The sequence below is a fragment of the Syngnathus acus genome, chromosome 10 (genome assembly GCF_901709675.1).
Source record: "Syngnathus acus chromosome 10, fSynAcu1.2, whole genome shotgun sequence".
NCBI classification, from domain to species: Eukaryota; Metazoa; Chordata; class Actinopteri; order Syngnathiformes; family Syngnathidae; genus Syngnathus; species Syngnathus acus.
In genome coordinates this window covers 20,306,204-20,450,382 of record NC_051095.1, presented here as the reverse complement: position 1 = coordinate 20,450,382, position 144,179 = coordinate 20,306,204, and the positions used below count along the sequence as shown (strand labels likewise).

At 39.6% G+C, this 144,179-nt stretch overlaps 5 protein-coding genes across 13 annotated transcripts in view; 3 read left to right on the top strand and 2 right to left on the bottom strand.

Moving 5' to 3' along the window:
- aff2 (AF4/FMR2 family, member 2) overlaps positions 1 to 52,460 on the top strand; it is a 121,118-nt gene extending 68,658 nt beyond the window's left edge. Inside the window, exons 5-26 of one of the 3 annotated variants that reach the window (XM_037261002.1) lie at positions 4,463 to 4,507; positions 7,481 to 7,567; positions 8,110 to 8,146; positions 9,228 to 9,288; positions 11,384 to 11,438; positions 17,916 to 17,953; positions 32,501 to 32,618; positions 33,675 to 33,780; positions 33,886 to 34,036; positions 34,218 to 34,436; positions 35,998 to 36,199; positions 37,741 to 38,799; positions 39,561 to 39,676; positions 41,554 to 41,770; positions 42,940 to 43,049; positions 43,416 to 43,479; positions 43,892 to 44,028; positions 44,889 to 44,960; positions 45,860 to 45,953; positions 47,994 to 48,046; positions 49,370 to 49,587; positions 51,191 to 52,460. In XM_037261002.1, coding sequence (XP_037116897.1) covers positions 4,463 to 4,507; positions 7,481 to 7,567; positions 8,110 to 8,146; positions 9,228 to 9,288; positions 11,384 to 11,438; positions 17,916 to 17,953; positions 32,501 to 32,618; positions 33,675 to 33,780; positions 33,886 to 34,036; positions 34,218 to 34,436; positions 35,998 to 36,199; positions 37,741 to 38,799; positions 39,561 to 39,676; positions 41,554 to 41,770; positions 42,940 to 43,049; positions 43,416 to 43,479; positions 43,892 to 44,028; positions 44,889 to 44,960; positions 45,860 to 45,953; positions 47,994 to 48,046; positions 49,370 to 49,587; positions 51,191 to 51,312 — 3,381 coding nt within the window. In that variant the 3' untranslated portion in view covers positions 51,313 to 52,460. Of the gene's footprint in view, positions 1 to 4,462; positions 4,508 to 7,480; positions 7,568 to 8,109; positions 8,147 to 9,227; positions 9,289 to 11,383; positions 11,439 to 17,915; positions 17,954 to 32,500; positions 32,619 to 33,674; positions 33,781 to 33,885; positions 34,037 to 34,217; positions 34,437 to 35,994; positions 36,200 to 37,740; positions 38,800 to 39,560; positions 39,677 to 41,553; positions 41,771 to 42,939; positions 43,050 to 43,415; positions 43,480 to 43,891; positions 44,029 to 44,888; positions 44,961 to 45,859; positions 45,954 to 47,993; positions 48,047 to 49,369; positions 49,588 to 51,190 lie in introns of all 3 variants that reach the window. The other 2 variants (XM_037261001.1, XM_037261003.1) reach the window with 2 other exon arrangements.
- Positions 52,461 to 59,726: 7,266 nt separating this feature from the next.
- Positions 59,727 to 68,069, bottom strand: ids (iduronate 2-sulfatase). The gene is made up of 14 exons (XM_037261039.1): positions 67,971 to 68,069; positions 67,781 to 67,928; positions 67,368 to 67,504; positions 67,102 to 67,279; positions 66,885 to 66,973; positions 66,204 to 66,404; positions 65,150 to 65,320; positions 64,946 to 65,072; positions 64,439 to 64,609; positions 64,089 to 64,195; positions 62,437 to 62,550; positions 60,256 to 60,366; positions 60,016 to 60,138; positions 59,727 to 59,938 (listed from the first exon to the last, which is right to left on the bottom strand). Exons 2-14 carry the CDS (start codon positions 67,878 to 67,880, stop codon positions 59,870 to 59,872), a joined length of 1,698 nt encoding a protein of 565 aa, XP_037116934.1. The 5' UTR covers positions 67,881 to 67,928; positions 67,971 to 68,069; the 3' UTR covers positions 59,727 to 59,869.
- Positions 68,070 to 68,390: 321 nt separating this feature from the next.
- Positions 68,391 to 70,400, top strand: dcps (decapping enzyme, scavenger). The gene is made up of 6 exons (XM_037261059.1): positions 68,391 to 68,632; positions 68,998 to 69,148; positions 69,225 to 69,370; positions 69,441 to 69,554; positions 69,705 to 69,815; positions 69,876 to 70,400. Exons 1-6 carry the CDS (start codon positions 68,429 to 68,431, stop codon positions 70,140 to 70,142), a joined length of 993 nt encoding a protein of 330 aa, XP_037116954.1. The 5' UTR covers positions 68,391 to 68,428; the 3' UTR covers positions 70,143 to 70,400.
- Positions 70,401 to 72,009: 1,609 nt separating this feature from the next.
- LOC119128039 lies at positions 72,010 to 75,998 on the bottom strand. Its single transcript, XM_037260086.1, has 8 exons — positions 75,887 to 75,998; positions 74,050 to 74,195; positions 73,831 to 73,943; positions 73,584 to 73,717; positions 72,806 to 72,903; positions 72,515 to 72,600; positions 72,244 to 72,430; positions 72,010 to 72,156 (listed from the first exon to the last, which is right to left on the bottom strand). Exons 1-8 carry the CDS (start codon positions 75,945 to 75,947, stop codon positions 72,010 to 72,012), a joined length of 972 nt encoding a protein of 323 aa, XP_037115981.1. The 5' UTR covers positions 75,948 to 75,998.
- A 2,378-nt stretch (positions 75,999 to 78,376) lies between these two features.
- zgc:66433 (uncharacterized protein LOC321250 homolog) lies at positions 78,377 to 116,667 on the top strand. Of its 7 annotated transcripts, none has more exons than XM_037261012.1 (17): positions 78,415 to 78,498; positions 93,973 to 94,022; positions 96,800 to 96,882; positions 101,093 to 101,255; positions 102,187 to 102,313; positions 103,835 to 103,975; positions 104,061 to 104,120; positions 106,489 to 106,635; positions 108,260 to 108,359; positions 108,431 to 108,644; positions 108,729 to 109,197; positions 109,284 to 110,625; positions 111,064 to 111,161; positions 111,813 to 111,966; positions 112,069 to 112,187; positions 113,084 to 113,177; positions 114,665 to 116,667. In XM_037261012.1, exons 2-17 carry the CDS (start codon positions 93,973 to 93,975, stop codon positions 115,162 to 115,164), a joined length of 3,861 nt encoding a protein of 1,286 aa, XP_037116907.1. In that variant the 5' UTR covers positions 78,415 to 78,498; the 3' UTR covers positions 115,165 to 116,667. The 7 variants fall into 7 exon arrangements, with proteins under 7 accessions (XP_037116904.1, XP_037116907.1, XP_037116906.1 ...); XM_037261013.1 differs by having other exon boundaries at positions 78,426 to 78,498; positions 96,803 to 96,882; XM_037261010.1 differs by lacking the exon at positions 78,415 to 78,498 and adding an exon at positions 87,941 to 88,471 and having other exon boundaries at positions 96,803 to 96,882.
- The last annotated feature ends 27,512 nt before the right edge of the window (positions 116,668 to 144,179 follow it).

The following is a 144,179-nucleotide window of genomic DNA, read 5'->3' as shown; positions in this document are numbered from 1 at the left end:
GACAAAATCCAACACCAAGAACAGACATGAACGAGCAACAACAGGCTAAACGATACGGTATGCTAACGTGACAAACACAAACGAGGAGCTGAGAACGGGCCTGACGTAACATTCAGTTATTTAAAAAAAACTATTACATAAATAACACGTTTATAAAACCATCTGTGTCACTCCAATTCATTAAATCCATCGATCGTCCTTTGTCAACAATGCCGTGTGCCGCGCCGCTGTTCAAATTATTCCACAGGCCCATACAACGATATATAAACTATATTTTAAATAACTATCACATAAACAACAATATTATCAAACCATTTGTGTCACTCCAAATCATTAAATCCATCGATCAAATTTCTCGTCATTTATGTCATCCTGGTGACAGAGGACATGTCCAGAGGATATGGCGCTTTAAAGTGTTAATTACTTTATTTGATTTTTTTCTCTCTATTTTTCATGTTTTGAATATGTTCAAAATAAAGATATCAAAGCATGTGAAGTGATCAACTATACTAAAAATAACATGTGAAGTGGTCAACTATACTTGTAAGTAAGTGATGTGTTAATGATCAAGTAAAGATTTGTGAGAAAAAACATATATAAGTCGCTCCTGAGTATAAGTCGCCCCCCCACCCAAACTATGAAAAAAAACGCGACTTATAGTCCGAAAATTACGGTATTTATAAATATTTACACCAGAAAATAACAGCTATAATGTGGAGTTTACGAATGAGCCACTATACAAACAATTTCAGGTTCACAAACAAACAGAGGGCTCCGTTGTGCCCTTTTTCACTTTGCACGAACAGCATTGTCTCCATCAGTTAAACATTCCAAGTATCTTTGTTCATTTTATTTGTAATCACAATTAGCTGACAGTATGGCTCCAGTGGAAGCGAAAATAAAGTGTTTTTTTTACCTCAATGTTTAATTTGGTTTGGCAAAATCTATGATCTGTGCTGTTGTAGTAATAAAGTAATAATAATCATTGTATTTATACCTTGATCCTTGGTGGATGCAGCAGGGGAAGCAAGGTCGGGAGCCCCTCCCATAAGAAAAACTCATTGGCTAGCGATGGCTTGATTCTACCAGTCCCAGTCACGGAGTTTTAACCCAGAGAGATTAAAAATATGTCCGGGGTAAACCTTTGGCATTGGTACGAGAGGTCGCTGCTGATAGTGTTAGAGAGGCTTTGTGATCTAATGTTTACCTATAGTAACTCATGAGCCCTTTCTTCAATTGTCTTTCATTATGTTAACCATCTCAACGAAACCTTTTTTTTGCAAAGGATTTTAAAAACAACCCGAGTTGCATACAAAGTGCTATACATGCATTAAAATAAAAATCCAAGTGTCACGGTGTGTCAAAAGCCATTTTGTAAAAATGTGTTTTAAAGATGGACAGAGAGGGGGCTTGCTTAAGGGAACATCAATCCAAAGGAGCAACAGAAAATCTTGATCCATTCTGAGGCTCCGCTTAGTTCTCGGGACCTCCATAGCATGTGGCCCACTGATCCGAGGCACCGGGCATGTACGTAGAAGTGGAGTTGTGCAGACCATTTAAAAAGAAAAAGAATCTTAAAATGAAATTTAAAATGTACAGGGAGGCCAGAATTGGAGTTACTGTACTCCCTCCTACGAGCACGCAACAGCATTTTGGACCAGCTGGAGAAGCTTGAGGGAGGACTGGATGATTCCAAAATAAAGTGCATCACAGAAATCAAATTGAGATGTAATTATAACGACGGCATGGGTTACTATATCAAAGTAATGTTGGACTGGCGTACCCAGATGAGCGCAACACAACCCCAGACATACTAGACTAGACATACACTGGCACAATAAAGAGGTTACACCCTTTTTTTACGCCGAGGGCAAAGAAATCTTTTGTTTGTATTTGTCTATGTAGCCGTCAGTTTACTGGCGACCAGTACAAGGTATGCCACATCAATCCATTTCCCAAAGTACTTATCCTAACAAGCGTTGCAAGTCGGAGCCTATCCCTGCTGACTTTGGGGGAGGAATCAGGGAAACACCCCCGATTGATCACGAGCCAATTCACATGTCCACCTATGGACAATCTAGAGATTTGAGTCAACCTAAAATGCATCTTCTTTAATGTAGCTGGAGAAAACCTAGGCAAGCATGGAGAGACCCTGAAAACTGAAAACACAAGAAGCTCTGAGCCAAGATTCAAACCCCAAACCTCAGAACAGTGAGACATGCTAATCACGAGCCCACCATTCTGATATCACTAAATAAAAAAAACATTTCAGATTCTCACAAAGAGGTGACTTCACTATGAGTAGTCCTTCGTCAGGGCTAAAACTGGCAAGCAAAACTTGACTGTTTCGTAATTTCTGTATTTTGATTTCACAATTTTTCCTCCAATATTTTAAAATGATTGCGTGCGTGAGTGCAGGCGTGTACATGTGGGAAAAGTAGTGAGAGGGCGAGAGACCTATTGTTGGTGTGTTCATGTGTATAGACGTCTATCATCTGAGAAGCTATTTCAGACAGAAAAGGATTTCTGCTTCAGTAATTGCCTTGGTTATATTTTCCACCCAACTCTTCTCTTTTGTTCTTGTCATCCTTTCTCTGCTTCTTTTCCAGCAGAGACTTCATTTCTGTTTTTTTCAAAAAAATTTATTATTTCAGGCTTATACTGCAACCATTTCTCATCTCAAGTTACAAACCCACTCATAAACACACACTGCAACGCTCACATATCCATTCAAATGTATTACAGGCTGGCTGCTATTCACAGAGCCTGGAGGCTGTTGTGTCTTTTATTGCAATACATTCTGTATGCCAGCCTGTCTGGAGGTGCTTGTAGCCAAGTGTTGTTCTGTTCTAAGTCAAATCAAGTCTGCTTACTACCAAGTCAAAGTAAAGCTGAGTCTTTTATAAATCGCAAGCCCTAAAATTTTGGACTCGAGTTTGACTCAAGTCATGTCATGTGACTCAAATCGTGACACCACAGCGATGCTATTTCCTCAAGTCTTCTTGACTGAACCAATTTTACATTGAGCATTTGTCTTGCTAAACTCTAATTATGTTAGTATAATGCTGTAGTTAAGAATGACATGTACATAATTCATTAACTCTTTGAAACCTTACTCTTTATAAACTGTTATTTGTTTTCAGACTAACATACTGCTTTCTAAGTAGTGAGTCTATCCCTCTAGAATCACTTGGTTACCCATTGCTATAAGTGCTTGTGCCCTATTATTGAAGAGAGATTGGCAATATGTTTTTTCACTTTTAATGGTCAAGTCATTTTTTGTTACATAGCATATGCCAGTGTACCTTGTAGTTTTATTAGCTGTAATTCAGAATGAGGATGATGTCATGGTCATTATCGCGGGCACTAAATGTTTCCTGATGCTCGTGTTGGTGCAGTTAGTGATGTTGTGCGACAGAGGTTATGGTTATGGAGGGATTTGCTCTCTTCTCCTCCAGCTGCTCCTTTATCCCCTCACTCCTTTTTTTATTGAGCCTGTCAGGGAGAACCAAGCCAGGAACTAGTCCATCACACTGTTTTATTTTGTTTTCAAATGCTTTTTGGAAACACTCATTTGGCAGTGGCATTTATACTTGTGTGGGGTACGTTTAGTTAACAATGCAGTGTGCGTATCCAGCAGAGACAATAATGATTTGTTTCCAATAATGGAAGAAGTACAACATGCACTTTGGCTGAACTGACACAGCAAAGAGTAGCTGCTCCAAGAAAGCCATTTGTTTGGCTTATGCTTTCATTTTTATAGGAGACATTTCATTGTTTACTTGGATTTTGTTTTGATCACAACTAAAACTCGAGCATTTGGTCAGTTGTGCTACCTTTCCAAATCAATAGCGTACTTGTAGTCATTTTGGGAACCGTACCTGGTATTCACACAGTATCTTTTATTGTGGTGTGATGTACGTAAATAGTGTAAAAACTTAAATTTCCCAATCTGTTAGGACTTCAAGGTCCAAATGACATTTCATTAATACTATATTGTAAGTATCAGGGTTTCAAGTTTAAAACCTGAACCTGAAAACCTGTTTAATACTATTGTATCTGACATGGAAAACATGTTTGGAGTTTTTTGAACAAAGCACAGTCCATGGTGTTTTTTGGCTGTTAATTGCATATATCGTTTCATTTTGATGATGTTATAAGATTCTTTCTTCTACATTCAATTAAGAATCAGTTTAGTTTACCTCCACTGAACTGCCAGAAACCTTTATGGAAAAGACAACATGAAAACAATGGAGGGAATTGGAATCATTAATTCAAAGTGATCAAGGAATGAGTTAATTCTAAATACCGTAAACATTAAAGCCCCGTGAAGCAATATCGAAAATATGGATGGGTGTTTCAAATGGCATTCCTCAAGCGCGTGTAACACAAACTGTTATGTTGTCACTAATGTTTTGTATGAAAAGTGACAGTTTCTTTGTCTTCCATTTGTTTTCTACAGGTCAACCTTCCAAATGACTCCAGTTGTGTAGAAGAGATTTTGCGGGTATGTTGCACTCGTACACACGTACACACGCACAGTCATTGCCAGGATCATCAGCTGTTTTAAGTTTGCTTGCAAATTTGTTCTCTCTGGAAGTAGACCGATTATAGCCAGGAAGAACTGAATGGAGAGAAGATAAATGCATGTAATTGGAGTTCTGTTGGCTTCGGTTAACAATGAACCAGCATTTGGACAATTGTCCAGTCACGTCATGCAGAAATATCACATTCCTTCTACCCTAGTTTCTCATCTACATGTAATGAGATAATTTAATCACAAACTCTCAACCCCCTTTTGAAATTTTTGTTTGGTTGGTTGCTTTTTCCCAAAGTGAGGTGAGAGTCGTGTCATTACAGCACCAAGCAAGATAGTTGCAAAGGCCGTCAAGACAGCATATGATATAATGTGATAACTTATGGCTCACCCATGATTGTCTCCATCCTGCCTCTTGTGATGCTCTCTTTGTGTGCCTGTTCATCGCTCCCTGCCCTCTGTCATTCACCTCCCCTTCTCACAAATCAATAAGCTGGTCAACTGCCTGTGTGACAGATCGCGAGCTGTGAGCCGCATGAGGAGCCTTAGGTCAATAAAATGGGTGCGCTTAAAACTACAGATTGAATTCGATAAATTCAATCTGTACTTTGAAACCGTGTCAAATGGAAAGATCAGCAAGTTCAAAATGTAAAGTGTGGCACATCAAAGAAAATGACCGCAGCTGTTTTCCCTTTTCTGTCACAACACGGCAATAGGTCAGATGCAAACGTTGATGTGGGTGTTAACCATTTATTTTCTAAATGCTCGTCCTAATTAGGGTTGAGCTGGGTCTTTCTGGTCGTTCCAGGGTGTCACCGCCATACTTCATGATGGGCATGTTGCAAAATAAGAGCATGCAGAAGTTCATCAAATAATTTCTCTTTTCAAGCAACGCTTACATTTTATATATCAAGTACATTGACCAAAACTGGTAAATATATGTTTCATAATTGTGGTTGCAAGCATCCATTTGAGCATTTTCCAGAGAACTTATCCTCGTAACATTCTTGTAAGCTGGTGCCTAACCCAGCTGACTTCGGGCTTGTGACAGGCATGCACCCTGGCCCAATCATCAACTGGGCGTTGTTGCATGCATCTTTTCCACATACAAAATCCACAGAAGTAATGAAAAATCCTTGCAATGTTTGCTACTTTTAAGAGGAATACTTTTACCCCCCCCAAAGGAATTTGGTTTTAATGTAAAAGCACAAGTATCCAAGGGCCATTTTGATTATCCATTGCGGTAATAATAATAATAATAATAATAATAATAATAATATAGTGAGGATAAGCTGTTTGAATGAATGAATGAATGAATGGATGAATGAATGAATGAATGAATGAATGAATGAATGAATGAATGAATGAATGAATGAATGAATGATCATTGCCATCCTAAATATATCTGTACTGAGTGGAGATATTGTAATCATATAAACCCCAATAATCCTTAACTAAATGACAGTGAGACGAAATCACTTTGATATACAGGTCTGTGTGTGCATGAGGGAGCGAGGGAGGATTTGTGACTCACTGAGGTAATCACTCACATTAACATTTATAGAGGCTAATAGACATTATTAAAATACACATACATGCATAATCAGGACTGCTGTCTGTCAAAACATAGCCATTCTTCGAGCATGCACATTTCAGAAACACAAGCGACATCGGACTTGCAGTCACACACGCGTGTACTACACTGGCACGGTGTATGCTATGAAGTCCCTGGGTAAATCGATTAAACATTACAGCTCACCCACATACACATACTCTGGTATAACCATGACTCATCCAATGAGTCATCCACATCGCTGAGGAGAGTCTTGATGATGAAGCTGTGACGTCAATCATCTTGTAGAGACCTTTCGCACGGTGACCTGTGTGTGGCAGATGTTTAAATCAAAGTACGATGCGATAACTACTTCCGAAAACAAAATCGGTGTTCCTTGAGTCACCGTCTAGCTGAGTAATGGACTGCAATGACTGGCAATTATATTGTATTTTATTTGTATAAAAAAGGATTTACATGTATAGCCAGTGGATAGGATCCATCTGTAGTTCTTTGGCAGGTTGATGTAACAATTTAAGTAGAAATACAGTAAATGTAGGTTAACAAACGACACATCCAATATGCACTACAAGTACAAAGATCATTCATTATCCGGTAGTAGGCGACCAACAGAGATAGTGTGCAACACAAAACCTTCCAGCCCATGAAAGTAGATCAACGCCACATAACATGGCTGTAAATGTTCAATGACAGATGGGATATTTTGGTAGAAAGAATTAAATTACATTTTACTTTGCTACGTGAGCAGGTTTTTCAACATACTGTAGGACTCAACTTCCTTTTCACTGTTATGCCTCGGAGACTGAATGGTATTGCAAAACTAACGCACACACATTCACACACACGCTCACGTTCACACACAAAGGCAGGCATACATCAGATGATTATTCCGTTAACTAATTGAAACTCCCACATATTGAAGCTGGAATTGAACTGAGAGAGACTGCGTGATTAGCAATTAAATCACAATGCTGCTGCAGTGCTGCCGTTTAGCTTTTAATGCAACCAGCTGAAGTCAGCTTTTAGTTTGGACACTGAACACTCTGCACTTAGTTCATGCTCAGATCCCCGAGTGTGCTGCCAACTCCCAATCCACTTCTCACTCTATATTGTGAGTTATAATACAGTCCAGTTGGATGCGTGTGAGTCTACAAAACCATAAATGAATGCTAACTCCGCTCCCCTACATCCAAGTGCACAAATAAATCCCTCACATCAAAAATTGTCTTCATAATTGTTTTCACTCGATTCATAAAGAGTTATAGCTCTGGTTTGCTTGGACCACAAGAGTAAACTGGATTATTTGTAATTGTCAAGTGCCCTTAATAATGTGTGTTTGTTTCTGTTTGCTTATATGTATTTAAATCTAGGAGATGACTCACTCCTGGCCACCCCCTCTCACAGCCATTCACACTCCTGGAAAAGCTGATCAAACAAAGTTCCCCATTCCAAGCAAGGTTAGTAAGGTACATGTTATTATTTATACAACAGTATAAATCATGGCTTCCTGTGAGTGTGTCAGGCTTTTGTCAATTAAAGAGGCCTGAATTACAATTTGCGAATACATTGACATTAAGACAATGATTTCATGTTTTTGTCTCATTTTTGTTTGATGGTATGGTGTGATATTTTTCTATTGTAAAATAGATACCTTGGCTCAGCAAAGGTTTGGGCTCACTGCATGAAGCTAGATTAACGGCTAATATATGTTCTTGCTTGGCACGATCAGGCCACAGGTTTAAGTCTGCCATGGAGCTGTGGAAAGAACAATATACGATACGTTATAATACACAAGAAGAACCACCTGCTCTGTAAAATACATGCCTTTTTTTTTGTGGAGAAATATCAAAAGCACTGTCACTGCAGCTGCATTTTGATGTAGCGAGATCTAAATGAGTGGACTAAAATATATTTAATACTGTGATATCAATTTTAACCTTTGATGGTTCATTCCTTGAACACATTGGCCGCTGCTTTCATCCATTTTCTCTCACCCTAGGAGTCGCAGCATGTGACCTCGAGCTACAACACCCAGAGTAAGTCTCCCCTAATCAAAGTTACCATGCTAGCTGCGGGGATCATCCACATTCACTGGTGTTAATCTGGAAAGGCAGTACCGGAATAAATATGTTACTAAATGCTATGTTAAACGAGTGAATAAATGTTCAAATGGAGGGATTCATTGATTGACACGGATGGATGGATGGATGGATGGATGGATGGATGGATGGATGGATGGATGGATGGATGGATGGATGGATGGATGGATGGATGGATGGATGGATGGATACAGAGAAAACTGTTTTAATTGACATTGTCAGGGAAACATTATTTTAACAATATCTATTGCAGGTAGCAATGATGTAAGAAGTGTATTACATCACATGGTGGGAAATGTGTCAGTATGATGCAATGCAGCTCTACAATACTCTGGCAAACTTAAAGCACAACAAAAGATACACCAACATTGTTTAGGGCAAAAAAGACAACAGATTGATTAACCTGTCATGACCCTCGCTTCTCTAAATCAAGTATTTGTTCAGAAAAAAGTATTGATACACAAAATAGCAGATTTTGTCTGTGAGTCACAACAAACTATGTCTCTGAGGCACGGAAGAAGGGAATTGACTCATGTGGATGCCACAGTCAGCAAAGGAATTGTTTTGTTGTAACCTGGGGGAACAAAAGTCGCTGGCAAAAGCAATAACCAGAAAGAAGAAGAAATTACACAATAAAGAAAAGAAACACTAGGGAGTACATTCACGAAGGATATCAACTAGTGGAAAGAATACATTTTTATTTTGTTCTTGAAAATCATGGCAGTTATTCTAAAAATAGTTCTTGGGATAAACATTAGATAATATCTGGAATTTCTTTGCTTTCTTCATTCATTTTTCTATTCATCCTATTCTCATTTCATTATTATTTAATTTTTTTTCAATTTATTTTCATTTCTTTTATAGATGCAAAACAAACATGCACCTGAATAGTGAATTGGCATCTTTAGCATTGTGATAGGCATAGAAAATGACACAAGTCTGGTTATTTGTCAAACACATATCACCGAGCAAAACAAACAAACGTTAAATGCTTATAATAACCTTTATTGTGTTACAGAGCGATGTACTGTATCAGCCAGCAAGTCAGCCGTGAAACCACCAAGCGCACCACAAAAGTCGTAAGTATGCCATATCTCGCTAGACACACACACACGCACACACACAAACACAATTTCGGACCCAATGTTATGTTTCCCTCAAGGTAAAATTAAGTTTGACTCTTGGATGAAATTCAGAGCTGGTAGGAGAGGGGGGAAAAGATTACGTGGATTAGAGCGGGAAAGTGCAGCTACATTAATTTAACGTGAGCCGGGGGCATATTGCAACATCTCAGGCTGCAGCCCACTCCACTTCACTCGCATAGCAACACAGCAGGATTCATGGCTGGGTGGGATTAGAAAGGCAGGGATCGCTGCTTGTAAATATGCCACACAGGCATAATGATTTTGTTTTACAAAATTAATGTTATACTCAATCCACCAAACAGAACATGTCCAACTTCAGCTTTGGAATAGTAACAGTATCAGAAGCTGATTACTGTTCCAATTTTGTGCAAGATAAGGTGGAAACAATTGTGAATCACCACTAAAAGGATGTCACATAATATATTTCTTCTAGCGCAGCAAAAATAAGTTTTCCTTTTTATATGCATCTGCATGTGAGGGATTCATTTGACAACTTTTTCAGTTCATTAAACAATGTATAAGAAAACATTTCTTAACCATACAGCCTAGATTCTAACATACGTAACGACTACAAAGGTTTGTATACTTGAGGAAGTAGGTCCTCTAATTTAATACATTAAATCATTAAAAGACTCTTAAATGTTATGATAAATGAGAGGGTTTTAAAAGTCATGTAACAATATGCTATAGTTATACACACGTCTGTGATTTGCTGGCCACCAGTTCAGGGTGTCCCCCATCTACTGTCCAAGTCAACTAGGATAGGCTCCAGCGGACCCGCGACCCTCGCCAGGAGAAGTAATTCAGATAACGTGTGAAAATAAGTTTACCACTGTAAAACACTAAATTCTCACTCTATCTTTGATCAATGAACCAATTCCACCTGTAAATGAGTAAGTTTACATCCAAATTATTTTTTTGATAACCCTTGTCTTTTTTTTATGTTGCCCCTAGGTGTGAGTGCGAATGGTTAGTCCAGTAATAGTCCAACACACACACACGCGCACACACACACACACTCACACACACATATTTAACAGGCAGTTGTTAACTACGGTGTAAGATGCTCTTTCTACATTTGCTCCTTCGTGCTGCCTTTTATTTCATTTTCCTTGTTTCCATCCTTCTTCCAGCATTCACTCTCCTGGGTCCCTGCCTTCCACTTCCTCCGTCATTATCATCTCCGTCTTACCTCCTTATCTTTCGCTAGCCATCTGTGCCTTCTTATGAAATAATGTATGACTCCATTTTTCATTCATCCAAATATATCTATCATCGCCTATGTGCTGCACTGCACCCTTATCTGTGAAGCGCTTCTCATTGCGCTTCACTCATTCACGACTCGCGCGGTCCCGTCTGAAAACACCACAACACCGGGGAGTGTTTTTTAGCGGGGAGAGCAGTGAAGAGAGCAGTTCGCGAAGCAGTAAAAATCCCTTTAGGGGATTCTCCTGTCATAACAATAGCAGTGCTATCTTAAAATAACAGTAGCATGCGTGGATGGTTTATATAAAGCAATAAAACATGGGAACTTGCCAATGCACAGCACATAAATACAGAATAATTTGCTACCAGGGAGGTCATCGAACGCACCAGCACAAGTACATGTTGTGTTTTTATCATTCATATATTTATGGTGCTGCAAATGGAGTGTAAAAGCAACTTCTACCGATTAGAAATGAATTTGAATTCAGTGGGCTCTCTCCTCTCAGAATACCCTCTTGTTACCAAAGAATTCTTGGCAGCAGGTCAGCGCTTGTCATCACAGAACGTTTCCAGGTGAAAAAACAATCTGGGTTCTACCTCCAAACTCAACATCTGGTTGCTTTTCTGCACCGCTATGCCTCATTCACCGTTCTCGTCGTCATTCCCTAACATAAGCCAGTGCTACTTTGCTTATGCAATGACTCCATTTGCTAGGACAGCTTGGTAAAGTTAATGGCAGTTAACAGTGCGCTGTATTTCATCTCATTCAAGCAGATGCCGAGGTCAGGGCTGCGATTAAACATATTATTTTGTGTTTGCGCAGAATGCTGGAGGATGACCTAAAGATCAGCAGTGATGAGGAGGAGGTCGAGCAACAGGTGAGTTGTCCCTCGTCGGCATTTACCAGCACTGTCCGTCATCTTGGCCTGACGCCATTTGTCTTTCATTCAATTACGACCAGTTCTTCTTTGGGACTGATTTGTTCATCAGTCTCAACATCTGTTTAATTAGTTGAACTGAAAGCATTCATCCACAATTCATTTTAATTTCCTTTCTCATGTCATCGGTTGACTCATGCATACCTTTGCAATCAGCGTTTTAATTCGCTAACATTTACGAGTATTGGCTGCGCAGTGTCAAGTATGCCCTTGGATTTCTCTCCTTTCATCCAGAGGTCACTGATGTTAAACAAGATGGCCTGGCCCATAATCTCTGATTATAAAATTTATTAATGGGGTTCAGATTCTGAAATTCTTCCACACCATATTCCACCAACCATGCCATAATGGCCATCACTGGGACAAAGTCATGCTTGGACAGAAAAATACCTTTTTCTAACTTGTTACCACAAAGTTGGAGGAATTGTTTTGGACAGGCACAAAATATAGTGCTTACCCTGATGGATTCTTTAATAAATCACTAATCACTTTTGTTTCGACAATGTATGTATCTGTGTGCATTTTAACAAGTCAAGTTATGGCAGTTATAAAACGTGTTAGACTACATTTGCACCTTAAAAGGATTAAAACGCAAGTGGTAGATTGTGCATTCTTGTGACAAAGATTGAATGTGCAAATTATAATATGTTGTGCTTACACAGTGACATAGTGGAACAATGTCACAATTGACCCAGGCACACGGGTCAAAAGATGAGGGTCAAAGAAAAAGTCAGATTTGTATTCATGCAGATAAATAAAAGGCTCAGGCGCTCATTTGTGGAGTCTGGATGTTCTCCCTCCGCTCTCCATTAATACACCTCCGGCTTCTTTGACACAGGTCGTGATAAATGTCATTTTTAGTTGAGTTATTTTAGGGTCTTGCACATTAATTCAAAAATAACCTGCCGTAACACAAAAATTAAGCTGATTATGTATGAGAAGTGTCATAAAGGCGCCGTCTGCGCTAATCATGATCTTTGCGCACTCACGATGCCAGTGGGGGGGCTCAAGCCTCTGTCCCTCCCCACTCACATCAGTGCTTGTCAGAGTCCATGAAATGCTAATGAACCTATACCAATTCCTCTCATTCTTTTTTAACCCTCACACTGATTGAATAATTATGGGATGATGGAGACTATAATTCTAAATGCAGGCAGGTTGTATTTAGTGGTTTTACTTTTTGTAATCATGTTGAAAGTGGATCTTTTAATTATAGATTTGTGGCAAGGGGCTTCCCAATCATGTCATCCATAAATGCTTGATTACAGTGGAGCTCAAGTGCACTTAAGACGTTTTAATGAGCATTCTTGCGCCGCATTTGTTAAAATAGTTTGGCCCAATGTATATAACTCAGGAGGTTGCCTACCATAGGTTTTATCAAGCCGTGAGTCAATGCTGTTGGGAAGATTGAATGGTATTTTTATTTTCTGAACTCGAGGTGTTTGATAGATCTCCTCCCACTTTGCAGCTTCACATATAACCCACCGACATTATATGCAAAGCACTTCCTGGCTCACCCTGAGAAATAAAGTGAATATCTCCAAAGTTGTTGAACTATTGCTTTAAGCCTGCAGCGTGACAGTGCAAGATGGATATGGAAAGAATAAACAGAATAGAAGGTAAAAAGAGGAACCGGAGAGACAAAGACGGAGCAGACATACCGATAACAGAGCAGACAGGAGGAGATGAAGAGAGGGAAGGATGCTAAGACGCGAGAGAGAGGCTGACATGAATCCAATGGCATTTTTCTGTGCATGCACTTAATAGGCTTATAGCAAATGAGTGCATGGTGTATTATCAAGCTTTTATAGCCTGGAGTAAAGCACAACACACATACATTCATAATGAACACAGATGCTTGTGTGTTGTGCAAATGTTGGCAGCCTCTCACACGCAGACACACTGTCATTAGTATTCCGTGGCGCGGCACTGTGAGGGCAGCAGAGGAGTATGATGAATATGTTTTTGCACTGAGCAAAGACACGAAGGAGGGCAGGGAATTGAAAGAAGCAGCGGAGGAAAGAGGGGTTGATAGAAGGAGAGGAGAGCGAGCACGAGCAAAAGAAGAGAAGGAGAGAGGTGTTCCTGGTGACTTTAAAAGCTGAAAGAAAAACACCAACCCAATTACTACCACTGCACGAATGTCCTTTGTCTCGAGCTGCCTGCACATTTCTCTCTGTGATGACAGATCACCTTGGTCAAAGCAAGGTCACACTAAAACGCTCTGGCTTTCTATAAAAGTTGAATTGCAGCTGGTAAAAGTGTCCATGACTCGGGCAAATTCCACATCAAAGCTACCCTGTAATAATAATCATAATTCATTCAGTTTATATGCAAAATAATTAGGAATAGAGCTCACATAGGGTCATGTTGTTTAACGTGATGTGGTGGTTGGGGGTCACTTGTTTTGATAAACCCCTTTCAGCTCATTGTTTTGGTTCTATGGCTCACATGAACCATATTATCACTGTTTCTGATGGTTAAGTAGCACAGTTAATGACTGGAGCAGCAATAAAGCTTTTGTTTACATTTTGAAACTAGCAAGAAATTAGTCTGCTCCCTTTATTCACCTCCCGCTGCTACGAGAACCAACAATTTAACAATATCAGCTTAAATTAATCATTGGATACTATATTGACTTGGACTAACTTGCTAGCTGCAGTGGTGCTTTGGTTCACATAGTTTATTTTTATTCGACCGCTGTGGGATCCATTCACTTTTCAATGACCTATTCAGAGTCAACCTGTGATTGAGTGGCATCCAGTGCAGGATGTGGTCTGCCTTTGGCCTTGAGTCAGCTGGGATAGACCTCAGCTCCTGCCGAAACTGGTTACAGGATAAGTGCTATAGAAATTGATGGATTGGACTGGAAAGAAAATAGTCCCTAAAAATGTTTTTTGTGGTCTACAGTTTTGGTGGACCAGCTCGACCAATGGTCTGATTTTGTGTCAACCTGGGTTCAGTGCTGATGTCACTGTAAAAAGCCGAGCTGTCTGTGAATTAAACTATCATTTGATGTGTTATCATTTGAAGGTATGATGTTGTCTTTTTCTTTAGAAGAAAAAAATGCACGTTTTTGCTGGTTTTGTATTTAATATATTTTTCATCATTAGAAAAGCATTTTGTGTGTGCCAATGCCACCCAATGTAAATACATGTCACAAGAGCCAATGATATAGACTTGCGCCTTGAGAAGAATTTTGAAATGGAGATGCGTGCGTCTTTAGTTTAATTTTGAAGGAGGGATAACTTTATAAAAGATTCTCGAACCAAGCTTGATGATCAGCTCATACTACAGCAAACATGAGTAACCAACGAGTTCATTGGGTTGAAGTTCAAATAGCCTGTAAAAATGACTTGCTGGGCCTCAAAAAAGGTGTTCCTTTTCTTGGTAGATTATAGGCAAGAAATATCAACCACTACTATTGCTTAAGTCTGAGACCAACACCAGCCCTTTGTTTTGATTACCTTATTCACAGCTATCATTTTGACAAAAAGAAAAGATGGGACAATTATTAGAGTTGCATTGCATTTAATTTGTGAGGTATATTTTCTGGAAAAATGCACCTTGATAATCACATAAAACATTTCAGGTGATGCAAGACTGCAGAAGATTTTTTAAACTTTAGTGCAATAACAAATCAAAGGAGTAACCCTGAATTTTCATGCAGGTCCGAGCCTCATTGTGCCTACTTGGGGTTTTGTTTCATCTCTCTTCGCCATGCTAGGCGTGCTGGTGTCTGAAGGTGCGGTCTAGCGCACCTGACATATTGGTAGCAGAAAGTATTCAAAATTTCACACCATATTTGAGTTTTGGCACACGTAATCTAACGCGATGTTAGTCAATTTTATCCTGGCACGTTCTGACAGATTCTGCGCTCCGCAGACATGTGCGGCAGCACAGTAGGTGCCATATACCATTCATAAATATGATGACGTGTGTCAAACCCTCTGAATGGGAGTGGTGAGATTCCCATAATTTCCCTGGCCAACTTGGAAAATAATGTTCAAATACAGCACCTTAACCAGGGTAACATTTATTATGACATTGGCATTCTCCTCTGTCATCTGTCATGCATAGCTGAATACTCATTGCAGCAGTTAGCTTGACTTTTTTTCCCTAACAGTGTACACAAAATAAATATAGAAACAAACGGGTATCAAAGGCATTTCTTTTAACTGAGGTACTCAAATTACTCAAGGACCTGTATCTATCTATCTATCTATCTATCTATCTATCTATCTATCTATCTATCTATCTATCTATCTATCTATCTATCTATCTATCTATCTATCTATCTATTTTATTTGTTTGTTTGTTTGTTTGTTTGTTTGTTTGTTTGTTTATTTATCGCTGAAGATGCTGATTGGCAAGAAAAATATCCCGAGTATCTCCATCGTCTCTCTGAAACCACCAATTCCCCTGTTGGAATTTTCCACATTTTCCACTTGTCGTGAGCCTGCCATGGGGGAGCAATCGCACGCTTCATTCACCGCAAGTCTGGTGTTGTGGTGTTGCACCGTGGCGGTACATACACAATGAAAGGGTTGGTTATGGTTTACAGAATTTGTGTCTATGCTTTTGCTGTAATTTAGATTTACAATTTTTGAGTTCTTTCGTTGTGTTCCTACTTTAGTAATTGATTTTTTTTTTTTAGATATTAAGGTCCGTTGATGGGGTTTATCAAATATAACGTAGGCATTTACACTGCGGTTGCACCCGCAAATATCCATACATATTGGATTTTGATTCCAATCTTCTATTAACCATAATGGAATTGTGCCTCTTGAGAGCAAATATCTGCAGTAGACTGACTTGTCATCCATGCCACAGCCATGTTTAGTAGATTAAGTGAATAATTGCAGCCCGTGTTGTTCTTTAAAGCCCTGCGGGATATATTCCCACACAGATCCTCTTCATGAACCCTGCAAATCTCCCCGAGCCACAGAGCTGACAAGCTTTATTATTCAAGACTGTAGCTCAACTTCAAGCTATCAAAACCACAAAACCACCGGTGCCGTTAATCACCTCATTCCTTGAGAGACAGAAAAGGGGCTAACTATGAATTTATTTTAATTAAAAAATGGAGATGAAAAAATTGTAAAACTGAATCAACTAATTTTGTTTTGTTATTGTAATTGAAGCAGCCATGTACAAAATTGACTAATGGAGATGATGTAGCTTTATGAAGGAAAAGTTTAACTGAAACATTTGATGATTATTTCACTCAAATTATGTGTACTATTACTGTATTATTAATTTACCTGATTGCACTTGGTAAATTTGAGTCTATTTTTATTTTAAAAGCAATTACTTGACAATCATTCATTCATCCGTCTTTCAAACCGCTCAAGTTTTTTTTTGTGTGCAAATCACTTCAACACAAGTGTTTAAGTCAATGTTTCAATCACACAAACCCACACACACGCACACACACACACACACACACACACACACACAAGCTCCTAGGGACATTCTCTCATGTGCTCAAGTCAGAGAAGACGCGCTGCTGTGCATGTTTTGAGCTACGCAGATTCTCGCCTCACCTTCAGTGTGCCACTTATCCACATTCATGAAATGTACACACTGAGTGGAGTGACCTTGACATCATTGCATGACCCTGACAAATCTGTCAGTGTGTGCCATTCTCTCCTAGACTTAAGCGTCTTTTGTTTTCCATGCTCCAGAGGCTGTAGCGCCTCTTGATGGCAAACCATCATATTGCACGTTTTGAGTCATTTCACAGCCGCTGACAGCGAGTGATGACTATCACCGGCCGGCATGGCTGATTTGTGCTGACATGCGGACGGAAAGGGCAGAGATGGCACACCTCAGGTTCCATTTTTGCTCACCAAATGCCCAACGGCTGCATCTGTATCTCTATTACATTACAATGATGGCTGGACGTCGACGTTATATCATTAATTGGCAAAATGATGAGTCACCGTGGACTTTTTCCGTGAATACCGTGAATTTCCATATGCTGATGGGTTGAAGCGCTGATCACAAACAAGAAAATCATCATAATAATGGGCCATGAGTTATGGATTTCTGGGGGTATTGTGCGTTGCTTGGTAAGCTTGTCAACTCTCAGTTTCCACAGTCTCCTAAGCATTCCGTTATGAGAACTGTATACAGATGAAATTGCTTGTATTGGATTTATTAAAAAGAGAATGCAAAAACACGCTCCTTCAAAGTAGGCTGTTGATGAGCTGCGTACGTCAGTAGCGATAACCCCGGATCCGCAACCCAAGTTATTTCACAATCACATTGTGGGAGAACATGCCCTCTAGTACACAGCTCCAAGCTTTCATAAAGTATATGTCATTCTACACTTTGGTAAATCCATGCATGCTAATATTGATATGCTATTAACATGCAGAGCATTTTAACATGCATGTCTGCGTTTGCTGACAGGTATCCGACAAGCCCAAAGCCCGAACGACAGCCCTGAGGTAGGACACACACACTCTGTTTTCAGTAATGTTACATCGCATTCACTTTTTACAAGTAGGAGTGTTTCAAGGTTATTGTGCACATAATCGCCATCAGGCAATCTGGAACCACAGTGCCTGTAATTATCTGAAACATCTGCAATGCCGTGTGCTCTGCGAACTTCAGTCACCAACACAAACATTCCTCACAAGGCAGCAGGTGTCACTATTTGTTGGTTCATGCATAAACCACTGCACATCTGTCTGCATGTACCCCATTAGTTAGTGTGAAGGTGTAACCTTCACACTATTGTTATTCCTGTACTTTATTATTAGTGTGAAGGTGAAACCTTCACACTATTGTTATTGTTGTCCTTTATTAGTGTGAAGGTGTAACCTTCACACTATTGTTATTCCTGTACTTTATTAGTGTGAAGGTGAAACCTTCACACTATTGTTATTGTTGTCCTTTATTATTATTATTCTACTTATTCCGCTCACTTTTTCGCTGATTAACTACTTCCACATACTTCAACCGATTCACTCCATTCCACTTTTCACTTATTCCAAATATTCATGACACCATTGCTTACATTTTTCTTGTTCCAAAAATTTTCCGTTTTCACAAAATTCCCAAATTTCCGGCAATTTTTTCCCCATTCATTCTTAATGGCAGATTCAACATTTCACATTTACGTTGTTCCAGTTTGAAATTCACATCATTCAACACATTCAAATCACATTGGGGACATTCCCAAACTTGCCAAATTCAAAATTTTCACGTTTTCATCTTTTATTTTGAAATTCACACCCAATTCACCAATATTTCCTTTTTCCCTTCTCATTTCTACATTTTTCAACCCATTCAACCCATTCCAACTTTCAACTGTTCATCCTTTTTCTACCTATTCCACAACTTCCCACTTACCAAAAACTTCACATCTTTTATTTTGAAATTCACACCCAATTCCTTTTTCCCTTCTCATTTCTACATTTTTCAACCAATTCAACCCATTCCAACTTTCAACTGTTCATCATTTTTCTACCTATTCCACAACTTCTCACTTACCAAAAACTTCACATCTTTTATTTTGAAATTCACACCCAATTCCTTTTTCCTTTCTCATTTCTACATTTTTCAACCGATTCAACCCATTCCAACTTTCAACTGTTCATCATTTTCTACCTATTCCACAACTTCCCACTTACCAAAAACTTCACATCTTTTATTTTGAAATTCACACCCAATTCCTTTTTCCCTTCTCATTTCTACATTTTTCAACCGATTCAACCCATTCCAACTTTCAACTGTTCATCATTTTTCTACCTATTCCAACACTTCCGAAAAACTTCACATCTTTTATTTTGAAATTCATACCCAATTCCTTTTTCCCTTCTCATTTCTACATTTTTCAACCGATTCAACCCATTCCAACTTTCAACTGTTCATCATTTTTCTACCTATTCCACAACTTCCCAAAAACTTCACATCTTTTATTTTGAAATTCACACCCAATTCCTTTTTCCCTTCTCATTTCTACATTTTTCAACCGATTCAACCCATTCCAACTTTCAACTGTTCATCATTTTTCTACCTATTCCACAACTTACCAAAAACTTCACATCTTTTATTTTGAAATTCACACCCAATTCCTTTTTCCCTTCTCATTTCTACATTTTTCAACCGATTCAACCCATTCCAACTTTCAACTGTTCATCATTTTTCTACCTATTCCAACACTTCCCAAAAACTTCACATCTTTTATTTTGAAATTCACACCCAATTCCTTTTTCCCTTCTCATTTCTACATTTTTCAACCGATTCAACCCATTCCAACTTTCAACTGTTCATTATCTTTCTACCTATTCCACAACTCACCAAAAACTTCACATCTTTTATTTTGAAATTCACACCCAATTCCTTTTTCCCATCTCATTTCTACATTTTTCAACCGATTCAACCCATTCCAACTTTCAACTGTTCATCATTTTTCTACCTATTCCACAACTTACCAAAAACTTCACATCTTTTATTTTGAAATTCACACCCAATTCCTTTTTCCCTTCTCATTTCTACATTTTTCAACCGATTCAACCCATTCCAACTTTCAACTGTTCATTATCTTTCTACCTATTCCACAACTTACCAAAAACTTCACATCTTTTATTTTGAAATTCACACCCAATTCCTTTTTCCCTTCTCATTTCTACATTTTTCAACCGATTCAACCCATTCCAACTTTCAACTGTTCATCATTTTTCTACCTATTCCACAACTTCCCAAAAACTTCACATCTTTTATTTTGAAATTCACACCCAATTCCTTTTTCCCTTCTCATTTCTACATTTTTCAACCGATTCAACTTGTTTCAACATCATTCTTCTTCACCTTCACACGCAATTTCTTCAGGAATTGCAAATTCTAGTTATTATTATTATACTACATCTTCCGCTCACTTTTTTGAAGCTTAACTACTTCCACATACTTCAACCGATTCACTCCATTCCACTTTTCACTTATTCCAAATATTCATGACACCATTGCTTACATTTTTCTTGTTCCAAAAATTTTCCGTTTTCACAAAATTCACCGATTTCCGGCAATTTTTTCCCCATTCATTCTTAATGGCAGATTCAACATTTCACATTTACGTTGTTCCAGTTTGAAATTCACATCATTCAACACATTCAAATCACATTGGGGACATTCCCAAACTTGCCAAATTCAACATTTTCACGTTTTCAGCTTTTATTTTGAAATTCACACCCAATTCACCAATATTTCTTTTTTCCCTTCTCATTTCTACATTTTTCAACCCATTCAACCCATTCCAACTTTCAACTGTTCATTATCTTTCTACCTATTCCACAACTTCCCAAAAACTTCACATCTTTTATTTTGAAATTCACACCCAATTCCTTTTTCCCTTCTCATTTCTACATTTTTCAACCGATTCAACCCATTCCAACTTTCAACTTTTCATCATTTTTCTACCTATTCCACAACTTCCCAAAAACTTCACATCTTTTATTTTGAAATTCACACCCAATTCCTTTTTCCCTTCTCATTTCTACATTTTTCAACCGATTCAACCCATTCCAACTTTCAACTGTTCATTATCTTTCTACCTATTCCACAACTTACCAAAAACTTCATCTTTTATTTTGAAATTCACACCCAATTCCTTTTTCACTTCTCATTTCTACATTTTTCAACCGATTCAACTTGTTTCAACATCATTCTTCTTCACCTTCACACGCAATTTCTTCAGGAATTGCAAATTCTAGTTATTATTATTATACTACATCTTCCGCTCACTTTTTCGCTGATTAACTACTTCCACATACTTCAACCGATTCACTCCATTCCACTTTTCACTTATTCCAAATATTCATGACACCATTGCTTACATTTTTTTTGTTCCACAAATTTTCCGTTTTCACAGAATTCCCAAATTTCCGGCAATTTTTTCCCCATTCATTCTTAATGGCAGATTCAACATTTCACATTTACGTTGTTCCAGATTGAAATTCACATAATTCAACACATTCAAATCACATTGGGGACATTCCCAAACTTGCCAAATTCAAAATTTTCACGTTTCATCTTTTATTTTGAAATTCACACCCAATTCACCAATATTTCCTTTTTCCCTTCTCATTTCTACATTTTTCAACCCATTCAACCCATTCCAACTTTCAACTGTTCATTATTTTTCTACCTATTCCACAACTTCCCAAAAACTTCACATCTTTTATTTTGAAATTCACACCCAATTCCTTTTTCCCTTCTCATTTCTACATTTTTCAACCGATTCAACCCATTCCAACTTTCAACTGTTCATCATTTTTCTACCTATTCCACAATTTACCAAAAACTTCACATCTTTTATTTTGAAATTCACACCCAATTCCTTTTTCCCTTCTCATTTCTACATTTTTCAACCGATTCAACCCATTCCAACTTTCAACTGTTCATCATTTTTCTACCTATTCCACAACTTACCAAAAACTTCACATCTTTTATTTTGAAATTCACACCCAATTCCTTTTTCCCTTCTCAATTCTACATTTTTCAACCGATTCAACCCATTCCAACTTTCAACTGTTCATCATTTTTCTACCTATTCCACAACTTCCCAAAAACTTCACATCTTTTATTTTGAAATTCACACCCAATTCCTTTTTCCCTTCTCATTTCTACATTTTTCAACCCATTCAACCCATTCCAACTTTCAACTGTTCATTATCTTTCTACCTATTCCACAACTTACCAAAAACTTCACATCTTTTATTTTGAAATTCACACCCAATTCCTTTTTCCCTTCTCATTTCTACATTTTTCAACCGATTCAACCCATTCCAACTTTCAACTGTTCATCATTTTTCTACCTATTCCACAACTTACCAAAAACTTCACATCTTTTATTTTGAAATTCACACCCAATTCCTTTTTCCCTTCTCATTTCTACATTTTTCAACCGATTCAACCCATTCCAACTTTCAACTGTTCATCATTTTTCTACCTATTCCACAACTTACCAAAAACTTCACATCTTTTATTTTGAAATTCACACCCAATTCCTTTTTCCCTTCTCAATTCTACATTTTTCAACCGATTCAACCCATTCCAACTTTCAACTGTTCATCATTTTTCTACCTATTCCACAACTTCCCAAAACTTCACATCTTTTATTTTGAAATTCACACCCAATTCCTTTTTCCCTTCTCATTTCTACATTTTTCAACCCATTCAACCCATTCCAACTTTCAACTGTTCATTATCTTTCTACCTATTCCACAACTTACCAAAAACTTCACATCTTTTATTTTGAAATTCACACCCAATTCCTTTTTCCCTTCTCATTTCTACATTTTTCAACCGATTCAACCCATTCCAACTTTCAACTGTTCATCATTTTTCTACCTATTCCACAACTTCCCAAAAACTTCACATCTTTTATTTTGAAATTCACACCCAATTCCTTTTTTCCCTTCTCATTTCTACATTTTTCAACCGATTCAACCCATTCCAACTTTCAACTGTTCATTATCTTTCTACCTATTCCACAACTTACCAAAAACTTCACATCTTTTATTTTGAAATTCACACCCAATTCCTTTTTCCCTTCTCATTTCTACATTTTTCAACCGATTCAACCCATTCCAACTTTCAACTGTTCATCATTTTTCTACCTATTCCACAACTTCCCAAAAACTTCACATCTTTTATTTTGAAATTCACACCCAATTCCTTTTTCCCTTCTCATTTCTACATTTTTCAACCGATTCAACCCATTCCAACTTTCAACTGTTCATTATCTTTCTACCTATTCCACAACTTACCAAAAACTTCATCTTTTATTTTGAAATTCACACCCAATTCCTTTTTCCCTTCTCATTTCTACATTTTTCAACCGATTCAACTTGTTTCAACATCATTCTTCTTCACCTTCACACGCAATTTCTGCAGGAATTGCAATTCTAGTTTCTGTTGCTATTTGGATTTTCGTCGGTTTCATTATTGTCTGAATGCCTTTGACTATAATGAACTCTTAAACACTTTCCGCTCTACTTCACTCGTTAGAGTACCTCGAAGAGTCGTTCAGTTCATGTTAAGCACATGTCATTAGTTTCATGGAACTCATTGGTGTAACAAAAAAATTGGTGTAACTAAAAAAAATATATATATATAATCAAAGGATTTCCTTTTTAATTATATGACTTATACCTTATCCTCCAGTATCCCTGTAACTCTGTAAGCAGCAAATGTTTGGCCAGTATTGAACTTTTTTTTTCATCATCGTATTGGCACTAAGACTACAGTCTGCAGTGCATTGGCATTAGTTTTTGTCATATGTGTTTTGATATAGATGTGTATATTTTGGTATGACTCAAGATTGATTTAAAAATAATTTCATCTATTATAGATTATACATAGATAGATTAATGTGCTTAGAGAAATGCATTCTGCCTGACATTAAAAAGTCAAGCACCAATTGTGGTGCATAAGAATGTCAAAATCTTTCACAAATTAGGCTTGTGTTCTCTGTCTGCGTGAGTGTTAATGTGTGTGCACATATGCACGTGTCTATAAGCGTGTGCGATAAAAAGAGAATGTGCCATGTTTCTGTGTGTGCCCCAGGCCATGTGTTACTTTTGCTGCTGCTAATGAGCCCGAGCAGAGCGGGCATACACACAGACATGTATCCACAGGGATGCTGCAACTGAAGTTGCTACAAGCAATCCATGGGCTATATCCGAAAGAAACACACACACAGACACACGCACACACACACACGGTCTAAATATACACATTTATACTGCATATCCAGGTATTGTTTTAATCATGTTCTGGCAACTTCACTTCTATACTCATTGTATTTTTCTACCTTTCCCAGACAGCACATCACAGTACACAAACAGTTTTACCATGTCTGCTTTCAGTAAATCTGCTTCTCATATTTTTCATCATGCATCATCAAATGGTTGAGCTTATGAGCGTGACAGTGGCGTACTGGTCCGCCTCACAGTTTGGAGGGTGCGGGTTCAATTCCACCTCCAGCCCTCTCTCTGTGGAGTTTGCTTGTTCTCCCCGTGCCTGCGTGGGTTTTCTCCGGGTCTTCCGGTTTCCTCCCACGTCCCAAAAACATGCTTGGTAGGCCGATTGAGCATCCCAAATTGCCCGTAGGTGTGAGTGTGTGTGCAGATGGTTGTTTGTCTCTGTGTGCCCTGCAATTGGCTGGCAACCAGTTCAGGGTGTCCCCCGCCTACCGCCCAATGAGTGCTGGGATAGGCTCCAGCACACCCGCGACCCCTGTGGGGACAAGCGGTACAGATGATGGACGGATGGACGGACGGATGGGTTCAGCTTGTATTAGGACAAGTAATGAAGCACATTTAGTCAAATAATGAAGTAAAATGGGTAACTATAGCGACAAGAATAATTACGAGTACTGTACAATCCTTCAATATAAATTAACTTTTTGCGCAAACACTGAACAGTATACGGTAAGCAGTGTAGGGTTGGTGATGGTGAAGTGTACTACTGCAGAGATTTTGGACTTTCTCATCTTGAGATGACCATATTAGAAACTTAGAAGGTTTTTGAAACAATTCATTTATACGCCACTCCCAACAAAAAACACCACAATATTTTACATGTTATTACCCCTCTGACAGTGTCACTCAAAATCAAATTTGAATGTGGCTGGGGACGCAAAAGCAGGGTGCAAGGCAGGAGTGTAGGCTATATCCAAAAATAAAAGCAATTTATTTCTCCCAAACCAAAGCTACCAAAACACATGGAATCAGAAGTACTCAATTAACATAAGTTCAAAAGGCAAGAGACAAAGTCAAGTAATATAGCAAAACTGGCATCGGTCACACTACAACAGGCAACATAATGTGACAAGGACACAAATAGAAGCAATGATCAGACAAATACCAAACGGAATGGAAAGAAACTGACGAGACAATGAGGAAGACCTGGAAAAGACATGAGTGGCTGAGGGAGGTGATTGGCAGACACAGACGAGAGTACGTAGGTGGACAAAAACCCAACCAAACAAATCACACATAAAAAGGGACACAGGCAAAGCATGACAAAACTAAAACCACTCAAAACCACATCAACAAAAACTAGTTATCAGTCCAAGTATAATCAGCCTGAGCTTTAACCCAGAATATGATAGGTGGTGTAGGAAATGTAGATGTACTATGTTCAATTGAAACATTTAAATGAACCTCTGTAGTCTGTATTTAAATTTGATTCTTTGTTCTTTTTAATGGATGCCCTCATAATTATTAGTAGGATCCACATTTTGGCAGAGGGGTTACACTGATGCTACTTTGCATGTCAGTCAAGGGTGTCAAGTGTGAGATGACTTCTTAAGCGTACTGTCTCTGAGCTATTACCACACACGTACAAATGGAAACCTATATTACAGCCTATATTACCCCAGGCACTTTAGCTTAGCCTACGATGAACAAACAAAATTGGAAATTAACATCGTACAAACAATCATCTCCACTAGTTTATATTTGCTTACAGAATAGCAAGATTATCAATAGGAATCTTTGATAATGGAGCAAACAGTTTATGTATTGCAGGTACATTCATGTGTTAAAAGATCATACCGGCCACTAGTTTAATCAATTTGCTCAGATCTCAAATGGTGGCGAAAATACACATGATTTGCACAAGTGTGTGAGAGTGATTTAAAGAGAGGAAGATTGTAGAGCCAGCTGTGCAGGGAGAAGCTCTGCCAAGTGGAAGATGAGTTGATGACAGATGAACTGAGTCCAGATGGCGTCCACATCTTCACTCAAACGTACCAAAATACCACCATAACTCTTCTACTTTCACATAGCTCTTTGGCCAATTTAAGAGACTATATTTGTGAAGCTGTATGTGCCTGTAAGCCACTCAGTTCATTGATGTCAGAAGCTAATCGATTTGGTCGCTTGTTGAGGTGATTGGCGGAAGGAAGAAAACGATTGACTGTTGACTGTCTTTTGTATCTTCTATTCCTGCTGCTTAATTGACACAACGCAAATACAATCATGCACTGTAACGCACAATTAGCCTCTGGGCTTTAATCATTTCCTGAAGGAATAACTACAGGTAGCTATTATTAGGTCTGTACTGAAATCGTTTATCTAAAACTGTTTATGTAAATAATTCTAAAACACAGCAAGCCGATACGCTGTTTATAATTGCTAAGCACTGACAAGAGGAGAAACAAAAAGTTATATTATCCATAATTGGTACTACACCATTATAAAATCTTTCAATTATATTTCTTCAGTCCATTCATGTCAACACAATGTAAAGTTCTGTCAGTTCACATACGTACATATGTACACATGTCAGGATTTAGGGTTTTGTTGGTGATTGACAAGACCCTAAAGAATTTCTTTTCCAAAACAAAAAAAGCAAATTAGCCACAGGGACCAATCAAAATGCTAAATGAACAAAGCCCAACAATTAAAAATTCAAAGAAACAAAAACAGAGAATGACATAACAAGACTATGAGATAAGTGACAGCAACATCACCCGAAACAATAAACTGACAGAAGGAAGCAAATGCAAGTAAGCTGATGACACAATGTCACCAGAGACTGAGGGAGCTGATTGGTCGAACAAGGGACTGAGTTGACAAGAACAGGCGTGAACCAAAACCTACCAACAGGGCATGAACATGGAATACAAGATTACACGTGTCATGTAACTGCATCTTTATTAATTCATGTCTGTTCATTCATATGCTGTACACACTAAAAATAAACAACCATTTGTCAAATCCATCTTGCTCACAGAAATACTCGGTAGGTCTGGTTGGATCACCCTCTAAAAACAGCAAAAATAAGTCAAACAAACCAACCATTGCACAAACATAGCTCGTGACAAATAGCTGCCAAAATCAAGAATTTCATCAAAGCCTCTAAAAACTTGACAGAATAAAACTTCAAATGAAATCCTTGTTTATGACCGTTCTACTTCAACATATGAGTCATCTTGTAAATCAACATTATTTGTAATTCCATTTGAAAATGGAATGAATGTCACTTTTGAAGTCATCAACATTTAATCACATAAGCTTTTGAACGGCTTTATGGTGTGTTGAATTCAAGACAGCCGATTTAAATTCCTCTGAAATTAATTAAGATTACATGAAGGACGTTGAAATGGGGCAGACCGTAACAAGCAGGAAATTATTTGAAAGCACATCAGCAGCTGAAATGAGTGGTTACATTGTAATCACGTTTACAGAGTTATGTTTTTCTTAGTAATACAAATCAGCAATTTCTTCTAGGTGTGTTTTTAATTAGTTGCCTTCTGGAAAGCTACAGCTGCTCCCACATTACAAACAGCAATTTAAAAACAAAAGCATCGTCCTCCATTTACCCACTTCTGTTCAAAGCTCAGTTTCTTTTCATGTCATAAAAAACAACACTTTCACCTTACTTACACAAGAAAAAGGGTGGCAGGTATGGTATATATCTTTGTAGGTTCCAGCCTCCTATTTGCGGAGCTATCACTCGTTTAACGGCAGCCTTTGAGGATGACGGGGTTCTTGTGAGGCCCATTGGGCATATCAGGCCAACGGCTCACTTTGTCAAGGCTGTGAGGCTTTCATTTCCCCTGTTGCGGATGATTTTATCATGCAAACTAACAGGCGCATACCAAAGGCTTGGCTCCACTCTGAGAATCTGACAAAGGCTATTTTTTTTTCTTATACAGCGCAAAGACAGAAAGTTCAGTGCTGTAAATTATTTCCTACTGATAGCAAGAATAATCTAGTTGGAAACACTGAAGAAATGTTCTGATATATATTTTATTCTGAGGTCATCACATTGTTTTTTGAGTCTATTTTGTTATGTAGGCTACATCATAATATTCAAATGTGATTGCCTCTATATTACCCATACATGCAGAGAGATGCAAAAAAGACATCAGTAGTCGTTGTTAATGCATGTTAGCACATAGCAAGCTCCAGATGTCATCAATGTAATCTGATAATGTAATACTAAGGGCAATGATATTCTGATTATTCCATGATATTGCTTTTATGTGTCACTCTTATAGTGCTTTTCCTCATTGGGTCGCGAGAGACTTTGGGCAAAAGGCAGCGCACGTCCTGAACTGGTAGAGAGCTATACATAGACAAACTACTACTCTCACTCACGCTTTTGTTCCCAGGGTTAAACACATGTTTTGGAAATCTGGGACAAATCCATAATGCCCAAAGAAAGCAGAATCTTGCAATCATCATAACAAAATAACACATAGCTACAGGTTTCAACCTATAGCTGTTTAAAATGTTGACTAAAAGAATATTACAATATGAGTATGATATGAAAAATTCCTTTTTATCATGTGCTTGGAAAACTGTTGGAAAAACGGCTGGTCAGGATCCAAAGCCTGACTGTTACACAAAAAAGAACAATAGCCAAATAGGAAGTGACCTGACCATTTTTGTAAAAACGATAAGGAAAAGACTGCCAATGTAATGTTATCTACGACATCAACTTCTCCTCTGTCTTCTTCTTTGCGTTTTTATGGCTGCCTGGATGTCCTGTGGCATCATGTTGCCTTTCATAGGTCAATCTTGGCACTACAACATCTATCCTTGAAAAAGGACATACACTTTTGTATGTGATTTGCTGTCGGCCACCACACACCATAGCTTGCCATTTTTTTTCCTAATATTTTTCCTTAATATCCGAAAAATCCATATTTGTGTAACCATCTTCAACAGTAGAAAATCTGAAATGCTCATCAGAAAATAGGACACAACGCTGCAAAGTGATCCAACCGCTTCTGGGTGAACTGTAGAGTGTATCTTCATTTAAGACCTGACATCATAGAGATGTATTTAAGGTGTCCAGTGAAATGCTTGCCTTTCAGATTGAACCAGCTGGTGCCGCATTTCAATTTGGCACAGACGACGGTGCTAAATTATGTTTGACGGCTGATGCCTGGCTGATTCCTGAGGAGAGTAGAGGGAAGCGGGCCAGATGTAATACTTTCACACATGTATTTAGCTCCTTTTATCTTGTTCCTGCAACACTCTTGTTTATGGTGCCAGAATAAAACAGGCTGGAGAGTGCTCGACTGAATGTCTCATTGAGCAGCAAACACCTTTCCTTCAACTTCACATGATGCTATTTATACAAAAAATACATCAGCATTCAGTATACAGTATTTACTGTGTTCAAAAACATAAATAGAGCGAAACGACCATTTATTTGCATATTCTAACACGGACAAGTTAGTCGTGCTTCCTCTCTAAAGCAATCTCCCTTTTACATAACTGATTGGCTCATTTGCAGCAGTGGTTTGTTTCACGTAAGTGCTGCACTTACTCACATTGCAATTGAGATGTCAGCAAATTAATATGAGAGAATTGGCACCTCACTTCAAATTCACTTTGGGAAAAAAAAGTGTCAGAATATGACCTCCTTGCCTTTCTTTGGTTGACTTGTGGCATTCATGTGATAAGATGGTTGCAGCTCAATTTGATATTGGCTGCCCACAACGTTATGACCACTTGCGTCACATAGTATGATATAATGGACTGTATCGACAAATTTTGTCTCATGAAAATTTAAAACACAAATTGATAGCAGCGCTGCAAATGCATTCATCTGGAAGGTATGCACATTAGTTTCATTGGCTCACTCACTTCTGCAACACTTTTTCTTCCTTTGTAGCGATTAGAATGTTCAATCATGGCTGTGTGTCTTTTGCTCATATTTTAAACCATCAATCCCAGATTGAAATATAGCTATGGTTAAATGTATTTCTTACATCCTCAAATTTAGTCATTTTAAATAGGTCTTGACTCTCAAAGAAACATCACTTCTAAATTAATTATGAAGCTCATACGTTGAAGCGTTACTTTATATTGCAAATAACTATTCACACAGGAGCCAAATACAAACTGATTTGAATGCGCACATAGCCATTTTTTTAGCTATTTTGCAGACAATAAATTCCATTTAAGTTCGATATGCTGAGCTTGAAACAAATCTAAAATAAGAAAAGATTGGTGTAAAATTCATCAGCTGAGAACAATACAACTGTGGAGGAGTTAAACGCTATGCGATGCTTAAAGTGAAAACAGAGAGGAAAATGTATTAAAATTGAAAGAGAAAGACAGGAGCGAGAGAAGACGGGAGGAGATGAGAAATGATAGAAGAAATCGCAATCCCTGCATGCGTGCATATATGTGTGTGTGCGCGTGTGTGTTGCCTGAGGAACAGTTGATGGATTTGCTGCTTGACTGCTCACACAGATTGGTGCCTGCTGTGACGGCAGCCTTGGACTGAAATATACACACACACACATGCACACACATATACACACGTTTGCTATTTCTGCGCGTGTGCGTGTGTGTTCTCAAGTTGTGTCAGCGGTTGCGTTGCCTCTAGGAGACCATTTCAAAGGATTGTGGAAGGACGGATGAACCAGCATAAGCACGAGAAAGAGATAATTGAACTGGTTCAAAAGACTGCATTTCAGCAATTATCACTAGATATGCGATTATATTTTCTATTAATGCTTAATGGTGGCTGAGGCGGCCACTGTAAGAAGTGGATATCATCCTTATTCACTTTTTATCCATTGACGAGATTAGAAAAATGAGATTGGTTATATTTTCAACTAATTTTAAAAAGAGTTAACTAGAATAAAAAAAAAATCTTGGCTGGGTTTTGTCAAATGTTTTTTCATAAAGATCCCCACTGGTTTGTGGAAGCATTAAAAGGGCGGAAAAACAATGTAATAATTATTCATGTCATTCTCCATATCCATTTGTGTCAAACTCAAGGCCCAGGGGCCAGATATGGCCCACCATATCCTTTTTTGTGGCCCGCGAAGACAAATTTTGCATCGACTTTGTGTCATTACTAAAACTACAGATTGTCTTCACTTATGACCATGATGCAGCCCGTGACAAAAATGAGTTTGACACCCCTGCTGTACACAGTTTGTAGCACTACATTTAGCATCCTGATGGCCATGGCAGCCCTGTTTGCCTGAAAGGTAATGTGCCATTGGATGTTTGCCATTTTTTTTTACTATAGTCAGGTTCTGCTATGTTTTCACACAGTCTACCATTGTGTCTGTGACGGGCCATGAGGGTGGGGGGGCATGCTAAACACAATGGTTTGACCCGTGCATTACCCCGAATGCCAGCTCGTTCCCTCCCAGCCCGTCACCTTCTGTCGGGGTCCCTCAAGTATGTCACATTCTTTTGACGTATATTGTTAGCTTTTCAAGCCATAAACTCAACAATTAGAGGCAAAATAGTTCTCATATTTCAGATTCAGTTCAAACAAATAGAGACAGTACTAGTAGTTTGTGTACCTATTTTCTTTTTAAGAACTGTGCTAATGAGGTAGCTGTCATGTCATCACTTTTGGGAGTACAGCCAAAATAACATCACGTTCCCACATTATGAAGTGTATGGAAGATATCCCGTCACATTTTCTACGCCACCACAACTTGTCACATATTCAATCAGCTTTCATTTTGCTACAAGCCTCTTGTCAGCCACTTCAACCACGTTGCTTCTGGTTCAAATCGATGTCGAGTTCTCTTTAATGTCAAGGTTCTGCCACAGTATGATTACAACATGTTTCCTGACTGAGACCTTTCAACTATTAAAATGACTTAAAATTTGTTTGAATGAAATTGGTAATATGCTATTTCGACCTTGAAAATACCGTATGAGTAATATGTTGTGGATAAGAGGATAAGACGGTGGCTTCTAAATTTTATTATCATGGCAGCAGAAAAGATGACGCTAATTGACTGAGTCAGCTTTAGTGTACGAAGCATTGTGTGAATGACGTAAACACGCATCAAAACTTACAAGCAGGGGGTTTATTGCAAATAGACAACGCACTGGAGAGAGCGAGTGAATTTGTGAGTCATGATAGCGATGGAAGATGACACGAATGAGCTTTGCTCGTGTCAAGTGAGTCAAGCGCTGTCCATTGTTTTGCTACTTTGTGACATGTAGATTAAATCTCTGTCTACTCTCTGTCCTCTAAAGCGGTGCATCGGGGAGCAGCAGTGAATCTGAGAGCAGCTCCGAGTCGGACACAGACGAATCAGAAAGCAGTTCCACTGACAGCGAGTATAACCAGGCCGCCCGCGCCGCATCCCCTGAGGTACCATGACAAGCATGTGTGTGTTAACAAAGGGCCGCAGAATACACAACAACACATATTGACAGGCATTGTTCCAGGTGCAAATCTGGGATCATGGGTGGGTTATATTAGCTGTGGCCTTTTCTCAGCTTGTCCTATTTGCAAATGAATGAATGGGAATGTCTGTTTTATTCTATACACAGTTTAGTTGGCCCACCTTTCTGCATTAAATCACACTCATGACTCAATGAACATTCAGTATTCAATAATGCAATCTATAATTGCCATGATAAATATATCGTATAATAATATACATTAGCTGAACTATGTAAATGCTTACATTTACATCATAGTACAAACACTTAATGCCTCACAAGGAATATTGAAAATCTTGTTGGTGTAACGACTAGGAACAGATAGTCGTCATGTCGGCTTTTTTCATATCACATTGTGTTATAATTCATCACTGTATCATTCTACATGTTGCTACGTTATACACTATAGTTTCCAATTAACTTCAATACACAGATATTGTATTGATACTGTAGAATAATCAAAGTTTTGTAGTACCAGCATGCAACATCTTAATCTTTTGTTTCTTTTTATCATCCTGAGCAAAAATGTAAACACGTGTGTTTTTGCTCTCATTTATTTTACAAATGGAACTCAAATTTCAGACTTTTTTTCCCCTCCCAAGTGGTGGTCAGACAGATGCTGCATTTTTTATGAGAATAATCCTGGGAAAATGGTATGGTGAATTAATTTTTTCTTTCCTCAAGTGGTTGCATGAAATAAGATCATTTGGATCCAGATACATTTTTATGAGTACTCTACTACTCTACCTAAAAAAAGTATTTTTCTATCCAAATCCTTTTATTTCGTGCAACCACTCGATGAGTTAAAACTGAGTAAATTCAACACACCTTTATTTTCAGTGAATTTTGCCTGCTTCATTATCATTGCACACAAGGTACAAACTTTTAAATGTATCTGTCTACAATTTCTTTCTAATTATTTGCGCCTGTACAAAGATGCAAATGTGCTGTTATATGTGAAATATGTATTGCTACCCTATAGCCTGAGCCATCCTCAAGTAACAAATGGCAGCTGGACAGCTGGTTGAACAAGGTCCAAGCTCAAACTAAACCTCTGGTGGCGCCACAGCAAGATCATCATGACGCAGGTTGGCGAATGTACAGACAAAAGTAGTAGAAGTGACAATGGGGATAGGAAAGCTTGAATTCCCTTAGTGTAATCTGGAAATCCTGTGCTCTAATGGTCTGCTCAGGTTCTGTCACCCAGAGTCAGGAAACATTCTCACAGCGCAGCGAAGCAGCAGGAGTGGGTGCCGCAGCCAAGACCAAACCCTGTGGCTCCAACGTTCCTTCACTTCCCACAGCGCCAGCAGTGGAGCACAAAGATGCCAGGGGAACATTTTGGTATGAACCGCATCTACTTCTTTGAAAACGTCAAATACGTGACTTATATATATTTGTAAAATGTATTATGGGATTTGTATTGAAGGTTTAGTGACAAAAGAGATAAGACTTGTCATGTGTTCTTAAATGTTCTACCCATAAGAAAAATGAGAGAAAAATCGATCATGTTTGTGTCTCACAGCCCAAGCAGGGAGAAAACGAAGGCCAAACTCAGCCAGAAGGCATCAGGGGAGAGTCAGAGGTCAAAGATGAGGCTGTCGCCAGGACTGATGTCCGGACCAGAGGTCGCCACACCGAGGAGAACCACTACAGGGAAGAAACAGCCCAGACGGACAGAGAGGTCGAACAGTACGGAGGATAATCAGAGTCAGACATGGAGCAGCAGATCAAACCAACAAAGGTGAGGGACGAAGGACGCCACACTAACATTGAGGAGAAACTTCCACGTGTGTGATATAGATAAGGATGGAATGTATTGTATTTGATTACATATAATATATTACTATTACTTTTTTTCTGACATCTTTTTTGTGATGACTTTCACAATTAATTACTTTTAACTGAATATTTTCCAAGTACTCCAAGAATTCTGATTCCTATAAGCTCTTCAAGCATAATAGTAGGCATACCTTCACCCACGATACATCTAATTGTACACAATCCTCCCATAATTCTCAGTAATAGTAGGTATTTATTTGACGTAGTGGCTTGCTCCCTTCAGGTCGCCACAGCAAATCACTCACGTTATTTGTTTGCTACGATTTTACAATTGGTTTATTGTTTTAGATAATGGTCATGTAGCTAAATAGTATTAAACAGCATGGGGCAATAAAAACTAGACTCTCACCATTAAAAACATATATATATATATATATATATATATAAGATCAAGCATAATATATATATATATACGTATATATATATGTATATATATATATAAGCTCAAGCATAATATATATATATATATATATATATATATATAATATATATATATATATATATATATATATATATATATTCATACTTGCAGTAAATACTATGAATACATATTGTTAAAGCTGCACTCTGCAGGATTTTGAGTGTGGAGGGCATGCTAAGCAGCCGTCTATTCTAAGCAGATGTCGAAAAAAATAATAGCTTCTTTTCGTAACTCTGTGAAAGAAAAATCTAACATTAGAACGCGCGTGAGAGCGCACGGGACATCTGAAACTGATTCCAGTCCGAAAATTATTTTCCAGAGCCTTGCCCATTGTGAACAGCCAAAGTGTTAATTTGCTATTTATAAGATGGGTGGTTCATAAATGAAAATGAAATGAAAAAAACATTATAAAGACGTTTTGTGGCCCAGTCCCGTGAAGTGGAGCTTTAACTTTGTGAAAGCATAATTTTTGGTACTGTTGAAACGAATTAACTTTCCTTTGAGAGTACATTCCCATTTTAGGCATTAAACACTCTTTACATGCCAATCAAATATATATACTTAGACATACTTAAAAAACACTCAAATTTGTTACAATCTCTTAGTTTCTCCCAAATTATATTTATGATTTATTTCAAAGTTTTGATTTGATCCCTTCTCCATTCCTTCCTTCCTTCCTTCCTTCCTTCCTTCCTTCCTTCCTTCCTTCCTTCCTTCCTTCCTTCCTTCCTTCCTTCCTTCCTTCCTTCCTTCCTTCCAGTCTGTTAAATTGTTTTCCATCCTACCACTAACTATAAATGATCACATAAACACCTTTACTTATTAAAATATGATATGATGATTGATGATTAAAATATGATGATCGACTTCTTACCTTTTCAAAGAGACTCAATGCAAGCAATGAACGTCATTATTGTAATCCAATCAGTAGAAAGTGATCCACAAACGACCCAGTATAACGTCACATGGTCATTTATCACCAAAAACAAAATACCCACATTTTCTTAATCAAACTCATGTAAAAATGCTGTCTCGTCAGTAGCCCTGCAGTGAGGGAAAAGGACCTGTACCCTCCTTCCTCCCTGGAGCATCAGAACACGTCCAGACCAAGAACCAAGCCCGCCAGTGGGAAAGCAGCTCCTAGGAAAGAACCTCGTAGTTCCACCAACTCAAACAACACAGTTGCACAACCAGTAGCACTACAGCAAACCACTGTGCCAATACCTACTGTCAGTGTAAACCAGGTTAGTGCAGTATGTGTTCATGTGCACGTGTATTTGGGTATCATCATATTATACCTCTGATCGCAACCATCACAGAAACAAGTGGTTCACAGTATCCAATGAGCACTTTATCTACATAGCACCTGGATAGCGTTAGAAGTATTCTGGATCAATATCTCTCGGTTTTGTAGTGCAATTGAAGATAGCGTGACAACGAAATAGATGAAAAAATCGAAATGTTATTTAGTAGATCTCAAATTTATAGCACTTTCAGTAGAATTGTGTACAATCAGTACTATTCTTTTCGAAATGGTTTTTGTTGTTATTTTTAGACAAATCGTAGCAAGTAAAGTAGTTGAGATTATATTTTATATCCTCTGGGTTGAGTTGTGATTTGGTGCCAAAGCAAAAATCTGGAGCATCTAACAATCAAGTCATAAAAACTCACAAATGTGACGAAACCCCTCAAGTAATTGTGACTCATCAAAGATCAATACAAGCACCTTTAAAAGAACACAGGAAGTAACGATCGCTTTACGCATCGCTGACAGTGTGTTGTAGACAAGCTTACCTTTTGGCATTGCTTTTGTTGCCTTTGAAAGAGAACAGGAGAAGACACGAGAACAATGCAAACAATAACAGGCAGAATTTAACAACAAATCAAATCATATGAACTCAGCAACAAGAAAACAGCAACTAGTCTGTCATGCAGAAAAGGCATGACCTTGACATCTTCTACTTTTTCTGAAAAGTTTGATTCAGTTAAGCAGTCAGAGGTTCAAACCACAAACCTATATTCATTATATGCTTTTAGTGTTCTCCAATAATAACAGTTCTCAAGGGAACAAACCAAGTTCGACAAATTATTTTTATTTATTCCATCAAAGGCTTGCCCTGAGTTAATGAGCATAGCTTAATTAGTTAAGGTTAGAAAGCATGTGCAATGTCTACGTAGGAGTAGAAGTGGGTCAACATTTCTTAGGGAGTTTTGCAGATGGTATTTTCCACTGATTCAATTTTTGTAAAGTCTGTCAACTGTACATGGCAAGATGGTATCGCTGAATCTTAATTTGCATGTGATAGACATCATCTTGCATGTGCTCAATTGTGCAGCATGTGTGCTGTGAATATCATTGACATTCAAACACTAGCGAGCCAAAACGTTTCGTTTCACTGATCAGTAAAACACGTCTGTCTTATTTACACTATATCATCATCATTGAAAGCGGTAAAACTATACTGTACATTTTGTTTTGTTTTTTGACAGGTTGCACAACAGATGGCATACTACACTTTATTGATACAAACTGAGAGAAACACAAGAGCAGCATTATTTTGTGTGCTAGAATTAATGTGGTTTGCAAATTGGATGGTGCAGTAGATGACCAACATAAGTCAATAAAAGTAATAAACTCACATAACTGTGGGCTCATCATCTATTTCTCCATGATATTTAATATCTTATTTGGTACCCAGTTGTTGAATTCTGCAGACTATTTTAGCAACAAGAATGATAAATCCTGATTTTTTTTTTTTTCTTCATGTTATTTGTCAAATAACAGGACAAGCGAAAGCACAGAGGCCCAAGTAGCAAAATCACACCCAAGTCCAGAGAGTTTGTCGAAACAGATTCTTCCTCTTCTTCTTCGGAATGCCAGTCGGATTCAGAAGTCATGAAAATCCCTGCTTTGCCACTTCAAACGACACGTGCCGCTATTAACGCACAGCCTCAGTCCAACTCGTACACTCCCCCTCTTCCCTGTTTTGGCTCGGCCAGCGGAATGGGAAGTCTGGGAGTCTTTGGAGGCAAGGGACTTTGTGTTCGAGATGGTGGCAGTGTGACTGCCAATATGAATAGTACCACTGGTAGCATCAGCAGCAGCAATGGCACTGGGAGTAGTAGTAGCTATAACACGCTAAACATTAACAACATAAGTGGTTCATTTAGTACCTCTGTTCCTGACCCTGGCGGGTTAGGTGGACCGTGCAAGAACCTGGAGTCTATGTCACCACACTTCAACATGGGACAAGATATGCCGCCTCTTTCCCCACTTACGGAATACCAGGAGACACAGAGTCTATGGGTGAAAATTGACCTGAGTTTGCTAAACAGGGTGCCAGGGAAGGATTTTGGTCAAATATCTCGGGTAGGGATAATAGAACAGGATGGCATTGAAGGAAGAGGGTGCGAGCGACCAGGGGAAAGGGTCATGGTGTCAGAGAGAGAGAGACAAAAACCGGGTGACAGAGAGTGGCAAGGGCTCAGGGAAAGACCCAAGTTACCCAAAGGGGAGCAGCAGAATGAAGAAAATGAACCATTAGGGCACGACGCAGAGAGGCAGTGTGGTACCAATAGATTAACAGAGAGGGACAGGCAGGCGGATAGAGAGGAGAGGGAAAGGTTCAACTTGGGAGAGAGAGACAAGGTGATGGAAAGAAGAGAAAAGGGATGTCAGGGGCTCAGGGTCATGGGCAACCCCCCTGTGCAAGAAAAGAGTCTTCCAAGGCTACCAGGGAGGACGGAGAGAGGAGAGAGTGGAGGAAAACACAGGAGGCAAGCTACCGGCGGCTTGGTGGTCCAGACAGAGAAGCACACCAGCAAGAGCAAGAGAAAACACAAGGTTAAAATTGTTTGTCTTGTACACCTTCCTAATTTTATTTGCTCATCCTATAAGCAATGTTTTTTTAATGAAAACATACAAATGAGGCCCCAACCACTGTGAGCTAAATACCACGAAAACTAGAGTTTCTGCAATATTGCTTTCTGATTATCTGTAATTTATCCTCATTTTGCAATGTTGTAGGTATTACAGACAACACAATGTATTTGGGAGTAACAACCACATAACTAAAATCTAATTTTAACTCATTCACTGCCATTGATAACTATAGACGTCAAAGATCCATTTGAACAGAGCTGGCTGTGGATGAGTTAATTACCAAGCGGATGCAACAGCATAGCTGAACAAAATTGGTGTCACCTCACGCGTTAGTATCTTGGTGGACTATCACAAATTCATATTTCCTTCACCGCACAAACTAAAAATCTTAATAACTGACCTGCACGTGCTCCCAAAAAATCTGAAACTTCACATGTATATAAATAGTTGTGACCTGAAGACATCTACATGATAATACTCTCTTATATCTATAGCGCCACCTAGTGGCAAATATATATCTCTTTTTTAACGCATTGGACTGTTAGTCATTTATTTATTTATTTGTTTATTTATTTATGATGGCCATGTGAGGTGGGGCGGTGCCCTAACACCATCTCTTGACCAGCCACCACTAACCTTGGCTATAAATGTACCTTCTCTTGCTAGTGCACAATCCCTGTCGCCCTTTTAAACTAATTTTTTGGTCTTCTTTCTATTGCCAGTTGGACCACATGGAGCCATCCGGCAACAACAATAAAAAGCTACAACTGGGCAAAGACTGTCAGCTCCTTCCACCTTGTATTTCTCCAATACACAACCACAAAAACAACTCTGCGGAGTAAGTACAGTACTGTCAGTATATTCCATATGTACAGTATGTTGAACAATGAAGAGGCATGCATTTGGGTAGATTGAGAGAAGGCTTTGCAAAACTTGCAGCTGTCACAACCTCCATTCTCCTTGGTCAATTTTGCCCCCTTAGCACCATTCAAACTCATGCCAAGTGCTTACACCAAACTCATCGCTAAAGACGATGAAGGCTTGAGGAGGATACAAATTGAAAATGTCCTCAAAACTATAAACTACAGAGAGATTTCAATTAATGTTAACTAAAGCAATGGAAACTTCAGTGTGACACGACTGACATGCAAAATGCCCTCTTTGTGAATTTCTGAAAACAGATGCAGCCGACAGTCTCATCGCATAAAAATCAATGTGGCGTCTACTGAGATTTACCAAGCATCTCATCACAAGCACAGATTATATGGCAAGGGAGAAGGGAGGGAAAGTTGGGGTGACCTGGAGTTGAACCTTCAACATTGGGCACCAGACGTCTCAGTGTGTAGATCGTCTGTATTTCACCCGAGAGGCTTTTTATAGGAGCAGTAAACTGGCTGATGTGATTACCCGACTCAGAGCCTTTCACCATTTTCTAATCTGAGACTTGACAGATTATCACCGCTCAGTCGGTGAAATCATAACGCTATAAATTAATGACTGAAAACGAGAGTTTCGCAAAAGCGGCTTTGCAATTTCAAGTAACGTTCCATAAACTGCAGAAGAATATTTGGCAGATATCATGTGGTCATTTTGTGCTTTAACATTGGTAGTTGTCACCCTAAAATATGCAGAAGTGCCATGGAAAACACACACATACCAGCATTCATTTAGAAACAACACACAAACATGCATATTAGCATATTCATGCACATTGCTAGCATCCATTATTCGGTACACACAAACACACACAGCCATAACACACGGGCAAACACACTCAGCCACTAATTAGTTTTGTCTCCCAGGTTTTGTATATTATCACTAATGTCTAGGCCTGCGGTGCTGTTGTGCAAGCTCAGCAACTTTTGCATTGCATCACCCCCCCAGAGATTGAGGGAAGAGGAAAAGCATCCAAAATATTATCTATGATGTTGCAAACAATATGAGTCACAGGAGCTTCAAAAAGGCAATTGAGGGATTAATCATCCGTGTTCCATCAAGAAAGAACAAGAAAGGACCACTTTTAACTTTCAACTACACATGAAGTCTGTCTACACTTGACATAATATGGTCGATGGCACAGCACAGCACAGAAAGTATTTAGGAAGTTGGTGTTGCTGTCCATGTTTTGAATAGATTTGGAGGACAAAATGTAAAAATTGCCATTAGTGAACTCAATCACAAGTATATTTATTCAAACATTGTGTTTGTTCACAAACATTGGTAAATGCTCCCACCTGGCAACGAGGCTAGGCAGAGTGTGACAAACAGATTGGGAAATTCAACCACGTTAAATTTCATCATATGGAGCTTGGAACTCAAATATGTATGCTTGCATTTATTCTTGTCAATTGAATGTTTCCAATTACATGTAATTTATGCAATGCATGTACTGAATCAGTTCAACATCACTGGAAAATCCGCGATAGGTTGATTTCGGGTGAAGTTGTGCACATGGGAACACAACAATGTTCGTGGTGATGCTTGTGTTGATTTGACAAAAAAGAAATGATTGAATGACTCATACTCATTCCCGGCTGCTTACCTGAGTCAGTACCTATTGTGCAAAACCAGAAATGTGTACTCTCTGAAATTAAATTGACATCAAGGCATTATGTGCAGAGAGCATATTTTGATGCAAAAAGCTCAAACGTTAGGGCAGGCTTGACTGGTACTATTGCATTTTTAAGTGTGTGTACATGTGTGTGCGTTATTTAGATCTCTAAACAGGAAACAGTCCCGGCGGCAAGATGAGAAGCTCCTTCCTCCACTACTATCCCCCCTTTCTGAAGAACCCCCTCATAAACGTATTTGTGAGAACAGTTCATCTCTCAGCCAGGATGGCGGCGCTACTTGCCCCGTGTCCTCCTCCACGCATCGGCACAGGAGAGGAGATAGCAGAGGATCATCACATGCCAGAAATGTTGCAACTAGTGTAAGTCCTAAAATGTGTCCAATTGCCAACATCCTATTAGTTATTTATGACACGTAATTGAACGGATCCTGAACAATGAATGATAAAAATGTGGAAGACGACATGTCATGAATGGGGCAGGGCAACCAAGTGCAAGAGCAGGACTGAGCTCATGGTTGGGGACAGGCAGAAGGTCGGGCCAGAGTCCAGAGCAGATCAGAAAAACTGTCAACATCAATGGAATATTTTTGATTCTGTGATTCTAGTTCTTTTTTGTTTTTCATTGATTCGAAGTAACTCCTAATTCCTTAAATTCATTTAATGTGTTGAAGAGCTATAAATTATAGCTTTAAATAATATTATATTCATATAGTATGATAGCCGATGATGTACGTATATTTTATATATTTTAACTCGGAGTGGGAATTTCACAATACCTCACAATCCATCATTATTTGTGATATTTCACAAAAAGCGCAGAGTGATGATTATAAAACAAAGAAAGAAAAAGAGGGCGACGCAGCAGTGTTGACAGTCTTCTTGGTCTGGCCACCTCCTCAATACAACACAGCACTTTCTTGGTCAGATTCTGACAAATCTGAGTCGTTCAGGAAATTTTCCAGGGTCAATGCTGAATAGATAAATATATCCGACATCTCAATGTCAAATGAGGAAGTGGGTGGGGCTGACACGCTTGCTTTTGGCCTGCCTTTTTCTCAAGTTTTTATTTTGGTTTGTTTTTTGTTGTGTTTTTAAGGGTCGCATTGAGGTAAAAACAAATAAGATAGATTTCCATCCACAGGCAAGCCATCTGGCATATCACTAAATAGCACTTGGTAGGTACAAGGTCAATGACTTGACGGTACATCACTTCCCAACATGGCGCCGGCTTTTAAAATAAACCAGGGCTATGATTTTGGCAAATTCTAGACTGGACAAAAATGTGGGCCATCTGAAGCTTTAACCTTTAGGTCGTGAAATATTTTGGAATCAGACTTTTGCTTGCAAAAGCATACAATATCAATATTAATACTGTATGTGTGAATGAGCAGCATCTGTCCACTATGTTGTTGACAAGTTTATTCACTAATGGCAGCTTCAAATACGTTACAGTATGTTCACTCTTATGTTTTTTGATTGTGTAATTTTCTCCTAATATATACATAAAAGCTTATCTTCCACTTCTACAGCTAACAGATCATCATAACAAGAAGCCCTGCCAGTCCAACTCAGATGCGTGGCCAGAAACACTGACAGAACCTGCAGAACCTCCCAGACCAAGACTGTCCTTTACTGACACGTATGTACAAGCATAGTGCCTGTTACAGTAGACAACCCTAACACACTAATTACATTAACATAATTACATTTAGTTTTTTTTTTTTTTATCCTGGACTCTTCTGTTTCCCTTTGTTACCATTGAAATTTCTGTAGTAGGTGACTCACATGATTAAATTGCAATGCTTAGTCAGTTCGAAACTAAAATAAATAAGTCAAGTCATGTAGAACAGAGCAGATACTCCACAGAAAGCTTAACCAACTATGTAGGCATTTTTATTTTTGTTTTTACTTCAACATGAAAGACAGTTTATTTTTAGCGTGAATGACTTTGTCTACCCACACATACTATTTATTCCTCTTTATATGTCCTGTGTGCTCTATCCAGTGTCCATAGTGCAGACTACTATATGCAGGAAGCTAAAAGGCTCAAGCACAAGGCTGATGCTTTGGTAAGTTTATCTGCAATCACTACTGGAACAAAATCTTACAGACACACACAATAACACTTACACAAACTGCTGTATGCTGGAAGATAGCACGGAAAAGATGGAACGGAAATTATTTAAGCGCACACAAAATGTGCTGACTACCGGTAATAATGAGAGTACTAGCTTGGTTTTGTGTATTGTTGCTTCAAGGACTGTAATGTAAAATTGAATTGCTCCATTATATAGCCATGTGATCACTGCACTCAAGGACTGATGATGCCTGCTACATTATCCAAATAATTACCTGACTGCTGTAAACAATGATGTGACCTGTTATTTACCTTAAATTTATGCACGATTTCCTCAGCTTTATCTGCGGATTTGTGTAGGCGTCTTATTGTATTTTTCTCCTACGTGCTTTCTCTGTGTGTAGATGGACAAATTTGGTAAAGCAGTCAACTACGCAGACGGCGCCCTCTCTTTTATTGAGTGTGGAAATGCTATGGAGCGTGATCCTCTTGAGGCCAAATCTCCATACACAATGTATTCGGAAACCGTCGAGTTAATCAGGTATGGATGATACGTCGTGTTAATAAGTAAAGTTGATTAAAAGAAACATAGAATGGGTTGCTGTCGTTTTTTGAACCTTTAATAACTGCCAGTGTATGAAGTCATGGAGACTTCTCAGACAGCAGATAAGTTGAACATGGAGACTCTTAACTGAAGGACTCGAGTTCAAGCTCATCCATCCTACAGAAGTGTCCTTGGGCAAGACACTTCAGGGCTGCGACTGTGCACCTTTGGTCTCCGAGTGGAGGGAATCGGAGGAAGGACGCACATTTTCCTCAAGATCAATAAAGCATAAATAGCCAAGTCGTTTTCCTTGATTCCCCTGTCATTGCTGAGTTTCATAAGACTGATTAACCACTTCAGAAAATGATGGTCCAGAGCTGATTAGGTCACTGAGGGCAAAAGGCAAAATATGACCCTTGTAGCTCTGTTTTTGGGGAAAAAATACCAATAGCCAAATGTGGCCTTTGAAATATATCCTTCTACAGTGTAAAAACCGTCTGTGTCCGAATTTGTATCAAACCTGGAGGAATGGTGTGGTACTGCACATTTACTAAGGAGCAGCACGGGAGGTCAGGTTTTAAATCACAATTCACGGCAATGCTTTTTCTGCTCATGCTTTTCCTTTGACTTTCAAAAAAAACATGCATGTTTGGTTAATTTGACTGTTCAGGGGGTTGAATGATTGGGTGTGTGCCTGTGTGTGTGAGTCCTGCAATTAACAAGTGTGTACCCTCTACCTAAATTCTGGCATAGGCTCCCTCGCGACTCTAATGAGGAAAGGCGCGATAAAAAAAATGATCAATAGATATTTACTTCTCTCTCTCTGTGTGTTCATCACCCTTACACTCTTTCTTTAGGTATGCCATGAGGTTGAAGAACTTCACCAGCCACTCAGCCACCATAGCTGAGAAGAAACTTGCCGTGTTATGGTATGATTACGTTTGTTTTTTATGATGGAACAGTGCAACCTTGATGTTAGTTCAATAAAACAATCATAAGTTATTGTTTTAGCAAACAAGTGATTAGTGGTTTACTCAACCGTCTTTGGTGCAGATAGTTTTGGTTTTGGCAGCTCGGATAGACTCCAGGACCAATACTTAGGGGGCACAGTGCGATGCCTGTGGTGGTGGTGGTGGGGGGGGGGGGGGGGGGGGGGGGGGGGGGGGGGGGGGACAAGTTAATCAGTATACAATGTTATGCAGAGGTGTACTTACAATTTCAATTGTATAGACAAACTAGTTGTAGTCACTGATGAGAGTTGGAGGGGTATGGAAGAGTTTCTTCCTCCTGAGGGGTCGTAACAGAAAATAATTGAGATGCCCATGCAAAGCAAAAATCTGTGTATAGTCTGAAGCACATTTTAAATGCATGGAGGGGAAAAAATACTACATACCCTCTAATAATTATTTCCCATGACTGCAGTTTCCTCTCTCAGTTTCTCTCACTGAATTCTCCTGAGTCTGTTTTCCAAGGGCCCACAATGGAAGCTTGCCAGATGGATATTTGAAATTACAAATGTGCATTTTGCAAGTCTATTAGCTTTACAAGGTTATGTCCTTGTATGTTTGTTTTTTCACCTCTGGTCTTCTTTCTTGCTCTTTCTGTTCGGGAAAAAACATGAAGGATGATCAGAAAAACACATTTTGAGTTTTTGCCTTTGATGTACTTAATAGGTGCTCATCAGACTATGTGAGGACATGTCTAAAATATCTGACTGTATTTCTTTTTTATTTTAATGACATGAAGATAATGCAGTATTGAAGATGAGGCTTTTATGGTGCATTTGTAGGGAGGATTCATCTGTCTTCTAATGGTTTTGTTTCCATAGTAACCGCTGTCTGTCGCTGCTGTATCTGCGGATGTTCCATTTGAAGAAAGACCATGCTGTCAAGTACTCCCGTTCGCTGATGGAGTATTTTAAGGTAAAACACACGCAAGGGCACACACGCACAACACACACACACTAAAATGGTGGCTTTACTTTCTCACTCGATGGGTGTAAAACATGCAAAGCCAATTACAACACATTCCATATTCGTTTTCTTGGTGCTGTGCATTAATTTTGCATGGCATTAATAAAGTCCATGCTTTCTCTTTGATATTAACGCATTAATTAGCTCCATCAATCATCAGAGAGGATTGTTGAGTTTAATGTACTGTAATGTAATGTTGATTAATTATGTGTAGTTTAATTAATTACTGAGGATGTCATTATCACAGTGCCGCAGTGATGGGATTGGATTTCTGAGAGGAAACGCAATGGGAATTTGTGGGAGCTGTGTGTGTGCGCGTGTGTGTGTGTGTGCGTGTGCGTGTGCATGCATGTGGTACTCAGACTATGTCGATCCACATTATGTTTTGAAGAGACGGACCAACCAATCAAACCACAGTGTAACGCAGGGGTGTCAAACTCATTTTTGTCGCGGGCCGCATCGTAGTCATAGTTTCCTTTGGAGGGCCATTATGACTGTCAGCCCAAATAAATGTATGAACACCTCATATTATATATAATATAGAACTGGTTTTGAAATCAGAGACTAGTAAGAACTCTTCAGATTTTTAAAAAGATGCATGGAAATAAAAATTGCCAGAAATATCTCTTTTTTTTTTTTTTTAAATGAAGACAATTTGCAATTTTAGTATCGACACAAAGTCGATGCACAGTTTGTCTTTGTGGGCTAAATACAAATACACTGCGGGCCAAAGTTTGACACCCCTGGTGTAACAGATGAAAACAGTTTTACTACTGATGTATTATATATTTGAAATGTACACTGGGTGTGTCAAAATAAACTGCTGAACAGGTTGCAAACTTGGATGAGATTAAATGAAACAGTCCTAACATGGTTCAGGTCCTTCTTAGAAAGAATAAATTACTTTGTGACCTTTGGAAGTTTTGGACCTAAACAAATAAACATGAGTTGTGGGGTTCCTCAAGGGTCAGTTCTTGGAACCCTTTTGTTAAGGCTATACTTGTTAACTTTGGATCAAATGCTTCAGATTGCCAATGTTAGTTATCATGACTATGTGGATGACACACAGTGTCCTCAATTGACAGCAGTTCAATTAGCGTGTTGTGTCTGTGTCTAGAGCAAATTAATAAGTGCATGAACCAACAATTTCTTCACAGCTATAGTAAAAAAAAATAGAGGTAATTATTTGTTTTCAGCATTAAAGAAAAGAGGATTGCTGTTAGAAAACACCTTCAGACTTCATCTGAAATCTTGGGATGCTAATAGACATATCAAGTCAACCAGCAAAACTGCTTTTTAAGATGAAAAACTTATCTGGATTAATGGATTGCATGCTCCAAATCTTTTGCCTGGACTCCTTCAAAAGAGCATCAGCTCGTTCAGAACACTGCAGCTTGGGTTCTGACCAGAACAAAGAAATCAGAGCATCTCCAATTCTAAAGGCTTTTTTACACTCGCTCCCAATCAGCTGTTGAATATATTTTTAAAATTCTGCTGCTGGTCGATAGATCACTGAATAGTTTGGGTCCTGATTGCATTAAAGAAATGCCGATTGAATATAAAACCAGTGTAGCTCTGAGATTTGCAGACTTGGGTCAATTAATAGAGAAGAACATTTAGTCCGAGTGTAAATTCTTTTAAATCCAGGCTAAAATCATTTTACCATACCGTTGATTATAAAGAAAATTGGTTACAAATAAAACAGGTGTATTAAATATGGAAAGATCGCTCTCACACACCCTCATACTGCTCACTCGAAGCACAATATGGCACCTCGTGGCAAAGAACTAGATAACTAGAGAACAAAGATAACGTTACTGTGCTACTACTCAAGGTCTTAAAACTAAACTTCCATTTCGCTTTTCCTCATGACAAAGAACTTTGAGCATCTGAAAAAGAATTGAAAAGATAACGTTACTGTGCTACTACTCAAGGTCTTAAAAGTACACTTCCATTTAGCTTTTCCTGTCTCTCTTCTTGTAAAACCAGAACTCGACCAAGAGCTCCCATCAAGCACCCTCTCCCTGGAGGACAAATGGAAAGTGAGTACCTGCTTGCTCTCACATACAATAGATAATTTTGAATTCACTAGAGCTTTGCTGCAAAATACCCTGGCGTCTTTAGCAATCTTGTAGACAAACAAACCCCTCAGGAAGTAAAGAAAGAGATTGATTTGCTGTAGATGTGAGCAGGAGAAGACTAGAGGGGCTGTCGAGTGCTGGCTGAGGTGAGATGGAGTGGGTGGTGATAGATCGAGGGGAGGCATGGCGGCGCTGTGGATGTGAAACTAATGAGTTTGAACAGCTCTGACGCAGCAAGACTGGCCTTCAACACGTGTGCAGGGATGTGCGCGCAGCTCAGAAGGTGCAAGTCTGTGGATTAGCGAGGGCCATAATCGTCGTCACTGTCAGAACCACGCAGCCACTGTGGGAGATTTTTTTAATTTGTTAATGTTGCTTTGCTCTACAAGCAACACACCATCTTACTTTTTTACGTTTATTAATGTAGTACTTGTTACTAGAGATGGGAAAGACGTTCCAGTAGATTAGGGAAGGGAATTCAGACACAGTGGGACTCATTTTTCAAAAAAGGACGAAAGACCCACCTTTTTACTCTGGCCTATAGCTAAATATTTGCTATTGTTTTATTGTTTTATGTATTTTTACTAGTCTCTGATTGTTTTAAAGTCTTACTTTGAGATTTGGGGCCAAACATAAACTGCATTATAAATTGAATTATTATTAGTATTATTATTAATATTAATATTAATATTAATATTAATATCAGCCTTGGAATTTCATGGCTCAGACCAGCCCACTTTACTTCACAACATTTTGTGAACTAACAAAAGTGGCCTGACTGACCGCAGTACAGTAAGTGGACCTAAGAGTCAAAGAAACAAAAAAAATAGATGCAGCCCTTTCAGATATGTATTTCAATACCTCTCTTTTAAATTGTCCATATCTGCAAACGTAACGGTGAATTTGTGTGTGTCTAGAGCCAGGAGTGTGTGGTATGGGTACCACTAGTGGTGCAAGGACACTCTCTAGCAGTATCAAAAGAAAAACTGAATTTAATGTTCAAACTGTGAAACTTATACCACTGTGTATGTCCACTGTGACACGCTCCGTTTTTCCCAAATGTGATTGGTAGGTTTGAGGCCTGGGTTCTGTGCAAGTTCTTCCACATCTAAGCATTCCAAGATAACTTTAGGCGCTTTGCTTTCAGGCTAGGCTAGAAAATCGACTTCCTCATTAAACAGCCTGTAGCATTTGGTTGACAGACAGAATTACGCACGTTAAGATTTTCGTTTCAGTTCATTACGTTTAAGTCTCACGGGCTTACACACTCTCTGTTTATTCTAGGATCAACGGAACTCCGTCTCCACTCTCTCTCAGCCTCTCCCCAGCCAGCGGCGGTATTGGAGGAGGAATATCGGGAGGTGCAACAAATTCATCAGGCAGTATAGCTATTCCACAACGCATCCACCACATGGCGGCCAGTCATGTAAACATCACCAACAACATCCTACGCAGCTATGAGCACTGGGAGACTGCAGACAGATTGGCCACCGGTAGTCAAGGTAGGGAAATGAAATCATATCATCATCATTGTAAGGTCTGTTTTGTTTTAATGCAATTACTTAATCTTGTATCATGTTGGCGCCCACAGGGTTATTCTAAAATATTGGGACATTGTGATTTCCCGGGACTTTTATAGAATTCATTATTTGAAAAAGAAAACATTTGCAGGAATTTATTGAAATAAAGTGTTAATGTTTATCACCTTGGTATATGCCTATGTATTTGCCAGTCACTTTTTTTTTTTTCACGTTGGCAACTCCACGTTTCCGTATTTTATGAAATTGTGTGTGTCTGAAAATGAATAAGAAAAGAGCGTGTTCTGCCTCACACAACTCAAAAGTTGCGTGAGAGCGTTTGAATAACTTTAAGATCGCACCCAAAGCTTTTGACAACAGTTTAAACAATTTGGTTTGCAAATCAGTTCGCATGTGTCTCGCCGATTCACAAGCACTCGCAAAACCTTTTCTCCTTCATTATTGAAGCGTGGGTGAGTACACTAGCGCTAATGATAGACAGGAAGGTGACGGGTATGGTTGTCCCGGCTCACAGCTATCATCTTCGGTGCTATTTTTATACTGTTTCATTCCTTGTTTATGAACAGGTCGACAAACATTCACTACGCCCACCAGGAACTTAAACAGACTGGCGAACACACCAGATATCGGTTTTGAGTGTGAGAATGGTTGATAAGCCAGATAACTAGTTGTTTGTGTTGTGTATGCATTTACTGAAGTAAATTTTTTTCACAGCTTATTATTTATATAAGAAATTAGATTCTACATTTCAATGTTCAAGTGTTCCATACTTTTGTTAATTGAAAGATAATTGCTCTTAGTTCTAATATCATCAATGGCATAAAAGACAAACCTTATTATGGTTTGGCGTGACAATTTCATAATTTGTTTTTTATGTTGGTCTCCTCCTCTTCCTTCTTACAATGAGCCAAAGCAGGGCTTTCTTTTGCGACAATGAAACATACTTATTTATCTTGTCAAGGCGCGGCCTCATCTAAACCAGGGGAAAAATTATCTGTTTTTACTTTCTGGTCCATCTAAACCGGGGGCGCCATTGTTATTCCATGCTGTCGTTCCATGCTGCCATTCCATGCTGCCATTCCCTGCGACGTGAAAAGGACTTTACAATTGACAATTTAAGTCTGAATGAAGCTCCAAAAATCACTTCAACAGAGTTCATTGGTACCAAGATGCCACGAGATGTGCAACTTTCGTCTAAATGAAGCATCTTAAATCACTTCAACGTAGTTCATTAGCACCAACTTGCCACGAGATGGCCTTCAAACAAAAACAGCAAACTAATAACAAGTCATGGGTTCCAAATCTTAAAATAGGTGCATTTGCGAATGTAATTAAACGGGTGTGGACTGTATCGCCAATATACATTATGTTTTTTTTAATGTATTGTCTCCCATGAGATGTTGCAGGTGCATAATCCCTTCACTTATAGGTTTCACAGACATCAGCCCCATTATTGCTAAGAGTCTCAGTGCTCTTGTGTTGTTTTCTAATCTTCTCAGCTGTGGCAGTGAAGAACCTCAAGTGTATTTGAATGTTTCAACTGGAGTGTCTCCTTGTCTCCCTGCAGAGTTCTTCCAGGAGCTTGACTCTGTGATAGAGCCTTTGAGTCAGCAGAGCGGCATGACCGAGCTGGTCCGTTACATCAGACAGGGACTGCACTGGCTTCGCATCGAGGCTCACCTGCTGTAAGCGCTGGACCGGAGCCAGCTATAAAAAAGGAAAATCATAAAATGGGCCTGGGAGCTAGAACTGGGATCAGTGAGATGACACACACAATGACGCTTTTGTCCCTGGTGGGGTCCTTCATATGACTCAACATGCAATCATAATATAATGGCATTGACTTGCTGGATTAATTGGGCAAAAAATCAATCCGCATTTAGGAATTAAAAGTAACTACATCCTTTGAATGGGACTCACTGAGTGCATATTAGCATAATTAAAATTGTGCGCCTCTTTGGAGAGACAACAATTATACTCGGTTTAAATTCCTCCCTGAATAGGAATATAAGTTAGATGTATTTTCAACAAGATGGGGTTGTTTTTAAAAGGGAAATGTTCAACCTGATTGTAATTAAAGAGGATGAGTCTTGGAAGGAAGCTCTATAGAGGCTCCAAGAAACATGCTGTCTGATATTGATCCAGCTGTTAAAGTACTTGTCTGGTACACCAATTAGACAAGGAGCATGCAGGTAATGGCAGGCTCTCTTATAAACATTACAAATAATTTATTAACAGAAGAACACAAGACTAACATCTGTCACCTTAACGTGCCAGTCTTGTTAAGATCTAAATTCTCCTGTGGCTATTTATTGTTAATGGTGTGATTGTGTCCTTTACTTTTTATTTTGTTGTATTCAAAATTAAAGAAATCTGGTTGCATTTTCAGCAATTTAAGTGACCGTTGCTGCTGTTCTATACACAGTTAATCTGCAGCTTTATTTGGGCACTTTAATGATTTACTTACAATTGTACTAAAAATACAGTATTTGAAGCTGACAGTGGGTTTTTTTTGCCACTGTCTGAGTAGATTGCATATTTGCATACTTATATTTACTATGTCGATTGCCTTTGCACTAAATCCTGACCATAATCGTTTGGTGGCAATGCCTCTTAATTTTGTTTTCTCATTTCTTTTAGTAATTTACATCATTATTGTTCCTAAATGCTAAGCATTTTTTTGTTGTAGTGCTGGAAAACTCAATACATGAACCAAAAATCCAATCTAACCAGTGGAGATAATCAGTATTTGCTTGGGACCTTTCTGTCATTGTTCTTAGTCAGGGGTTTTCAACTGGTTTTGTCCAAGGGACCACCATTATAATCAAGAAGCAACTCGGGGACCACTGCTTTGGTGGAATATTATTTTATTTTTCACCCAAGGAGTATAGACCTATACAGGTTATTTATTTATCTATTTTGGCAATCTCAGCTACATTTGACATAATTTGGATGGGTGAATGAATAAAAAAATTAGCTGGAAAATGAATCAAGTCGAAATAATGAATCAAGTTTATTTTTTAAAAATTATTTTCCATTTCCAATTTCGCGGACCACTTGCAATACAGCCATGAACCACTCGAAGGCCGCGGACCACCGGTTGACAATCCCTGTTCTAAGTGAAATATTTCACCAAAGAATAATCAGACTACCAATCCCAGCACACAAAGAATGGCACATTTTGGTATCCCTTGAGTTCCTTCTAGGCCTTACCAGTTCTTTTCAGAGACCTTGGCTCAGTTCTGGCTCCCACGGTAACCCAGCAACCTAGCTAACTGTCCAAGGTTGGCTATAAAATACAAGACCTTTCCAATCCCACCAAAAGACTGTGCAACAATGGCAACCTTGCACAATATTGAATCCGATCAACTCGCCACAGGACATTTTGGTCTTTTGTTGTGTGTTGTTGTGCGTATACGTGTACAGCTGATTGTGTCGAGTCTTTGAAAAATGACTGGACAACAGTGACAACAGTGTTTGTGCTCCACAATATAGGGACAGTGACTCCTGCAAACAGTGATGTTGTTGTGTTATTGTTGTTGTGGTTGTTTATGTCAGTTCCAAGTGACCAGATGATTGAATGATGTGAAACAAGATATTGAACATCTATACTCTGTCATGCGTGTGTGTGTGTGTGTGTGTGTGTGGTTTTGGGTGTGTGAGTGAGAGAAGTGTGACTTTGTTTACGGTCGCATTCGCACGGCAACAAGTCCTCCACATGAGAACTTAAAAAAAAAACATGAACACTTTCTTCCTGTGCTGATTCTTTTACATTGATTTTCATCGTATTTATTTTTAATCTTCGTGGTCTCCCTAAATCCGGCTCATCAAGAATGAGTGCTTTGGTTTTTAATCATGTAACCACTGCTGAATGTGTATGGAAGACAATGCAGATGTGGAAAGAACATTTGACAAAAAAGGAAAAAAACTTAAGTGCCTCTATTCGTGTCCAGTGGGAATTGCTCTATTTATTTAAGAACAAATAAAGAATCTAAATGATTTTCCATACCATATTGGTACAAATATGAGATTGTTTTTTGTAAAATCAAATGTTTCCATAAGCTTTTTACTAGCATTTGCTGTATGATGACAGTGGGGGTTGGTTCGGCTTTAAGGAAAATATGTGATTCCAAGTGTCAAGTTTCCATTGTTCTTTTTTCTTGATGTTTTGAGGGTTCGTCTCAAATGCCTGATATGAAAAACGTTGCATGCAATAAATGGTAGCGTCAGACCAACAAAGACTTGTGTCCTGTGTCTCAAAGGAAAACTACTGTTTTATTTTTTTTGTTTGATCACACTTGATATACTTAAAAACCAAAGCCACGCATTCACTTAATTGAAAACTATCGACTAAAGGAGAGCTTACGCCTTTTGGCAACCCGCGTCAAGAAGGGTTTTTCTTTTTAGTTTAGATGACTTACTTTAACCAGGATTCCTTGATACCATGGCCAAAGGTAGAACATTTGGAGTGTTTGCCAGTAAGTTCTTGTCAGAGGCACTGCCTTCTTTAAAAATGGCATCTAAACTGCCCACATCCAGAAGCTAGTCAAAGTCAAAATGGCGCCTTGTATACAAATAGTTCTATCGTTAGAGTGTATTGTGTAATAAAACAACCAAGTATTTTTTTATGTTGTTTTTTTCTAAAAATCTGCCTGTGAGTGGGCTCCTACACTTTTAGCCCACAGACCTCTAACAATGGTCTGACTTGATCAGTTTGAAAGAAAGCAGAAACACCCGCATACCACATGGATGTGACACCCCTAATCTCATGTCAAAGCCAAAAGGTAAGCAGAGCTGCATTATGATTGCAAGTAGAAGTCGCTTGCTTGTCAGATTTGAGTCCATTAATGTGAATCGTTTGTAAATTAATCCTGTTGCAATTGCAATCTTGTATTTTATCTAGGAAATTTGCCCGCTTGTAACCGTAAGAAATGGAAGAATTTGATCGGTCATTCGCACATGTTGCATTTATTTTCCAGTCATTACTTACACACTGTAAAGTAGCACATGATGTTTAAAAAAAATGTGCGAGTTATACACAGTCAAGTTTAAGAAGTGGAGAAGATGTGACTTTGAAAGTTATAAAACTTATTAGGCCCTCCTTTTTTGGGTGATGCCAAAAGCAATGTGGTGTCTTGGATTGATGCACGGTGACACACTGGTTAGCTCGCCGCCTGATGACTGCTGGGATGGGCTCCAGCACGACAAGCGGTCCGGCAAATGGATGGATGGTTCAGAGCATTTTAGTAGTTCATAAACTAGTAGTACCGTAATTTTCGGACTATAAGTCGCGGTTTTTTTCATAGTTTGGGCGGGGGGGCGACTTATACTCAGGAGCGATTTATATACATATATATGTTTTTTTTCACTTTTTTGGGCATTTTATGGCCGGTGCGACTTATACTCCGGTGCGACTTATAGTCCGAAAATTACGGTAGTTTATAAACGCTGATCGCTCATATTACTTTTTTTTTCAGTTTCTTCCCAGCACTTTTATATATGTTATATATATCGATCCATCCATTGTGTGACCCGCTTGTCCTTAGGTGGGTTGCAGGGTTGCTGGAGCCTATCCCAGCTGACTATGGGCAGTAGGGGGACATCCTAAACTGCTTGCCAGTTGCAGGGCACAGACCAACAACCATTCGCACTCGTACTTTAGAGTGCTCAATCAGTCTACCATGTTTTTGGCATATGGGACCAACCCAGAGTTCCCGGAAGAAACCAACGTAGCCACGGGGGGAACATGCAAACTCCACACAGGAAGGCTGGAGTCAGACTCAAACGGGCAACGTCTAACACTGTGAGACTGACATGCTAACTAACCAGTGCGCCTCTGTACGTATATATGTATATATACACCATAGTAATTTTTGTTATTATCAAAATACTACTATTATTGTCTATAGATGGCAGCCCCCCAAAAAACAACAAAATATTTATGTATGGATGGTTGAAAGTTGAAAAATCTTCATAAATGATTTAGTTTTCACACTTACAAAGCAGTGCCATTTTTGGGACAAAGTCACATAAGTCTCATGCTTTCAGAAAATCAGCCATTGTCAAAAATTGGGCATGCGAAAATAATTCTATTATGACTAATTCATTTATTTAAGGCTCTAATTATGTCATATGAAACCTTGACTTTTTTTTTTCTTTTTTCAAATGTGGATACAGAATAGATCGTTTTTCTTTATTGTGCATTTTTGGACCTTTACTGCCCATTTGGAAGAAAAAGAAAAAATATATATACGTACGTGTATGGATAGGACTGATGACAAAATTTTGAGTTGTTGAAAGTAAAGAAAAACTATTCATAAATGACTGAGTTATCACCTTTCAAATGCAGTGACATTTGCTGGCCAAAATTAAATTAAATTAACACCCATGGGCCTAATGATCTAGTGACAGTCAGTAGCCTGATTTTAAGATAAATGAGCATGCCTTTTCACTAGAAAAGTGAAGGCAGCAAGACCTGCCAACAAGCAGCAACTACCAAGATTCGGTTTAAAACGAAAAAATTATATATGGAGTGGGAAAAATTAGTATGGAAGGAAAGTTAATGTAAAACACAAATTGAAACCTTGAACTCTCACAACGCACTAGCATAAATGGAATTTACAGCTACCAGTATATTCACTGTCATTAAAAAAAAAAAAAAATCAATGTACTCACATTGAGAACATAATTTCTAATGAATAAAAGCTCACAGGTGCACTCAGCAAGGTCTGTTTGTTATAGAGACGCCTTCCATTAAAACACGGATGTTTTAATACTACACCCGTGTTTTATCCTCTTCAAGCTAATGGATATCTTTTTTTCTTTTTACATGTATTCAATTATTAGCCTCCTTTCCAGTTAATGTTCAATTCATTGGGTTTATCACGTGTTATCAATAGAATGTATTTCAGAATGGAAAATAAGAAGCCCATATATGGAGAAGGAAAGGAAAGCCAAGAAAGAAAACGCAATATAAGAGGGACTCGATATATTCAAAGCCATGAATTTTAAGTTGTGAAGCGTATTCGTAAAGTTTACATGTATCATTGTGAGCATTTGCTCACCCCAATGATTTGCAATCTCATATCCAATCAACAGATCAAGCATGTCTCACGAGGACTGTGTTGCTGTTGAATTTTATGCAGAGATCCACTTCTTTCCCTTTGTGATCATTAAACTTTCAGGATTTATGTATCAATGCAAATTTTTAAGATTTGTGCAGACTTCTTTAATGACTTTTGTGTCTTGTCTGTGCCATTAAACGGAGCCAATGTATTTTTGAATCATATTACTACTAATTGTTTTACTGACTGGTTAAGAGACGAGATACAGCCTGGACATAGTATGCATAGTATGCAATTTTACAAATATACTGTATGCATTGCATACAGTATATTTGTAAAATTTCCCCTTTGATTCAACACAGAAAATAAATCTGATTCTATGGAGGACAACAGAAATCTGGGAAAAATTACAAGTGTTGAGAGAGGAAAACTCTGAGGATGTGTATATTTTCAAATGAAACAAGGTCTTTAAAGGATTAATTGATTCTCAATAATTAGAGTCATATGATAAATGATTATGCAATTAATTGAACCTCAAACACGCAGACGGGCTTTTCATCTTAACAGTGGCTTCTTTCTGGGACGACAGCCATAAAAGTTTATATAAAATAAATCCAGTAATTGTGTGATATTTTCAGTTAATTTATTATTTGTTTATACAGCAACTCTCAGTCTGATGCGAATAGTTCATTAGTAAATATTGCATAATAAAAAGCTCTGACTCATTCCACTAAGGTGAAATTACCGTAATTTTCGGACTATAAGTCGCACCGGAGTATAAGTCGCACCAGCCATAAAATGCCCAAAAAAGTGAAAAAACCCCATATATATGTATATAAATCGCTCCTGAGTATAAGTCGCCCCCCCACCCAAACTATGAAAAAAAACCGCGACTTATAGTCCGAAAATTACGGTAATAGTTTACGGAGGAAAGCAATTAGAAAGCAAAAGTAGAAGATTTAAAATGTATTGGACATTTTCCAAGACAACAAAAAACTGACGTTTTCTGGGACTTGTATGGAAAATTAGCTCGCGGTTCTCAATTCTCACACACAAATGCACATACACAGTTGAGACCAACCTCAGGCCCGAGACAGCTGAGCTAAGCTTTTTCACACACACTCCATCCCTCTAATGTAATTGTGTATGTCACCAATGTTAACAGAAAGGCAGGGTGACCTGTCAGGCTATGGGCCCATGGTGGTAATGTGATTAGCAGTGTATGAATCATAATGAGAGTATGACAAAGACAGAGTGGCTGGAGGAGAAGAGGCAGCGACATGTCACACGGGGAATAAAAAGGAGGCAGCAGGTAAACACTAACGTAATTGTCATTACATCAATGTGATCATGGTAAGAGATCACTGCTTGGGATGATAAATATTGATTGGATAAAACCGCTGAGACACATTTACAGGATGACACAAGACAGGCACAACCGCAGCGACCCGTTGCTTTATATTCAGACAATTCTATGAAACTGAAGCTGAACTGCTGAAATGAAAAGCCCAAATTTACGAGGCAAGATGCTCCTAAAATGTGAGGATCAATCTGGATCTGGCTGTGACTGCAGTCTTGTACAGCATGGATTCTAGTTTTTCTTATGGAGGTAGCACAAAGCTGCAAAATTACATTTGTCAAATTATTGTGAACATGCAAAAATACAGCAGAGACATCGCTAAGCATAATTATGACCCCAACCATGTTGACAACATTTCCAAGCAAACAAGTACCTTTTGCACTGTCGGAAGCTAATGTTACCTCGAGATAATCTGCACATCCCACAATACTTAATGTGCTGCTGCTTACATTTTGGGCTTTGATGTCATGTTCTTGCACTTTGTGGTTTTTGTTGTTTTGTAATCATATGTCCAGACTGCAAATGATTTCAACCTAATTCTAATGTAATCCTTTTGAGCATTTGGAATGCTAGGCAAGACAAACAATAGAGTAATATTAAAAATGTCTCAAAGTTCTTGCACTTGTTCAGCAGTTTTGTGTCATCTTGGATGGTCTATATGATGCTTTGCACTAAAAAAGAAAAATACAATAGTTATTGTTTGTGTCAAACCCCTTGTTGCTGGATTAAGGCAACGGACCTTTAGTGCTTACTTTGAGAAATGTATTATGGAGATTTTATTTTGTCCATATTTAAAATAGCAATTTCAAGTTAGCAAGTTTGCACTTAGTTTGCCTGACAGTTTCAGCTCAGGCCATCCTGTGAGGCGTTTGCTTAATTTAACTGTGGGTTTTCCTGCTTCCACCCACATTCCAAAAACAGTCATGATAGGTTAAGTGAAGCACACAATGGTGTCTGTGTGCCTTCACTGCCTTAAGTTTTTACCACTCCAGGGTGTAGCCCACCATCTAAAGTTAGCTGGAATAGCTCACCCGTGACCTGGTGAGTGAAAGACATGTGGAAAGTGGCTGCTTGGATATTTTTGCTTTTTAAATAATTGTCATTGTGTATAGATTGGCAAAACATCTTAACTGAAAGCCTATGTGGGATGATTGATCACAAAGTAGGATCTATGCAAGTCACAATCATGTTCATTTTAAGACAATTTGATTAGATGACTTTAAAGTGCTAAATGAGCACATGAGCTTGGATTACTTAAACTTCCTCTTGCCATGTACTGTGTGGCAGTAGGATGGATGACATGAACTATCTTTGTGCCACTCTGTATAAAACCCACTTCGACCACGCTGATTTTGTAGCCAGAATTTACTTCTGTTCATCTGAAGATTATTTTTCAAAGATGGTTGAACCACTCAGTGGTGCCCCGCCCAAATTTACACACTTCCTGATGAGAAACCTCAGAATGGATCTTCTTTCTTCAGTCATGACAACCTTCTTTCATAATAAAATAAGCTTGCTAATGTGGTGACCCACAAGGGAGAGGCATTCACCAACAGTGTGTTCCTTGTGGCTTAGTTCAAAGGGATAATAGACTTGAAAGGTTTGAAGGAGACTTGATTGCTGCTTGTTCAGTAAACAATCAGCTTTGTGCTAAGCGTAAGACACAACTCACTATCTCATTCAATGCATCTGCACACAAATTTATTTCTTTGCTGGACAATTATCTAACCATCCATATGAACTGAGTATTTAAATAAATATATTTATAAATGAGTTTCCCTTTTCTGGCTTTTATTGCACGTGTGCCCTTAACAGCCCGTCATCATGCTTTCTTTCTATTTGTCTTCAGTCCTGCTGTGAGATAGAGGAGCTGCAGCTTCATCCTCGTAAACTGGACAAAAAAAGGAAACAAACGAGTCACATCAATGAAGCATCTAAATTAATGGGTGGGGGGGGAAGCAAACTTACAAGAGGCATGTTCTTCATTTTCATCATGCTGTGCGGCCCATGGTCATCATAGATGTTATTGTCCTCACCGGGGTCATCTGCTATCACGTACAGCTCTCCAGCATGGACATCAGACGTATTGATCTTTAGGGATTGACGATGTGACAAATGTCAACCACATAAGACGATCAGTCATTCTCCATATGAGCTTTAAGAAAAATTGAGTTCATGTGTGGTTATATGCGAAGAGTGAACTCCTACTTGATAGGTTTTGGGGTCAAAGCCTAGCCACATGGTGAATCGGAAGTTATAGGTGCGCACAGAGTAGCCCATCACCTTTATGTCTTTGAGGTCAGGCAGGTCCGAGTTCTCCTAATAGATGACATATTACACAAGCAGACATCTGTACAGTGGACATTTCAGGCCAAGCATCAGCAATAGCAGAATCACATCGGTCCAGTTTATGGTGCTGCATTGTACGGGAACAGACAGCAGCTTGATTGTCACCAGACAAAACAGGGGGGACACACACACACACACACACACACACACACACACACACACACACACACACACACACACACACACACACACACACACACACACACACACACACACACACACACACACACACACACACACACACACACACACACACACACACACACACACACACACACACACACACACACACACACACACACACACACACACACACACACACACACACACACACACAACACACACACACACACACACACACACACACACACACACACACACACACACACACACACACACACACACACACACACACACACACACACACACACACACACACACACACACACACACACACACACACACACACACACACACACACACACACACACACACACACACACACACACACACACACACACACACACACACACACACACACACACACACACACACACACACACACACACACACACACACACACACACACACACACACACACACACACACACACACACACACACACACACACACACACACACACACACACACACACACACACACACACACACACACACACACACACACACACACACACACACACACACACACACACACACACACCACACACACACACACACACACACACACACACACACACACACACACACACACACACACACACACACACACACACACACACACACACACACACACCACACACACACACACACACACACACACACACACACACACACACACACACACACACACACACACACACACACACACACACACACACACACACACACACACACACACACACACACACACACACACACACACACACACACACACACACACACACACACACACACACACACACACACACACACACACACACACACACACACACACACACACACACACACACACACACACACACACACACACTCAGAAGAGCATGTTCCCAGGGCACACAGAGCAGTCATACCTACAGTCAATCAGCCTACCATGCAAGTTTTTGGGATATGGGAGGAACCTGGAGTACCCGGAATTATCCACACAGGCACGAGGAGAACATGCAAACTCCAGACAAAATGGCCAGAGACTGGAACGAACCTGCAACCTTCGCACCATGAGGCTGACAAGCTAACAATACGACCACTGTGCTGCCCCATATTGATTAAGAATTTTGCAGTCTGATTAGATGTGCGATGTCACCGAAACTGCTGTTTTGTTTATAAGGTAAGGTTCACGCTAGCCCTCTGACAGTTACAGACCAACTTCTGGGGGAAATGGCAGTTGAGGCAAAACCGGTTTCCTACTAAGAAATCCTACTTTCTAATCATTTATTGCGGAGTCTTTCGTCGCAGTAACGACAGCCATCAAAGGGAATTTCATCACTTGCTGGATGCTGTCAGAGCAGGCAAAGTTCCGGTTACCTTAGCATTAACTAGGAAATTGAACGGATTTGAAATTGGACCAATAATCAGTCCAGAAAATGAAACGATGGTTGGAAGACCACCCTGGGATCAGTTGGTGGACAGTGTATGGCGAGGAGAGATTAAAGTGTACCTCCGGAGATCCCAAATTGAGGTCTTGATGGTACATTAAATGGTAACCAGGGGGATTATTTTGGCAAAAACAAAATAGACACAAAAATGGGTCACACTGATTACATATCAAACTTTAAAACATTGCTCCCTTTACCCATCAAGACCTCAGTGTAGGATCTCCAGAGGCACACTTTAACCCCTCAAGCAACACACCTAATTTAAATAATCAGCTCATCAGCAAGCTCTGTACAAACATGATGGCGTCCTGATCATTTCAATCAGGTGTGTTGTAGGAGGAACACATCTAAAACACTGGACAGGTGCTAAAGAACCAGAGTTGGTGACCCCTGGTTTAAAGCAACAATGATATTCATGATAGTACCTGTGGTGTATCAGCAGGCCGTGGATACTGGCTGAAAGCCACAGAATCTGGATTGATTTTTTTTTCACGTTCAAAGTCATCTGCCAAGTTCCTTCCATCTGTACACAGCTCATCCTGAAAAAAGGAGAAACATCTCATTCATATTAGGCATGTTTGCATCTTATTTTTTTGGGGATCATTCTTATAAACAACCCCTTATGAATAAACTACACCCACACAGTAGGGTAAGAGGTTGGGCTGCACCATCGATTGATCAATTGGAAATAAGGCAGCCAACCATTCACATTTACCTATGGGCAATTTACAAGAGTCCAACGTTCTAAGACTGGACAGTCGAATACCCAAAGCCCAAACTATTGCACCACTGTGCCTCCCCTGATGCACAACAATGTTCAGCCAAACTAAACAGTTTTGCGAGGTCATTAGGGAGAGTCTTCTCCTCACCCTTAAAAACACTTCCTACCTCACTGATCTACTACACAAACCCCGCCCCTCGCCTTTGCACAGGCAGCTTCTGTTCCTCTATTTGAAGCCTACATTCCTGACCACGCAGAACCATATACAGAACTTTGTGAGTGATAAAGTCCTATATCATTGCTCCCCATGCCTCTGGATCACACATGGCAACGCATCCACAATTGCACAGATCTGGACACCTTTAGAATCACTGCTCAAAACCCAAGACTCTCCTTCAAATGCCATTTCCCATTTTAAACCTCACTTTATTTATAGTTTTCCATGCTATGAAAAGTATAGTTTAGCATTCTAAAGAGATAGTGTGTTTATTGTTATTTGGAGTGCTTAACCTAAAGACCCCTGCAGTTGGACAAATTTCTACAGGAAGCCAGGGACCCTTTGTGCCTGTAGTGTGTAGTGTGAGAATAGAAAGACTACTTCATGAGGTTCAGATTGGACAAGCAGAACTGTACTGTGTTTAAAAAGCTCTAGCACAGAAGTGTTAGGTGTTGCTAAGCAGCTTTGTAAGGCACTTAGGCGCAGGGTGCCCAAGCCATCCAGCTGGTCACATCAGAAATCTTGAAATCTTTTTCAGACAATCTACTTCTCTGCAGGTGCATTGCTAATTTTCACTACACGACCAAGAACAAACTTTTTTTTTTTTTTTTTTTTTTTTTTTTAAATGAACCTTCAACATTGGACTGCTGCCTGTCGTACAATGCTACAATTAGGATTGTTTGGCTTAGACTCTTATATTAATGCAACTCATCAGTTTCACAGGAAGCACCGTTACACTACAGCACTTGTGTATTTAACAATATTTGGAATCTGAATTAACAGCAACAATAAAAGTGAAGACTGTTATGGCTGATTTCCATACATACTGGATGTTTTTCTTTTATTATTCTAATGTTAAAGTCCGTTGATAGTATGATTATTGTTGTAGTTTGCGTTTATGTCCATAATGTATGAAATTGAGGAATGATCTCAGGAAAATTATACAAGTCAATTAATTTAGGAGGAGTGCAGGATCAATGTAGCAAACAAGGATTTTTTTCCCTTCATCTCAGCCCAAGTAGTTGGTACTATCATGGTTACATAGCTATACTAACATGTCACTTTGTTTTAATTGTTTTGTAGGGTTAAAAAAAAAAAAAAAAAAAAAGTTCTGGAATTATTTAAAACATGTTAAATACCTGGTGAGAAACTTCAGGACAGGGGGCAGGCATTTTCAGGCCAGCCAAGTAGCACACTGTTGGAAAAACGGCCACCAACTCGGCCACATTTTCCACGACTTTATCATCTTGAAAAGACACGAGTCAATCAGTTTCAGGAATTTCAAATCGAGGAAGCTATTTCTAAAAATCGATAGCACTTAACATAAAAAAATAAATAAAAAAATTCTGACTGCCATAATCTAAAACTAAGCATTGTCTTTGTAAAGACAGATTTTTTTTTATGTGGCTTGTATATTAGCCCCATTAGAAGGGGGTCCATATATTGTCAATCTATTTAATTTGAAATTCAAAGTAAAGTGAGTTCTTACTCTTAAAGATGACCTCTGGTTGGCTAAAGACATCCAAAAATGGAAAGGTAGGTTCTTTCAGCCCACTTTGCGATTCAGGAGGCTCAAGGTCATAAATTATAAGAGGGACATGCGTCGCCACATCAAAGTTGGAGTATTTTGCCCATTCACCATGCTCGCCTAGCGACCAGCCTGAAACAAAATGGCAAAAAGAACAAGGTGTCCAAGAAATAAATTTTCCCATCTTAGCAGGTTATAATGAATGTGAATAGTATTATTGGCTGTATTTTATGCATCGAGCTAGCGTGAAAACTATTCTAAAATAAAATAGCATCATTACTGTTACAACACTGCCCTCTGGTGGCTTAGTCAATTGAGGTACCTAAATAATTCAGACAAGCCAACATGCAAAATCATTGCTGAATATACTCACAAAAAAACAAATCTCCAGCAAAACCAATGATCCCAGCATGTTTTAACTACAACATCCCACACAAACCATTTCCCAAAACACTCGTCATGGCTAACCATGATCGGAGGTGAAAACCACTATTGTGCTCTGAGCCAGCCCCAGGGCATCAAGGGCACTGAGCAGCCGTCCAACCTGGGCATCCATGTAAGACACAGCGGCATAGTAGTGCTGGCGGATACGGAGCTAGAAGACAATGACATCTTGTTTAGAAAGAGACAAAATCATGTTCAATTATTATTATTAAGTTCACAGATACATACTTGGAAGTCTTTAGGAATTGGTCCATACGGGAAGCTAATATTGAGTTTTTGGACATCGTCTCGCTTCCTAATGTCTGTCCAAGGGTTATAGGCCACAGGGGGGAGGCGTTTCGGAACATCTGTGTCAGGGGCCAGCGTCATCTTTTTTATGGGATAGAGCTGCAGATACTCCTGGAATAAAAACAGAATGTTTTCATTAGGTTACAATTACATTTTAGTCAAATCTTCACCAACAAAAAAATGTATCAATACAACCCGTAAATGTTGATTTTCTTTGTATTGTTTTGCTTTTGCTATCATGGTATGACACCTTGCCATCAGCAGAGTGTGGTTTTTCACATTACAGTAGGAGCTAGACTTATGAAAGCCGATCCTTTTTTTTTGCATCTACTTACGAACCAATTTGACATCTGAACCGACGCACACTCATTGAGTGATAGGGGGAGCCATTGCCGTGCGGCAGACAGTACCAGCTTGTTTTCAATAAAAACCATGAACACACTTTTGTGTTTGTCAATTTCCATCTTTAGAAGCTAGGTTCCTTCTCTTTTATTGTTTCAGTTCTCACTCTCGTTCTGCGCGAGGTGCATTCAATGACTTCTCACAGTCGGAAAACCCATGATTTGCACCAACAAGCAATGACGAGTATGTGAACACATTGCAGGGATTATGTGAAAGCATATAATAATTTATTAGCCTGACTTTTTTGTGTATTCTTGGGGGTATTTTTAGCAAGTGTATTAAATTAGAACAGGTTCCTCCCTTCCCAAGCAAAGGTATGAGGGCAAGAATAAAGTGACATTTATTTTTGTTTTCTGTGCGTTTTACACAAAGTAATAAGTCAAAAAGTAAGATTTTTGGGATAGTCCGGCAAACACTATTTGCTTCCTATGGAAACCATTGCTTCTACAGGTGCCACCCACACAGTTAAGTTTTTGATCTGTGACATGAAAATTACTTCTGTTGCAAGACTTTTGGAGGAGAGTGCAATAGTACTAAAACCATTGTGTGGTTGAAATCCCCAACAGTGGAACAACTTCATAGCATGCAGTACCTGCGGTATACGGAAGGGAATGTGGGGTTTGTGAAAGCCCACAGCCAGGAAGAAAGGCTCGCCGTCTGTGGCTCGAGTCTTCAAAAGTCTCACCGCCTCTTCTACACTCTCCATGTCAGGCAGTGTTCCTCCAGGCTGCTCTGTGACATTCACTGCACACAGCAGGTTGGCATGGAGGCGACCGTCTTCTCCTTTACACATCTGAGAGCAAAGTTTAGTGTAAATTTCATGGATGTACACTTTTTGCTTTCTGTAAGACTGGTCAATCTCTGCTTTGTTTGGCCTGCAAACAAATTGTTGTAAAAAAACTCACTTCTGACCGCTGTACTCACACATTTAATAAGATTGCTAGGTTTTATGCATTGGACTAGGTGGAATTTACCACGCACTTTGCCACTTTGTTTGATCAAAAGGAAGTGCAAGTCAACAGGAGCTGAAAACCCGACGAAGGCCTTCGATAGCATGATTAGCCTCACTTCAACTTTTGTAACTAATTTGCACACTATATCAGAAAATGTATACAGCAGATGTGGGGCTAATGCCTGGAGGAGACAGAGTCAAAGTGGTCTGAACCACGTTTTAAAGCGCTAAATTGTGAAAGTGCTGTATGGTCTCAGCCAGGACAGTGTTATAATTGCACAAGTCTAGTAGTGTACTATAAATCTTCCTTCTTGGTTGTACCTTTTGTTTCTCAAATTTGAATGAAGCAGGGTGGTATGCAGGGATGGACCAGCTGTAAGGATAGTCATCAGTGTAGTTTGAGGCAATGCCTGCAATCAAATACAGCAGTCATTGTTCTCAATATTCAATCAGAAACCGGAATGACAAAGCAGGTTGTTCAAAAATGCAGAAATGACAAGAAAATGGGAAAATGCAGTATGTCAGAAATTCAATTTACCTGGGTGAAATACTTTTCCCACAGACATGGTAACATAACCATGTGATTTAAAATACTGTGGGAGAGTGGTGTAATTTCCAGCATGCACTCTCCAGTATGATTTAAAATCATACAGCCTGGTTGTATCCGGTCTGCGACTTGTCAACATGGACGTTCGACTCGGTGCACAAACGGCTTGCTGCAAACACAAAAACATTCAAATAGGCAAGCAAACATCTACAGTAGGCTATAATCTAATATTTATTGAAATACCGAAGTCAGCTAACCTGTGCAAATGCATTGAGGAAAACATGGCTTTTTGATGCCAGTTGGTCAATGTTTGGCGATTTTACTGTTAAGTCTCCATAACAGCCCAAAGATGTTCTCAGGTCGTCAGCAATGATGAAAAGAACATTTCGTCTGTCTATGCAAAGAACAAACATTGTTTAAACTAAAAGTGAATTATTTCGAAGGTTGGTCTTTTGACGTAAAGAGGAAGCGCGAACAAAGTGGACTCGGCACAAACGCTGGTTATTTTACAACTTAGTCCAGCGACAAAGTGGATAAGCATCTAATTATCATGAATCACTGCAAAATTAGATTAAATACTTCACTCGAAGTTAAACAAATCAAATTGTTTAAGCCTTTTCGTTGCCGTTAACATTATTTGCAAGATAACTTGACAAACTTTGAGGGTTACCTTGTCTCCCAACGACAAGAATCACATGAAGGAATACGATGAGACATTTAAGCACAGTAATGCACATGTTGCTATGACGTCCAAATGACACCTTAGACATCTACATGAAGTTCACGTCAAGTATTTAGAATCCCGAATACTTCAGTCGCTACCGAACGTCAATGAACCTTCTTCTTTTTTTGCTTGTCCGGCGGGTGGCCACCTAACAGAGCATTACCACTCAACCTCATTGCAGGAATTTTCGATAAACATATATATACTCTTCGCTTCCGATTAGCGTCTGAATACTGTATTTTAATTGGACCACTCCGAAGTAACCCCGCCCATAAATTTAGACGATTGGGTGCGTATTCTGTTGGCTCAATAAAATGTCAATCACATTAACCACGTGCAGCTGCCAAGAAATTCAGCAAACATGAATAAATCATTGCAATCTGAATTGTATATATTTCTGGGTGAGCAATAATACTTAACATCTTATAATGACAGATTTCCAATTGATTAAAAAACGCACTAGTAATTACAAAGAGACCGTGCACGCGCGCTATTTCCGCTCGTACGCACGATTCTTCCAGTTTTGTTGTTAGTTCGAAGTGAACGATCTTTCCGTCATTAACTATCTTTGGCGGTGCGGAAGTAGCGTCAAACATGGCGGACATTTCAACTAACCGTGAAAATAATCCCGAAGCATTCGATGAATTTACTCAAAGAACCAAAAAGACAAAAACAAACCACGGAGATGAGCAAGGAGAGAATGGAAGGGAATCGGAAAAAAATGTCCTGTCAGGTTTTCAAACTACTACCGTGTTGAGTGATTCTGCCAGGGAGAAAACCATCTTCGTCCACGGAAAGGTAGATAATTAAACATCCATCCATTCATTTTCTGTAACATATTTATTTAATTTAATATATAGCTACTGAATTGGAATAGAAAGCGGTCATTCTTAACGTGTGGTTATGGTTTTATTTGTAATCGAACGAGAGTGAGACGTTCTGGCTTGGATTTCTAGTTTTGGTAGTTTACTAGTTACGCGTTTAAGCAGGGTGTTTAAGGGCGAGATTTTAAACAGTTCTCTAATTTTTTTCATTTTTGCAATGTAAGACGGGAGATTTTATGACTTAGAGTCAACCTGACGTGGCAACCTGACATCTAGTTGTTTAGGGGGACAAGTATTCTTTCCTCATATTGATGGTTGGGTTGTTCACTTGGTCATCAGCTTGCTGACCAGAATGCTGTAGTCATCCTGGAGAAGACTCCCATCAGAGAAGATTCTCTGTCTGAAATATTTGCTGCTTCCACCCTGGAGTTAGATATGAGGAATGACATCTACTGCACCTACCGTCTCCGGTCTCCACCTCACCTTAACGGTACTGCTATGACAAATTTATAAATATCTGTGAAGACAAATGACAGCTGAACGACTTTTCCATGTGTGCCTTTTAGAGATGAAGGCGACTGTGGTGTGTCCAGCCACCGAGAAGCATGTGCAGAAATACCAGCGTCAGGAGAGCTTCTTGGTGGAGGAGACAACAGATGACTACCAGTCCATCACTCTTCCTTTCATCCAAAAGCAGAGTTTTAGTGTGCAGGTAAGTGAGCCGGAAAAAGATAACATTTAAATCCAGTGGTGATGTTCTTCACATCACATTCACTCCCTAGTGGGTATACAACATCCTGGAGAAGAAGGCTGAGTCTGAGCGCATAGTGTTTGAAGATCCAGACCCAAAGCTTGGGTTTGTCCTCCTCCCGGATTTCAAATGGGATCAAAAACAGGTGAAACACGCATGATGCATCCTTTATCCAAATGAGTTACTGTTCATCCATTCCCTCTTCTTTGCTACCCCAGCCAGTGATCCAGACACATTATGAAAAGAATTAGCTGGTTGTTTCACATAATGAGTTGTTGTTGTGTCCTTTTTTCAGACTGATAATTTGTACCTGATTGCCATCACACATCAGAGAAACATCAAAAGTCTGAGGGATCTGACATCAGAGCACATCCCACTCCTTCAAAACATTTTCCAGAAAGGAAAGGTGAGACACCACACCAACTTTATTGATGCACTTCAGCCATCTAATCATGTGGCATTTTAGGAGGCCATCCAGCAGCACTACAGCCTTCCAGGCAGCAAACTGAGAGTCTACTTGCACTACCAGCCATCTTACTACCACCTTCATGTCCACTTCACCAAACTTGGCTACGATGTGCCAGGTTGTGGTGTGGAGCGAGCCCACCTCCTCACAGATGTCATCCAGAACCTTCAATCAGACCCACACTACTACAAAACCAGAACTCTCTCGTTCCCCCTCCGGGCAGATGATGGATTGCTCGCTCAGTTTAAGGAAGCCGGGAAGTTATAATGTTCCAGCTGCAGATGGAAAAAGGTGCTTTTGAGTCCATTTTTGTACATTGGTCGTTTGGTTTGATTACGGCGAGACTCATTCCAAAGTCTTGACAGCAGTTGTGATTACATTCTGTTAGCTCATACGTGAGTGTGTAGCTTTTAGCTGAAAGCATTTGTTTTAATGTAGGAATTTTAGGGTGGATTGATCATGTGGTACAACCTAAATCATTGAATAAACAAACGGCTTTTGTGCCTGTTTTTTATATACACAGTCTTTGTAGATGTGTATTGTATACATTTATACTGATGCTGATTGCTGGTTATTTTTGGCACACAAATTCAAGCTTCATTCATGTATCTTTCTTTTCACCTCATGTACTGTATGCTCTGAAGATTGGAAATATGTATTCATTGAGAGCAAGTTTAATCATGTTCTTTTCAGAAGTGTCAACGCAGACTCACTGAAATCTCTCTGATTTTCTTTGTTAAATTACTGACATAAGAGCCACATGATAAAAAATATATGCATATATATTGTTGGATTGTGTCCACAATTTAGGGAGCGCACTATCTGCGCCTCACGGCAAAAGCCATTGCCAATCACCTGTTATCCAATTTACTCACTGCGTGCTCGTTTGATTTCTTCAGATTTAGGAAAATGCTAAGACACTGAAGCAGAAATTAGACTTACACAGGTTGGTTGAGTTCAATCACAATTCTTGTTAAGAAAGCTCTGTTTTCAGGAAAGTACAATACAGCGCTGGGCCTTTCAAGAGCAGAAAGTCTCCATTCAGAAAAGGCAACATTCAAGGTTCTGTGGTCAGCTTATATTCATTTGCACATGCCGGTGTGGGCCGAGTTTGATGGGTGATGAGTCTTTGGGGTGGGGCAAGTTCGCAGGAGATTTTGATTCCATGGGAGTGGGTGCTGATTATGGGCGATTCGGTGTGTGTGGGGGCTGTTGTCTTCCATCCCGTCTTTCGGCCTTGGCGATCATCTTTGGCCGGGTTCTTGGCTGCTGGTTTTATCTCCAAGTGACCTTCCTGTAAACATTCTGCTCCATTCTTGCACATACACTGTCGCACCTCATCCATTCGTCATTCTTTCAATTTTGTACGGAATTATGTGAGCTTTTGGCTGTGACATCAATTTATTAATGTTCCCTGACTACGCAAAGTTTGTACTCACCACTTACCATGTTTTTGTTTGTTTGTACTTTTGATACTCCATGTACTTGCTTACGTCATCATATTCTTAGTTTAATCATGCTTCCAACCATATCTTTTCTTTGTTAGGCAAAATATGTCCCTCTGTCCAGAACGTTCAGTAGTAATCGAAAACTGGCGTCTAGCATTAGTCAAAACACAAGATACAATCAAGTACTGAACATTTTTAGACGACTTTGGCAGTGTCCGTGATTTAGAAAATCATCAGGCATGCATTAAACAGTTCCTTAAGGGTCATTTAAGCTATTCAGGCAATATATCAAAAACATTTATTTCAAAGTGCTCAGAAATACATATCAGATCATAAAGTTATAAAAACCTTTGTCATTACCCCTATCAAAAATGTTTAGTTACGTATGTCTTTATTGATTTGGTGTGTAGGTATAATTATATGCTTAAAAAGTTTCTTTTATTGATTTAATATGTGAATATACTTTTCTGCTTATGTACTTTATTCAATGAGGTTTGAGCATATCTGTTTTTGTAGCTAGGCAGGACTTTTTGTATTTCGACCCCATTCCTTCAATATATATACACACGTGTGTGATTGTTTGTGACCTATGTGAAGTGTTCGCTGTCCGTATTAGGTCAATGTGATCAAGCTGAAGGGAGGTGCACGTAATCATGTGAGTGACGGCCGCTCGGACGGCGGCGTGGTCACATCAGCCGGACGTGGTTCTGCGTCACTTGCCACACCAACAGCCAGTTGATGCTTTGCAGGTCCTGAATTTGATAATCAAAGTCCTGCTGGCGCTCGCCGTTGAAGGTCAACTGGAAAGCGCCACTGCCACACTTTATGACAATCTAGACGGCGGAAGGCAGAGTACGGGTTACTTTCTACGGGTTTGAATTTGGGTGACGATTGAATGCCGACGTAGCGACGGACATCACCTCGAAGGCGAGACCTGCTCCGAAGGGGCGTTGCTGGGCAAGGGTCCCGGTCAGCTTGCTGCCCCACTTGTCGCTGACTTTGGTGTTGACAGTGAAGCTCTTGGTGCCAAAGTCCAAGTTCAGGTGCAGCGCCGTGCCGCCCGTCTTCTTGCCGCTGCTCTCACGCACCTCCAAGTTGATCACCAGACTGCAAGCACAAATGTCGTGTCGGCTGCCTTCTTTGGCTGTGTGTGTGTGTGTGGGGGGGGGGGGGGGGGGGATATATCATTACTTGGTTGCTTGAGGAGTGGATTGTCCCTTGATGACGAGTTTGCGGCCCACGCTGAGACCGCCGAAGACACCTTGGAAGCCGCCCGTCTGCGCACACACAACGGAGAAAGATGGCGACAAGTAGGCCATGCGCTTTGGGGACAGCTCGGGTCCTTCACGGACACCGTGGACAAATCCAATTTAACGACGACGTTGACAATCATTGATGCCACACTTGAAGGTGTTTCGAAAGGTTCACACGATTGCCACGGGAGAGTAAAAATGCTTTTGAGCATCCGCAGCACAAACTCACCTTGCTGAATTTCATGGAGAGCTGGCACTCGCACGTCACGTCCTGAGAGGAACACGATGCCCCATTGGTGGCATTTGCGCACATGCCTATGCCCAAGCCTAGAAATAGATAAAATGCCAAACGTTAAATACATTTAGGCAAAAAAGTGACTACACACAAGACAGCCAAACCCCTCTTTAGCGACAAATTTAATTATTTTATTTTTCTCAAATTCAAGACATAAATGTATTTACTGGTGCACAAAATGAGCTGTGCATGATCATCACCTTGAGAACAAAACCAACACAGTGCATGAACTCACGACAAATTACATACCTGCACATCAGTGTGCCTTTGTGAGACCAGTTCAAATATGCGTCATCACGAATTTACACGACAGGTGTGTTCGGACCTCCGCAGTGGAGGCTCTGCCAAACCCCTGAGACCGACTCATCGAACCCCCAGGGTTGCATTGGAGAAACCTGACGCCCTTCCCCACTTGGCCATGAGGGGACGGCATCGTTTACACACGGGAAGTCTGCCTTGCCCGCTTGATCACACCTTTCGCTAGAGGAGGAACGCTAGGGTGTCAGATTGACACAGAAGCTCGTGGCTGTGTTGCACAACCCTTTTTTAAGAAACTCACGCTGCAAGTCAAAGGCTCTCATAAACCTTGACATCCACTTTGGTCGTTAAAAAAACGTGGCTTCTTTTCCCAAGTAGATATCACCCGCACCAAATATTTTTTCAGTGTTGTGACACGCGAATGCTGCAGCCACAAAACAAGGTGTGCACTCACTCCTGGGCAGCTTGCAGATGTAGCCCTGGTAAGCGTTACAGTCGTCGTCGTTCCAGCGACCACCAAAACTCCGCCGCATCTCACCGCAGTTCTCCAGTCCCTTGTGGTAGTCTGGCTGCTTGGGTTCCCAGGCCCTGCAAGAGAGGAAATGCAAAGGTTTGAAACTAACTATTCCAGTCATGTTTGCAAGTCTTTTTTTGTGAATATTGAGGTATCGAGTTAAGTCATCATCATCAAGGACACTCACGAGTAGGAGAATTGTGTTCCGTCTGTCCACTGCCACACGCTGCTCCCAGGCATCGCACGTCGCAGGCCAATCCAGTTTTCAGGGTCTTTCACTCTTTGCTGCGCCAGCCAGTCCTGCAAGAAAGGCAAAAATTGCGACAAAAGAAAAGGAGGCGTGAGTGAGTGAGTGAGTGAGTGAGTGAGTGAGTGAGTGAGTGAGTGAGTGAGTGAGTGAGGTTACCCGCTCCCGTTGGTCCCTAATGCTCGCCAGGTGGCCTCCCTTGGACACACAATAGTCCTCAGCCTGGGTCCAGGATTTACTGTATGTTCCAAAGAAGTAACAGTGATTGTTGTAGTCCTGCCATCCAGTCGGACACATGGGCACCCCTGGAACCAGAACAAGAACCAGATGAGAGCCGTGCCAGCATCCAGCTGGTGTCACCTCTTGGCTTGCACATGTAGCAAGAAGAAAAGGTGTGGTGACTATACTTGTCCTGAGAGCATGCTTTCTTGAAATGATCCCTTATTTCAAACCTGTGCCTTTGAAGAGATTTTTTTGATGGTTGTCACCGTTGAACTTTACAAATTCGATGGCGTATATATGTCGTGCTCATTTAAATAGACAAGTATCACCCTGAAATCCGCTGAGTCAAAAATCAGAGCAACCCAGTTAGGTTGATTTACCTGTCCAATTTTCGACCCAGCAGTTTTACAAGTGTGCCGGGAAAAAAACATTCAAAACCTCAGTGATTCCAAAAATACATTACATCAGCTGACGTTTATACACGGTCTGCATAATCATTAGGCAAGTGAGCATTTTGACGATAGTATAAGTTTTATGCGTATTTTCCAACTTCAGGTTGTTTATGCACAAACTTGGTCAATAAAGCAGATTCTAATTTAAACTTGAATGCCAATTGGTTTTAAGCATATCAAGTGAAGTGTATTCATGTAATGCGGGAGGGTGCAGCCTAAGGAGGTCAAGACCCTAAATCAAGGTGTGGATAATTATCAGGCAGTGTCTTTTCCTCAGGCAATATGGGCCAAAAAAAGAGATTTAACCGACTCTGAAAAGTCAAAAATTGTGAAAAATCTTTCAGAGGGATGCAGCACTCTTGAAATTGCCAAGATATTGCGGCATGATCACCGAACCATCAAACGTTTTGTTGAATATAGTCAATAGGGTCCCAAGAAACGTGTTGAGAAGAAAAGACATAAATGAACTGCCAAAAAACATGAAGCCAACAGGAACCCGTTATCCTGCAGGGCTGTCATATTCCAGAACTGCAACCTACCGGGAGTGTCCGGAAGTAGAAGGTATTCTGTGCTCAGAGACATGACCAAGGTAAGAAAAGCTGAAACCTGACCACCACTAAACAAGAGTTTTTTGAAACACCAAGACTGGGCCAGTGTCTGGGAGGCTGCAGTTGCTGCAGCATGGAAAGTTGATTGTCAGAAGATCAAGAAACTGACAGACTCCATGAATGGATGGCTTGTGGCTGTTATTGAAAAGAAGGCTGGCTATATTGATCACTAATTTTCTTTTATTTTTTTTAAATCTCAGAAATGTTTATTTGTAAATTTTATGTTTATTTGTAAATTTCGAGTTGTTTTATTATTCTCACTTAAACAGCTAAAAATAAACAAGTGATGTGGGAACATTTTCGTTTTTCATTTAATTGCACGTTCTGTACACTAATAGTTGCCCGATAATTACGCACACACAGGTTATCTCCTTAGAAATCCAAAACCTCAATTTTACTTTATGAAATGATCAAATTTAAGTTTATTAACATTTTGGATTAACTGCAGTTGTTCAATCATAAAGTTAATCCTCAAAAACGTCCTAATAATTGTGCACACGGTGTATTAAGTTATACGGAACAAGATCCTGTCACCCCCCCCCCCCCTTTTTTTTTTTTCTACACTAGCCCTAATCATCTTCCGTAAAGTTACGTTAGATTCGACCAAAGCATAATAAATGCAATTCTGTCTGTCTGCACATATAAAAAAGGGGGCATTTCCCGGGATCAATAAAGTTTCAATCAATCAATAGAATAAATTGAATAAATGCTCACCGACACAGGTGCAACGCAGTGCGAGGGCAATCAAGAACCAGACGGCGAATGACTGAATCATGTTCGGGATGTGAGGACCCGGTCATGGACCCAACTCAGTTGGAAACAAAGCAGCAGATTCTAGTGTGTCGCCGACTAGTAATCGGCACTTGTCCTGCCTGCACTTAAAGCATGTGCAAACCAGCTCCTCCCAAGTCACGCCCCCCTACTCACGCACGCACGCGCACATGCACGCGCACACGCACGCATGCACGCTCACACACGCACCACGCCACAAAGGATGCCGAGATGACGCTCTTCGCGCTTTGCATGACTTTATTCAAGTTTAGTACACTATGTGCCCTCTCTGCATCCATTGCAGCCTGATCATTCTGGGAGGGGGATCCTCCTATCTGTGGTCTCTTCAACCTCTTCTTTCTCAATGGGTATTGTTTGTCGGCCATATGTGAAAATGTGTGTTGCTGTGATTTGAGTCAAGTAAATTGTGCTCCCAAAAATCAACACTGGGTGGCAGTGTTTCAGTCCAAATTAATTTAACAGGCATAGTGCAAATTAATTCAATACAGTCGGTGTATTTTACAATTATTCAACTTGATCAACAACTAGAGAATAAACAAATTGCACGTGAAGGCTGAGAGGCAGGCGGCAAGGTAGGGCACTGGTTAGCACGTCTGCCTCACAGTTCAGAGGGTGCGGGTTCGATTCCACCTGAGCTGTTCCACCTCCCTGTGTGGAGTTTGCATGTTCTCCCCGTGCTCGTGGGGATGCGGAAGGTTGTTCGTTTCTGTGGGCCCTGCGATTGGCTGGCAACTGGTTCAGAGTGTCTCCCGATGACTGCTGGGATAGGCTCCAGCACCCCAGTGGGGTCAAGTGGTACAGAAGATGGATGGATGGATGGATGAGAGGTTGAATGAAAACTTGTGGAATGATATTGATATGATATTGTGAAATAACAACGAAAGACATACAATGACTGGGAATGAGCTGAACCTGTTGAAGTTGTAATGAGTAATTGGTCAAAAAAATGTAGAAATTCCACAAGAAAAATAATGTAATCTCTTGAGGGTGTTGTAATGGAGAAAATGTTTGAAAGTCAGAATTTTTGGTAATCGGTAGGTATAAACTGAAAAGTTTAAAATTAAAACGGTTTGAATCAGTTACAAAATGTAGACATTAGAATTTTTAATTTTTGGTGGGTATTTTAATAGGGGAAAATAGGGAATTTGTCTTATACTGTATACAGAGCGCTATAATAAGGCGTCACATCCCCTTTTTCAATGTTACGTGTTCAAATATGAAAACTAAAGTTGAAAACTGGTCAAACAGTCACGAATCCAAATGTTCCTTGAAACCCTCTTATTATTTTATTCTCCTTCTCCTACAATTTTGGATTATACGTATACTTAATGAAATCACTGATTAAATTATTAATCTCATATGCATTCTCAAGCAGGAGGAACGGGAATGTTACCCTTTTGAACCCAAATAAAATTCCATTCTGATTTGCCCTGTGATGAGTATTTTTATACCATTTGATTTCATTCTAATTGGAATACAAGGCTCTATGTAAATCTGACTGGTGATTATTTTATTTCTAATCCGTATCGGACATTTTCAAACAGGTGCTTTTGCAAGGCATATTTCCCCTCAATTTTCTGACATGTTACAAACCAACACATTAACTGAATCATTTGTTTGTGCATTTTCTGCACTCCATTTGAAGCCTTGTCCTGTTCTTGAAAAATAAATACATTTAACAATTGTTAAATAATTGAAAGAAAAATTCTAACAAATTATTTAAGAAAAAATGGTAGTCGTAGCTCAAAACTGAAATTTTTACACCGAAGCCACGTGATCGCGATTGGATCGGTATATCGGCGAATCACACTCCTGGACAATCGGTAGCACAAAATACTGATCGGAACATCCCTAGGAGGGTTATCAGACTTCAGAAAATGATACATTTCCACCTGAAAAATATTATTTATTTTAAATCAAGCTAAAACAGCCATCCATCATTTTCCCGTACCACTTATTCTTACTATTTTCGGTTTTAAAGTAATTTGCCCTATGACCTGCCTTGTGACGACGCGTGTGCCTTCAATGCCTTTAAGCTGTTAATTGAATCTTTAGAGCGTGTCATCAATTGAATCTTTGGAACACCGTAAATATTTTTTCGACTCAGAAACTCAGAACTGCAAAATATACTGCAATTTGATTGCCATAGCCATACTGCATGCACTAAAGTGACAAAACACTATTTTAGGAATGAAATTACGTTGTGCCATGTCCAGCCTTTATTTAAAATGTACCTTTGTTACTGTCGATTTGGAAATGTTTATTAATCATACCGCGTTCAATATCTCTTCAAGCAGTTTTGGAGAGATTAAGTGCTCATACTATAACGTAGTAAATGTACTTAGAAACGTCATTTACTTTTTAGTATTTGCAATTTTCCGAGGCGGCTTTGAACGCATCGTGGTAGAGCCGAGGAAGCTGGGCAGGACTGAGACAAATAATCCAATCATTAGTCCACCAACAGCGCTGATGACTTGGTTTCACTCCCTGAGAGATGACTTCACTCTAAGGCCGTTTGAGATCCAGGAAACACCGTAAGTGCTTTTTGCTTTCATAAACCTGTAACACACCAACTTTGGCTCTTATGTGCGAGAGCAACTTTGACTTTGCTTTTGGCGCAGATGACGAGTTTGTTGGCTGCGGGAAGTAGTGATCGGTAATCGATATATGCGGTCCATAAATTTGTTGAAATTAGTATTTCAGTCTGGGACTGTACCATTTCGTCCAAAACCACTTATGTTTATAATGCTCCTCTGCAGATCATTCATTTTCACTTTTAAGCGTTTTTGTCCTATGAACATTCCCAATTAACAGTGCGTGATTTATTTAAAGGCTGGTTTGCAGGGTTGTAGTTTAGATTTACTTGGCTCCGTGCGAGATAGAATTCTAATCTGTCAACGGCATCTTGTCACATAGTTTAATTCTGTTTCTCCATGGCACAACATTATGAGAGAGTACGGTGACCGTGTTTGACAAAGAGACAAATCAAGGGCGCTGCAGATTAACCAGTTATCTTTAACTGCGATGGAACGACTGTAATCCTAAACACAGACGGAGAGATTCTGGTGCACACGCCTGTTGGTTTCTGTGCGTGCGCGTGCACGTGGATATGTACGGACGTGCATGGGCGTGAAATATACCGTAGAGATCTTGGCCCATATAAGGAAATAAGAATTTAATTCGATCTCCCACTAGTACGCTTTTTGTCCGTATACTAGTACAATTCACCACACTAATAGACGATGACTGGGGTGCACTAGTTAAACGACTTGGACTCACTGTTAACTTTTCCCCCCATTACTGATTTCCATTTCTGCATACCAATAAGATGGTACACTGGAGTGGCAAAACTAGTAATTGACATCTGCACACTTCAAGTAGCGACTACTAGTGAAGCTCAAGATGAACTAGTTGGAGTTTATTTCACTATAGTTCTGGTAGCATGTGGTTGTTGACTTGTTTTTCTCCACTTGTAACATGGAGTCAGTCTTCAGTGTAACCAAATAATTCGACCTGCACTATTGCGCAACTTGTAGACATATTTTTGCTCCTGCTAGCGAGCGAAACGGTCTCACTTGTTGTAACAACAAAGCCGATGCTTGTAGGTGAACGATTTAGTACACCAGTCAGATGTTTAATGAATTCTTCAGTAGCTTATTGTAGGCCCTTCAATTAATTGTGATATTGAGTATGGCCCAGAGTACTAAATTGATTTCTGGGCCAGATACTTCACTCAAAAACTGGCCCACATCTCGAGTGCCAGAGTCAAGACAGTGCCTGCTTTGCCACTCTTGGGTCATGTTCTGTTCACATGGTTTATGGCAGTGCCGACTGAATGCCATCTGTGCCAGGTTCATGCCAAATATGGGCCAAATGTCTTTGCTATGTGGGATGTGTTTCACTATTTTGGCTAGGTTATGTCCATTTAAAAGCTTCAGAGCTGGTAATCTAACTGATAGGCTTGGTGTGTGTTTGGGTGTTTGTGCGTGTGTGGGTGTTTGGTTGTGCCCGCACGTGCCACTCTCAGGAATCCTGATTAGAGAAGCCTGATCAGGTCATCCCTCACTAGGTCATCAGACAAACCATGTGAGAGTGTGTACAAAGATGTCATGTTCAGTTCTCTATCGTGATAGTACTTCAGTAGACAATCCAATGCTTGTTGTAACTCACTGTGACAGGTACACCATGTCGCCATGGAAAAGCTAATTAGTTTCACCATTGATTGTCCCTCCATGATCACACTGTTAGAGCTGCCCACACATACAATAATTGGTTTTTGAAACAAAAGGCATCTGTTTATACAAAGCAATTTAGCAAGACATGTGACATCAATCAATTTACAAAGTTTGTGTGTATATTTGGTGGCTGTGCCACACAGTGGGATGATTTAAAAAATATAACCCAATACATATAGTTTGGTGTCACATACAGTATTTATGAATGAAATGCGCCACGTTTAAGACCAACCGGCAACCAACATGAAGCTCATGGGCATCAGGTAGTATAATTTTGCCCCATTTTGGAATTTGCCGTGACGTTGTCACCCAACAGACATTATAAGATGGAACAGTATTGATCAATTTTATAAGGTTTCAGTTTCAGACCATGAGTTTAGTTTACGTCAACCGGTGGTCTGCGGCCCTCTATTGGTCTGAGGTGGTATTGCAAGGCGTCCGGAAAATTGGAAATGGAAAATCATTTTAAAACATTTTTAAAAATGAAATTGATTTATTATATAGACTTGATTTATTTTCCAGCTACTTTTGTAGATCATTTACTCATCCGAATTATGTCAAATGTTGCTGAGATTCCCTAGATAGACATACAGATGCAAATAAATAGCCTCTATAGGTCTATCCTCCTTTGGTGCGAAATAAAATAATATTTCGCCAAAACAGTGGTCCCCGAGTTGCTTCTCGGTTATAATGGTGGTCCCTTGGACCATGACAGAAAATAAATATAATTTAGTTCCAGGTAACAATTTATACAGATACATTTGATTTTATGTAGATTTGAATCCAAAAATGGCAATCATTAAAAAAAGGAACAAGAAGAAAAAACTCATTTTACTCATCAGATAATTCAACTTCACATGGGACCTCAAAGCCAGGAATGTAAAGTTGTGCCAAGTCTTTTTTTTTTTACACGAGCATCATACAAAGCCTTTTAAGGGGAAAGTATGTTGGTAAATTTTGGGTAACAACAGTGCTGTGAACGGTTAGTCTACAAATGTTAGTGAAAAAAGATTTTTGTCGAGCTACATGAACATGATCCAAATGATAGAAATCCTAATGGAGAAGATGTCGAATTCCACCGCATGTATGGACACAAACACACATACACACACGCTCTTGATGTACAATTAATGAAGATTGTTGTGGTTTTAGCACAGCATAAATCTCAGCTTGGGATGGCGAAGAAGAAAAAGATGCTCTTAGGTGGAGGAGTGTTTTCTATGTGAAAACAGACTCGCACAGCATGGAGGGTGGCAAACTGACGGCAGGAGTATGATTATAGGGTTATTTACATTACAGCAATGAGCTACACCAAAAATCAGTGAGTGTTTGACTAAGCGAGAGAGAGAGAGAAGATGGCTTCCAGATGTGAAGTGGAATTCAGGGCGCCAGAGAGCAGCGACGGCGGCGACGCCTCCTCCGCACATGAAGAAGATACAGAATGAGATCTGGAGAGAGGATGGTTGGAGAGAAGCCACACAATAAATAAAAAGGAAGAGATGATGTCAAAAAAGCAGCATGGAAAATCTTCCGTGGAAGCTTTCTAACAAAGCTGTTGCAAAAGATTTACTCCAAAATTTACCTAGTTGGGTAGGTCAGGCAAGGCCAAACTGAATGCCACGGCTTCCAGATTTGCATACATGAGTCATTTAAAAAAAAAAAAAAAAAACTGGAATGGGCATGATATTAATTTGTCAATAATGATGTTAAGTAGGATTATCAGGCCAGCGTATATCCACACAGACCTCCACATTGACATAATTATTCCCGGCAACAATCTGCTCAGTGTGACACTGGCAATCAATAAGAATAGAAACAAAAAATAGTTTGCCTCATAGCTCCAGGTTCCATGGTTTGAATGTCAGCCTTTGTAAATTTAGTATGTTTTCCCTGTACTTGTGTGACATTGCTGTACTGCGTGGTTGCTCTCAGAGGGACGTTATGATCTCTCAAATGTTTCATTATTCTACATACTGAACAACAAATTGATTTGCTTTTGCGGGGCACAAAAAAAAAAAAAAATGTGGCAAACCAGATATGGACCTTTGACTTGACACCTCTGCTCTCGAAACTATCCATAGGTGTGAGTGCGAGTATGAAGAGTTGGTTGCAGTTGGCCGGTGACCTGTCTGATGTGTTCTTTGCCCCACCGAGCTCACCCGCGTATGATAAACAAATAGATTTGGAAGGACATTCAATACATGAGGGATTGAGACAGCTGAGTATTGTCAAAGCGCACACACACATTTTCAGGATGGTAACTTTAGTGTACAGTGTAGTATTATAAATTGCATTTTTGCAATTCATCAAGTGTACAGTTTAAAGCAGCGCATCCCTCTACTACAAATACAATGATAAACATAATGCTTCACTGAAACTCTCTCTAAGTCAGGCCTATAGCAGCCTAATTTCAACTTTGTTCATTAATGCTTTAATAAATCATGAGAAGAAATCCAAAGTGTGGAATTCCAATACTTCTAACTGGTGGTCTCTGCAAAACAGGGCTTCTTACAGAAGATGAGATGAAGGCCTTAATGGTTTGACAGCAAGACTTGCCTTGTTGAAAAAGTCCAAGGAGACAAAGTGGGTGTTCTCCAGTCTCATTCAGGAAATACCAATATCCGTGTTTTTTTCTTTCTTCCAAGGGAAACTCACTTGACCCACGGTCCTCTTGGTTGTGTAAACACATAGTCACATAATTGATAAATATGTATCCTCACACTTATTTTGGGAGGGACAAGCCCTTCTGCTCTTGGTTGAGCTTTGACACTTGCACATTAGAGACTTTCAATTCACGTGTTTTTTAAACACTCTGAGAACATCCTCATCTGATGAGCCTACACGTTATTTTTTTCCATAGGATCGGAGTGTTGCTTTCAGACTACTCATTCTGTGGAAGTTTTATATAAACACCATTTAGCAAAAGAGCATCACATTTCCCTCACAAACCAGCTTGGGACTTGTTGCGAGACTTTATGGCATGGGCTGCAGCCTTAGTGGTGCAGGAAGTATTGCATCGATTTTCTTAATGGAAATACTGTCAATATCTCCCACTTAACATGGCGCAGAGTTTCACCAATGTAGCTCAAATATGTGTACAAAGAGAACAATAAATATGATCCACAGCCGTTTTATCTACAGTAGATAGACACAATCGCAGTTTTTTCCATGGTTTTGGTCAGCCTCTAATTCGTTTATATTTAGAATTTTTTCCCCCTCTTTTGTACGACTTAAGATGTGGATTTGACCCAAATTCCTCTTGGTTGGAGACTCCACTGGCATTGACTTGCTACTGTGGAAGTTTTGGTTTTATTCTCTCAGTTATGTAAGAATGTCATTTTAGCGGCTGTTATTCCAAGTTTAATCACGTAAAACTACAAAGTTAAAACTTTTGAGGGCACTAAATGACTACGAATGGCACCAGTCTGTCTTTGGTGTGTTGCTGTGTTTAACCTGCGCATTATTGTGCACTCCATTTTCTGGCAGCCAAGCGCTAACACACACTGTGACCTACTTTCCTTCTTTTAAGTAACTGAAGCCAGGCTTGAATGTGGTTTACATTTTATTTGAAATATTTTGGGACAAAAAAGCATGTGTTGTTTCAGTTAGAGATCGCATCTATGTACAGTTGGTTATTAGACGAGGAAGAGGTCTTCTTTTTACGTGGTGCCCCTCTGGTATGGTATTACATTCCATCTGGAGTCAATTAAGTCAGAAAAAAACATCCAAGACACAGCCAAAGCAGTGTAAAATGTGTAAAACATTTTTCAGACATTGTGTGAATACACCACTGCAAACTATTACACACTACTTTTCACCATTTAAACGTTTAATTTAATTTCCGTATTTTCCAGACTAAAAGCCGCTACTTTTTGCACGAGCTTCGAACCCTGCAGCTCATTGTCCAGTGCGTCTTATGTCTGATTTTTTCATGATTTTGATGATATTGTATAATTTGTGCGTATTCTTTTACATATGGAAATTGAACGTTAAAACACCTGCGGCTTATAGTCTAGTTCGGTTTATATATGAACAAAACAGGATTATCCCCAAATTTTAGCTCGTGCGGTTTATGTTCAGGTGCATTTTATAGTCTAAAAATTATGGTAGATTATTTCTTTAACTCTAAAACATGAAGACATTTAAAGGGGCTTTCTAGGTTGATGATTACGCAAGAATGTTTGAATAAAATAATGACTGTACAGATGTAAATTTTATCAGTCCTATAAAATATTGATTTAGATATACTACACTATACAATAGAAAATTAGGAACATGTTCCGAGGGAACAAGATGAAAGTTGTGACAACATAGAGCTCATGGACATAAAAGCGATGATGAATGAATGAATGAATTCTTCCATGCTATTGCCGAAAGCGTTTTAGCGCTGTCCAATCATGTTGTTCCAATGTTTTCCCGCTTATTTGTGTGTATTATGCTTTTTCTTTCTTTCTTTCTTTCTTTCTTTCTTTCTTTCTTTCTTTCTTTCTTTCTTTCTTTCTTTCTTTCTTTCTTTCTTTCTTTCTCTCTTTCTTTCTTTCTCTCTCTCTTTCTCTCTCTCTCTCTTTCTTTCGAAAATTGTCCTTGTCACCATCACGTTTCTTCGGTAAACACATGCCATTTCTAATGGAAAATTAGAACTTTTCTTTTTGGCAGTGTTACGATGCACCCACCTTGGGACATTACATTGTTGAACCACAGACACATCTTCAAGGAATGACGCACAGATGACTAAGTCAGAGCATGTTAGAATTGAGAAATTTACTCTCTGTTAGTGATAGTCATGTTGTTCCAATTTCCCCTCCTTTTTCACATCCAGCACATTATTTTTGTGACTCGACCAAGTTTGATGTGCTGTGAGTCAACGCAGCTTTATTCCATGATCTTTTTTTTTTCTTTTTGAAAGCTCGCTAATTCTCCAACAATTTTGACCAAGTTGAAGTCTGCCTCTTCTCAAAAATCACCACATAATAAATTCAATAAACTTGCCAATTTCCCTCTGAGAGGATCCACCTTGGGAGGATTGAGCAACGGTCCAGCTCAAAATCAAGCCTCATGTCACCTCGCGGCCACACATATACACACAGATAAGCCTGTGGAGCTGAACTTGCAGTCCGTATTTACAGTAAGCTCCCTACTTACTGTGATCAGCTGCGACAGGCCGTTTGCAGTCTCTTGCCCCCGAGCTTAGATCAAATGAGTAACATAAGGCCCGTCAAGCATCCCTTGTCTGTGTTAAATCGAACAATGATGACCACAATACACCTCCGGCTCATCCCTTTTTTTGTTCACTTTCTGGTAGTGGTGATGCATCTAGTGGCTGCAAAATGAATGGAAGGCCCATCATAGACATTTAGTCATCAATACAAGCCGCAATATTGATTTTTGTGCACAATGGAAACTCCTTTTTTGGAAGTGGAGCATGACAATGTAGCAGGTTGTAACTGTTAAATCCGGTTCAATATGCACCGGCAGGCAACAACATTATGACGACGTGCACATTATAAAGATATCCAATGACTACGTGCACATTATAAAGATATCCAATGCCAATGGAAGATCAAAATTAGAACAAAAAAAATGCCAATGGAAGATCAAAATTAGAACAAATTTTTTTTTATATTTGTAAAGACAGGTTTATAACTGGTCAGTGTTTCTATATTTTATGCACACACAGCACAATATGCTATATGCAATATGTTAACATGAAGTCCAATTTCAAAGCAGTAATATAAGACAACAGTTGCTGAATTATTTGCAAAACAAATTTGGTATGTATTTGTGAGGCTTAAAATGTTGGAAGCAACAATAGATATAATGCAGTGTCATATAGTACATGTGCGCACAGTTTCAAGCTTTCGTGTCTAAATGTGTGACATTGCTCTTAGATTGGGTTATAGTGTGCATGTCCCATCAATGTTGTAAACACAAACAGTGAGTGTGTGTGCTCTATGGGCCACTGGTGAATTGCTGAAAATCAATCAATAAATAAATGAATAACTCTACCGTAGGATAACTACTACAATGCAGTGCAAACATGGCAACACAAAGACTAGAAATGATGGTTGTGAGCTAAAAATCACTTAATGCAGGGATGGGCAATTGGTGTACCCTTGATTCATTTAAAAAAAAAAAAAAATGGTAAAAATGTTTTTCTTTTTATACAAACCCAAATAATTCTTCAAAAAAAATGAAAAACATTCACTATATCTTTCCATAAATTGTGAGGGGTAAATGGGGAAAGAAAAACAACAAAACAAATACCGAAAAACAAATGTTGAAAAAATACAATATGCCAATTTGCATGTGCTAAACTGCAAATATGCATCAACTGTAGTTTTAAGTTGTAATACCACCATTCACCACTAGGTGGCAGACGCGTCTTGGTTGTGCTGCTTACTACTTCCAAAGTACAGTAGTAGTAGTAGTAGTAGTAGTAACAGTACTGTAGTACTCCTGCCCGATACAAGAAGATGAGTAGGTCTAATATTTTTTTGTGAGTTTGGAATGACATTCAGGACAAACATAGTCCCCCAATACTATTAACCTTTTGAGTGAGTTGAAAAATTAGGTCTTGTGCTTGATGTTGGCTTGCTGTTCAGCAGTTTAGTGCCGTTCTTGAATGGTAAAATTTGATGCGAGAGTCCTTTGCACTGCCAAATATATTTGTGTTATTTTCTAGTTTGCTTCAAAATATTTGTTGTTGGTTTAGAATAATGGATCTTTTATCGACGATTTCATCATTGGCTTCACCAGACTGTTGCATTCTTTATTTGAAATGATTTTCCAGGCCTTTGCTTTCCGTTATTTGTTTCTTGAGGTTTTTCCATTCAGTCTCTTCTTCAGAAGGTATAATGCAGGCTCTATTGAGTTAAGGTATGTGTTGGGTCATTATCTTGTTGCATGATGAAGCTTCTCAGATTTAGTTTGGAGGCATTTTTCTGTAAACTGCCAGACAAAATAGATTTCAGAATTCATTCTTTTGTGACCGTCATGAGGTACATCATCAATAAAGCTGCAACTGTAAAAAAGCGCTTTACGTATAATTTAATGGTACAACTCCAAAGACACAAATTAATATACATTAGTGGTAAGAAATATATAAAGTAAACACCAATGGAACATTAGCAACAAAGTCAGTCAAAAGGCAAAGAATAAAAATGCTTCTTCAAACAAGTTTTAAAGCTGTACAGAGAGGGGGCAAACATTTAAGGGGAGGTCATTCCAGAGGGAAGGACCAGCAACAGAAAGGGCCTGCTTTGTCTTCTGCACTCCAGTAGACTCTAGTCTGCGGACCTGATGGTCCCTCATTAGAGCCTGAATTTTAGCTCTCGAAGTGGAGAGTGAAGGGAGAAACTATCTAGATGTACGTAAATACCATGAAATAAAAGCTAGTGCAGATCCAGTCTTTATCAGCGGGCTGATCCCACCTCTTCCCTTTCCAAACAATAATAAAACACATTGTCTCAATGCAATTCAGAGCTCTATATTGGTTTGCAATATACTATAATAATATCCAAGAAATGTCCAAACGTTCGGTTTAACATTTTGAAACATAGGTGTCCAACTCTGATTTTTTGACTTCTTTCTACAAACTCAACTGTATGTTTAAGAATCTGCAATATGCACAATTTAAGAAGACAGAAGAGTAGAGTCCAGGAAGTTGAGTGGGCAGTCTCGCCCTCCTCCCTCCCGCGGCCCTCCCGCTGCCCTCCTCCCTCTGCAGCATTACCATCCATGGTGACCGGGACGAGAGGAGCGAGGCATGCAGCAGTCAGCCACTTAGTCATGTAGTCCATTGTTTCGCCTTTAGTTAAACATTGCACTGTAGCTCTCAGAGGATCGCTTGCAAACTACTGAAGGGAAAAAACTGTTTTTGAAGACTCACAAAATCCGGACTCATCTGAAAAGAATGATGGTTTTGTGGTATTGTGCATTCAAATCCTGGAACGGTAAAGTTTGCCTTGCTTTCCTGCCTTCCTTTTTTTTCCTTTGGCCAACATTTGGTTAAAGGGAATTCTGTATGTAATCTGACTACAGTGAAGCTCCATAAGTGGGAGGAACTTCAGAGGATAGTTTGACTGGGACGAGAGTAATCATCTCTCACTGAGAAACAAATTTAAGACAGAAAGAGGTCATTGCTTCTGCGTTTCATGCAACAGTTTCTGCAGTTGGACAGACATACGCGAGGAAGATCTATTTGATTATTACAACCAAGATTTGAGTCCTTCTACGGCACCGCCGGAATGTATGGATGCTTCAAGATCAAAAAGTAAGTTTCCTCTGTCAGTGTACGTATGTCTAGCAAGCAGAACAAGATGTCTGGGATTTTTATAAAGGTTACCAAGCCATTTTCATCCACATTACGTGGTTAGTGGATATTGATGAGCTGAGTGATGATAAGTTTGCACTCTGCGGGTTAAATTCCAAGTGTGCTGGTTTTAACTTGTATGTCATGCTGTCACCCCACAGAGTTGAATCAGTCTTTTGTTTTGTGAATGCCAGCTAATGATGCTTTTGTTTGTCTTTGTTTGTTGAGACAGTTGATGACTTGTAGTTGCCACTGACAGTCAGCTGGATGACTCGGAGCTGATGGACTGATTTTGTTTGTTTGTTTGTTTGTTTTTCACACTGTGAGTAAATGATTGGTTACACAATTTCAAAAATGAGCTTGCTTTTTGTTGGTGGTTGTTATGCAGGAGAATCAGCATCGGTCATATTCTTGCTCAGTTGATGGCTTGCTTTGGATCTTGCTGAAGTCCCCGCGTGATTTACTGTTGGTGCTTTGAATTGGTTACACGGTATATATAGAACTTTACTGGGCTTGGCAGTGTGATTGGAGCACAGACGTTTAGTATAATAAGCGCTTTTAGCTACAGTCAAGCATAATTTTTGTACTAGATGTGGTGTGCACCGCTTGCCATTTGACCTTTTTTTAAAAATGTGAGCTTTTAAGCTTAACTTGGTAGATATGAGAGACAAACATTTGGTTTGTTTATGTGGCACGTTGATAGAAAGTGTGCTCACACATACTATAGGTGGTCAGTTTAACTCTGAGACAGGCACATAGCTTGCTTGAAAGAATTATCTTTGTAGTTTTCATTATTATCATTTTAACTGTCAGAAAATAGTTGACTGTGTTTCCAGTAGTCGCACATTAAATGGGTTACATACATAATTTAATTAAAACTCCTGAATACTTCAATGTATCAAGATTTTTGTGGCATGAGTATCTTTCCTTGGCAAAATAATTCTGAACAAGGCAACATTGTCACATTAAATGGCATAATGCTGCCCAGAGAAGAATGTTGTTGCTGTACAACTGCTTCAGCCAGCAAACAACAATTGTGCTTGATGGTCAGACCCTTGTTCATGGAAACAGAAGGATATTTATTTTTGAGCTCTCTGTTTCATCCCAGACACAAAGAAGTTGGGTACTCCGGTAGTGCCGGATCAATGTGTTCCTAAAATGGACCACAAAAATCAGCTTAAAGTAGATGGCCCATAGAATACTGCAATTAATGGGGCAAAGCTGCTTAATATTGTTTTGTTTGTTTTTCAGTGTATTTTTACATCCAGGTAGGCTCCGTCTGTAATATGTAAAGAATAAGAATGGCGTTTCATTTCACAATATTACATGGAGAGGTTTTTACTGTACAAGCAGAAGCCCACTAGTGCAGCAGTTGGCCGCGTTTGTTTAGCAGGGATGGTGATGTGAATGAATGTAGCACAGACGGGGGCAGAATGACTGATGGCAGTGTTTGGTCAGGTTCTGTCTGGAGTCCTTGTAAGGTCCGTTGCTAAGAAAACAGTTGCATTTCAAGCAGGAGAGTGTGTGTGATGGTGGGGGTAAGGGTGGTTTGCAAATGTGTGCCTTTGAGCATCCCAAGTTGTAAGTATTTACAAGTATGCTGCTGTACACCATCCTCCAGATAAGAGAGGTTCTGTTCTAACCAATGAGATGAGTAACAAAGGTCCTAATGAAATTCATACCAGATGTATACTGTATATTCTTACAAAGTACTGCACTGTGTCAAGCATATTGTAAAAGCTTGTGTAATTGTCCCAGTGAGCAGTAGAACACGGTTCAGGATATCCTCTTTGACAAATTCCTCAAATTTCCAATTGAGTGATTTCCCCGCAGCTATTCAGGCCTTGACTAGTTCACTTTGTTACAGGCCTTTTTATTTGAAAGACTCGACTCGTGGCCAAGCTGCCTTGTGACTGACTGTTGGATTACTTGTGTGCAAAACAGCATTAAAATCAAAATTCTAGAATCAAAAACACTCAATCTGACCACTCTGATCTTTCAGAGCACCTTGATCTGACTATTGTTGATAATGTCTCATAAAACTAGAATGACACAGACACACACCATCTTGCTGCTTTAAGAAAAATATTTCAAACATGTATAAAACAATAAAAATGCTAATCGAAGTACAAGAAAACAAAACAATTCAAACAAACATACACACTAATCAACTACTAATCATCAAATGAGAGTTGCAAGAGAAAAAACAAGACAGTACGAGTATTTTAGACATGCAGTACATCTTTGAAGGAGTAGAGTGTCTGCTCATCTGTCTTTCATAGTAGGAAAATCTTTGGCCGACATGTTTCCTTTTGAGAGGTTCTTTTGGTATTTAATCAGTCCTCCTGCCATTCTCATTTTGATATCATACAACCAAGACGACACAGAGTTTTAGTGACGTGAGAATGTTGCAATAGCGCAAGTCATGGAAAAGCAACAAAGTGGGTTGGATAGATAGATAGATAGATAGATAGATAGATAGATAGATAGATAGATAGATAGATAGATAGATAGATAGATAGATAGATAGATAGATAGATAGATAGATAGATAGATAGATAGATAGATAGATAGATAGATATAGATAGTGTACGTATTGATCCCAGGGGGGAAATTCAGTGTTCCAGCAGCATTCATACCGTAGAGTGGAAGTTTACAGAAGGCCAATTTATTTTCCCTTTAAAAGTTGTAGTGGATTTTAGGTAGAAATTCAATCAGCATTTAATATAGTGTACCATCTCAATCACTCATATATCATCTTCGGGATGAAGCTTCACTCTTGTCACTTTCCACTTCATCTCTTCTGCATCCTTTGCGTATGACGCCTAGTGCTACTGCTCATATATTCTCATAGCCTTCTTTCCAGATTCCCTTTTACATTTCCGCCTCTCTCTGTAAATTGAAGGCCCGTGGCTCATCATCAAGTCACCAACGTCACATTACCAAACTCAATCCATCTGCACTCTACACTAAGCAATCATGTGCTCACAATATGTGTGAATGTGTGGGATATTTTTATTACTAAGTTTTTAACTATGTTTGCCTTGTACAAAACTGAACTCAATTCAATACCACAATAGTGTTTTTTTTTTTCCTGCAGGAGCTTGTTGGGAAATTCCAACTCCGATATTACTATTAAAAAAAAAACATCCAGTCAAGTGGGATATTACTACACCAGTGTGACCTTTTATACCATGACTACTGCATTTAAATAAAAGTGCATGACAACTTCACACTCTTTCCCTTATATACGGGAGCCATCATACCTCTGTTACGGCTCAAATATATCTCAATGTGTCATCATCCCTTCATTCAATGTCAGGACTGCAAAGAGAGAAAACAAAGTTTGGAAAAATACGTGGCAAAATAATCAGGGTAAAGGGAGTGAAAACTTGTACTGCCGATATTTTAAACACTAATATTGAATTTCAGAAAAGTTTTCCTGAATTGCCTAAGAAGCTAGAGAGATACTATCACAATAACCTCGCTGAATTCTGCAGTAGTGTGCCTTAGTTGTAAAGCCTTTTTTTTAAATTCAGATTTAGAAAGAATGAAATACATTTTTATGTTCCAGGCTTGAGAAGATGTTCTTGTCAGCAGTCATCTTATTTAGCCTGGATGTTGTTCATTAACAAGTGCTGTGCGCCTGTAGTGCAGTGAGTCTGGTGACACTGGTTTCATTCAGGAATTAAGGCGAATTAGACTGGATTTTTGTTGCGTCATTCAGGCAGTGGCCATAAGAATAAGCTTCACCAATTTGACTGTTCGCTTGCACACATCCCTCACTTCTGCAGGAATTCTGAATGCACGTCTAACCTCGGCAGACATTTTGATTGTCTCATTTGTACCCACTGCTTTGACGCAAGTCTTTAGACTGCGTGTTTAGATGTGAAACTGATGTTATTTTATCTGCCTAATAAAGGCAGGCATTTATGTGCTAATCCATTATGTAAGAATTCTGGCACAAAAACACACACACACACACACACGCATGCACATGCTTGCCTAGTCTAGGGCTGTTGGGTTCCAGCTCAGTAATACCGTGTTGACACTATTGTGGTTTTAAGAGATTTTCTTTTTTTTTTTAATTACTTCGAAGTTATTAGACAGTCATCTTGGAAAGAAAGAGAACAATCAGATGCCTGCATTTGTTAGGCAAAATAAAGCACTTAAGGCCTGAATGTGGCATTTGAGGTTTTGCATATTATGGCTTTGCACAAACATGTTCAGACCTCCAGAATGATGAAGCTTGTTTTTATAGGTGAACTTAAACTTGGAGTGCATCTTGTGAAATGTTTCAACAGAATAATACAGGTTTCAGAGTTTAGTTATGTGTAAAACTATATTTTGGTTCGCCCCTGGTCACCATTTTTCAATTGTACTAACAGAATGTTTATATTCTGCCCAAATTTATTTCTAGCAATACAAGAAGGAACCTCCTACTCAAGCTGGTGCACAATAATCTCTGTTTTGTAAACATACTTTTGTATCTAAAACACTCTTCAGAAAGATTTTAGTGTCTGTGGGAATGTTTGTCTATGCCGTTCAGAAGAACCTTAGTGAGAGGTCACTAATGTTGGGCCAGCAAGGTCTTTTCTGTTCTGTTCTTCCACACCAAACCCATCGAAGTAGGTTAGCCTAAAATTAAGTGCCAACTAGCTCATTGTTAGGTGCTTCTTTAAATGGTCATAGTGTGATGCGTGATCAATTGAATGGCATCAACTCAACACTGTTTCTTGATGCTTACACGTTTTGGATGGTACATATGTTTTAGCAAGCCATAATGAAAAGTCTAAGGACGAAAATAACACTCTGCCTCTCGACAGTCACCTTTGGGACATTTCCCAAAACACCCAAAATAACTGTAATGTTCCTTTTCCACAACACTGCGCTTAGATAAGCAGGTATTTACACAGTCATTGCTGCTTGCCACATTAAAACAATTTGATTTGTTTTCAACACAGAGATGTGATTTTTTGGGGTGTTAAACTTCCCTCTCATGCACGTTGGATGCATTACACTTGTTAGGCCTCAGAAGCTGGCAAATTCCTGCTTTGACTCGAACACCCCGTCCCGCGGCAGTATGTGGACACCGAGCTGGTAAAAAGATGACAAAAAACATGTAAGGGTGTAACAGTGGGCTTTTTGCCATGTTTAGTTTAAAAGCACACTGGTGCTTTCTGCTGGAAGGGCTCTTCTGTTTACTGTAAGTTTGCTTTCCTTCTCCTCTTCCCGATCATTCGTTTATCTAACTGCTTTTTCTTTCTCTTCATGTTGCTCTTTCCCACAACCCCATCTGTGACTCCCTCTGCTCTTGCGATCTTTCTCCCTTATTTGTCCCCACTGTTTTCTCATAAGCTCCCCCTCCGTCATTTCCTTTGCTCTTCATGAATGACCTCATCGTGACTGCTCATCTTTTCTCTTCCTTCATTCTTCTTTTTCGTCCCCCATCTTTCCCATAGATGAAGCGGAGGATGTCACCGTGGGGAGCCGGCTTTGGAAGTGGGCGAAGGTCAGTCATTTAGACCCCCAGCTCCCTGACACCGAAAATAAGGCTATGAAACCTTGTGGATTTCTTAAAGTGGACAATACTAAGGACATTTGGTGTGCAAACCTTTATTTGTCTTTTAGGAACACACAAAAACTGGCACTGTACAATGTTGGCAGATGACTGATAATAAAGGCCCAAGCTCAAATGCTTCATGGGCTTGATCGCGTTAATGATCCTAACCTTTTGCGTGAATGGGGGTGGGGGGTAATTATTGGGGTATAATTTTAACATGAAAATCGGTGCAGGTTTAGCCCTTCCTTTAACATGAATATTATTTTAGAGCCTGAAAAATAATTTTTAGAAATGCTTTTAAAAGAAGAAGCATTGTCATTTCCGATGCAGTGCTGAAAGTGGCGTTTAGTCTCGGCAGGTCTAAATCGTGTTGAAGTGTTTCAAAGATCAATGTGCAACTTTTGAATAACAGAAAGGTAAACCATTTCAATATTTTATTTCATAGTAGCATTTAAGTTTCCCGCAAAACATCTCTCGAATACCCAAATCATCTAAGCAGGACAGAACATTTTCAGTTGAAATAGATGTATTGGGTAATGCCCCTCAAGTGGCAGAGAATTTGGATCCGGCTGCAATGTCTGAACTAAACCGAGACGATGGGGGGTCTTGCCTACACCAGATGATCTTTTCAATGAATGTCGTGAGTACTTTAAAGATTAGCAGCTGCTACTTTATCTCATCTTCCAGCAATCTTTAATATCTCTTTTTAGCCAATTGAAGGCCTGGACGTCCTCTCTCTGCTTTCATTTGTGTGAAATTTGTTGCCTCGTGTTTATTTGTGCCTCTCCACATATGTGAAATTCTGGCACAGAAGTGTGTAGGTCTGTCGCTGCTGCCATTTGTAGCATTCACAAGTCACAGATGGTTAGACTTCCTGATTAGTTTTAAAACCAGACAATAGTTCATAATGTGGATTGCCGCCACCTTCAAAAGTGAAGTACAACAGCAATGATCCAAGCAGTAAAGTCATGACGTTCCTTCGTTTGGCAATCATTAGCTTAGACTTTCTCTGACAGGTCATTTACAAGCGTGACTTTAAATGGATCACTTTTAAAACAGTACGCCATACACTCCCTTTTAGTAAAGGAATAGGAAGAGCTCAACGCCAGAACCGAAGTAGACTGCGGTTGCCAGATGGAGAGCAAAAACTGAATCATATGATGTGGTCCATCAAAGAAAATTGCCTGCGAGCCACGAGTACACATTCAGTCTTTTTTGGTTTGATTGTTGAATTTTCTGACTCCAAGGTTTAAATTAATTGTTGGTTCGGTCACAAAGCACTAAAATCCAATTCTGTTTGTCAGTCTCACTACTGAACCCACAACAAACGCACGCACGCACATGCACATATACTGAAAACACAAGGTTTACACAACCTAATAACAAAAGACTAACACTGGCACTTGTGATACTGAGGGTCCATAATAGTCTTTCCTGAGAACCGTATTGTTTTCTGTGTTCAGATCTGGGAGGAAGTGATTCCATCACTACTTTTGAGATTATTACTGACTTAATGTCTGTGTGTTGGGGTAAAATGCTGTTTGGAACCAAATTGTTTTACAAATTCTTTCCGTTCTGCAGAATGGAGAATTAGGAAAGTTTTTTTGCAAAAGGGGGTTGGTTATATTTGTTGTTGTATAAATGCCATCTGCATGTGATAAACTCCAGAATGTTCCATTTGCTACGATTTTATAATCTAAACACAGATGACAAGAAGCTTGTCGCCTACTTCCCTAATGTGAAAAAAGGAGACCCTCTTCAAAACAGAAACAAGCATAATGGTGAGCGTTGTCGACTTGTAAACCTAAAAATAGAATTTTTTTAAAACGCCAGTACAACAAAAATTACTAGTAGACCGTTTAAATAATAATAAAAATAATAAAACATAAATAACGATAATAATAATATAAAATAAAAGCTGGGCTTGCTTCATAATGATGTGAGAGTTTACATTCAGAAGTGATTGAACTAATAATTAATAAAATTATAATAAAATAAAATAACGAAATATTAATAATAAAAATAAAATAAAATTGATAAAATAATTGTGTTGCACGGAATTCTTTGTGTTCCCAGCAGTGTGACTAATACTGAAAGAACATACTGTAATTCTATCACATCCTTAGACCCCTTTGATTCAGTATTTTATTAATGATCACCTTTCCAAACACAAAATAGCAGGCAAATGATAAAATTCAAGTAGTACAAGGAAAAAACTAAAAACTTTAAATCTAAAGTCGTCAAACTAAAAAATAATTGCTCAGCATCCAAATATTCCATCATTTCACAATTTTGGGGCTGTACTCTTATTGACTCAAACTTTCTGGTGTCCAATGAAATATTAACGTTTAACGAGAAACTGCAGGTACTTTCAATATGAAAACATTTCACCATGTCTGGCTGAGTGACAGGACATGGGCATCAGCAGCAGGCGATGGTAAATATAGCTCAGACGCCCCCGTGGGATTATTTGAACTTGATTGTGCAGTTTGTTTGAGGTTCTTGGATTGTAGTAAAAATAGAAATGCCTTTATTAACTGAAAATAGTTTTGTCCTACCCAGCTATTACGAGATACAACTTTAACTTGAATTACACTTGAATCACATCGTCATCATGTGAGTTCAATCTCCTTGCAAGTGGACAACAGTCACATGTATTAAAAAAAAAAAAAAAAAAATCTTTTCAAGAGGGTAGAGGCGGCTCACCATGCTCATTTCTTTTGCAGCAGTGACCCTGCAGCCATGGCATCAGGACCCCCAGATGTGATGGCCAACCAGGAGCCTGTTGAGGTTGTGGAAGAGTGCTCAGGTATATTCATTTACTGAATACAACATAATGTAAGTTATATTATTCTAAATTTCTGGATTTACTTTTAGGCAATATTATACAAAATTTCAATGGTTGTATTGTCTGTTTTATTTTGCAAAAACTAAATCTGCTTATTTGCATGCAAAGGTAATTTCTACAAAAACACCTACATTTTGTACTACAGTTAGTGGAATCCCCAAAGTTGTCCAAAATCTGTTTTGTAGTTCATAAACATAATAATCAGGGTTACAAGATTCTGAGAATTTCCAAATCGAAGTTTGTTTTTTGACTTACATTTCTTATTATTTATTTCCCAGAATTTTTATATTTTATAATAATTTCACAGTTTTAGAATTTAGAGGTTGCACTACAGATTAAAAGAAAAGATACATAAAGATACTTGCAGAAGGATATTATTTTGAAAGAAAATTATGTTTTATCAGCGTAACATGCAGCAGATATTTCCAGGCCACTGGAGATATTTCTCTAGTCTTACTGAAGGTGCTAGCAGGAAATGAAGCAGAGATACACCTAAAATTGTCTCACATGCCCAAGCACATCACATTGTCTGTCATGCAGATAAATAACACGTGATGATGTTATGATTGTAACAAGGAGGCAGTGTTGTGTACTGCTCACACACCATGTCCTGTTGTTCTCAACTTGATTCCAGTGATAGTACTGAACAGATGACTCATCTCCCTTTCGGGTCTCGTAGATTGTTTTGTGCTTTGATTGGATCCGTAGAATGAGATTCCTTGGAGCTGTCCGTCAGCCCACATTTAGTACTGACAGTTAATTGTTAAAATATAAATTGCATTAAATCTTACTTTTAATAAATGTGTGATAGGCTTTTCTCCTGCTGCTTGTTTATTCTTTTTGTTCTTCCAGTTAGTACTTGAAAGTCATAACGCCAACTGCTCTGAGAGACAGCATGACCTCATAGTTTCATTCCTAACACATGCTGATGCAATGTCAGTATGCTTCACCTCTCTTTCTTTTTTCTTCCATGTCAAAGGTCACAGTTTTCCCGTGGTGTGTGTTGTTGGTCGATTCCCTTAGCACCACATGATAACATATATGTGTGCAAGTAATAATAGTGAACAAAAGTGTATCGAATAAAATATAATTTTTTCCAAAGGTTACTCAGGCTGACCTTCCTTTACCTTAGCAGTGTATTGCACCTGAAGTGGCAAAATAAAAGTACCTGATAGTGTTTCAACCTGACTTTCATGTTTGTATTGCAGAAAGGCCCCTGAAGACTCATCAAGAGCATGCTGGAAGCTCTTCAAGTACAGCTAAAGCTGTTCACTTTGTGAAATGAGAATTAGTTGCCAACATCCTCGCAAACGCACAAAAAATGACTGGGAAAAACACGTTCCTTCATATTTGACATAAAGGTAGCTAATCTGGTTAAATGAGGCATTTTCAGGCAAAATGTGCACTTGTCCTCAGATTCCAAACATATTTTCAACTGTAATTTAGTTTAATCGAGACTTGAAGGAATACTGAAGTATTCTTTCATACATGACTCAGACAAGTAAAATGAGATTCATGGCAAATGTTTTAAAACACTAACATAATAAGCTCTTCAAGCAATGTTTTTATGTCTCCCTGCCGCAATATAGCTGATTCTAATGATCAGGATGCTTATACAGCTTCTGCAGATTGATGGATTATTTGATGATTTGATTTAGGTGTGTTGCACCAGGGAGACCAAGAAAACATGTAGGACTGGACCCCAAGAACCAGGATTGTTGAACCCTGCCCTAAACTGTATGTTTGGGTGTTTTTTTTCTCATCTCAGTATTGTGCTAAAGCGCTGAATTGGCCTCTTTAGTTTTTTCAAATAGCTAGATAATGCAGGTTAGGATTAGGCTGGGAAGTAGGCTGTCTTTCACCTAATGTACACTCCGTCCTGTATTATTATTATTTTTTCCAATTTTTATTCTTTGCTGTAGCTGTTGTATTGGAACAGAGACTTAAATTAGAGTGAAGTGAAAAAAGGCTTGATGATTTGTTGCAATCGCTTGTATCGAGCATGTGACCCATCGGCATCACAAAATGGGCTTTCATGACAGCCTCTCTTGTTTACTTTTGATTGTATCTTCAGTTTCCTCTTCAGCATTAAAATGCATACGCTTTAGAGTCAAAGATGTATGGGCCAGCCCCAGAAGAACCCAAATCATGACTGTAATTCACAGATGAGTGTGTATGTTTGGGATCAGGTTCTTTTTTTGCTCCAAATTGTCCATTACTTGGGTAAAGGTTAAGCTTTGTGTGATCAGGCCGTTAATCTATTTCTCGTAGAATATAAGACTTCACTTCTGCGTTCTTGCAGTTTGTTGATATCACTTTTTTCTAAGGTTTATTTACAGCTCTCAAAATGTTAGGTCTGCATCTGCTCCTGTCTTTGGGCTACTTGCTGGATGTCTGTTTCTTAATCCACCAGTGGTTTCTTCCTATGTTAGGACAGTCCAAACAGTGTTAAACCAGCTATTGCCAATGTTTGTGTCTAGACTCTCTTCGTTCCTACCTGCAGATAGCTCTTGGGTTTTCATCTTGTTTACATTTCAGAGTAGTTTTTAGTTGTTAGTTATTAAATGTAGTTTTCAGGCAAATCCAAAACTGCACTTTTTTTTTTGCAAGATAAATAAGGGCTTACTCTTATTGTGGAGCCATTAACCTCTGGTATGAATAAGTTGAACCAGTTAGAATTATGTTATACATATAATTACTAGCTACAGCTGAACCTTGATTTTACACGCTTTGATTCTACGCGACTTTCTGTCAAATGCGGTTTGGCCATGAACCCCAATTTTCTTCGTCATCAATAGATTTTCTTTTGAACTGTGAGCATTAACCTTAAAACATTTGGAAAACAACACAACCGTGTGACTGCTTATGCGAATAGGATGGGACGTCCCTACATGATCGCTACCACGATTGGTAATATAATAATTTGTAATAATTATATCGTATTACCGTTTTTTTCCATGTATAATGCGCAAAATTTAACTAATTTATTGCCCTAAAATCTGGGGTGCGCATTATACATGGGTACAATTTTTAATTTTCTTATTTTATTATTATTTTTTTTTGACACGTCAGCTATATAAAGAGCGAGAGTTCAGTTCTCTACCTAAATGCGTATTACAGGTAATATTTTATTTCACAACACTTTGCTTTGTTCCTTTCTTCTCTGCTGTTCACTTCAAACACGCTCCATACGAACACAATGCTCTCGTATCAGACGCTTGCTCGATCACCCGCTCGTTTGCTGTCACAATGTACCCTACACAAATCCGAAACATTTCTTCGCTATCGAGTTTACTAGCGCATGCGCAGTGATACTGACCGGCAGAATAACAACCGGTTGTTCCCAAAGATGATCTTTTTTTTGAAATAATTTTACGTTTACGGATTTAAGTAGGAGTCAAAATTTGGGTGCGTATTATACATGGGTACAGGCTTTTTTCCAACATCGACATGCCATTTTTAGGGTGCGTATTATACATGGGGGCGCATTATACATGGAAAAAGACGGTAATTTTCATCTAGAGCAATGATGTTATTCCCCAAATGCAAACACGTAGTACGTATTTCCCTACTGCAATTTCCTGTGGCTGCACTTCCAAGACTATTTGGGGTTCCCAAATTCTGGACCTCAAAGTCCGCGTATAATCGAGGTTCAGCTGTATTTTGAAAATCATTAGGTAATAAAAGATTTCATTTCCATTCAGTCAGTGAAAGGGGAGCTAATTTGCTCATTATGTCTTGAAATCAGTCTCATAACCTTACACTTAATCATTCTCAACCCCCCAACTTCCCCGCTTCTGTGACTTTCTCACTAAAAGCACTCTGTAGCTGTTTAAAAGCTTATAAAAGAGTTGTTGGTTTTTCTGCTCCAGTGCTAATGGAGCCGCAGTCACTTGGGCACCCTTTACCAGCATGCGTGTTGTGTTTATGTGATTATCTGTGTAAACACTCATACGCGTGGTTTTTCCCTCATGTGCCTACCTGAGCTATTAAAGCCAACAGGCAAATTGCGGGAACTGCACTTCATATTTTGACAGTGTATAAAGATGCTGTGTGCGTAATTGCCTCATTAGCGTACCACCGTTGTTTGAATGAGTCAGAACACGACCAACCGGAGAGCAAAAAATCTGCTAGCGTATTTCAAACATGGTTCTCTCATGTATCCCTTCAGGAAAGAAGAAGTCCAAGTTCCAGACTTTTAAAAACTTCTTTGTGAGGAAGAAGAAAAAGGAGCCGTCAGGAGATCATGCAGAGCTTAAAGGCAGCCAGTCGAGTGATAACATCAGCAAAACATCCGAAAACAATACTCTCAGTCGCTCGGAGAAGGGGAAAGGGTAAGATCATACACATGCTCTTTGCAAAAAGTCTAATGTCTGTTAAATAGGGACCCAAAGTTTTTTTGATATTTAGATGATAATTGTATCACTTAATTTTACTCAGAATGTTAACAAGGAGAGCAACAAAATGGCCAAATGTCTTTCTCACAGTGTTGAGATTCGGGGTTTGAATCTCGGCTCCATCACTACATTGCGGTGATTGCATGTTCTTGCCATGGGTTTGATCTTTGTACTCTAACTTTCCTCACACATTCCAAAAGGATGCATTTTTGGTAATTGAATTGGATTTTTTTGTGTCTATCAGTGCCCTCCAAAAAGATTTGCCAAATGCCCAATGCAGAGTCACTAACCATCAGTGTGTCAATTGACCTTTGCTATTACATGCAACACGGTTAACATGCATGGGACACATTTCTACTTTACTCAATACTATTTTGTACTGTACATGCTGCTAAAAAAACAACCACTGTTAATCGGTCTGGGATTCCTTTACGATTGTTCTGTCTGTTTATATGACCGATCCATGCTCAAGGGTACATGTATTATGGTTCTGAGGAAGAACATGCAAAAAAGAATAAACACAGCGTTTGTCAAGTGAAGTGTTATTTTCCTAAATATGACTTGACTAAACATTAATTGTGAGCCTAAGTGTTCATCTCCTGATCCTCCAGTCTCTGGAATGCAGGACTGCTTTTTCCCGTGTTTGTTTAAAAAGTGGAGCATCTCTTCCTTGGAATAGTACTAATTTCCTTTCCTTAAAGAAAAGGTTTTACTGCCTCTTCCTGTTGTGGCTCAGTAGACAAATATACCCCACTTTTAAAATGCAAGAACATGCCATACTAGGATGAAACGTTACTCTATTACACATGGAAGTAAAGGAGGAAAATAGTTTGGTGGCCTAACCCCCCCTATTTCCTGTTTTCTAAAGGTCAAAGGTTAGCCTGGGCAGCAAGGCCTTGTCACACGACTCCGTCTTTGTCTCGGACTCGTCGGAGGCCAACGAGGCTCTGGGGGCATCTCAGGACAGCATTCATGGAAAAGTGAAATCGCTTCAGGTACTCTTGTAACTATCATCACAACAGAAATTGATCACAAACTGAGCCAATCATTTGATCTCTCCAGCCATAAACAAATAATTGTAGCCAATCCAATACATAGAAAAAATAATTGTAGCTCAGAGTTGAAAAAACAAGCCCTTCATGTTATTGTGATTAAACTCAGGGATGGAAACGTAACCAAAGCGAGTTTTTATAGTGGGATCATCTTGATGTGCTTAATCGTAATGTAAATTCCAGGCAGTCAGAGTTAAAACTAATGATGGTAAAGAGAGCAGACTGACAGATCAATGTGCGTCACAACAAGTGACTAAAAATGGACGATGTAAGACTGACCCGCAGTTAAACCGCTCCTCTAAGCTGTCTATACAATGAAACTCCCTTAAGCAGATTTGACACTGAGGAAACTTTTGCTAGTTTTTCATGGTCACATTATTTACAGCGTAACAGAATTCTAAAGAATGACTTGTTCATGTGTAAAATATTTTTTAGCTTCAAAATATACACTTTTGAAGAACTTGATTATGAAATCTTGGCCGTCAACTCTGAACCGGCCTGTCATTTTGATATGCGAGGAGTCAGATTCGGTGTAAACATATTATGTAACAAGCAAGCTGCACATGGGATAAAGATTGCACGTTTTGCCACCCACATTGTGGCCTTGTTTCTGAATGTTTGCCCTCCATCCCACCACATGATCCAGGTCAAAGTATTATTTTTATGTGTGTGGTTCCAAGAGTATCACGATACAGGCCACAACGTGTATCAGCTGAAAGTTTTCGGACATTTTTATTTATGATGAATGATTGAGCTATTGATGATGGAAACATATCTCTGTAAGTGTCATGTACTCGGATCTAAATCCTGTTAACATTACCCCTCAAAGTATTCTGTTATTATCCCTACAGTAAAATTGATTTAAAAAAAAAAAGAAAACAAAAGGAACATACAGTGTTTATTTTGCACCTTGATAAATGAGTCACTGATTGACAATACCAGCGTAACATGCAGCAAACCGATAAAGTATGTCAGTTTTAGTTTCTGTGATACTTCACGGCAAACAGACGCACTTTCAAAATTAAACACTCACCCCTCTGTGGTGACTGTATGAGCAAGTCATTGTCTGTTAATCATACTCTACATCAGTGAGACTGTAAACATGGGATGACATTCTCAAAGAGCCGTCTGTGGCCTCTTACAATGACAACATTTTTATAAAGGCCTCTAATTCCACCTACTGCATCTACTCGAGTGAAAAATTAATAAAAATACTGTCAAATCTATCACTTTTGGGAAGATAGCATCACGTAACGGGATCCAATACAAAATTCTGTGTTTACATAATACACGGCATAGTGAGTGAGGTCAGAAGCAAGGCCAATTTATTTTGGATTTAGCGTCTGAACCGGACTTGTGGTTTACTATAGCTAAGTGTTGACATTTGGTATTTGTGTGTTGGATTGTACTGTTCAATAAGATGCATCAGCAACTGTTGCATGTGCCTTTTACACGGAATTGCAGCTTCAGCTGAAGCAGGCCATCAGGCTGGGCTCTCCTCCATCGCTGATGTGTGTCAAGAGGACGGAAGATGCCGGAACCATGTCGGAGGATGACGGTCTGCCCTGCAGTCCCCCTGAGTACACGTCTTCTCAAGCAGCCACGGTAACATGCACACTACTGTCACGCCACCTAATTGCCACATCTTTTCAAACATGCATCATTGTTTCTTTCCACCTGTGTCTTTCAGAATCAGGCTGAGAGGAACAATTCACTCAACCTTGCGGGGGGGGATAGTGACAAAGACCAGGTAATTGTAGAGATCGAGCCACACAATCGGCTTGTAGAATCTTCGATACGGGTGTCTTTGGGTTTAGGACAGTTCTAATACTATATACAATATCAAGGCATGAGCTCTGTTTGATAAACTGGTTAGTGTGGTGACATAAGATTAAATGTTAAGATTTCTAGAAAAGAAAAGTAATGTTTTGCAGAATGTAGGCCAGGAAAGCCAGCTTGGTAAAATACTTGATGTGATTTATGAAAGCCGTGAGGACACTTTAGGCTGTGCAGCAGAGCTTTGTATTATTGAGATATTTCCCATGTGACTACGTCGGGATAAAAAAAAAATCTCACGATTCAGTTGAATCACTTGTGGTTACTTTAAAAGCCTTCATGTGTTTTGATCTCCTTCTTCAGCTCCATCTCACCACCTTGTTCAGACCCTTAAAACTGTGTTTGTCTTGATCCGCACTCTTTATACTTCACTTGCAAACCTCTTGACCTTCTGTTTAGCACAAGCCTGATGGGCTAAACAGGCATATTTTTACATCTATGGTAGAGAAGCCGACAAGTTTTCTGCCTTTAAATGTGCACAAAAAGTGCAGTCAGTAAAAGTTTGATTATTTAAGTAAACCTGGGCTTTCCGTGCTAAAAACAACCCTAAATGATGAGCACCAAAAATATGTGGGGGGAAAAAAAAGAGTTTAAATATTCCTTTTACAGTTGTGAATATGGTGAAAAGACCACAGTAAACTAATGCAGCTGTGAGGGACATATTCCAGAACGTTTTAGGGCGTACTCACACTTGGCCATCTGAACCATGTCAGACTTGTGCGGGGATTCGGCTTTTCTTCTGCCTCCTGCCGTGCGTGTTTATGACCATTACTTCCAGATTTTGGCCCACCAGGATGTCTACCAGACTTGAGTATGCATCAGAGCATTCACATTAGCCGAACTGGACTTCAGGTGTCAAATACGCTCACAGACACAGATTGCAAGTATGGCCTCAGCCATTAAACGTCACTAAGGGCCGAGGAGCATACTCAAGAAGACATGTTGCTGTTGCTTCAACTAAGGTGTGAATATGAATGCAAATAGGATGGATAAAGAGGATAGATGGAGATAGATTGAGGAGGGTTCATTTGAATCTAAAAGCTAAAATGTGTTTGTACATTTGGAATTGCCGTATTTTCCGGACTATAAGGCGCACCTAAAAACCTCAAATTTTCTCAAAAGCCGACAGTGCGCCTTATAGTCCGGTGCGCCTTATATATGGACCAAATTCCTAAATTTAAACTGGCCCGAAGCATTGTGTCATGAAATCAATCATAAGTGGCCCGCTGAAGACTATGAATCATGAATCAAAAAGACTATGGATCATTATTTTGTGATTATACAGTAACTTGTTGCGTCTGAAGTTGAAATAAAAAAGATAAAATGGAGAATGATTTGATTTGGATTAAAAATCTGACATGATGCATTAATGGTGCGCCTGATAGTCCGGTGCGCCTGATATAAGGACAAAGTTTGAAAATGGGCCATTCATTGAAGGTGCGCCTTATAGTCCGTTGTGCCTTATAGTCCGGAAAATACGGTAGGCTACAACATGACAAATTGGGTGAGAAAGTGAAGAGGTTGAATCCAACACTTAAAACTCAACTGGGAAAGGGAGTTCTCTTTGTCATACTTTAGTTTTTCTTGAAACTTTTCCAAGTTTGAAATCTTTTCTCGATGGAGCAAAGCACAAGACTCTGCTCTACTGTATAATCAACACCATAAGTGTTTAAAGCACAGCTAATATTTAGACAGCTGGATGTAGTCACACACAGTCGTGCTCTATTTCCTTTTTGGTTTCCTATCTGCAGACTTCATCATTCAAGGAAGAATTGTAACTTTTCAACACCAACTGACCATCAGTTCATGGTGTGCAGTTTCCTTCTCAAATCCACAACAAGTCAGTGACTCATGTGTGATGTGACTTGCACTGTCTGGAACTAATCTCTCCAAACAATGGCAGACAAGGTTGTGGTTACAGTTGGTATTTGGGTTTCATTTCTCAAACGTAATCCTTAAGACTTGTTTTTTTAACGGAACATCTTCCTTCGAGTGGTTCGCATGTCTACTCAGTTGAGAAGCTTCATCATCATCGGTTTAAAGTCCGCTTTCCAGGCGCCGCTGGGTTGGACCGTCAGTTGAGAAGCTTCAGAAATGGCTTTGACACCCCTGCTGAGTCTAAATTGTCCAAAGGCATAAGTTTGAGTGTTTACAGTTATGTTGCTAAACAATACCCTGTGATTGGCTGGCAATCAGTCCAGGGTCTACCTTAAGAAGATGGATGGCAATGTAAATGAAGTGAAAAATGTAAGTAAAACCTTCTTTCTCTGTTCTCTCCCCAGTTGTCCAGCAGAGCAGTGAGCCCCCTGGTGACGGTTCCGGGGGATTTCAGTCAGCCGGCAAGCCCTTTTGGCTGTCTGGATAATTCTGCTGCCAAGCACAAGCTGGGCCTAAGACACAAAGCCTGTAACCGGAGGAAAGCTGCCAATGTAAGAACACAAATATGTGCGGTGTATTGCTCATACTGTTGAACATTTTTACTGTGACAATCAGCTCTCCAACTTTCTGTCACCCATTTTAGTTGCTAACACCAACCCTACAGAATAGTATTGCTTTGGAAGAAAAAAGGCTCTAGGTTGTACGTATATGTACAAGATGCTGTACATTATGTAGACAAACTTATAGAACTCAACAAAACTACATATATAATAATAATAATAATGATAAGTATATCTTGTCTCATCGGTTAGCTGGTCACCAATATACAAAATTATTATTTTGCACAAAATTATTGGGTAATTTATTGGTTCCTATAGCTTCACTTATCTAGTTTTAGTTTCTCTTCAACACACTAAAACAATTCATTCCTTTTTTGATGGACTCCAAGTGTTAATTATTTCCATTTTAAAATTCTATTTTGCTTAACTGCAGATCCTCATCATGCTCAAAATATGATGTACCGTATTTTCCGCACTATTAGGCGCACCAGATTATAATGCGCACCTTCAATGAACGGCCCATTTTAAAACTTTGTCCATATATAAGGCGCACCGGATTATAAGGCGCATAAAATAGAAGCTATACTGCAACAAACTGAGGTTGACTAGGGTTGCGGTATGCATCCACTAGCCAATAACCAACGAGCCCTCTGTAAACAATCGCGTTTCTCAAACGATCTCCTATAAAATGATCAGAACTGACTAAAGTTCGATCTAACGCATTGGTACTACTTACCTATGTTTCCCTTCCATATCGATCCGTAGATTTACTCGAAACATTAACAGAGCAGCCTATTTTGACATGAAATAGCCTGGTACGTATAGCAGCTATCGCAATAGCATTAGCCATCCGCAAAGTCTCACGAGCCTCAGCTCGCAATCTCCCATGAGCCTCAGCAAAGTGTAAACAATCGCGTTTCTCAAACGATCTCCTATAAAATGATCGGAACTGACTAAAGTTCGATCTAACACATTGGTACTGCTTACCTATGTTTCGCTTCCATATCAATCCGTAAATTTACTCGAAACATTAACGGAGCAGCCTATTTTGAAATGAAATAGCCTCGCGGGTACAACAGCTATTCGGTGACGCCCCCTGACTACAGTTGCCGTAATGTTGGGAAGCGATGCGACCTTGTAATTTACTAGTCGTACTAAAACGTACTGAAACATTTTGGCAGAGCACTGTGTACAACCAGTATGGATCAACAAATTCATCAATTGATCCATATATAAGGCGCTCTGCATTATAAGGCGCACAGTTTTTTTTTTAGTAAAATGTAAGTTTTTAGGTGCGCCTAATAGTGCGGAAAATACGGTAACCTTTATGTTAAAGTTAGGCCTTTGAAAAAGCCTATCAAATCTTTGCACAGAACGTTGGAGGAAATGTTTCTCTCATTTTCTGTGTGTGTGATTTGCACATCTTGTAAACGTCAAAGTTAAGAACATTTTAATTATTATTGTGGTTTAAGCGCTTCTTGTATACCGAAACTGTCGCTGCGTATGGGAACGTTGATAGTTTTGACCTGCATCTTGCTTCTTTCCTTACTCTCTGAACCAATAGTTTCCTTGTGTAGTGCTGATGTTTCTCCTACTTTGTGTTTGGTCCATGCAGAGGCTTGAGATTAAATCAGAGGAACACAATGGCATGGATGGATCGTTGAACATTTCCTTCCCGGACAGTTTAGAGGCACCAGAGGAAGAGGAGAAACGAGGTTAGTGCTCCCCCTCCCCCTTCTTATTCCAATGTGTTGTTTCCTTCATCTGTTTCTGCTTATTGATGCAGATGCAAGCGACGATGTGCTGAAACAAAAGCCAAAAGAGGAGAAAGAAGCTCAGGAGAAAGAGCAGCCATTGTTGCACGAAGCAACGGAAGAGGATGAGTTGGACGTTTCACTCGATCAGGACACTTCCTGTCACTCGGGGGTGGTAGCAGCTGACACTCAGCCTTCGCCCTCCCCCGAACTCAGTAACGGAGGCTCTTCTCTGGACAGTCCCATGTGCGTAAACATCATTTTCTAATTGGATTGTTTTTATTGTGGTGGGCTCTCCTACTAATAAGACCTCATCATTTTTGCTTTCAGAGCCACACCGGAACCCCCTGCTGGCCACCAAGCTTTCTGGGACCATTCGCTTGTGAATGGAAAAGAGAAGGGCATGGATGGACTAGATCTGGGAGAAGAAGATGGACTTGGAGAAGGTGTGGAGGGTGACGGCTCCTTCTTACAGGAAGTGCTCAGCTCCCTGAAGACGCCCCTTCCTTCTTGCACTCCATGTGTGGCCACTGAGGATGTTGTCCTGGATCTGAATGAAGAGAACAAGGAACAGGAAAATGAAGAGGAGGTGAAGGATGAGCCTGCATTTCCTCAAATTGCTCCATGTGATACCCTATTGGATCAGTCCAGCGAGGAAGAGGAGGAGGAGGAGGAGGAGGTAGCCGCTTTGACCAGTCCTTTCCTACATGTGGATGAGGAAGAAGAAAGTGAAGATGATGATGAAAAAGAAGAGGAGGAGGAGGAGGAACTTGTTGTGGAAAGATTCAGTCAGCCTTGTGTAAGTATTTTTTATTATTAATAACGTGTCATCGATGCATTTCCGGAGTCTTTTGACTTCATGACTTCATTTGTTTCTTCTTTCAGATCCGTTTAGAGGATGAGCATCACGACTTGCCACAAGAAGTCAAACCTGAAGAACAGCACGACTTGTACCAAACAGAATCGAACCACAGGGAAGAACTGGAAACTGAAGCAAGTGAAGAAGATCAGAAGTTAATCGATCTTCAAGTGGAGGGAGAAGGTCATGAGGTGAGGGCGGATGTGGAGGAAGAGGAAAAACAACAGTGGACTGAAGTGGCAGAAGACGAAGAGTGGGAAATGCTTCCCGTTGAAACATGCCAAGAGGTTTGCAATGTGACGTTATTGCCGGAGCAAAGGGAAACTTCACATGTTGATACCATGGGTAATTCACAATGCACACATGAAGTTGAAACACTTCAGGAGTCATGTGATCTGGTAACCAACCACGAGAGCCAAATGTTTCCCAATGGAAATGATCGTGAAAGTAAAGCAAGAGAGGAGGATGAAGACTTCAAGCACACAGAGCTCCATTCAGGAGAAGATGAGGGGAAGGATAGAGATGTGGAGCAGGAGGAATTGCTGGAGATGGAAAAAGAAACAGAAACAAAGCAAACAATATCATTTAGATTGTCTTCTTCTTCACACTTTGAATCGCCTTCACAAGACACTGAGACCTTGGCTCTGAGCACACCAAGCACTCCCGGTGAGACTGACCCTCCCGCCGAGACCATCACTCCCATCGTTCCCTGTGAGACTGTTACTCTTGAAGAGACCACCATTTGCACCGAGAGCCTCCCTGCCAGTGAGACCTTCCCTCATGCTGAGGTCAACATTCCCACCGAGACCTTCTCCAACTACCAACCTCCAAACACTCCAGTCCACACGAACCTTGTCTCTCCGTGCTTAGAGTCGGGCACATTCGCCTTTCAGTTGTCTCCATCTGACGAAGATCCTAAAGTTGCGGCGTCTTATACAATAACAGAGCAACATGTTGATGAAGAGATCACTGACACTGGAATGGAAGTCAAAGAAGAGCCGGTGACTCCGATTTGTGATACAGATGTGGTAGATGAAGCCACGCCTCTACCTGAGGAGGAAGTAGTCAACCAGTTATCGGAACGTCCCAATGAGCGCAAAGTTCGCTTCACAATCATCCCTGCCTGGCAGAGATCCCTCTCTGGTGGGGAGCCCAAAGAAATCCCGCCCCCTTCATCAGCCCCAACCCCCAGCCAAGAGCCTGGAGATGAGGATGTGGAGGAGACCACCAAGAAGGACCCACAGTTGGAGGCCCAGATGGAGAAATGTGTCAAAACAACAGTAGCTGGCGGGACTGCTGTCAAAGCCTTCAATGATGTGGTCCAGGACCCAGTGACAGCGCAAACCTCAGCTGCTGCAACTAAAGAAGGTGAGCAAACATAATGGATGAGCAGACAGGCACTTCAGCAGAAGTGTGTGTGCAGACACCTAATGATTTTTGCAGTTTGGCTGTCATGAATTCACCCATTTGTTGATTTTTGTTTTTCTCCCCTTGAACTATTCTGTTGTTTACTGAAAATCTCCCCAATTTACCTTTTGTGCTCAAGCCAAAGAATTAATTTGCTGGCATCTTGATTTTGAGTAAACATGTTCAATTTAGTTGTTTTATTTTAAAAACAGTCCTCTGCTGCCATCTTGTGGCATCTTTTGTCCATCTTTTTACACCTGGAACAGAAAGAAACGACTAAAGGCTTGGCCATTTATACAAATTGTGTTAAAAAATAATTAATAAAAAAAAAAAAAAGTTAATTTAAAGGAGTCGTATCTTCCACACCTAGTTCGGTTTATCCTGCACTTCTATGTACAGAGAGCACTGTGGCGATGGAGGGAAACAATCCCTTTGGAATTCGGCTGAGGAAGACTGCAGTGCTGCATCGCTTTGGTTCGGAAGAGGAAAACACAGAGGTGAAAACCAATCCTTTATTTATTTATTTATCTTTTTGAGGTACATTCTTTTATTTTTAAGGTAGGGTTGAATGTTCTGGATTGATTAATAATACTGTAATTGGCAACAGGTTGTTTGTGCCTACTGCCACCTAGTGAAATATTGATTTGTTTGTCTGTCTTACTGACAGATAAATGAAACATTATTTATGGTAAAAAAATATTTTCATGAAAATTATGATTTTTGTTGTGAAATTGGGCGATTTCCTGTGGTAATGTGCACTGGTGTAAGCCACCCGCACCATCATTTTTTCTCCCACCACCAAAAGAAACCTGGTGTTTGTAAAGCAAAATGCCACAAGAACAAACAATATACAGATTTTTTGGGCAGTTTCATGTCGGTCTTGCCACATTTCAAAGTTAATAATGCATAGATGACATTTAATTGTAAAATCTTTAACAAAGAAATTAGTATCTGCAATGGGGGTTGGGGGCAACTGTTAAATATGTTTAATAGGTTTTTACAATTTATTTAGTACTATAAACAGATCCCAAAGCAACAATTGTGGGGCCCACTGCAACGTTTCCCGTGTATCTCTGGTGGCTCGTAGTGGTTTAGACAGACCATGCAGCTATGAACGTGTTACTGCATTTGATGTGCTCTCTTTTTAGGCACCCGTTGAGCCTCCGGCGCAGCCTGTTACTTGTAAAGTTGAAATGAGCAGTTTTAAAGCGTCCATAAGTCCACCGGTTTTCACCAAACCTGTCCTTCCCAAGAAACCAGATGTCCACGGAGAGACTGGAGTGAAAAGCAAACGTGTCTCAGGTGCATACGAACGCACACAAATGCACTCTTGGGAACACGGAGCCAAACTAACACTGGCATGGTTATTAAGTTCCCATAAAATTAACCCCGTGACTCATTTAGAACCTGCTGCAGCTCGTGGTGTCCCCGCTGAATCTGAGTGTCCCAGCTGGATCTCCATGGCCAGACAGAAACAGAAGATCTATAAAGAAAATTCACTGGAAGAGATTACCGTCAAGAAGGTTAGTTTTTGCTTAATTTTTGCTCTAAAAACACAAATCCCAGTGAGACTGCATTTGTTCGTGATTAGGGGTGTAACGATTCATCGATACACATCGATTAATCGATATAATGCTCTACGATTTGTTGGCATCGATGCTAAACGTAAACATCGATCTATATCGCCCGTTTCTGACCTCGGACATTAGACGCGACTTTATTTTGAAATCCAGTTCATTGTTGCTTGCTTCCTCTTTCCGGGAGCAGTGCGCGGCGTGTTGTGTTGTGAGCAGAGCAGGCACGTGAAAGGGGAGCCGACAACTGCGCGGCTCCTGGGCTGGTGCTATGGCTAGTGTCCAAGAAGACGAGGAAATTCGCTCCCCTTTGGGCTTCATTCATTATAAAGAACTTATTTTTGTTTTGTAATTAAATAGTTCAGTAATGCACTTTAAAGTTAATGGTATTACAAAAAAAGAAAGAAAGAATATTCATTTCTCTTTACTTACTTATATGAGAAAAAATATAGGAATTTGATCAAGTTCAGTGTTAAAATAAGCACTTTGTATACTACAATACTCTTGTAATTTCCTAAATAAAGAGTTTGCAGTACCTTGTTGATTTTGCGTATGAATTGTTATAAATCAGGATATTGTTCTATATCGATCGTAGAGCACTATATCGTGATGTATCGTGAATGAATCACAGCAGGCTTTAAGATATTGGCAAATATCGTATCGCGGTTCTTTGTATCGATATGATATCGTATCGTGACAAAACCCGCGATTTACACCCCTATTCGTGATGATTGTCCATCCTGTTTTTTTGTTCCCCCTCTTGTTCCATTTGCATACATAAAAGACATCAACATACAGTTTGAGCTGCTTAAACTAATGAATGTGGTTCTCTCCTTTGTCATCAGGAGGACCAAGACAGTAACTCTTTGTTGCCTTCGTATGTCAGCCAAACATCAAAAAAGGAACTCTGCACCAAAACATCCGACTTCTTCGGAAAAGGTCTGAACACACACGCATACACAGACACAACATCAAGAAAAGAACACACACGCAAACGTACACACACACGTACCACAGCCAACTTTATCCTTGTTAAATTATGCTTGCGCTTAGAGAACCAACTTTGTCTGGGAAATAATCTGAACATGCAGTGCTCAACATCAATGAGTGTGCTCCATTTTGTAAATTGAGCTTTTTTTTTTACCCTCATTTCTCAGTGAGCACAAGAACATTTGAGAATTTTGATGCTGACTGGACTCACATGTGGTTGAATTAAAAAAAATTGATTTGCTTGACTTTTATTGAGGTGCATAGATTTTTCAACCGTATGTATGAATATGTCCAAAAAAAATACTTTTTATGAATTTTGTACTTGAGTCCAAGTACATAAACATGTTCTATGTCAGGAAATGTTGATTCTGGATGGAAACCAGAGTTTTTTTTTTTTTTTTTTTTAAATGTATTTATTATTTTCTTTATTAACAAATCAGTTTAGTTGTGTGTACTTGTTTACTCTGTCTAGTATGTTAAGCATTGTATAATGTTCTCACCATGCGATAACACAAACTAATGGACAACTAATTTTAAACTTGCTGTGTATTATTTCTTTTTAACTTTACTTGAGTATTTTCTTCTCAACAGCATTTTAACATTTACTACCTGCATCTGAAAGCAGATATCTGTACTTTGGTCTTCTAACTATGACATAATAACCTTGTTACTTTACCAACCAGCGTGGATGATGACACAATCTGAAAACAAAACAGCAGTTAAGAGAAAAAAAAACAAGGACAATAACAACATGAAGGAATGTGAAAGGAGACATTAGAATGGAAGCTAATTCAGAGTAGCAAAATATATCTTATCTCGCCTTAAGAGATCTTACAATACTGGTTCATTAGACTTGGGCCAGAACAAAGACACCTCGCTAAAAGGCAGTGGATGCGTGGAGTTCCTTCGGCCAACCAGCAAACAAAATCAATGGACATGTCATTATTGTCATGTATGGCGACGTCTGTATTATATGTATATCGAGTGACAGGTTTTTTCCTACCGCGAAAATAAGTTCTATAGGTAAGACAGTAATTTTTGAATATATTCGCTTTGAATTTCTAAATAATTCACTTGACTCCTATCATTTGATTGGATGCCTTCTTCACTCAGGACAGATCGTTTGAGTCAGTAATTGTCAAAGTGTGGTAGACAGGCTCCCTCTAGTGGTAGAGTAGTATTTTCTGGACAGTATTTTAGAGCAGTGTTATGGTCAAATTGTGCTTAACGTTACAGTGAAAATATCAATTTTATAATTAGAAACTCTGGCTTGCTTTTGCTGACCACTCAAGCCTTCTATTATTGTATTGCTGGTGTTATTGGTGAGCGGAGTGTTTTCTAGCATGATTTGGATCATTTATGATGCATTTCTCAATAAATGATTCACCTGCAATTTCTTCAAAAATGCTCACAATGAAATATTTTTTTTCCTTTAGTGAGTTCATCAGAGATCAGTAAGTCTTCATCAACTACCGAAAACGAGACCAGGAAGCCACTCTCCCCTGTTACTCCAGTGCCACCTCAGCTTCCCAAATGTCAGCCACTCCCTTGCCCTGTCACCCCTAAACCCACTCTTCCTTCAGTTACCTCCAAACCCGCACCGCAGGCCCCCTCCTCTCAACGATCCCTATCCCCTCCTACTCCTGTTCCAGTTACCGTAAAAGCTCCTTCTAGCTCCAACCCGCCCGCTGTGTCCAAACCCCCCCTAGAAGCCAAGCCAGCGCAGAGCCCAAGCACGACACTCACTTCGCCCCCTTTTCCATCAAGAATCAACCCTCCACTGACGGCTTCAAGAGGTCCTGCACTTTCTGGTCCGCCGACAGCGTCTCAGCGTGGTCTCCCATCTCCATCTTTGCCCCAGGATGAGCCACCGTGGATGGCTCTGGCCAAGAAGAAGGCCAAAGCCTGGAGCGAGATGCCCCAGATAGTTCAGTGACGAACAGGGACGCTTCGATACTCTGGCTCACATTTGATGATTTGACTCTACAGAGAGTCTGAATGGACCAGAATGCATTTGCACATTACTGAAATCTTATTCTTGTTGACTCTGGCTTTCTTGTTTTGTAAGCATGTCTCACACAAATTCTTTATTTCCATATTGTGTACAGCGATGTTGCATGAATGGCAGGGTAAGTAGCTCCAAAATATATATGTAGCTCTAACTTGAAAGGTTTATCCACACATCTGCACTTTTAGTTTATAATAAAGTGCCTGTTTGTGATAAGAAATAATAATATTGGGATATTATGAGTGACTACCATGGTCAAAAAAAAAAATTTAAAAAGTAAAAAACCCAAGGAAAAAGTCATAAAGTCACATCAATGATCTCAGAGTGCTATTATTACAAGACTAAAGTTATAATTTGTCAAGGGAAAGAGGATAGTTTACAGGTGAATGGAAAAAAATACCATACAACATAAACAGCCATCTAAGAACTGCTACTTTATATATAAATCGGGTAATGTCAACACTTTTAGTTCGATAAGATGTTTCGTCTGAATACACGAATATGAATGATCCTTCTTGGGGGGAACATTTTCTGAAAAGCCAAGACTTGACTGTAGTAAATTGCATTTTTCCCCCTCATATTACAAATGACTTGTTATATGTATTTTTTTCACAACTAACTTTTTTTTCCCTTCCTAATTTCATATTGTTAAGGTTTACTGTCCTAACACAGTTAACAAAAGCCAAGAGAGACAAAGTCCAAGCCTAAAAGAGTGTGCTTATTTTAGAATCTAAAACCAAGCCACATTTTGGAGGAATCTGATCCGATTGGAGCAAAATCTACATGAACTGACCAAAGTTGTGCTGGTGTTTCACCAAAGTGATCTAATCTGCATTTCCTTAAGGGGCCACTATTACTTTTCGGTGGCCAATGTAGTATTTTTAAGTCTTCATCATCATACAGGAACATGATCTTAGAATGCTTATTACATGGATTTAAGTATTTTTAGTTTTTGTTTCATCTTGGCAGCCATATATGGGCTGTTTAATTTCTTAATCACTACCAAATGTACAGATAATGATTCAGATAATCTACAGATGCAGTCAGTAGCCGTTTGGAGATTGTTGTTCTGCAAATGCAGAGAAAATCATCAAGGAAGGCAAGAGAGCTTGCATTGGTATCAGATTGAATGAGATTGATTATCTCACTATGAGTTGTTTGTTTTATTTTGTATTGCCTTTTGAGTATTTTTTGTGTACATACGTATATGGTGCAGTAAATAACAAATGAGATTTTTTTTCTGTGCTTTTGTTTTGTCTCATCACTACTGTCTTTTACAATGATGAAAAAAAGAAAGACTTGATGCAATTCACATCATACTGATAAAATAATTACCCTGATGCAATATTCTCACCTGCAAGTATTAGCTGGTAATCCATGATACTTTTGCTACTTTAAAATCAAGTAAAAATGGGTACCGCAAAAAAAAACGCCATGAGACTAATGGTTGTCTTTTTGTGGCCCGTGATTGATTGGGGACTTGTTCAGGGTGCACTCTCCTTTTTGCCTGATGCCATTTGGGATAGTCTCCAATTTCCTTACCTGTCTGTAGTGTTTCAATGGGGACGTGTGGGGAGCGACTGAGGCTGCTCCTCTAAATTTCTAAATAAACAACAGTAGATAACATTTTAGATATGAAATGAGCACATTTTGTGAGTCCGCTGGGAGAAACGGCTGCATTTTGTGCAACCTACCTATCTTCTACAGTTGATAGTAAAAGGCAGAATCAAACTTTTTTTTTGAAGGGAATCTATTATTTCAATTGGTAGACTGAGTGTACTGTATATAGTATGATTATTGTACAAAATACACCCTGAACCAGCAGATTGCTGGGTGCATTGTTTACTAACCTGTACCACCCAAAAATTAGGAACATGAGCAAGAAAGCAGAGTAGAAAAGCAGTGGTACAGATGATGTGTGCTCAGCCCTTGACACAGGTGCTCTGTTATCCAAGCGTCTTTCTGATGTGGAAATAATTACAAAAATAAATATATAATTATTCAATTGAATATCAATTTATTTTTATATATTTTTAATTTTTTAAGATATTTGTATTTTTACTTTTATTTATTTCTTGAATCGACACTTTTGGTCCTTCAGACATTTGTCACTAAATCAGAGATCACGAACGTTTCTGACAATGAGAGCTACCTCTTGTGTAATAAGTGCACAGAGCTTACAATATCAATTCATGTGATATAACAAATTAGCTCAAGTTGCCTTTGTGTGTTGTTACTCAATTACCTTTATTGTCAAACACTGATTATGTTAATGATGCCTCACAATTAATTATACTACATAGTAATTTTTTTCACATTAATCCATGGAGGCGAGATCTGAAGAGATATAAACTCTCTGAAAACTGTCAAACTCGGGTAAAGAAAACCAAAAACGTTGGTGACAGACTTGTAGTGGGAAAATCATGTAACAGAGGCGTCAGAAATTATAACTCATTCATTGTTTGGAAAAGCAAACATTCAACCAGCAGGGGGAGACATTGTACAAGATAAAGACGCTCGGCAGCCAACTGAACAACATGCACAGAGGTGATTTCAATGGACGGAGGGCAAATAAAAATGGAAGAAATAAAGAAAAGTCAAATACAATCGTGGAGCAGAAAACTGGCAACCACAACACGGAGACAATACATCTTGTCCTTAGTGTAGAAAATACAACTAAAACGTACATTCAGTGGGAGTACCAATCAGTTTAAGAAAACCCTTACCTGCACTATTAAAATTGGTATAAATGTTGTTCCCCATGCAATGCCGCTGAATCAAAACAAGTCCTAGTCTGGCATAAACATGTACTGCAACCCGCAGGATGTAACTCTTGTGTCTAACACAGATTCAGACAACACTTGTGCAGCATAAGATTTATTCTTTTATATTTCATACCAGGGTTGTCAAACTCATTTTTGTCGCAGGCCGCATCATAGTTTCCTCCGGAGGCTTATTATGACTGTCAACCCAAATAAATGTAAGAACGTCTAATATTATATACAGCTGGGGTGCCTAAGTTTGGCCCTCAAGACCCCTGATCCGGCCTGTTTTAGGCGGAGCTCTACTACAGCACACCTGATTCAAATGATCAGCATATCAGCGAGATTTGAAAAAGTCTGAAAACGATCCTGATAATGTGAAGCAGATGTGCTGCAGTAGGGATACATCGAAATCAGGCTCGATAGGGGCTCTTGAGGACCAGACTTGGATGCCCCTGATATACAGTACAGCCTACACAACAGACTGATGAATAACTACTTCTGAAATCAGAGGTGAGTAAAAACTGTTCATTTAAAAAAAAAGAATGGTAATAAAACTTGCTAGCAACATCTCTATTAGTGAAGACAATTTGTAATTTTAGTATTGACACATCAAATTTTTCTTGGTGGGCCAAATATAATTACAGTATGGGCCAAATTTGGCCCATGGGCCAGAGTTTGACACCCCTGCTTTACTATATTTTTATACTTATTTTGTATTGTCAATTATTTCTCATTGTTTAGTTTATTTCTATTGCCCAAGGTGGCTGCTTATCATGAGTAACTTGAAAACAATGAATGTAGTTTGAAACCTGCTAGACTAGCGCAAGTACACTGAAAATGAGCACTCACACAATTCAAACGTCCCAGATTTTAGGTGTCAAGTGAGCCCAAGCACAACATGGACTGCCTTGTAGGAGTTGCATGTTGCTAGCAGAATAGATTGCAGGAAGTAGCTCTATGAAGGCAGATATTTCCTAAGTTGTGAGCCGAAGAGAGTAGCTCTACCTGATAGGAAGTATTTTGAAATGATACCTCAACTGAGATATAGGTTTGTGTTTTGCAGTGTGTGTGCTTTATTGATTGCTATTCAATTAGCGGCCCACGGGCCACATGCGGCCCAGAACCAACTCCGGAGTGGCCAATCTTGTGGCCCAGCCTGCTTGACTTGAATTGCATTCAATAGATGCAGAAGGTATCTCGGTTTGCAAGATTTAAAAAAATTCCAACATGTTTCATACCGTGACTGCAAAACTCACATTGCCTCACCACATTGGTGATGGTAGTAAAACAGTAATGGGAAAAAGCCATTTAAAAACTTGACAATTAAAAAAAGACTTGTGTGTTGGCTTGTGTAGAATTTCATATTAAGTATCATCCAACTTCCTAAAAAAGGTATTTCTCCTCAGTCTTAAACAAATCCAGAATCATGTTCATCCCCTCACTCCACGTGTGTGCATGTATGTGTGTGAAAGTGAGTAATTACAGCAATCTCACAAGTTCAGCAATTAGCCGTGGCGGCCAGATGGTGATCATGCAGCTGTGCAGGTCGTCTTTCAGTGAGATCATGTGAGGAGAGGAAGACTCAGTCCCTTCTCGCTGTCTGATGACAGCTAGCCTACCAACCTGGCAACCTCATTTCCTCACAAACACATACAGACTCTTCCATTGCCTTTGGCATGGCGGCTGGTGACTACGCGGTGGTGTGTGTGCACATAACGTGTGCAACCCATTTGGGGACTCCTTTATTATATACAGTTGTGCACCAGGGGGCTGATTCCATCACCGTGTTTGTTTGGCCATGCAGGACGATACAGACCTGAGGCATCCATCACACAAGAGACCATCCAGACCCGAGAGGTGGTCCTTGAGATGCACGCCACACTAATGAGAACCAAACTGCTTTGTTTAAGCAACTACGGGTTGACTACTGATGGACGTGAAGGTCCGCTACTTAAGTTGCCGTCTGGTTCAAAGTCTGCTTGATTTCCTGGCCTCCCCCTCACATAAGGGTTTATTTCCATTCTTTTATGAGAGGAAGTGTTCAGTGTGTGTGCGGTGTGCGGTGCCAACATGCCGGTTAGCGGGAAGTCATTCACTGTCTTCGCTCTGCTGTCACTCAACTCTTGTTAACTCCCTCACAGCCACACATGGCCATTTTCTTTTCAGGATTAAGTCAGGTTTAAAGGCTGGTGGCAGAAGCAAAGAATGAGATGTAAGGCTATTTTGGGATGCTTCTGCCATTGGCATCAGGACCTGAACAGTCGGTCTATGTCAAGATGATTTATTCCAGCATTTTTATCTTTACAATCTGAAAAGCTGCAGCATAGAAAGTAACTTGAAATGGCAACTAAGACTTGAGAGAAAAACATCTCAATCTTGTGGCATAGCATCTCATATCTTTATAATGATGTTAGTTTATTCTCAGTAGGTTCTAAGGCCAAATTAGATGAGGTAACAGTGATACCTTGGGTCATCGATTGTAGATGTGCTGTGTAAGCCTGTTCTTTGTATCTGAAATGTGAAATGATCCCAAACTTTGGACATTATCTGTCTTTTACACACTCTTTCTCCTGGCCCGTTGCCATGCGCAGGCTCATTTCTAATTGGAGTAGTGCACAAGGCCCAGTGTAAGCACGCCCCTAAGGATATTTGAATGTACTTTATGGGGGGAGCGCAAAAAAAAAAAAAGAAATCCACAGATGGAGTTCTGGATGAGGCAGCAGGACGGGTTTGGGTTAAACTGGAAGGTTAAAGCTTATTAATTTGCTCATATTACCCACATTATACAGTGTTTATACAAAGTGTCTCCACACGCAATGACCTTCATTACCATCCTCCCCTTGAGAGGCTCAGGTGTTAAAAAAAAGGCTTGTAGAACTCGTCGAGGCCATGCTTGATTGATAATGTCACATACATCTTGGTATAATTAGATGAGAATATATTAGGACACTGTGGTCCAATTGTTAAGGATGAACTGGAGATGGATGCTCATCATGATGTCTGGAGGTTTTCCATTTCAACATAAACATCGGGCCAAGACACTTTACTGATGCGTTGGTCCTATGTGATTAATGCTGATCACATCGTGACCTCACCTACCGTTCTAATTACAATTAAAAATCAGTCAGAAACCATGACATTAAAAAAAGGGTAACCCCATCTCAGCCGAAATGAAAACAGTCTCCCTTGGGGTGTGTCATGGAAGGCTTTGCTCTGTTTAAAAGTGTCCATTAGAATTATGAGCGGTGTAAAGATGGTGGTGTGATTTCATTTCGATTATAATTAACTTTACTTTGTGATACATTCTTTCCATGTGACAAACTCTTCCACTGCACATGATCCGGAATTGTAAGTTTATTGACAGTGCCATTTACAGTACTCGATGTTTTTTTTTTTTTTATAGTTATTTGCAGTCATGTGTTCAATATATGGCATAGCTTTTCTAATGTAAAAGACAGAGTTCAACTTCAGTTAGGGAGCTGGTGCTCAATTGATCCAAAAAGAGACTTCAAGATTTTTATTGCCACTCCCAGTAGAGCTTAAACTAAACACAAAGGAAAGAAAATTACCCCTGGATGTAAAACAAGTCAAGACGCATAGCTTTGCTTTAATGAAGTCATACTGAATAATCTACATCCTCTATGGCTGCATCTTACTAGATCACAGTAGTAACCAAAGAATAAGTACAGTGGAACCTCAGAGTTTGAACGACTTGCAAATTGGTCAAATCGAGCTTTGACCTTAAAATCTGAGTGAAAAACATCTCTGAGTTCAGACCTAGTTCTTGGAACCCGAACGCATGTTAGCCAAGGCAGGCCAAGCGATGCCAAACGCACACGTGACGGTCGTGAGACAATTTTGAGTCAGAGTGTCAACACTCACCCGGCGGGGCTCCATCCAGTGATACCAGCAGCACACCGCAAAATGAAAGTCAAGATATATTTTTTAAATACTTTACAGGGTGTACATGTTATTACATGAATAGACATTTACATGGCGGCTGGGAACGGATTAAACTCATTTACATTAGTATCTATGGGAAAAAATGTTTTGAAGGTTGAACAAATCAGACTTGGAACACTTTACATGAATGAAATATTCATCATATTTTCTGCATGATAATATCATATTGCTGTCGCCAACCTTTTTGTTTCATATAAAGACATACTTTGTTTTTGTTATTCGGGTCATTGCTGTTGTAGAAGTTTACTGGATTATGCAGTTGTTCCTAATGAAGTGTCCAGTGAGTGGAAATGAAACCTTGAGGATCAGTCAAGGATGTTTAGCGCAAAAGTGATTAAAACAGGAATTTCTTAACCTCCTGTGTTCCGTCTTATTATCGTGTTGATCACGATTGACATGTTTTCTTCAGACAAAGGCAAAAGGCATCATCGCAAAACTAACAGGAAACATCTTCAACGTGTGATGCCTTTTCCTGTAAGATACTCCTTCCATCCTTCAATTGAACTTTTTTTAACCATCTGCCAAGCTGGTATGTGGAATGCCATCATTTAGTACGCATTTCCTCAATGACCCAGACCGTTTGACCGAATGCTGGACCCACAGGATCCCCACCCTGTCCGTGCCAGGCTTGAGAGCCTCTAAGCCCCTAATTAGAATGGGTGTTGGGCCTCTGTCAGCATTTGTCCAAGCTTTCCTGTTAAAATCATCGTCTACTCTTTTTTTACCCACATTTGTAGCTTCTTCAAAACAAAGTGTCTGAAAGTAAGTGACAGAAAGACGCTCTGATGGCGCCAACTCTCTTTTTTATATCCATCGGTCCTTTTCTTTATTTCCTGGATGTTTTGTCATCCGTGATTAAAATGGTGAATACTAAGTAGAAGCCTGGTGGAAACAGTGCTTGTTTATTCTCCTCGTGTCTGCACAGCAGACCTTAATGACCCTCGAGGTACCAGTACTGGACGCCTTATCAGCCGTGAAAGCATCTCAGATACTGCCAGCATCTTCTTCTCACTGTTAATGTGCGCCACATTACAGTTCGCAATAGCAGTATAATCACTGGGTTGTTCGTATATGAGCAACAGGTAGCTCTTATCTGAAGACGTTTATGTTGCACTCATCCTGCGATTTAAAAGCCGCTGCTACTGCCGCTGCAATAAATCTCCAGTGTTATGAATAATGGGGTGTAATGAGAATTGAGTACATGCAATGTTATAGGGTCATGTTTTTTTCACTTCACAGTGCTTTTTTAGCTAGATAGTAATGGATATAAAAAGTCTACACACCATTTTTCAAATTTCTTTTTTTTATGATATGAAAAACTGAGACCAAGATAAATCATTAAAAAAAAAATCCTACTTTGGCGTAAATTGTGACCCGTATGACATCACGAAGAAAAAAAACCATTTTTTTAAAAAAGTAAAAGTGAAAACAACTGAGGTAATTTGGTTGCATAAATGTACACACCCTCTTCTAACGGGGGATGTGACTGTTGTTCAGAATTAATCACATTCCAACTCGTGTTTAATGGGGGTCTGCACGCACTGGACACCATTTAAATTGTCACTGATTTAACACCAGATAAAGTTCAGCTGTTAGAAGGCTTTCCCCAAGATTTTTTACCTTCACATAAAGCAGTTCAAAAAATGGTTGGATGGATGGGTCTTACAGCACAAGCCACCTTCCACAGAGAGCTTCTGTAACATCTGAGGGATCTGGCAAGTGGTTGCTAAATCCAATTCAATTTAAATGTGATTGGTTAGTTCTGAACACAGCCAAATCCCACTTATAAGAGAGGGGCCACACTGGTGTAACAGTAAACACTAAGTGATGTGTTTTACCAAAACTATTTACTTTGGTCTCATCTTCTCACAGAGCATTCTCCTAGGAAAAAAAAAAATTATAACGAGTAAGTATTTGAATAATTTTATATTTGTCTGTATGATCTTCCTCTGACAAAAGCCACTTTTGCACCCTGTGTCTACAGGTGATCTTGAATTTGTTTGGAAGTGGATCGAGATTCATCATACATCTTTTGAGCAATCCTCCCTTCTAATCATTCAGCAGTTTTTCTCTTGCGGTTGGTTACAGTGCCATGGGCTGTGACTTCTTGATGATGTTGCTGACAGTAGATACAGGAACACCCGTTACCCTTGAGATTGGCTATTCTTTTCCGCAATTTTGTTTTTCGAGTGCTCTGGTCATTATTTGAGGAGGAATAGTAATAGTATAAGATTATTGTTTTGCGTGTGTGTAATTTGGTCCAAACTGTTTCTAAATGAATACAATTGTATGCTACTCATGAAAAAAAATATTGACAAGGGTACCAGCCTGTTAACCCTTGTAAAGCTTTTTTTTTTTTACTGATAGTCCTTTAAAATAGCACCGATTAACTTTAATTTAGCAATGACGGAAACCCGGTTAAAACAACGACGGAGTGACAAACTGATGACTGATGGATTGGCGTGCGAGTCGCTGATGAATGACTAATGACCGACTGGCAAAATTTACTACTACGCCCACCACCCAAATAAACATGTGAATGCCAAAGAATCTGTAATTGCAACAACTTTCTGGGACAAGTTGTGCATTATCTGACCAAAGCACAGGGGTGCCACTGTTGGATACAATACGTACCTAAGTTGCAAGAGTCCATATGTTCAAATGAACTCCTCTTTCATTTTTTTGTCGCTAAGCCCTTTTTGGCTTTGGTTTCAAGCATCTGAATGCACTTTGGATTTAACCTGAATAAATCAAATGTTCCTAGAGATCCTCAGCATGATTTCTTTTGTGGATTTGGGATTTATTTGCGAGCCACTGGGCTTCAGGCTTTATCCTTGCTATAAAACTATGCAAGGAGTGGTGTGATTAATGGCTAGTGATCCCTCTTGCATTTATCTTTGTGAGATTTGAACTTTCCTTAGCCATTAATGAGCTCTGCGGCTTGTTAGCACTACCGTAAAGAGGATGGTAATGTATCAAATGAGATTAGCACACAGCCAGTGAACTTGCAGTTATGTGTGTAATCGCTTGAATGTCTGGTACTGTACTGGGTGGCTTGTTTAATTGTTCTGACGTGAAATATGGTTGACTTGAGAGGAAACCTGAAGTTTGGTTTCTTCGTGCCAAAACGCTGAATAATGAACATTGAAGAGAAGATCTAAAAGATTTCATCATCTCAGCAATGTTCTACGCACAGCATTAATCTGTCTAATGAGACTTAGTGTGAGTGCTGTGCCAGAAAATGAACCCTTTACAAAGACAGAAAGTAAAAGTGTTTATAAAAAGTGACTTTTTTTAGCTTCTTTTATAAAACAATGGACTATTCCAAAGACCTTTGCGTGCTATTGTTCGTGACCTTAGCACTAAGTTATTCTGTGCCCCCCGTCACGAGTTACTTGACAAGTGAGAAAAATGCGCATTAACCCTTCAAAGGTGCTCGGTGACACCGAGTGGCCCGAGGCAGCACTGTGGCACCTCCTGCTTCTTGAAGCCGGACAACTTGATTTCAATGCGCACACTTTCAAAGGCCAGTCATGGATCAGCGCCTCCGTAGCGGCATGGCCTTTTCATGCCTTTAGTTAGCCTTGACGGTTCCCGTGGAAAAGCGTGGCGAAAGCTTGGGGGGGGCAGGAAAAAAAACTGACAAACAGCAACAAACAAAAGAAATTGTGAGGGTCCCTTTGGAGAACATTTAGTGTCGGACTGAACGTTTTCCCCATGACTTCACTTGACGCTTTGCTTGTGCAGAAGGGAAACCATTTCAAACAATGAATGTAGTGAACACAGCATGCCATTAATATCACATGTGGAGGAAGGCCTTTGCTCCGATGGCAGCTCAGGTCTATCAATTATGACACCCAAGCCGCTTGTATCAGTCCAAACATCTTCAGCAAGTGGCGAGGGAATGCGATTGAAGGCCCCAGGTAACGCAATCCAAGGTCAGCCTGTCGCCTAAACGTAGGTATCGCCAAAATAATCGTGTGCCTTCGGGTTCACCTAGGCAAATAAACACTCGTCCTTGCCGAGCACTGAGGTCGTTTATTAAAAATGTCGGCCTGTGACAAGCGGGCCGCTGTTAAGAAAGCAAATAAATACGAGAGGACGGGAGGTGGAATGGAGGAAGAAAATAAGAAGAGTAAAAATATACAAAGGAAAGTATCTCCTAACAAATTATACATTGTGGGGGCCTCCCTTGAGGCAGGGCTGGCGCACCAAAGGGGAAGAAGGAAGTGGGCATCCCTCTGTTTTTTACAATAGCTCCGCCCCCAATACACCCTTAGTGTGGCAGCATCATTCTTTCAAATGGAGAATGCAATTTCTGTTGACATTTGCTTGTCAATGCTGACCTGAAATGCTAGGGAATAAGTTGTATTGTTCAAATGTAGAATGAGGCTTAAAATTGTAATGGTGTGAATCACTCAAAAAAATGTGGAGGGAGCAGGTCCAATGTAAACTAGTTGTTAATTTGGGAATTTTATTGAGAGAATGTGAGAATTTTAGGAAAAGGTTAAAAGTAGTTCCACTTACGGCTGCTTGATTATGAAAAAAATATCAATCACAATGATTTTGGTAATAATTGAAATCACGATTATTCAAACGACCATTTATTTTTGGGTATAAACTAAGAGAATTTGAACGTAAAATATTCTTCTATGGTTTCCTGGTATAAACATAGTGCATCGGATATCAATGCATATTTGGAAGTTTGAATGGTGTGCATTTGTGGAAATATGATGGAAAGATAAAAAACATCTCATTCATTTATTTTCTTGAGGAAAGCTTTGATTTGTGGGAAAACCTACTATGTAAACTATTTTATAAGGCATAAAATTGCAGATGGCGTCAGTGTGGAACCTCCAAAGTGCCTCCGTCACATCATCACTATAGCTGTTTCTCCCCCTTACCCACCCAGGCCGTACATCTTATATCTACAGTCCCACTTGGCCGCTATAACCGAGAGGCTGCTGACAGCCATGACCTCACATTTACCCCGTCATTCCCTCAGTGTTCAATCCCAAAGCAGGTGCCAGGACCCGCCCACGGCTGCTGCCCCTTTGGTGTCCCCGGACTAAAAGTGCTGATAAAAACTCTCTGGCTTTGTAGAGTCAAGAGCGAGGTTCTACCCTGAAGAAAACAGGTTTCACCCAGTGTGGTCAATTACAATGGAGCCACCTTTTTAGAAACTCTTCCCAGGTCATTCTTGCCGATTCGGGCCGTAACATTTGATTGGCCGACAGATTTAGGTGTTCACGCCCAGAATTACATTGACGAGGAATTAAGTTACCTGGACCGCTACCTGACCGAACCATTTAAATTCTAGGTCCAGGGAAACTGTTCTATAGATATGGAGCCGTAAGAAAATACAAAATTCCCAATGCGCATTTTTAATCATATTTTCACCACAGTGCATGGCTGGGTGCCCAGTCCTGTTCTGTTAACTCCTCAACAATCAACTTATACCTCTCCCCTTTTTTTTTCCCACAAGGTAGAAAGTAATGAAAGTTTTTCTCATCTGCGCCTGAGCGTTCACAGGGGTGGAAGTAGTTAGAATTCAATAGCGAGCTTAAGCAAGATGGATGCGGGCCTTACAGTATTTATTCAAAGTGTAGATAGTTTAGTGTCAGCTTGGGGCTTACATACATCCAGCTATTTACCGCAGTGGACTCTTGGCAGAAGGCGTTTTGTGGTTCTTGGCCACCAGTGAATTTAAATCTCACATTGACTTCCATCTTGTCAGTAAATAAATTGATTGTTCTCTACTTTTACCCAGCGTGTTAGAGGTTATCGTCATCAAGTGGAGAAAATATGGCACAACAGTGATGTTACTAATAGGTAAACGTCCCTCCAAAATTGATGAAAAGAAAGCTGGCCAGGGAGGCTGCCAAGAGGCCGACAGCAACATGGAAGAAGTTGCGGGATTTTCAGTACTGACATTTTAGTGACAACAAGCTCCTGTTTTCTTCACACAGATATCTGGGCTATGTGGTTGGGTGGCAAGATGGACACATTGTCTTGAAAAGAAAACAAACAACTTGCAATCTCCCAATGGCAAAAGGGAAAGTGTTTTATGGTCCGATGACACCAAGTCATCCAGAATTTTTAGTCCAGAATTTTCAGTCCAGAATTCCAAAAGGCATGTTTGATTCAAACACATCACCAAAAGAACATCATAGCTACAGTGAAGCATGGCGGTGGCATCATGATTTCTTTCTTCAGCTGGAACAGGGGCCTAAGACAAGGTGGAGGGTATTATGAATAATTCCAAATACTGACTACTTAAACACTTAAATCATTAGGAAGGTCATGCACTCAGTAATGCTTCCTCTCTCATAAAACGGAGCTACTTGAAAGCCCCTATTAGCATCTATTGACGAGCTTGTGACCCATTTCTTTTCCTGCTGTGCTCAGAGCCAAGAGTTCTGTCGGACTTCCGAGCACTCCAAATTCTGGCTCAGACTTTATTTCGGAAAAAATAAACATCACGTGTCACAGTTTATGTCGGCCGTAGTAGCCTGGAGGAACGGCTGCTTTAGAATTTGCTGCAAACGACCTAAACATTTTCTCCTCCATAGTCAGTTATTCACCCCCAACCCCCAGATGCATCGAGAATTTGCGCCTGCTTCCTGTCAAACTGATGTGACGGGCAAGTAAAAACATTTTCCAAGTCTGTAAGTTTTTCCAATTATATATTATATAATTAAATTTTCAATGTAAGCTCTGAATTAATTCACCTATACACTTTTGAAATGGATTCCATTTTGTGTTATGTGTTAACCATTTATAATGTCATTATCCATACTTGGTATTTTAAGTGTGTTTTCACAGTGGAAGAGACTGTGAGCAGCAGCACCATGTAGTTTCTCGAAGTCAGTCAGCTGACAAAAATAATGTCTTGAATGAAAAGTGTATTCTGAGCTACTATATTTTACTAGCAACTATGACATTATATTGCTACACCCGTCTGTCTCTGTCTATTGGTGAGAGAAGTGAGAAGTGTATTGCTGTATAATTAATATATATTCCTTAGTTGACTTTAGAATCAATTTTGCGATTGATTATTCCATCAAATCCCCATCCACCACCACATTCCTTCCCCACCAAGCCAGACTATGATGACAGTCTCATACACTATTTTGCCACTTTCTTTTGTCCTTTACAGCTAAAGGATAGACGTCATCATAAAGATTCACTTGAACTCATGAGAACCTGTCAATACAGCATCAAGTCCCCTGAGGCCTCCCGTAAGTGAGCATTCAACGGAAGGTGGAGCGTTCCGCCATGTTTGCGTCCAAGTAGAACTCCATACACTGCTAGCTTGTGCCGCTTCGCCGGAGGAGCTGTCATCCTGGCCGATGTTTTACAGCTCACTTTGCAGACAAAACACCTCAGCGGCAAATCCCCTCAACGACATCTGCTGCCAATTTAGCTGAAGCATTCCTGCAGCCTGCTTAATATTCACAGGGGTTAAGATCTGCCTGGATGGGAATGGTGGTGGCGGCGGAGGGGGGGATCCCGGGGTCCGAGCGGCCAGACAGGGTGAAAAATGAGGGGTTAGCAAAGAGTGATCTGGAGCAGGGGCGGCTTGAGGCAGGGACTAATTTGCTGGGATAATAATAGTGTTCATGGCAGGCCAGACTGTGCAACCACACAGGAAGTTTACAACATGGCCTCACCTAATCAAAACGCATTTAATCATCATGCAAGGAGGGATCTGGGGTTGAAGACTCATTTTTGGAAAATGACAGAATGGCCGATCTGAACCCCTTAAGAATTGAGTGGCAGTTTGAATGGATTTTAATACAAATGTAAAGGTGCAACTGCTCCTGCATTTACGTACTTGTAGCCTTGAGCATTTGTCTAATTATCTTCATATGAAGCATTAAACTGCCTGTAAACCTGGATGCATTTTGACATCACTAGGGAAAAAACACTATTTTTAAGGAGCACATGTGTGCATTTAAGTAGGAATAACAAGCTAATGAATTGATAATTAAACCAAAGCCCTTTTTAATAGGTTCCCACAATGCCCTCATGGATTGTTGAGAAACACTAGATCCTAGGTTAGCAACAAAGGAAGCACATTTGTTTGCAGGCGTGTTTATGAGAAATGTATTTTATAGCACATGGCGTGTTTGTTTAACCCAGAAGAAAAGAAAATACCTAAACTCATCAAATCTCTAAAGACAGATATGGTTATATTGCTTTTCTACGGGATGCTCTTCTCAGTCGTGGGAAAATTAATCCCCAAACGTCAATAACTAGCAATTCATAAAAAACAAATTGAGTTCATCTAACTTATACATTTTATATAAACAATTGGGTGTATATTTGACATGACGCATCCTTATTCCCACACGACCTTTTTGAGCAATTGACCCATTCTCTTGGCAATTCTGCTGAGAGAAATGCTTCTACCGCACCCTGTTTCCATGGCGACCGCATAAACACGTGTGAAATAATACGTGGCTATCATTTATGTATAACCCATGTGCGTTGTGTGCCAGGTGACAAGTCGCGCCATAATTGATATTCATACCAAGTCCTGTTCTTTATCGTGTTGTGGGCGTAAAAATAGGAAGAAAAGACGATGTCTGCCAATGCAACAATAAAGTGTGCTAATTTCATCCAAGTACCCCACAGATCAAGAATTTCAGTACACATGATTTAGCCTATTTTGAAGGGGTGGTCCTGTTTCATGCAGATTAGCCACTGCTCACCCCGACCCCCTACTGTATGGCCAATGTCGAGGACCCCCCTCCCTCCTTTTTTTTTTTTTTTTTTTTTAAACCATTCTGACCTGACCAAGGACTTCATTCCAATCTCCCCAATTATAGTTTTCATTTAGTGTGCGGATCTATGAGCTTGCCGCCAGCAGCAAACATATCAACAAACACCAGAGGTGGGAAGAGTTTTTACTCTGGTAATAGCGCTGTCACTTTAGAATAATATGAATCTCGTGAGAGTAAAAAGTAATCCTCCAAATAATAACTATTCAGTGAAAAAAAGTACTGAGTAACTGGCGAGTAAAATCTGATTTTTTTTTTCATGAACATGTGAACACGAACAAGGCAAAAATATAGGGGGAGTATGCAAATTAAGATTCATATTGCCAAACAATGTCACTTTAAGTGTTTTCAAATATTTTAAAATAACATACATTAAGCCAAATTCTGCCTGAATTTATTTGTTTACATTCAGGGAAAATAAGATCACCTTGACCACAGTCATTCATTTCTATTGTCTTTTTCAGGGTTCACAAAAATTAGTCACGATGAAAGTCTAATCTTTGAAGTCTGGAGTGAGAGCTGCGGTCTTAATCTGCATAGTGGCGGGTTAGACCAAGTGTTGGTATTTTCACAAATAATGGTGGACATAAAAAAAATGGGAACACAGTCAACTTGAATTATTGCTGGTGGAATTGACTCTTCTCATTCCCTTTTAGCACAGCATGTGAGTGCACTCTTTTAAGTTTAAGAACTATAAAACAAGTGCCAATAATTGCATCATTGTCCTTTAAACAGAAACAAACGTCTTCACTGTGATGATGCGTGACATCATCATACACCAAAAGTGACATGCAGTGAATGCTTTTTAACTTAGTCACAATATCAATAAATAATACCAATGTGCTTTCTAAAGACTGTTGCTCCTTCTTTGTTGGTGTAGATTAGTCATTGAGATCCTGGTACTCCAGAAAGTTTGAATCAAGACAGATGGACCTTCTGTGTTCATTCAATTTTGTTATTTCAAAGTCAAAGTCAAAGTCAGCTTTATTGTCAATCCCTTCATATGTCATATGCCCTTCTTAAAGAAAAGCTAAAAATGACTGAGGCAATTATGCTATTACGTCAACAATATGCAAGCGTCTATTTAGCGACACGCTACATCAGTGTGTGTGCATTAAGGAAGCCTCTGGCTCACTAGATAATGTGCATTTGAAACATACAAGGAAGTATGGGAAGGAAACAGTCTATCTAGAGGAGCTCATGTGCTGCTTTTGAACCCATGATGACGGGAACACATGGAGTTGGCTTCCAGCCACGCACATGCACACGCATGATTTATCTCTCAACTTAAGTTAAGAATGTGCTACTGAATTTGTCTATTGCTGGTAAGCTCCATGTGTGAGACCTGTACATATTTGGGGATTTAACCAAGCGGTCTGGTTTTACAAAACGTAACCCCTGGAGCAGTTTTAAGACTTTTGTTGATCTAACGAAAGTCCACGTACGCCTCTCCTGTGATGGTCGCTGGTGATTCGATTTAATGTTGTGCCATTGCAACGTCAATATTTGGGTGCGAGCAGACGCTCACAGGGCTGATCACCAGTAAAAGCCTTATCAGTCAGAATGGCTGCAGGTCAGTCTTTCGCCTCGCTGTTGTTCTGTCTCCTTATTGGTTGGCTGGCAGAAGCCTGACATAGGCCATCTGCCGCCACTGTTTACTTCTTGCACAAGCAATCATTTGAATGCATTAGACCGAGGGTCTTCATTCCTAGTCCTTGGGGGTCAGTTCCCTCCATGTTCTGTATGCCTCTCTGCTGATTCAAATGATCAGGATTGTTATATGGCTTCTGCAGACCTTGCTGATCATTTCAATCGGGGGTGTTGCAGCAGGGAGAGTATTGCTGCATTCAAGGAAGGAGTGAAATCGGAATTACCGTAATTTTCGGACTATAAGTCGCGGTTTTTTTTTTCATAGTTTGGGTGGGGGGGCGACTTATACTCAGGAGCGATTTATATACATATATATGGGTTTTTTTCACTTTTTTGGGCATTTTATGGCTGGTGCGACTTATACTCCGGTGCGACTTATAGTCCGAAAATTACGGTATCCTATTCGGATTTTCCCAGTTCCGACCTCAAAGTGTTTGAGGTAAATGTAAACAACAAAGATGGCTGATTCCGAGAGATTGTTTGTTGTTCTCATTTATCACAACATATTTTGATCTCTAGCAAATCTTCATATTTCCATAATTTACAAATCACCTTTTTAAAGTAATTTTAAAAAACTAAATTAATTTAAAAAAAAAACAAAGGTAAAAATATGTTTAAAATCTTGTAAATTGTTTTGCCATTCACTGACTGTGCCTCCATGCGGTCACCATCGTCTCACTGTAGTTGGTCGGTGAACTCTGGGTTCTTTTATTTCTTCACAACTCAGACCTGCCTGTTCTACTGCATGTTTCCTAGTGGAAAGTCACAAAGGTCCAACATCCCACTTTCCTCAAATGCAGCAAACATGAAAAATCCAGGAAACCAGCCAAGAACCAGGATTGAAGACCCCTGCGTTTGCTCTTCCTAAATTAGACATGTTTCAGACTAGTACAAACCCCAATCCCGATAGTTACTGTATTATGTGAAATATAAATTAAAACCAAATACAATGATTTTTTAACTCTTTTCAACCAATATATAGTCCGCTAAATTTGACAAGATGTTTAAAGTGATGAACTGCTTTTCATCTAGTAAACTTTTGAGCTAATCCTAAATATGTTTAAAAAAAAAGGAGTGAATCAGAAAAGTGCAGTTTTGCACAAAGTAACCCGCAGACGATGAATGAGACTCTTAAGCAAAGCACCTTGTGCTGTTTGGAGCATTAACCCTCTACACCTCCGACACGCTTGGCATCCTGACTCATCTCCGCTCCGGCCTCCCGTGGGCAGTGGGCTGCGTGTACCTTATGCATACTGCTGATGTGTGTGCACACACTATTATCCAGAGATGTCACCTACTCCACCCACATCCACACACACTCAAACATATGCACAAACGGTTGCCAGGGAGAAAATCAGCCGTTATTGTTTGAAAAACAACTCTGTGCAGTTAATTAGCTGATAAGACGCCACTTTGATTTACTGCGGGGACTATTGCCTGCGAGCAGTCTCCCCTCGATTAGCATAATGTTGAATTTTTAATCAATTAACATCCTGAAGGAGAAATGGGAAAGTGTTGAGGCGCTCCAGCGGGAATGTGTAGCCAAGGACAATTCTGTGGTATTTGCATATGGCTCTTGTTTGCCCTCTTGTGTACATTTCCACCGTGAACACCGGCAAAATTCCTCTAATTCTGCTCGTCTGGAGTAATTCCACACGGTGTCTGAATTGCTTCTGAAAACCTACAATGGGCACTGACTGAATGTTTCAGGCCTTTCCACACATGTTCAATTGGGTCTTCAGAACAACCTGACGTGTTGTTCACAAAGTAGCCAAACAGCCCCAGAACAACTAAACTGAGACCAAGCTTTCTGACTGGGGGCAGCACAAATTGTTCCAGAATGTTTTGGCAGTCTTGAGATTTTCATTGTAGGGTTTCAAGAGACCCCGGGGCATGGAGACTCATTAACTTTTGTTGAAAAGCAAAATCACAGCCACTGAATTCTTTTAACAGCATAGACGTAATAATCATCAAATTTGCAGGTCAGAGTATGTAACTCAAGACAGATTTATTGTGTTTATGTTGCCTTGAGATATGAGTGTAATTAGTAGCCACCATGCTCGAAACTTAAAACACCAACCTATATGAAATCGTCGTTCCCAATTAATGAATGGAAATGCCAATACATTTGAGACTCCAAACCAAAAAATGTTGTGTTTTGAGTAAGGGAAATTGTGGTGACTGGTCGGTGACTCGTTGTTTCTCGCTGGATCGGTTGTTATAGAGTTCATCGTGTCATAAGCCTGATACCATAATGTATCAGTTGCTATGCAGTTGCCGTTTCCCTTATATGATTTGCCCTGTTATGGCAACCTTTATTCTGTCATATAGAACTAAGAAATTGTCAGCTTTCTTCCGGGTAGATCCTCTTTTCTTGTTTTCTTCAGTGCCCAGCCTTGTTTTCTGTTAATACTTGATAAAGACTTTTTCAACTTTTCTGTCATCTCTGCTTCTGGGTCCATATCCGGCTCCATACGTGGCAGAAATTATATTCTATAATATTGTGCTGCATTGTATACAGTAATGAGATGAATGATTTTTTTTCCCTCCGTTCAATGGACGTGTTGTAACCTTGTTAAAGCTGCAAGCTGCATGGTATTACAGACATGCATGGAGACGATCACAGCTCCGCAGTGATATTAGTCTTTCTTTGCAAAGGATAAAGAATATATCCCTGTGCGTTTTGTAATATTATCTGTCTACATGTGTTGTTGGACTGTGTTTACACAGCCATTACTTCTAACAACACAACCCCCTCAAAGAAATTGACAGAATGACTACGGAAAACTAACTCAAGTCACCCATATCTCAAGACCACTGTACTTCAGCAGCAGTCTTTTTCATAGCATTGTTAAAACAACAAATCTAATGGTGAATATTATACCACTCTGGATGTTGCTCCAAATCGATTGTATTTTCAAATTTTCAACGGTCTCAAATGCACCTACCTATTTATGACCACTCAGATGGTCGGCTGAGTAACTGCGCTGCTGCAAGCTTGGCAGTGGGCTCACGTGTGCTTCTCAGCTGTGCGAGCTGATAAGGAAGTCAGCAGAGGCAGAGCTGCTGATTCGGGCTTTTATTCCGAGCAGCTGAAGGTCGGCAAGCTTGACCTGCATTAAAGACTTCGCAAACTGCCTGATGGCTAATAGCAACACTTTTGCAGAGCATCCTCAGATGCCTATTAAACAGTGGAGTTTGGCTAGTGAGTTAAAGGAAATCTGCTATTATGTTCAGAGTTTGGCTAATCCGGACTGGCACATTATTCATTCACGGCTGGATGCAGCCCAAATGCTTTCCAGTTAACTTTTCTCCAAATGCATGTTTGATTTAGACACACTCAAATGTTTTCTTGGGCAGCCATGATGCTGCGGTTGAAAATTCATGCATGTTCATTTTCCTCAACCGTCCTAGACATTAAGAGCTGATGTGCCCTCTAGCAAGGAACTAAATTCCTCCAATTGCACATATGCTGCCCACCTGATTTAGTGCATCACAAATTACGTTTTCATGTTGTGATCATTAAAGGGTGGCCACACACATCTTGCCATGCTTGTAAAATGGAGATCAATCGTTATTATTTTTTTAATTTATTCATACATTCATCTTCCTAACCGCTTATCGTCACATTTAATCACGTGCAACCGATGCACATCTTTGATTTAAGTAAATCCTAAAGATTTCTTCAGTGAAGTAATCCAAAAATATTTCTTCAGTGTACAAGAACAGTTTTTGTATGCTGTCTAATATACTAATAAAATGTACCGTTTTTTTCCGTGTATAATGCGCCCCCATGTATAATACGCACCCTAAAAATGGCATGTTGATGCAGGAAAAAAGCCTGTACCCATGTATAATACGCACCCAATTTTTTATTTTATTTTATTTTTTTTTTAAGTCCCAATGATCGTCACACACGCAGGGAGGCAATGGGTCCCATTTTTATAGTCTTTGGTATGGTCTTAATAGGCTGGATGTATTTTTTTTTGTTGGCGTTGATTTCTCCGACTGCCCGTAAAGGCACCACCGCGATCAGATGAAAAGAGAGGAAAGTGACGTGCGGACATGTGAAAAAGGCGGCTCTGTATGGGAGAGACGTTGAAGAGGAATAAAAACACCCTTGGAAACCAAAACTTGCCCCTCGTGACTCGGAGCCGCAACAAATGTTTCGGATTTGTGTAGGGTACATTGTGACAGCAAACGAGCAGGTGATCGAGCAAGCGTCTGATACGAGAGCATTGCGTTCGTATGGAGCGTGTTTGAAGTGAACAGCAGAGACGAAAGGAACAAGGCAAAGTGTTGTGAAATAAAATATTACCTGTAATACGCATTTTGTTATTTGCTGATTGTATTAAACTATCACATTCATTGTCAGTCAAGAAGAGAAGAGGACTATTATCCCTTCTTTGACGAAATGACCAGAGCACAGTACAAACACACTATTGTCGGTCAGTCCTGTTGTTGGTTTTGTTGTACCATGATTTTCTTAAAAAAAAAAAAAAAAAATTAAAAAAAAAAAGATTTTTTAAAAATTTGTACCCATGTATAATGCGCACCCCAGATTTTAGGACAATAAATTAGTTAAATTTTGCGCATTATACACGGAAAAAAACGGTAATCTTAATCTTAACTGTTTAGTTGTCATTATTTTTATTAATTGTTACTTGCTATTTGTATGAAATTATTCTCATGTTCTTAATTAACGTAACAATACTTGCTGTTAAAAAAAACAAAATGCAAAAGATTGCAATTTTGAAACAAAATTAAAATACAAATAATTTTTACTGCCTCCTTCCAGATATTCAGTTGACAAAAGTCGTCTTTCTATTCCAGGATTACTTCACCAACTTGAAGCACCCTTATGTGTTTCTACCATCACTCGTCCTTCACTTGAATTTCATTTTCCCCAGCTTCTGCTGCTGATTGGAGAATCACTTTGATTTGGAGTGGGTTGCATCTGACAGCCATTTGGTGATCCGGCGCAATTGCACGACTGCCCTCATCCCCCCTTTAAGGCCATGGGGCTCTCAGAGTGGCGGCCAATCACTGGCCCTGTGTGTAATTAAAGGTCAGCCACGGTCATCCGTTGTCGTCTGTTTCCATGTTTGTCTTTTGGCTCCTCATGTAATCAGTTGGCAGCTTCTCATTCTTGCTTCAAGTGCGATTTCCATGTACACGCGGGGAGTGAATGTTTTAATGAGGAAGCAAAAATGTGTTACTTATTCTACTAACATACTCCCGTAAATACGCTTTTGTAATGACATATTTTACATATATTAATTATTCTCTTATTTATGTACATCACTTTCTTACAGTTGCATTTGTTGAGCAGTGTTCTGCACTAAAGTCCAAGGGGCGAGATAGTGGTAGCCTGGAAATTACACCTGAACCTCGATTTTACGCGGACTTTGGGCTCTGAAATTTAGGAATTTCGTTACCCCCATAAGCGCGTTGTATAGAAAGTCTTGTTTGTTTTAGAAAGGCATGTTATTATGCTGAAGGACTTTGTAGTTGCATTATGTCAGGCATGTTATGTTGTTGGGCAGCCGAAGGGGTCCGTCTGCTGTCCATCAATTTGAATGCTCCCCACACTGTTGACATTTTATTAAAAGGGAAGCAATAGGCAGATGACGATATCAGGCGGATTGAGTAAGTGTGTCATTTTGATGCTATGTGAATTGTATGAAAGAGAGAAGAAAGAAGCCACATATTCTACTACTGTGTCTGGCTACAGTCTTTGACTTGTGAGTGACTGTGTGGATGAGGTGCTTCCGCGAATTTCCCCCAAAATGGTCCTAGCTATCTGTAATACTGTAGTAAATCAATCATAAAGATCAAACAGCCTGACTTCTTATTATCTAATGCCTTTAAATTGGTCACAGAAATTAATTCATTTTTATGGCAAAAAAAAATTGGGGTTCATGACCAAACTGCGTTAGACAGAAAGGCGCGTAGGATCGAAGCGAGTAAAATCGAGATTTAAGTGTACGTGTTGAAGTCCCTTGTTGTGTACAATCTTGGTTGTAAGCTCTGACAAAAACAGTAACACGTCCTCACAATTTACTCTTTTAAGGCCAGGGAGAAATATGAGGGCAATACCTTCAAGTCAGTAGCAAGATCAGTGTAGCTGTCTGTCTGAGACTGTTAATGCCTTTGCGGTTCAACGGCAAAGTGACGCGCTCCCGAAAGGCTGGGCTCAGTGCTCAGAGATGTGGCTTCTTAACTGGTCTTAAGATATTAACACTCCACATACAACCCCCCAAATGCCATCATGGACAAATTGTTTCTTTGGAGATGGGAGAAAAGTGAGCTTGGCAAAAGCCAACTAAGCGGATCCTGAGGAAAACGATAGAATGCCTTGGTAGGCCTTGGATAAACGTGTTGCTTTGGTTGGGCATAGGCCTCTAAAGTCTTGTTTCAATCAAGCAAGTCTCTGTACAGAGATAGTATGAAGAAGCACTTAATAAATAGGGGTTGTTGTTTTATTCATTGCATCGCTCATTGATGTAAGACCTTTGAAAAAGTGTTTGGGTAGATGACGTAACAGGCATTTGCTTCTTTGAGGTAATAAAGGCTTTTTGTATGATCGGGAGCTCGGCATTAGCGCAAACTTAATGTGGATGGCCGGTGCTAGCAGAGTATTCGTATTTAAATAAATGACAGCGTTGTAAATTAGATATCAGGTACACACTTTTCACCATTTCCAAGCAATTCAGTTTGCATTGTGGATCTTTCGAATAAGTACATTTTATATCCGTTGCCTTTATAGGCTATAGGGTTCAGTTTAGTTTTGTAAAATGGGCATTCAGATATAAAACGTATTTCCATCTTCCAGTGGAATGGTAAGAATAATTTAATACATAATCTTCCCAAAACACAAGCTAGGGGTTTTATCTTCACCATATTGTCATAAACCCATCTGAACTTTATCACTCTGAGCTGGATGGATGGCTGACAGTTTTTGTGTCTCTCAGTTTAAATCCTCCAGGCTTTGCTTGTTTCCTTCAAATTTGTAAAAAAAAAAAAAAGAAAAAAAAAGCGGCTCGTGTTTCCTCGTCCATACGTCTCCTTGGAGACTCGTGTAACCATAGTCCGTCACTAACGTTTCCGTGTTTAATAGGAAAGGAAGTTCCCAATAAGAGGACATGACTTGGGGCTCAAGGCACATTTTGAGCTTTACGGCTCGAGTCTGTCTGTCAACAGGGTGTAACGTTGTAAAGACGGCAAAAATATGAGGCTGATTGAGTTAGCCTTCAGCCGTTCCGAAGCATTTTCTTCCGAGCTGCTGTTCATCTTCTACTTCCTAAGCCCTTAAGTAGCTGATATTCAAACACAAACAGCACACCAATACATTACTTTTTTTCATATTATTTATTTTTTATTTTGCTGAGAGTTGAGACACCTGATAAGATGTGCATGTATAGTAGTGGGGGGCATCCTTTTTAGCATTAGGTGTCATTCACTCATTGGAGAGCTGCTTGCCATAAATTGGGCTTCAGGGGTGGGAATCACTTTCCATCCACCCATCCAACCATTTTCAACAACGCTTGTCCTGTTGAGGTTTGCAGGGGGTGCTGGAGCCTATCCCAGCTGACATCCCGAACTGGTCGCCAGCCAGTCACAGGGCACAAACAGAGACAACCAGTCACACTCTCATGCACACTGCCACAGAGTGGGACTCAATCACATGCTCACTGCGCCTTGTCTCCATGGCAAAGAACCTTTGTACAACCTTTGTCTGTTTATTTTACTTATCTTGCTTGTTTATATACAATAGAAAGTTGACGTGCGGCAAGAGTAAGTTATAGATGGATGTAGAGAATATGGTCACTCTTCAAATTAAAATATTTTGAGCCACGGTTAATAAATAAACTTGAAGTTCTGCAAGGTTTTCTTTATTTGTGCGGCCGACCCTGGCCATTTGATTGATGCAAAGTGCGAATAAACAGTTTTATTCATTCTCATTATATTGAATTATTAATGCTATTTAAAAACACCTTAGGAAAATGTTGGGATCTTTGTGATTTGAGGCACGGAACAAATAATCGTATCGTTCTAACGGTACTCTGAAATCATTTTCATAAATTATTTTCTAATGGTGTGTCGTCCCCCCTCAGTTATTAATACAGATGTCAAATTAGTAAGAGCATAAATAAAAACATTCCAGTACCTTTTTAATAGTTGCTGTGTTATTTTGAAATATTTCAATAATTAATGGTAATCAACCAATGCCGAAGTATTTATATATTTAAAAGGAATGGAATAACTGCGGACTGGATAAATTTAGATGCCACATGGCAGCTTGCAATGTTTTTTTCCACTACAACATCAAGATGACATTAATAGATACAATAAGAGAACTGTGCTTAACACCTGTTCGTTATGGGTTTGATCTTTGCTTGTCTCGTGAACTTTCACTACGCAGGTGCTTAATGTCCATTGTTTTTTTTTTAGGTTGTTCTTTGGTGGTACCATGGGTGAGCCAACAACACTAAATTTTTTTACGATGTGGCAGGAGTTGATTCCGGGAGTCATTGCCAAGAGCCATCCAGATGTTTCTCCTTACATCTGTTTCAGCAATACACACACTCGCGCGCGCGCACACACACACACACACACACACACACACACACACACACACACACACACACACACACACACAGTATGGAAGCAGCGACATTTTAAATTTTGAATCATAGCGAAGCACCGATCGCTTAACAGGGCAACACAAAAGAGTAATTCACAGCTTCCTAAAAGGGATAGCAGTTTTGCTTTTGCACTGAGGCATTGTGCTGACTTCCGGTCAGTAGGGTAATGCTAGCGATAAGAATGACGCATCAAACTCTTTAAAATATACTCGCTGGTGTTACATCAAGCTAGTGTAAATGACTGATTCCTTTCTAATTTCTGAAAGTTAATCGAGACAGTGCTGACTTGTTAAAGTTAGTGCATAAAGAACTTTGCAATGTCTCATGGCAATCATTACACCACAACTTCGTCCTATTATCTACGCTGTAGAGCTCTGTGTTTTATTTTCGTCTCAGCGTCAACCAAACATGGGCCGCTGAACCACCCCTCCCCTCAGCAAGTCTAGTGGCTGACTGGCAGCGACAAGCATTCCAACAGTGACAGTGAACAGGACCCGAGTCACAATGCCAGTTGGACCTTGAACTCTTTCAAGGAACGTTTGGCCCCGCAGCAATGCCCCCCTTCCCCCATAACACCCCACTCCCATCCCGTCCCTTGACCACAAACTGTAACCCTATATCTTCGTTGTCACGCTCCATATCCTCCCGCTGACCCCGGGCACAGTTATACAGCTGACCCAGGCTCGATGATATAACCTTGGGTGTCTTTTGGGGACTGCTGGGGATCAAGGGGGTCCACCTCTTGTCTATCATGACGTGTCAGCTCTGCGAGTGCGTTAACCAGACACTTCCCTGAGTGGTCCCATTGGGGGTTAAGGGGAGGAATTGTGGCTCCAATGCGAGGCCCGCATTGTTACGACATATTCCCATAAAGAAGGGTCAGCTATGTTTACATGGAAAAAAATTCTTTTAGCCGACCAGGGTTCATATTAAAATTATGATCGGCTGCACTGTTTTCATGGACACTAAAAATATTGATCGATTAGGACCTGCTTGTTCATGAATCACACTTTCAATCAATCAGAACCAATTATTTTGACTTAATATACCAGATATGGTAGTAGCAGAAAAAAATACTGCGACTTCCGTGTCAACAAAATATCGCTCCGTTCATTTCTACTTTAACCGTTAGCGTTATTTCGCATGTATGCATTTCTATCCCCTCAAAGCTAGAGCCTACTCTTAAAATCATGAACTTTTTCTGTGGCCTATGCTTGCATGCCTGTATGGAGTAATAGTAAAAATTAACTTTTTGCATCAACCATAGGGATTTACATTTCAGACCAAATTTAGTTTTGGCTTTGCTTTCATTTTGTTATTGATGGTTGCGTCATGATACGGACCTATTTTTAAATAGCACTCAGGGTGAAACTTTATGAGAACATTTAAAATCACAATACCGTAAAGACAGAAAATAAAGTGGAAATGCCACAGAGTAATCAATGTATTCAAATTAGGTTGGCTTAGGTCATGGCGACGTAAGAATGCTGCCGGTGACTTCACTACTTTTGAGGGACCTTGGTAGTCAAAATTTTTGTCTGTGGTTGGTATGTCTGAGGAAAAGACAAATTTCCTTAATTTGTTATGCTGCATGAATTCATGTTTTATGTATTAGCAGGGTTTACCATTTCTAATATCTGCCAGCAAGCAACCTTATGCCGAATGTTTTATGTTAATTGCTTTGGATGAGCCCCACTACTAATATGATTGCAATTCAAGAAACAAATACGCAGAGAAAATAATATATTACACCTATACATTTAACTCATACTTACTGAATAAGATATAGTCCAGTCAGTGGTGCCTTGGTGACCAAACTCATGAGCTGCTTCTTCTTCAAAGAGGCTTCTCTTGGCTTAAAATAACTGTCAGACCTAATTTAAGACAAACAGAATTGCATATATCTTGCATGTATATTTCTTTACAGTCAGCACTGTAAGAGATGTTTTTGTCTGTACATTGTACTGTATGAAATGCATGAGTGCTTGCTTAGTGGCCGCCGTTCATGAGGAAGGTGCAGCTTAGTATGCTTAATATGAGCTATAGGCACTGCACCAGCTACTGTACCTGTCTTAACAGGATGCACTCCTGACCAGACTAGCAGTTCATTTACATTTCCAAAAAGTAGAGAGTGAATTCTAATGCACAGGCTCTTAGCTGGCGATGAAAGGGCACATTTTCTTTTATAGTTTTGCACGCAAACTTCTATCAAGTGCTATTTGACTCAATCTAAATGTTCGAGTGCATACTTCCACCTATTGTTCAACAACACTCTCACGTTGTTTTCTCCTTGGTCCAAGATGACTCATTCTTGTATTAAACTTTGTAGACGAGTGTGTTATTTGATGTACCGTAATTTTCGGACTATAAGTCGCACCGGAGTATAAGTCGCACCAGCCATAAAATGCCCAAAAAAGTGAAAAAAAAAACCATATATATGTATATAAGTCGCTCCTGAGTATAAGTTGCCCCCCCACCCAAACTATGAAAAAAAAACGCGACTTATAGTCCGAAAATTACGGTAATCCTATTTGCAAGTTTTCAATTCACAAATTTACATTTTCTATAAAAAAAAAACCTAAGCTGTCACAAGATGACATCAAAGGCCCGAGCTAATAGTACGATAGTTCGAAAATGACTCTGTGGGCACACTTTTATACCGACAACCTGACACCGTTGCATTTCCTGCTGATCAACCAACCAGGCTCACTCAAAGGCGCTCCTTTAGATAGCAGGCATCATCGTTGCTGTGGTTCTAACGTCACTTTGTTCCTTTGCTTGTTTCCAGAGAAGAAAATACAGTTTGCTGCGATGCATAGTTTAAATTTAAGTATAAAATCTTGTGTAAAAATTCATGATGAATTGATGTTTCTCTTCTGTATTCATAATTCTGCATATTTGATCGCTGCAGTCATATTATTATGATTATTATGATTATTATTATTTGTATTGACTAAACCCTATATAGTCAATTCAATAGGTCGAAAACTGTTGGCTTCCTGTCAGTCCCTGCCATGTTTTTCACAACGGGTTTTCATATGCTTCCCAGTACAATGCATGACAAAGCATGAGAGTCCCTCTAGTGACATGGAGGTAAACAACAACAATACACAAATAATGCAATAGGAAAG

What these genes read in the sequence shown, in the direction of transcription:
- ids (XM_037261039.1), bottom strand. Translation starts at nt 67,880, where the DNA reads ATGTCTAAGGTGTCATTTGGACGTCATAGCAACATGTGCATTACTGTG. An exon ending in GGTTTTCACCTCCGATCATG is followed by an intron (nt 64,610 to 64,945) that starts GTTAGCCATGAC and finishes ATTTTGTTTCAG; the next exon opens with GCTGGTCGCTAGGCGAGCAT. An exon ending in GTCCTGAAGTTTCTCACCAG is followed by an intron (nt 62,551 to 64,088) that starts GTATTTAACATG and finishes TCCTTTTTTCAG; the next exon opens with GATGAGCTGTGTACAGATGG.
- dcps (XM_037261059.1), top strand. Translation starts at nt 68,429, where the DNA reads ATGGCGGACATTTCAACTAACCGTGAAAATAATCCCGAAGCATTCGAT. An exon ending in GTCTCCACCTCACCTTAACG is followed by an intron (nt 69,149 to 69,224) that starts GTACTGCTATGA and finishes TGTGCCTTTTAG; the next exon opens with AGATGAAGGCGACTGTGGTG. An exon ending in TCAAATGGGATCAAAAACAG is followed by an intron (nt 69,555 to 69,704) that starts GTGAAACACGCA and finishes TCCTTTTTTCAG; the next exon opens with ACTGATAATTTGTACCTGAT.
- zgc:66433 (XM_037261007.1), top strand. An exon ending in CGTCTTCTCAAGCAGCCACG is followed by an intron (nt 103,976 to 104,060) that starts GTAACATGCACA and finishes TGTGTCTTTCAG; the next exon opens with AATCAGGCTGAGAGGAACAA. An exon ending in ACCGGAGGAAAGCTGCCAAT is followed by an intron (nt 106,636 to 108,259) that starts GTAAGAACACAA and finishes TGGTCCATGCAG; the next exon opens with AGGCTTGAGATTAAATCAGA.
- LOC119128039 (XM_037260086.1), bottom strand. Translation starts at nt 75,947, where the DNA reads ATGATTCAGTCATTCGCCGTCTGGTTCTTGATTGCCCTCGCACTGCGT. An exon ending in CATCTGCAAGCTGCCCAGGA is followed by an intron (nt 72,904 to 73,583) that starts GTGAGTGCACAC and finishes ATCTATTTCTAG; the next exon opens with GCTTGGGCATAGGCATGTGC. An exon ending in TCCACTCCTCAAGCAACCAA is followed by an intron (nt 72,431 to 72,514) that starts GTAATGATATAT and finishes TTGTGCTTGCAG; the next exon opens with TCTGGTGATCAACTTGGAGG.